This window comes from Periophthalmus magnuspinnatus, chromosome 9 (assembly GCF_009829125.3).
Source record: "Periophthalmus magnuspinnatus isolate fPerMag1 chromosome 9, fPerMag1.2.pri, whole genome shotgun sequence".
Lineage (NCBI taxonomy): Eukaryota > Metazoa > Chordata > Actinopteri > Gobiiformes > Gobiidae > Periophthalmus > Periophthalmus magnuspinnatus.
Window position 1 is genome coordinate 29,205,358 of NC_047134.1, and position 144,179 is coordinate 29,349,536.

Consider the following 144,179-nt stretch of genomic DNA (forward strand, 5'->3'; position numbering starts at 1 on the left):
ACCTGCTCTCCATCTGGCTAATCACCACACCTGCCATGGATAAAAGGAGCTGGGAGAAGACACTCAGGGTGAGATCATTGTTGTGTCACTGCATTCATGTCTGTTCCTGCGGTCCGTGTTCCGGCCCTGGATGTCTCCTGCCTGCTCTGCCCTACGCCCGTCTGGTCTGCCTGTCTTCCTGTCATCCCTTCATGTCCTCGGTCCTTGTGTTTCCTGTGTTCCTGCGCACCTGCTCACCTGCTCACCTCCGGATCACCCACTGTTTGTACCTTGTCTATATTCTACAATAAATCCTGTAAATATTCCCCGAGTCTGCATCCTTTGGTCCGCTACACTCACCCGTTACGACAAAAATAAATAGATAAATAAATGAATTGAACAATATTCATTTTAGCCAACCTTATCTGTGTTAATAATTATTGGTCTGTAGAGTATTGAGAGGGCATCTTAAACCCAATAGTAAATTGTATTTTATCAATAGTGTTTTAGGGGCTCACCAACAAAGTTTGTACCCAGTGGCCAGAATTTGGTGCTACGCCCCTGCCTTCACTAGAATCATTCGGTTGACTTCAGCCCTGGAATTGCCAATCTCCACTGAACCAAAGGTAAAAGGTGAAGCTGTTAACTTGAAAACTGTCACTTCAAGACATCGCAAGGTGGAACACAGCATTTTGACTTTGGAGATATAAACAGATACAACTTCAGGGAAGCTATGTTTTGGATGAACAACATTCTAACATGGCGTAATATAGTATCTTTAAAGGTACAGTATGTAACTTTCTGAAGGTGCCACATCGCCTGCATGATTCCATGGAAATAGAAAATTAAAACCACACTTCAGAACATTCTCCATGGAGATAGAGATGTTTTATGCTATGTCAGGTCTGTGGACATGCAAGCCCGCTGACAGCAAGAAGGCATGTTTTTATACATTTTTCAGTACGAAAACACAATGAAATCACATGCTTTTAGTTTAGTACGTCTGTATTTTTTTGGCTAAAAATGTACATGTTAAGTTTATTGGGGCATTCCTATGAAGTTTATAAAAATGTTGACGTGTTTACATGTGGCATCGCTGACTCCAAGTGTCAAAGCAGTGTAAACTGATCTTGTGACACCAGCTTTAGTCTGGAGGGAAATACTGTACCCCTTTGTAGCCATAAGTTTACTTAGGTTTCTTGATTTTGGGAAAAAGTTAATGTATCTCAAGCTATTTAATTTTATTTTTACCACAATATGACAAATTGATTGGTCACAGTAGACATATAAATACATTATTTCACACTTTGTGGGGTTCAGTTCCAGATGCATGCATAAATAATGGCCTGTCCATCCTGATGTTTGTGCTGTACAAAAAGGCTGTATCACAGGCCATTCACGTTATCTCAACTTCGTTTGGGAAGATGTTTACCCTTTTGTATATTGTTATTTTTAATATAAAATTGCTATATTAATATCCACAACTTATAAAGCAAAATGGGGATAAGGAACATCCCTATCGGACAGAACATGACATTTTAAATCAATGGGTTGTGTTTGGATCCAGCATAACATATAACATATATCTTTCTGAAGCTTCAGTCAGTTCTAACCATACTGCCTATGAGTCTAACACAAGTCTAATAGTCTTTGAGAGCTTCTGTGTCGCTCGTTCATGAGACACTGATGACATATACAGTACATATAAAAGACCCGTTTAAGACGTTTTGTAAAACTGAAGCAAATATTTTATAATCTGCATATGTCTGGGCTTTATAAAATTTCAGAAACTGATTTTAAATAAAACTAGTGGGTTTACGGGAAAATGAAGGGGAAATGAACTTCTGGAGCCAGTGGGTGAGGGTCACTGCTGAGCTCCATTAGGCTGTTTATTACTCAAGAAAAAATATGTCAAATGAATAGATTATATTTTACAGTCTCAACAGTTTTCTTATTTGGCAACTTTTACCGTAGAAAGCATGGTGAAAAGAGCATTTATCTTGACAAGACTAAATTAAACCAGGTACAGGCTTGAATGATTAACTCTTCCAGTTAGACCCCATCTGGACAGGACTCTTCTCTCTATGGGGTGCTTTTAAAAATATCTTGGGACCATTTCATGCTTTCATTCTACGCTTATACTGTATTTGTAATACGGACGTATGACACACGACCCAAACCCACGGTCCAAACACAGGGCTGTCCTGCGGGTGTCCGGCAGGTGGCAGCGCTGTCCCGGGAGCAGTGCAGTGTGCGGAGGGAGCACAGACTGTATGGAAGGGAGGCAGCTCCACAGCGGCCCTGCGTTACGTTCGGATGTAGAGGAAAAATGGCCACCGGCATAGACCCAGAAAAACGGGCAGTGGACGCGAGGGGACTGCAGATTTGGTGGTGACATATGGATATTCTCACAGTGCCTCGCATCGACTCGTGTTACCCTCCGGAGCGTCATACTGTCCCCCGAACCACAACCGTCTGCTGTGACCGCACACTGGTGAGTGACGCTGTGTGCAGCTAGCGCCTAGCAGGGCTAGCACCAGGAATGCGCATCTTTGCTCACGGTTCTGTCGCCTCAGCGCAGCTACGAGCCTTTACAATGTCACCCGTGGCGGGCACACGTAAACTCACCGTGTGCTCATCCTCGGGGCTGAGGCACAGTGAGCGCAGGGCCGAGCTCCTGAGGAGCGCCACTTTTAGCCTGACAGTTGTTGTTGGGATCAGCTGGGCGTACGGGCTAGCGGGGGCTAACCAGTTGTCATACAACGGTGCTGGGGCTGTATTCTGAGCACGAAACACTTAATGATTTGTCTGTCCTGTGATTCAGACCTGGCACCGGGGCAGGGTGAGCGGTGCCCTGCTGATAACAGACTCTGATGATGCACCTTTGCTTAGTCACCCGTGTCTAATGCGCTGTGATCCAGTCACACCCGCAGGTCTGCTCCGGACCGGAGTGTGGGTCTGACGGGCCCCAGATCCGCTCTGGCCCTTGCTGTCTGCGCTCAAGGTCTGGAGCATCCTCCCTGTGAGCTGGCACCGAACTGCAGGCCCGGGCCTCTTCCACACGGGGCTCCGTGCCAAGAGACTGGGGGTAGACACGGTCAGATTGGGAGAGGGTTACTTGGTCCAAAAAAGTGTCCTGGACCTTTGATTCAGGATATTTAAATATGTAGTCTAGGTTTGGATTATTATTGAAAAATGTGACTCTGCAGCAGTGACTACCAGAGGACCACACCGTATCATCACATGGACTAGACCCACGAAAGTGCCCCATTACATGCACATTTAGACCCAGGACCCCTGTTATCCTAAGAGGACTGGGCCATAGAGTGGTGTTATCCTAAGAGGACTGGGCTATAGGGTGGTGTTACCCTGACAGGACTGGGCTATAGGGTGGTGTTACCCTGACAGGACTGGGCTATAGGGTGGCGTTACCCTGACAGGACTGGGCTATAGGGTGGCGTTACCCTGACAGGACTGGGCTATAGTGTGGTGTTACCCTTACAGGGCTGGGCTATAGGGTGGTGTTACCCTGACAGGACTGGGCTATAGGGTGGTGTTACCCTGACAGGACTGGGCTATAGGGTGGTGTTACCCTGACAGGGCTGGGCTATAGGGTGGTGTTACCCTGACAAGACTGGGCTATAGGGTGGTGTTATCCTGAGAGGACTGGGTGAGGGTGGTCTTTCAGGGGTGGTGCTTTCAATCTGGAGTAGTGTTGTCATACATACTAAAAACAAAAATTTCAAACCCGATTTTGATATTAAGGAATAGACTCAATACTGATTCTGATACCACGATGATTATTACAAAAAAACACTCCTTCTTTAGACAATAGAATGTGATTGTCAACATTAAACTGTAGTACAGTGTTCCCTTGTTTATCACGGGGGTTATGCTCCAAAAATAACCCACAATAGTTGAAGTCTGTGAAGTAGAAAGCTTTACAATTATTATATATATTTTAAAGCTATAAAACCCCTCTCCACACACTTTATACACTTTTCTCTGACAGACATTAACATTTTCTCACATTTCTCTCTTTAAACACTCAAAGTTCAAACCTTTGTAGATTTAAAATAAAATAAGCACAGTATTCATAACAAACAAAACCAAATGCTTTACTGTACTGCAAATAAAAACTACTGTAAGTAAAATGACAGCTTTTAGAAATACTGTAGGTAATTTAATTTTAATGATCAACCTATGAGGTTGGACACATAAGAAATGATTAATAGTAACTCACGTGTATTTCACAATTCTACTTTTACCTTTCCTCAGCATGTCTAGAAGTCCAACTTTTTCTGTGATGGTTAGCGTCTTCCTTGGCCTTTTGGGTGTGAGCAAAAGTGCCTTTGTTGGTGAAGAGCATTTCATCGACATTGTGGGTTTTGTCAGGGAGAAAACTTTGCAAACATACAGCACTTCAGAGTCACACTGCTAGCATCAAACATTTATGTAAATTTGGTACGTTCCATAGTTGTCAATGCAAATATACTAGTCTATGTGTCTTATACCTGCTCTGATACAGCTTAAGATCATTCTAAAGCTATTCAGGAAAGGTTCATTTCTGTCCAATGAATGTGACTTTTTTAGTATTGATATCTGCTAAAATTTGTATCTAGTTTCGATACTAGATAAAGTATTGATTAGTGTCTGATTTTTGACACTTTTGACAATTCTAGTCTGGAGATTCAAGAGTGATTTCCTAATTCTAACTGGAAGCCCCTGAAGGGAAGTGGCTGTGTGCTTTTAGCTTAGTCCTGTGTTTCAGTGTGGCTCAGACAGACAATGTGACCTCTGCTGTAACATAGGGCACAGCTCCTCTCTTTTTTTGGACGTAGGAAAAGACCATTCAAGACTTAAGTTCCCCCGGTAGTGTTGAAGCAGATTAGAGCAAGATTGGTGGTTGATGATATCAGATTAATATTTGCCACAAAGTGTATTTAAATTTTAACATTGTTAAAGCTTCTGTCTACTGTATAGTTATAATCTATGACACCTGTGGATCATTATGTTATAGTTTGGACGTTTTAAACTACTATGTTAATATAAAATGACTTAATAAAAGAAACAAGTCTGCTGACTTCCGTGTTCGGTGCCCAATGGGAGCTGAATGTGCCGCAAACATCATCACAACAAAGAGCCGTGTAGCTGTTGGCACTTCCTATGGATATGTGCGGCTCACACTAGCAAGTAGCTGATCTTTTTCATTTGTAGCAAAATGATTATGTGACGCTACCAAATGCTACGTGTATTCCTAATTAAAAAAAATAAAATTAGAGAATGGCATAAGTACAGAGGACTGGGTATGCACCTGTGATGGGAAAACAGGGATTGATCCGCAAAATGACGTCTTGAAATTAAGCAATTAAAGATTGCTCAAACGTCTTTAATTCAAAATTAAGCAATTTCATATAATTCCAAATACAACTTTGGCTGAGTAAATACAACTTCGGGTGAATAAACGATGAGTGGAAACAACTATAACATGGTTAAAAAGTCAATTTTGTATAATAATTCTGTTTTAAGTCAAAATGTCAAAGAAGAGTAAACTATTTCAGATTTGCATCCAAAATACTCTTCAGTCACCAGATGTCAATCCTTATTTGGTTAAAAATGTATTGAAAAAGTCTCAGTTTACAATAGAAATTATCACCACTAAAATAATAACTGCAGTCTTTGTAAAGAGGCAGCACAGTCCACTGTTACAGCCCATTGTCCTGGAGCTTGAGATTATGTTGTACACATGCTCCTCATATGATAATAATTGAATTATAACTGAATAGCATTATTGCGTCTGTTTCTATTTTCAACCATGAGACATTTAATCAGCAAATAAAACCAAAAACATGACCATTCTGTTGACCTTTTTTTTTTGCACAGTGGGTTGAATTACTGAGGTCTGCTCTGTTGCACGCAATATTTTGTCTATTTTGGACATATCTAAATTCAATGACAGTAATGGCAAACAAATGTACAATGCATATGTTTGACTGTTAAAGTGCAGAAAAGTTAAAACCATGCTTCAGAACACTCTCCATCGAGATGGAGACGTTTTATGTCATACTGTAGAAGATTATAGCCAAAGATTTCCATGGAAACGAGCAAGAGGAGGCCCTGTTTTTAATTGGCAGATGTTTTTAATTGTTTTTCATTAGTCCAACATACATAATGGGGAAAAAAAAAACGTGTGGGCAGCAGACATTAGTGTTACCTAGCAACTAACTAATCTAAATTACATAGTTATGATTAAACTCATAAAAATAAATGACAACCCCTTTATTTTGTTAAATGAAGGTTTAAACTGTCAGAAAAAATCGCTTCGTTGTGTGTAAATTGCTCTAGCATTTTTTATGGAAGTTTCATTGTTGATGATGGAGGCAGAGGAATTATTTTTGTTTTGTTTTTCACAAACATCAGAAGTAAAACTATGATAAATATTTACCACAAGTGCTATCCCACCAAACCAAGTCATAATTAGAAAAACATGAAAACCTACAGTAGAAGCTTAGTTTTGTCAATAACATAGTTTTGATCTGGGGAGTTTGACCTGAGACTGGTTTTGTTTGGGATCTTCTGAGAGTCCTCCATAGAGCAGAGTCCAGCCTCCAGCCTCCAAAAGCACCAGTTCACATGGAGGAAGAATACGGCTCATTGTCTGACTTGTAAAAAGGCGGAACTGCCGAAGGTGTTATTAGACCAGGAAGCACCAGGACCTGCTTCCCAAGTTTCAAGACAAGACATGACCCAAATAATAATAGACTCATTAGTGCTGTATGGAGGACCAAAAATGACATAACACAAGAACAACACATAACACAAGAATAAATATTGGAAAAATAAATCGACATATAAATAAATAAATAAAAGTGAAAGTGTATAAATTAGTTTTAAAAAGTCAAAAATAAGAAGTACATAAGTGAATTAACAAATAAATGTATAAATAAAGAGTAAAAATATATATATTTGGAAATAAATGTACAAATAAATAAATGTAGAAACTAATAAATGTATACAGAAATGTAAAAACAAGCATATTTTAGCTATTTAAGAATGAATGCATGCATGTATTAAGCTACACATTTATATAATTATTCACTATTTTTTCGTACACATTTCAACATTTATTCTTCCATTTACTATTTTCCAAATATGTAATTTTTGAAAATTTGGGAAAATTATCTATGGTAATTGCATTGTTCTTATTCTGACAAGATTTGAGATTAGTTTAAGATTTTGAACGTTTTTAGGAGAATCTCACAAAAAGACTGAAATATGAACTGACAAACTAATTCAAGATTCACATATCAGAACATGTTTGTACAGATCCAGAGCCGGATTGACGCTTCAGGGAGCCCGAAGCAAAACTTGGCTTGGAGGTCCTCATTGGTTCAGTGTCACTCGGGCTATTGATTATTAATATTCCACAACATGATGCCCACAACTGCCATTATTTGCACTAAATACATCTGTCATATCAGAAACATCAGACAGGGAAGTGCAAAGGCACGTACAGAGGCTGACAACACCAATAGCCACAACAAATAGGCAAGAATACTTTTCTAATTGTCAAGAGGGAGTCCCTCCGAAAATTCTGAATATTATAGACATATGTATTTTAATGTATTTAAATTGGTTAAAGTGCGATTGCATTTATGGATTATATAAATGATGTGGTAGTACCACACTAGGGCTCTAAAAATGCTCTAGGATGGTTTACAAATGAATACTTCAACAGAACACTTTTTATTATAGGCTCACCATCTCTCTATTAGAATATGTTTAGGATACTGCCATAGATACCTTCACTTAAGTTTCACTTCATGATCATATTATTTGTGTTCAGTAAATGCAACAAAGTTCAAATAAATATGTAAATAATTAGCAATTTAACATAATTTAGTCTACAAACAGCACAATTCTTATGCTGCATGAAAACAGCTAACCCTGTAGTTTAGATCTGTACAAACATGTTCTGAAATGTGATTCTTGTGTTGGTTTGTCAGTTCATAATAATAATAATAATGGCTTACACTTTACAGGATTGTCAAAGCCTCTCAAAGCGCTACACTATAGTCATTATTTATTCATTTCCACACTTGGTGATGGTAAGCTACTATATACACAGCTGCCCTGGGGCAGACTGACGGAAGCGAGGCTGCCAATCTGCGCCATCGGCATCGTGCCAACCACCACTTTCATACTAGGCAATGTGGGTGAAGTGTCTTACCTAAGGACACAACCACAGAACTTGGTCCGAGCGATCCTCCGACCTTCGGGTTAGGGGACCAACACTCTAACCACTGAGCCACTGTCGCCTCATATTCCAATCTTTTTGTGAATTCTTCTGAAATAATTTAAAATGTGCACTTTGAGCTGAATCCTATTATTAAAACATAAATTAATAATCTAATTACAATTGTAACACTTGTTTAAGATATTTTTCCCAAATCGTTCACCAATTCATTTTTTAATATCTCACACCTCTAGAGTAAAGTAAATGCGTCTTCTCTGTTTCACACTATATAGACAATTAAACTAAAGACAGCTGACCTCTCTTCATCATTCTAACCCAGATTCCCTGTAGCTGTTGTGACTGGCAGAGAGCTTCCCTGGGCAGAGGCACAGTATGGTGTGACTGTCCTGGGAGGGCACAGCCTGGTGGTTACTATGTGGAGTGTCCATAGCAACGGTCTCCATCGTCAGCTGGAGGCTCTTGTGTAAAAGTCTAGGCCTCAACACAACTTTCCCTGTGATGTGACTAGGGTTGTCAAATGATTTCAGATCAGATACTAATCGATACTAAACCTCGTATTTAAACTAGATACTCATTTGAGTAGATTCATAGGGCAGAAATCTACCTTTCCTGAATAGCTTTCCTGAATGTCCTCGTGCTGTATAAGACCACATAGACTAGTATATGCCCACGGACCACTATGGAACCTTCCTGGACGACGACTGAGGGCTTACACAGATGTAAGGCCACATGGGAATATAAAAGAAAGTTGTACAATTTAATGTTGAAAATCACATTCTATTGTCTAAATAAAGAGTGCTTTTAATTATCATTGTGGTATATATTGGTATTGAGTATATTCCTTAGTATCAAAATACAGTAGAGCTGTAGGCCTAAAGTATTTTAGTTGATTAAATGGTCAGTGGAGTCTTTGTCCACCAAAATTAGTGTCAGTACTAATCATTTCCTTCTTAGATTATAAGGACAGCACGGGACAGCAGCAGAAAGGAGAAGTGAGTTAGCTGAAGATTTGGTATTTATAAAATGCACTAAATTTACTATATAATACTATTACTTAGTGAGTGCAGTTTGGGTCAGATACATAGAGCTTTTACCAATATTTCATCACCCAATGCCTGACAACAATTTGGTTTGTGACTACCGTTTAGTGGAAGGACCTCAGTGCTGCTCTTGTAGGGTTGTGGGAAGACTGATTGACCAATAGTTGTGCATTATGAGTGATCATGTGTGTGTGATCTGTGTGTAACTGCGCATATAACCACTCATGTAACCGCATGTTTAATCGTGTGTGTATAAACGTGTGTATGCAGGTGGGCCGTCAGGATGAACATGGTGAAGCGGATGATGGGCAGGCCCCGGCAGGACGACTGCAGCCCACAGGACAACGCACTGGGCCTCATGCACCTGCGCCGCCTCTTCTCCGAGCTATGCCACCCCCCACGTCACATGACCCAGAAGGAGCAGGAGGAGAAGCTCTACATGATGCTGCCCGTCTTCAACCGGGTTAGTCACAATGCAACTAAGGCAACTTGACTTGAGTGGTTATAACTAGCTTCTCAGTATAATGTTTGCAGAAGCAGAGTAATTAGACTCCACTCTCAGTGCAAACAGCTCAGCTATACTTGAAGGAACTATATGTTTCCTGTGCTCATAGTGTTCTAAAAAAGGAACTAAAATCACAACTGAACCTGGGTTACCAGTTCCTTAACCTCCAGATAGAGGACACATACAAGTTTTTCTTATTTTCAGTATATGGACAGGCCATGCTGAGATTTAGGTTGTGATGATTCAGATCAGACAGAGTTCAAACTGGATTTCACCATTGAAACTGATAACCCAAAAGAAAGACTCGTGTGAGGCTCATTCTGCTTTCTGATTGCATAATCCTCTTGAGAACCAAAACACTAAATGATAACGTAAATAACTTGGCCATCATGTACAGTGTTTCTGTAATTAAGAATAAATCACATATTACAATTGTTATCATTAAGAGCTATATTTGATCTGAACATGTTTACCTCGTATCTTGGGACATCGTTCGATCATGTTTATGAAATTTAAAATCAAAATCTCCTGTCCTTTTAACATGTTTGTTGTTATCCAAAGGTATTTGTCTGTAGAAGGTGTGGCTTTAGTAACTGATCTTTTCAAAACAAACTGACAAAACAAACTGTTCAAGTCCTAGGAGACATATAATTGATGAGCTTTATCGATGTTATAACAGTGTTCCTTCTCTTATCGTTCATGTTTGAATAATCCTGTATTGTCCTGTTTACAATTATCTCAATTAAGAAAATCTCCAAGTCATATATTGGATGTTCAAAAGTGTCACATAACCCGTTTGGAACAGGAAGTCAATGTCCTGTTTCTATTTTTAAGCTGTTTTAGCCCCAACACACAAAAATGCACATTTCAGAAGGTTCTATAGTGTTTATATCTGCTAACTCAAACATCAAAAATATTATATGATTGTCTAGTGAAAAGAACTCTTTCTGTATAAGAATTGGACCTGGATTATCGATGGGGATACAATGATGATGTTGTATTTTGGTAATCGTAATAGTTAGCTGAATTTCCCTGGCTGGGGATTAATAAAGTATCTATCTATCTATCTATCTATCTATCTATCTATCTATCTATCTATCTATCTATCTATCTAATCTATCTAATCTATCTAATCTATCTAATCTATCTAATCTATCTAATCTATCTATCTATTCTAAAACAAACACACACAAAGATCATTATTTTATACATTGTTAATATATTTCTCATTTTCATCAATAATATACATTCTTCGTAATTATTCTCTCTTCAGAATCCTTCAGTCGCCTTATTTCAGCCTTTGTTTGGTTCATAATATATTTAAAGAATTATTTCAGTTGTACACTGACATTTTTTGACTAGTCGACTCATCAAAAACATACTCGCTGACTTGTAAAATACTAAGACAGTGGTTAGTTGTAGCCCTTATTGTTGAAGCTATGACTTAAAACCGGGTTTCTTGAAATGTACACAGTTTTGATGGATTTTATGCTGGAAATATTTTAAGACTGTGGATAATCATTTTGTTCTGTTCTGTTTATAATTAAGGGATTTGGCTTTGTGTATGTGGCATTGTATGAAGGATTGACTATGTATTCTATTGTGTATTGTTTATGATTGAAATGGTTCATTGTATTTAAAAGAATTGTTAAAATTGTGTCTTATTGAATAGTTGGTTGATGGTGTCTTAGTCAGCCAAAGTTTGTAGTACTTGACTAATCATTTGATTTAAATTATAAGAATTTATTTGGGACAACAGCAAAAAGTAGAAGGGAGTGAGTTAACTGAAGATTTGGTATTTTTTGGTATTTATATATAAAAAGGCAGATTAAACTCATGATTCACAAGTTTAATCTGTCTTTATATAAATACATTGTTTCCTAGTATTCTGCATAAATTGTTGTTTTTGCATGAACTCCGCCTGCAGGTGTAGTCTTGTGAGTGCAGTTTAGGTCGGATACATAAAGATATGTAATAGTTTTGAGAACTTTTGCCACGCCCCTTTTTTAGTCACCTAATTGAATAGCAGGGCATGTCTTTAGTCATCTGCAGCCCTAGTGTCTCTGTCTCCTTACGTCTTGAGTGACGAGCCTTTGTTCATGCAGGTTTTTGGGAACGCTCCACCCAGCAGCATGACGGATAAGTTCTCAGACCTACTGCAGTTCACCACACAGGTGTCCAGACTCATGGTGACTGAGATCCGCCGCAGAGCTTCCAATAAGTCCACAGGTCAGACCCTACTCCTAACAGAATCCCCCTCACCATAGCCCTGTCACAAAAGCTCATTTTGAAGCATGATATATTTCTACAGTGATAAATGATAATATTAGAACATTTTTTTGCCACTGACACAAAGCAGGGTAGTCCCAGTAAACAATTTTTATGGACAGTATCATTAAAAGGCCTGAGCTGTAGCAAATGAACAACAGAGTTAAGCAATAATTACCCCTAGGAGTTACTTATTCAACCCTCTACTGGTCAAATGTTATTGTATTATAAGTAAAATAACACAATTCTCACCACTACTGCAAAGAAAATGTACACACGATAAATATTAAGCCCAAAAACATTGTTCCAGCTTTCATATATTGAATGACAGGTATATATAGTAATTACTGTGATAGGCCTGACCTGACACTGCTAGTCTATGCTGATCCAGAAACACCCTGACCACTGCCAGCATATTCACTGTCCGCTGTTCTGTTCCTACCCTGCAGAGGCCGCCAGCCGGGCCATCGTGCAGTTCCTGGAGGTGAATCAGAGTGAAGAGGCCAGTCGGGGCTGGATGCTCCTGACCACCATCAACCTGCTCGCCTCCTCTGGACAGGTACACACTTTTTACCAGTGATGTAACGTGCATCCAGAGCCACAACGTTTCTACTTAAGAATATGTAAAGCTTCAAATTGTTAACATTTGAGGTCTAGGTTTCTAGGTTTGTTATATGACATGTCATACGGTAACAGGGGAACATGCTAAATCTGTGAAGCCATTTGCTTGCTAGTATAAAATGTAAAATCATTAGTTTTTTTCTTTGGCATAATTTTAAAAGCCTTGTCATGAACACGTAAAAGGACAAGATTTTACAAGAGTTTGTGTTGTTTATAGTTTTGTATAATATATTTTATGTCAAATCGTTAAATGCAGATTTATTTTTTTGAATCAGTCCTGTGCTACATAAGAACAATGCAGAATGTATCCTGCCCTCATTGAAGTGGATGTTCTGTCTTAATACCAAAGTTACAGAACTCCACTGTCCACTGTAGTTGTCCTAAGCTTGGACAGTCCGCTGGTCACTTTACTCACATGCATAGCTCTGCTGAAACACTAACATTTCTCAGATCCTTTACAGTTCTGGCTGACTGTAGTCTGGTATATAATGATTTAAGACAGTGTTTTTTTCAGACATCTTTTGAACGTACATTCCTCTGGTCATTCTTGAAGCACATGGTGATCAGCTGTCTGCTTCACCTCATAGTAGCACCGGGACCAGGCAGCTTTACTCTGTCACCTACCACACATGCAGGGGCCCACACTTAGCTGGATTTTCCAATGTTTTTCTTAAATCTATTTATAAAATATTGTAAAAGCAACACTATCAAAATCAAAACTATCTGTATATTTTGAAAAGCATTATTTTTGTCGCAAATCTGCAACAAAAACCTCACATTTTGGAATTTGCTTCATCACCTGACATAGCTCTGCAAAATGTCTGTACATAACACCTGTGATGTGTCTAAGGATTTGTGAGAGCCAGGAAAAAGTTTAGTCTTCCCACCTCCTCCATCATGGTTTGAAAATCTGGTCCTCATCTAGTCTTCATTGTGTTTCTTCTTTCATAGAAAACTGTGGACTGCATGACGACCATGTCTGTGCCATCCACCCTGGTCAAATGCCTGTACCTGTTCTTCGACCTGCCCAACATGGTGGAGGCTCCAGTGGGCTCTACCCCTCAGCCCCCTCCTCCACCCCCACCCCAAGACAAGACCCCCGGACAGGGCCACAGCCAGACCCACTCTGAGCTGCCTCTGGCTGACCGCAGAGTCCTACTCCAGAAAGTGTTTGTCCAGGTATGGAGTAGAGGCTCATGTCTTGTTAAAAAAATCTGTGTTTTTATTGTTACTTAAAGGGCTCATATTATGCTATTTTCTGATCTGTGTTATTATGCTGTTTCGTCATCACAAACATACCTGGAGTTGTGTTTTGTTTCATTTACACATGTTTAACACACAAATCCTTCATATTTAGGCTGTGTTCTTCTCTCAAACTAAAAACGCTCTGTTCCTCCTTATGATGACATGGGGTAATACAGAAAGCGCTTCACTGTGTTTTTAAACCTTATATACCTTCACTAGAATAATTTCGATAATTTCAGTCCTGAAAATGCCAATCTTTACTGAACAAAAGGTAAAAGGTAGCTGCAAATTATCGCTTCATGACATCACAACAGAGCATTTTGAGCTTTGAAGATGTAGACAGACTAATAATAAAGCATTACTCAAAAATGTGTAAGTGAAACGAAACTTAAACTTCACAACAGTCATTATGCATCATATAGGAACTTTAATACCACATGTAACATTTGTGTGATGTCAGATCCTGGTGAAGCTGTGCACATTTGTGTCCCCGGCCGAGGAACTGGCTCAAAAGGACGATCTGCAGCTGCTGTTCAGTGCCATCACCTCCTGGTGCCCCCCTCACAACCTGCCCTGGAGGAGGAGTGCAGGGGAGGTGCTAACCACCATCTCCCGACATGGCCTCAGCGTCAACGTTGTCAAGTATATCCACGGTACGTCTCCACACACACTGTTCACATACAGTCCACACATCAGTCTGTGCTGCATGCACAGACGTATAAGACATTTATTTATGTTTACTGTATGTGTTACTTTTTTATAGTAACTAACTAAAAAAGAGAGGGGTGATATATCGGTTCCAGTATCGGTATGAGCCAATATCGATACTCATTCGCCAGTGTCTGTATTGGTCAATAGATTTTTTGGCCCTGCCCAGTCGCTGTGTGTTTTAAATTTAAAAACTAACTCCAAATCTTGTTAACAGTGTGGAGGGCATAGAAGGTGTTGGTGCTCCTCACAGAATAGAGACAAGCCCTTATGTATTATCTTCATTTCTCACGTTCTTCTGCTTGTCTGTTGCCCTCTGCAGAGAAGGAGTGCCTGTCTACGTGTGTGCAGAACATGCAGCAGTCTGATGACCTCTCCCCAGTGGAGATCGTGGAGATGTTTGCAGGCCTCTCCTGTTTCCTCAAAGACTCCAGTGACGTGTCCCAGACTCTGCTGGACGACTTCCGCATGTGCCAGGGCTACACCTTCCTGTGTGACCTGCTGCTCAGGTGGGGCTTCAGCACACACACCATAGACTGGTGTTCAAAGACATCAGCAAATTGCAGAATCCTTATAGTTTATAGATCCTCTGTTACACAAAATTGACTCTTGTGAGCTGGGAAACAAGGTACGTGATTGGTCTGTTATGAATGTTCATATCTTTATGGACAAAATGGCAAAATGAAACATTAGCATCACATAGAGCAGAATAATACAAACATTCTAAGGTCAGAATGATGAGTCTCACAGCAGCGATTACAGAGAGAGGGGGTTTTTTCAACAGAAAGTGACTTGGAGCCAGAGTTGATGGAGCCAATTTGCACCCATGTCTTCCTTTTTGGAACATGGCAGCTAGCGGGTTAGCTATGTCCACTTATATATACAGTCTATGGCCACTAATATGTATATCATGGTACAATATTTGTTGCAATCTTTGGTGGCTGACAAAATTATGAGGATGGTACTTTTTCCTTTTAAAATTCCTTGGCAAGCCTTTGGTTCTTTCATATTCCAAAGAATTAAGATTTAAAAGTGCTTAAAGAGTGGGTGTTACGCAAAACCGAATTTTTGTTGCTTTCTTTCTCTCTCCACAAATATACAAAAACATGATGCAAAACAATACACTACAGCTTTACAATCCTGCAATGTGCAGTAGATCATTAGTGAAATGTGATGGCAGTTATTACCCCATAGACGTAAAATACCCCCTCTTTAATAACAGGTATTTTATCATGTAGTCTGCACAGAAACAGAGCAAAAGATCATTTTATATGTAGTTCTCTCTATTTTTTAGCTATTGCTGCACTATAACAATGAATTTCAGCAAAGTGATCTGTAATGATGTTTCTCCGTCCCCAGGCTGGAGCAAACTAAGGAGGACGAGTGTAAGGATGCTCTGAAGGACCTGGTGAACCTGGTGACCTGCCTGTGCACGTACGGAGTGAGTGAGCTGAAGCCCGCGGGGCTGACCACTGGGGCACCTTTCCTGCTGCCAGGTTTTGTCCTGCCTCAGCCCTCAGGCAAAGGTGTGGTTCTGCTCCCTGAGAAGAATAGAATGTCTTTTGCAAAGAACAAAATATCAATTTATTATAGAAAAATCTTGTTGTACCTAGTAGTAGTTTAGACCTCAACAAACATGTCCTGAAGTGCATGGGATTCTTGTATTAGTTTGTCAGTCTTCTCTCAAAGGTTACAATGTGCACTCTAAACAGAATTGTACTTTCAAAATATATATCGCAGATCTAATCATCACAATTGCAATACTTGTCAAACAACTCTCAATTTGTTTTCCAAAACCGTGCAGCCTAACTTCTGATTCAGTAGCTGAAAGCTTCTTGCCTATTTCACTCCATCAAAGTAAGATGGAGGGCAAGGGATGCTAAGGTCTGCTCAGTTATAATCATAGGTCAATTTGCATATTATCCCTTCACATCCAAAGCACTACTTTGAGTTTTGACCTTCGAAGGTAAAAAAGGTTGGAAATCTGTCACATCACATTAGTAGTTTTTTTCACACCTCCTCCTTGTTCTGCAGGCCACACAGTGCGGAATATCCAGGCTTTCTCTGTGCTGCAGAATGCTTTCCTCCGTGCTAAGAGTAGCCGCCTGGCCTGCATGCTGCTGGACGCCATCGGAAACATCTATGCGGCTGAGCCATCCAACTACTTTATCCTGGAGTCTCAGCACACACTTTCACAGCTGGCAGAGCGTGTGGTTAAGCTGCCTGAGGCCCAGGCCAAGTACTTTGAACTGCTGGAGTTTGTGGTGTTCAGCCTGAACTATGTGCCCTGTAAAGAGCTCTTCAGTGTCAGTGTCCTTCTCAAGTCCAGCTCGTCTCACTGCTGCAGTGTGACGGCCGTGCGCACACTGCTCAAACTAGCACGCCACGACCCTGTGTTCAGCGACGTGCTGCGGGAGGTGGGGCTCCTCGAAGTGCTTGTCAACCTACTACACAAGTATGCTGCCCTGCTGAAAGAGCCTGGAGCTCAGCCGGGAACTCAGCCTGGATCCCAGCCCGGAGCTCAGCCCGCTAACAGCCACGAGCAGGGTAAGTACACCGCTCTATTGAAGGAGCCCGGAGCTCAGCCCGGAGCTCATCCCCGAGATCAGCCTGAAGCCAAGTCCGAAGCCAAGCCCGCTAACAGCCATGAGCAGGGGCAAGTACATTGCCTCTGATAGAGATATATGTGAGTACACAATAACATGGCTCTTGTGTTCACAGGCGATGGTAAGAGACCTGATGTGCTGGAGGAGCAGAAACAGCTGGCCTGGCTCGTCATGGAGACATTGACCGTACTGCTGCAGGGCTCCAACACCAACGCAGGTCCCTCTCTACCCTCAAAGTGCCTCAGAGGGCTTTAGAGTAGCTTAGAGTATCTGCTCAGGCTCAGACTGTCCACGCTGTGCTGATATCTTTGTGTGTCCACAGCTTTGTTCAGAGAGTTTGGTGGTGCGCGCTGTGTCCATAACATAGTGAAGTACCGTCAGTGCAGGGAGCACGCTCTGCTCATCATCCAGCAGCTGGTGCTGTCACCCAGTGGAGACGACGACATGGGCACTCTGCTAGGCCTCATGCACTCAGCCCCCTCCAGTGAACTGCAGCTCAAGACCGACATCCTGCGGGTACACACACATATGCACACACACATTTTCCAACCAAGATAGTGCTTTGTTTGGAGAACCCTTGTGTTCTGTCCCGGGACTGTAATGTACTGAAGCTATTCAGCCAATTAAAGGACCTATATGAGATTTTAACTAGTCAAAATAAATGCTCTTTACATCATACATCGTATTGTAAGAAGAAGCTAAATAAGAAGTACATTGAGACTGTAAAATATAATCTAAGCATTTCACCAAGCATTTTGCTGTATACTAACTAATACGGAAGCTACTCGCAGGGTGACATTTTTTCAACCATTCAGGCACATTGTTACTAAGAATTATGGATAACAACTGCCTGACACCATCCCAGACACTAGATTCTCAGTCATAGTGCATTTTCAGGAATAACTAAAAAAAACTTTAAAGTTCAAATTAAAACATGTTCCTGAATGGTTTAAAATCAGGTGCAGAGCCTTTAAATAATCAGTGCAAATTCTCAGATTTACAATGGTCAATGACATGAGCTTTCCACACAGTAGACCATACACCTTGTGCCCCTAACCTAACTGTCCCTCTGCTATTCAGGCCCTGCTCCTGGTGCTGCGTGAGAGCCACCGCACCCGCACAGTGTTCCGAAAGGTGGGTGGCTTCGTTTACGTCACCTCTCTACTGGTCGCCATGGAGCGGTGCCTGTGCCAGCCACCCTGCCACGGCTGGGAGCGTGCCAACCAGAACCAGGTGTTTGAGCTGCTGCACACGGTGTTCTGTACGCTGACTGCCGCCATGCGCTACGAGCCCGCCAACTCCCACTTCTTCAGGACTGAGATACAGTATGAGAAGCTGGCCGATGCTGTCAGGTAGGGCATTTGGGATACACACTACAAGTCAAGAGTTTGGACACACCTTCTCACTCAGTTCTTTTTTCTATGTTTACTGCTCTCTACATTTTAAATAGTTACTGAAGGCATCAAATGAATGACACAAGATAAGATGGAGGAAAAAAAAAAGTTAAATGGGTATTCACATCCTTAAAGAAGCTACGTTTTGGCTTGTTAACAGCTCTACAAACCCTTGGCCTTCTTTCAGTGAACTTATTGATGAATTTTGCTGAAATGGTTTTCACTTGACCACCGTTCCTTGTCGGGGTCAAGAGTCAGTAGTAGTGCTCAAACGTGGCTATTAAAAAAACATCTAAAACTAAACGTTAGTTATTTTTGGTTTTCTATATTGTTAGAGAAATTCCATTTCTGTGCTGTACTATGGGCATAACAGCTCTCACTGCTCAGTCCCTGTTATCTTGGCCTGCATCATTTGAAGTGTAATACTCCCTACAACAGAAGCATAGCCAGACTGGACTGTATTAGACTGGAATGGACAACATTACCACAAAGTGTTGAGGATTCAAGTCTCTGGGTGTTGGGTCCTGTACTGGGGTAAATAAACTTCTCCAGCTTCACGTCTCTTCTCTACAACTCTCGGGCCACTCCAATTTATTCTACAACATACATTTCACATGTGTCCATTCATAATTTTGATGTTTTCAGTGTATAATGTAAATAATCTTGGAAGTAAAGAAGAAACATAACTGAAAAAGTGTGTAAAAATGTTTGACTTGTGGTGTACATGGTGGCAATTACATATGCAAGTTCTGTTTTACATCACACTTTAGTTGACAGTTGACTCTTGTGTGTGCTCCAGGCTCCTAGGCTGTTTCTCGGATGTGAAGAAGCTGGGGGCCACTGGGGTGTTCCCGTCCAATGCCCAGCCCTTCCAGAGGTTGCTGGAGGAGGAGCTAGGGCCCACGGGTGGTGGGGACAGTGTCTGCCCCACCCTCAAACACTGCAGCAAGCTCTTCATTTACCTCTACAAGATGGCCACCGACTCCTTCGACAGGTGCCTACACTAAGCTCAGACATGCACACAGGGTCAGTCCTCCAGCTAGGTGTTCCTGACAGAGTATTCCATCAGCCCTGACTGAGAAATGAGCCAGTTTCCCTATGTATCAGAGTTTTACTGGTATTATTTATTACTTATTTTCAGACCAGACCACTACAGCCATTGTGCGAGTGTTGTGATGTGTATAAACTGAGTTACGAATGTAACCATGGCTCTCTGAATCCCAGATGACTCCGTCATTCAGTGCTTTCAGCACCACCCTCTGGTGGTTAGTAGAGATGAAATGGAACTTGGGGAGTATGTGTCTGTGCTGAGGTCAGCTGCACCAGGGGCTGCTTCCTCTGTTCTTTTTCTCTTTCTGCACTGGTTTCTGTCCACAGTGTGCGACCCATTTACACCACTTGCCTCCTCAGCTGCACACAGTGTAATTACTGAGCCTGTCCACATGAAACAAAGACTGGCACAAAGCCTCTGCTCCACAACTAAAGTTATGTCATCTTCAAATTAAAGAACATGAATGTTTAGGATTTCCCATTCAAAAGATATATTTCGTTTATTGAAATTGTTAATCACTTTGGCAACAGTCCTAATTTTTCATAATTCTGAGTTGATGAAGCAAGTGATCAAACGTGAGGTGCCCCAAGTGGAGCTCAGGTTTGGCCAGTCTGCGTGTCACTAACCTCTCTGCTCTTCCTCTTTTTCTTCCTCTTCAATGTTTTGACCTGTCTGTATGCGTGTTTGTGTATGCTGCCCCCTGGTGCCATAGTCGCACAGAGCAGCTCCCTCCCTGTCTGAGTCAGGAGACCTCGCTGCCCTCGCCCTGGGGCACCCCTGCGCTCACCAGGAAGAGGTACCTATCCAGCCGGGCCCACTCCTCCATGTGCTCATACAGTCATGCTCAGAGATGCCATCTTCTGCCATCTTCCTCATAGTTCTATGTAGTTGGGTTTAACCCTTTGGAGCTTTTTGCCATGTTATAACATTGTTTCTCCAAAACATGCCTGAAGAGGTTATAGATGTAATTCTTGCACGTTTGAATAATTTGGCAATCTCTCCTGTGCCCTGTGCTAACCTTACAGTTAGAAGTACAGTTCTGTCCAAAGTTAAACCCACAAGAAGATGGTGAACCTTGGGCCAGTTTGTTTGTGCATTTTGTTACTAAAACTGTAAATCTCCCATAATTCCCATAATTTCTGCTGCCTTCCTGGTAGATAATTTCACCTTCTGCAACTATTTAATCTTTAAACAAACATTTTGAACAGAATTATACCATTAATCACTTCTTTTCATGGAAATCACTGCACAATACAATCATAATTTATCACCCACCCATTTGCTAACTATAATATCATGACCGGCCATTTAAAGGTGCTGTGTGCAACATGTGCCCCTATTGTAAACTTGGGGACACACCATCCAGAGTTAAATCATTATTTGATTTGCACCATTATCCAATATCTGGGGACAAGTATGGATAGAATATCTTTAAAGCAGATATATTATGCAAAATCAACTTTTTAAAATCATGTTCTCACCATTTACTTACTCTAAATTTTGTGCACGTTAGAGCAGTCGTTAATTGCTTATTTTCAAGATGATATTTTACTGATCAACCCCCGTTTTCACTGCCACCGGTACACGCTCACTGCTCTGTACTTGCTTTGTTCTCCAGTTTTACTATCTTAATCTGTGATACACGTAGTATTTGGCAGTGTTGCATAGTTATTTTGGTACAAATGGGGGCGAAAAATCCGCTGCCTGCTAGTGGCATGTGCCACTGTCCATAGGAGAGACCGATGGCATACAGCGCTTTGTTGTGACGATGTTTACGGTGACTTCAGCTCCCAGTGGGCACCGCAGTTTTCTAACGCAGAAGTCAGCGTACTTGTTTCTATTAAATCATATTAGATGAATATTGCTTTTTAAAATGTGTATTGTAACATCATGATCCATGGGTGTCATAGATTATAACTATATAGCAGACAAAACCACAACAATATGTCTTCTTTAAAGGATCCTACACACAGTACCTTTCACATGTACAGATGTGGTCAGACTGGTCATTTCAGTACAGTGTGTTTTGTTCCAGGTTTGGGTACTACGGGTCCTCTGCTCCTGTCAAGGCCCTCACTGAGCTGAAGCTCCACCTGTCGGCCTCACCTGCCCCCCCTTCCTCCTGGTCCCTGTCTGACATGGTGGTCATTCATCCAGGTGCAGTGCTGGCCATGCTGGACCTGCTGCCCTCTGTGAGCTCTGATAGCCAGCCTGAGGTGAGACCCTAACCCCCTGACCGTAGGACTGGACTCATGTGGATATGTGGTGACAGTTAGTGCATATCATCAGACTAGCTATGCTTCCGTTGTAGGGAGTAGATAACTTTAATAAGTAGAGTAATTTGGAGTTTATTTTTTGATTACTACATTCCATATGTGTTTATTCATAGTTTTGATGAGAAACTTGAATGGAAATAATAATGGAAAGAAAAATGTAAGAAGAAAAATAAATGTCACATTTGCTGCCCGAAGTACATAAAATTGTGAATCTATGTAAAACTAAGCAAGGATTTTAGCTGCATCTTAATTGGAATATTTTAACTACATTTTAGTAAAATGTGTCATCTAACCTGCACTTTTAACTACCATGATTAGCATGTTTACATGTTGACCATCTCCTCTCATGTGCAGCATGCTCTGGACCTGCAGCTGGCTGTGGCGAACGCCCTCCAACAGCTGGTGAACTCTGAGAGGAACCAGCAGATCCTCTGTGAGGCCTGTGTTCACCAGAAGCTGCTCCAGCGCTGCAGCCAAGCTCTGGGCGACGAGGAGCACCCACTGCACCCACCCCTCCAGAGGATGTTTGAGAGGCTTGCCTCTCAGGCGCTGCTGCCCACCCCTCTCAGGTACTCCTCTGCTCATCACTCCTCTCAACAACGTCACCATGCACATACATGCTTGCCATATATTTTTTATGCACACTTATTTACTGAAATAATGCTGTTTATAGAAGCGTTTTCTCCTGTCATGTGGATTTGCTTTAAATCCACACCATTGACTCCTTTACACTCACCCCTTCCTGTGTGCTGCACAGGGAGTTCCTGCGGCTTGGAGACCCTTTAAACTGTGGTGCATGGGACAAGAAGCAGCTGAAGCAGTACCGTGTGCACAAGCCCAGCTCGCTCAGCTATGACCCTGACATGAGGAGTAAGTGACACTGACTGCACTAAACAAGCAAATCCTCTTGCACTGCACATACACTCCTCACATACACTTTGAACTGACTTCACAAGTAAATCTAAATCTGCCTAAAGCTCACAACTCACTGACAAAGGTGTCAAAAGCACCCATTATTTAACCATGAATAACATGTGATTTTTAGTTGTAATTCAGTTTCTATTCCATTTCAATTTCAATTTCTGACGACCATAGGGCGGTGCTATAGGCACTGAATAATTTCTCTTCCCGCATATGCAGGGTTCATTGAACTGCAGCTACATTTGTAACTTTCAATTTAGAGTTCCAAGCCATTTCTGAGAATAATTCTAGTATTGTTTTATGCACATTCATAAATTTAAAACACATTAAATCATAGGTTTGAAACCACAATAAAATGACTTCAAATGATTTCACAAACCTCACTTCTTCCCACGTGTGGTCTGAACACACATTTAAAACAGGCTGCACTTCCACCTTCAGCACTGGTGTCATGTGCTCCATCTGTTCCTCATGTTGCACCAGTTTATAAACCAACATTTCTGCCCTGATGCTCCCCTCCCATGCCTCCTACCCTCTCCCTCCTCTCTGTGCTCTGCCCCTGACCCTCTCCCTCCTCTCTGTGCTCTGCCTCTCACCCTCTGCCTCCTCTCTGTGCTCTGCAGACAGTGCTCCTCTTACTCTCTCCCTCCCTCTTGTGCTCTACAGACAGTATGACCTTGTCCATGGAGGGCTTTGGTCCTGATAGTGTTTTCACCACTCCGGCTGAGGACAACGGCCAGTACCGCATCAGCCGCAGCCTTGTGCGCTCTGCGGAGGGCAGCACTGTGCCTCTTACCAGGGTTAAGTGTCTGGTCTCCATGACGACGCCCCACGACATCAGGCTACATGGCTCTGCGGTCACTCCCCCGTTTGTAGAGTTTGACACATCACTGGAAGGCTTTGGGTACGTGCTGAGCTCACTGTGTAGCATTATCAAGGTGCATATGTGCTGTTGGCTCTTCTGTAGTCTCCTGGCGCCAAGTGCACCAACTGGTCCTATCTCTTACGTTGGACTTAGCCACATCCGTTAGTACGGAGTGCACCAGCTCAAGTTAAACCCAGTCTTAGCTGATCCTGGTCATAGCTGCATGTCCAGGAGAAAAGATTCTGAGAGATTCTGTGCTTGTTGCCTGGACACAGCAAAGGTTCTTTAGTTTAACAGTGTAAATTATCCAATAGAATTGCGGTAATCCATTAGAAGGAATTGCATATGGCTAGCTGTCAAACTCACGTGCAAACAAACAGGTATGCGAACATTTTACTCATGTGTCCATCTGCATATATTATTTGTGCAGTGTTAAATGATCTATCATTATCAGACCTTGTCACAATAAAGCTGCCTCTTTAGCTAGAAAACACACACAACAGAGGAACTTCAGTCATGTATAGTTTTGCTGTGGTCTTAGATGATTAATTGTCAATTCTACTGACTTGACAGGAAAGCACATTTGTGTACGAGGTCTGCCTGCCCGACCAGCCTTATGACCAGTTGATGCACTCGACTCCTGTAATCTCTTGTAGTTTGATTTAGCCTGACGTAATCTGCCGTAGTCTGGCGTAGTCTCCTGTATTCTACTGTAGTTTGACGTATTCTCCTGCGGTATGGTGTAGCCTCCTGTAGTTTGTCTTAGTTTCCTGTGGTCTGGTGTAGTCTCCTGTAGTCTGGTGTAGTCTGTTACAGTCTCCTCTAGTCTGTCTTAGTTTGCTGTAGTCTAGAGTAGTTTCCTGTAGTCTGACATAGTCTGGCGTAGTCTGGAGTAGTCTGATGTAGTCTGATGTAGTGTGTCCTCTTTTGGCCTGCAGCTGTCTGTTCCTGCCCAGTCTGGCCCCACACAACGCCCCCCCACACACCACCAGCGGCTCAACTGTGAGCGACGGAGCTGTGCTCAGTGGCATCGGCACAGGTCAGTGAGAGCCTACAGCAGTATATTCTGATCATGTTCAGTTAAGCAAAAGAAGCTTCAGACAGTATGTGCATGAGGATTGCAAACCATTAGAAGCTGTGAGCTGGTTGTCCTTCAGTGCCCCTCTGTGAATGCCTAACCCTTCCCCTGTGTATGTATGTACAGGGGAGCGCCTCTTTCCCCCTCCCTCTGGCTTGACGTACTCCAGCTGGTTCTGTGTGGAGCGTTTCAGCTCGGCCCCCCAGGCTCACCCCCTGAGGCTGCTGACACTGGTGCGCAGAGCCAGCTCCTCAGAGCAGCACTATGTGTGTCTGTCTGTGGTACTGTCAGCTAAAGACCACTGCATCTCTGTGTCCACCAAAGAGGAGCTGCTGCACACGTACTGTAAGCCCACTCTCTTATCAGTATTATTCATAATGTGTATTATGACTAAGGCCCACACAACCTGTTCCCTCTTGCCAGCTGCTGAGGAGTCCAGTGATGAGTCCTCCTTCTATGAGTTGCTGCCCTGCTGTGCACGCTTCCGCTGCTCCGAGCTCATCGTGGAGGGACAGTGGCACCACCTCTTGTTGGTCATGAGTAAGGGCATGCTGAAGAACAGCATGGCCACGCTGTACCTGGATGGGCAGCTCATCAACACGGTCAAGGTGCAGTCTTCTTATACTGCACATATGCATGACTAATGTATGTCTCTTTGGCTGTTTAAAAAGACTGCTAACATTTGTATTTCTCTTTGTAGCTCCACTATATCCACAGTGGCCCAGGGGGCTCAGGCTCCACTAATCCCCCTGTGGTGAGCACTGTGTACGGTTACATCGGGACACCCCCTGCCCAGAGACAGGTATCGAGCCTGGTGTGGCGCCTGGGTCCCAGCCACTTCTTAGAGGAGGTCCTGCCTGCCGCCACCGTCACCACCATCTACGAGCTGGGACCCAACTATGTGGGGAGCTTCCAGGCAGTCTACCCCCCATGTAAGATTCTGTGTGGCCCCTCGTGGGACAGCATTGTGTAGTACTGACTGGTGCTTTGCTTGTGTGGCTCTGTGTGGCTCTGTGTGGCTCTGTGTGGCTCTGTGTGGCTCTGTGTGGCTCTGTGTGGCTCTGCGTGGCTCTGTGTTGTACATGTGTTTAGTACGTCACAGGTGTGTGTCGTCAGGGTCAAGAAATGCCAAAAGTGTAAAGCAGTAGTCAAAGCAAAGGATGACTTTTTTTTTTAATCTAAAAGGAAGTTTTTAGTTATTTTGACTTTATCTTTTGCATCTTCCCATATGTGTCATTTATAGTTTTAATGCTTTAAGAGAAAATCTATAATGTCATGGAAATCATGAAAATAAGGTAGAACTATAAATGAAAAAGTGTGTCCAGACTTTTGACTCGTGATGTAGTTGTACTACTGATGGATTCTACGTTCATGTGGTATAGTATATGTGTAGTACTGACTGGTGCTGTGTTGCAGGTAAAGAGTGGAAGAGTGACATGCCCCCTGTGTCTCCTGTGGTGCTGGTACCAGAGGAGAAGATCTCCTTCAGCCTGTACGCTCACTCGGTCTCCACACTTACTGTGGCCAAGATCCGAAAGCTATACAATAAGCTGGACAGCAAGGCCATCGCCAAACAGGTCAATCCCATATACTGTCTTTGGATGTCTATGGAGCTCAGCAGTGACTGCCCGCCTCCAGTTCATTCAGGAATTAAATTTCCTATTCATTTTCTCATAGACTTTCTGAAAAAAAAAATGTAACGTTTGAAAACTCAGGGTTAATCCGCTCTGTTGTAAATAACAACCACACATCCTGTCAATTATTTAAATCCTATTTCTGAAACTTTATAAACTGAAATTAGTAAAACATTTAGTCGAAACCTTCGATTTAAATGTGCTCTTTGGACTTAAAACAATAGCATTTGGATATTAGTTACCACGTAGCTGGTTAGCCTATGCAATGTTTTTGGACTCTATTTGAAATTTTTTAAATGTCTATTGGAAAAATGAATGGAAAATTTACTTCTGGAACCGGAGCAGACTTAGAAGTGGGCAGGACTGTTGTGTTCCATATGTATGTACATGCACAAACATCATGTGGGTGGTTGTATTAAAGTATACTTCCTGACACTGGGCTCTCTTGTTTGCAGCTGGCTGTGTCGTCTCATGAAAATGCAACTCCGGTTAAACTGCTGCACAACGCTGCTGGACACCTCAATGGCCCTGCACGCACCCTTGGAGCTGCTGTCATCGGATATTTAGGTACTTTAACATGAATCCAGAGAGTGATGTGGTACAAATTACAGTGGTTTTGCATGGTATTAAAAAAGAAAACATTTCCAGTGACATTGCCAGCAAACTGTGAATATGTAATTTCTGTCCCCTCCAGGAGTGCGTGCGTTTGTGCCCAGACCCGTGGCCACAAGCCTCCAGTATGTGGGTGGGGCAGCGGCCATCTTGGGTCTGGTTGCCATGGCGTCTGATGTGGAGGGGCTGTACGCAGCGGTCAAAGCTCTGGTGTGTGTGGTCAAGAGTGACCCACTGGCCAGTAAAGAGATGGAGCGCATCAAAGGTTACCAGGTGAGAAATTATAGCTGCAAAGACAGTTTGTGGATGTTTAAATCCTTGATGCATGAAAAACTAGGGTTAAATACTACAAGTCTCAGGAACGATGAAATAAATAAATAAGGTAAATATGCAAATACTGTATGTAAGATTTCAATTTTCAGTTCCATAAAAATGACCTAAAAGTGTCACCAGATACGAGGTAAACATGTCAAATCAAATATCCTGATTTATTCTTAGACACATTTCATGTTTTCATTTGTTGTTTTGGTTCTCAAAATTATTATCCAATCAGAAAGCGCCATTTGGGTTGCCAGTTTTAATGCTGAAATTTGATTTAAACCTAAAGGGATTCTGATCTCAGTTGACCTAAACCCCCGCACCTGCGGCCAACCATTTATCAGTGGTAGTGCAGCCTCTGCATCTCAGTAAATGAATTCTGGAGGTTCTGAGCTTTCACATGAGGCATGTCCATATACTGAGGATGAGAAAAACTGGCAACCCAGGGTCAGTGATTGTTGAAGCCTTTAACTAGACTAATAGCTACTAAAAAGTAAGAAGAAGTGATGGGTGAGGGCAAGAAGAGTTTAAATTGAATTGATTCCATTTTTATCAAAATGCCTCATACCAGTCATATAAACTTGACGTCCAAGAAACAGTGCTCTGTGTATGAGGTTAGAGGGAATCTCAAGGAAATGAATGTAAGCCAGCATAATGTGTGTGTTCCAGCTGCTGGCCATGCTGCTGAAGAAGAAGCGCCCCCTGTTGAACAGTCACATATTGCACCTGACCTTCTCCCTAGTCGGCACCGTGGACAGTGGCCATGAGACCTCCATCATCCCAAACTGCACCGCCTTCCAGGACCTGCTCTGCGACTTCGAGGTCAGACCACAGCCACAGCATGGACAACTATGGGTTTATTTGTTTATTGTACAGCTGGGTACCTTAACCCATTTTATTGTGTTTTATTGTTTACCACGTTTTAGCACATTTTATCATGTTTTATATAATTATTTGGATTTCATTTTTAAGTAACTTTGTCCCAGATACAATAAATATACATATTCGAGTCAAAAAAGCATAACACTGGGTGAATACCACAGTATATTTAAGCCAAAATGGTAAAATAAAGAGCTATTTAGGAGCCAAAGCATCGTGATTAATTTCAATTTAAGCAATTAAATGTAGTTGATGCCCACTTTATTGTAAACAATAACTGGGAGAAATGGGTCTCTTGACGGGTCCATTTTAGAATAAATTTTCACAAGTCTCCTAACCCTACATCCCCCTCATACAGGGACATTTCACAGTAGTGAGCAGGAGATTTTGATACATTGTTATTATTTGTTAAAATTATGATGCTGCTTTGTTGAACACATGAAAACCTGACTCTAACGATGAGGGTAAACCCTTATGTGGCACAAAGCTCATGAAAGCTAAAGTTGCATTATGTTTCCTGACTAAAGCTGCAGTACAGCAGGTTTAAGTTGTTGACTGGAGTGTCTTGTGCTCTCTCTCTCAGGTGTGGCTGCACGCGCCCTATGAGCTCCATTTGTCTCTGTTTGAACACTTCATTGAACTGCTCACAGAGTCCAGGCAAGTTCAGACACTGTTCTATCTGCTGTTGCCCTCTACCCTTCTCATATTCTCATTGTGTATATTTAACATATTTTTCCTCACATTTATTTAAACAACAAAAACACAAAGCAAGATTCAGCTCAAAGTGCACATTTTAAAATAAAACTATGAACTGCTAAACTAGAATAAGACTCCATGAAGACATTTAGCTTGTCAAGAAGTCATTATATTAGAATTAGACGGCTGTAGCCATTCAAAATGTGATTCAACTAGAATGAATTACTATATTAAATTGATGTGACCAACCTGGGTACAATCTTGTGTTGTGTCTAACAGTGAAGCAGCCAAAAACGCCAAGCTGCTGCGTGAGATGGGTCTGATCCCACGGCTTCTGCTCACCCTGAGGGACCCATCCCTGTCCCAGCCGACTGTGGGGGCCATCAGCAGTGTGCTCAGCCTCCTCCTCCAAGGCTTCCCCAACCCACTGGAGCTGCTGCGGTGAGACGACCCTCTCCAATTTCCCTCTGTTAGCACTCCACACAAGGAATCAGGGACCAGGCCAGTCAGGGGATAGTCCCAATTGTTAGGTCTGGTTTAGTCTTGGTTTTGTACTAGTTTAGTCCTAGTTTAGACCAAGTTACTTCTTGTTCAAGTGCACAGATTATTTGATTACTCATTTTTCTAAAACATTGTTAGCATCATTATATAAAGAGGTAATTCCATACCTGTTCCCTAGCACCCATAACATTAACAATTACACGAAATTGTCTAAATTACACAATAGTTATGATTAGAGTAATAAAAATAACTAACCACACCTTTGGTTCATTAAATGAAAGTTTAAACTATCAGAAAAATGCCTTCCTACAATTTAGTTGGAATTTTACGTATTGATGATAACACTGGTAGAGAATTCTGTTTTAAAACTCAGCACTACTTCCTGTATTTTTATACTTTTCTTTTCAACGTCGGCCACTTCACCCTATATCATCGAAGGCTATCGTCGCCGATAGAGCGTGGTTGCGGACTTTCCAGCAGCGTAACTCCGCAACCAGTCATGCTCTCATGTAAATTGAAACGGCGTCTCAAAACGGAGGCACGGGGCTATCTAAATATTTTGCTGTCATTACGGTAATCTGCCTCTGTTGTCACTCGAAGGTGACGAATGAGAGCGCGGGGCTGCGGGGATTTTCCAGGTCATTTATTCGATGCATAAAAGAAAACATACGGATGGATGTGTAAAATAGAAGTAGTTGTGTGAAAAAATTGAGTAAATTCTGATACTTCGTTTAAGATGATTTTTATGGCTAAAAAAAGAATAAAAGTCTAGGTGAGCTATACTGGCCCATAGTGTGCTCAGTCCTTAAAGGGTTAACTGATGTAAAACTAAAAAAACAATATTTACCACAGGTACTATCCCACCAAATCAAGTCATAATTAGAAAACCATGAAAACTTGTCATATACAGGTTTGTTGCATTTTAGTTCAAGTTGTTTAGTCCTGGTTTAGACCTGATTTTGCTCTAGTTGAATCTTGGTATAGTCGTGGTTAAGGCCATGTTTAGTCCTCGTTTAGTGTTTGTGGAGTCCTGATCCCTGATCTTATCCTTGCGTAGCCCTGCTGTAGTTTTGGTTTAGTCCTGGTTTAATCCTTGTCCAGTCCTTCCATTTTTTTGTGAGAACTCTCCCTTGTTTTACTTCTGCTGTGTGCTCATGCCTGTTTCTCCAGATAGCTTGGTTTAGTCCAGGTTTAGTCCTGGTTCAGTCCTGGTTTAGTCCTGGTTTAGTCCTGGTTTAGTCCTGGCTTAGTCCTGGCTTCATCCTGGTTTAGCCCTGGTTAAGTCTCTTTGCTTTACTCATGCCTGTCTCTCCTCACAGCTTTGGGCAGTTCATCGCTTCTACGTTGCCCACCTTCGCAGTGTGTGAAAAGTTTGTCATAATGGAGATTAACAACGAGGAGAAGCTGGACGCAGGTAGGTGCACCTTCTGCTGACCACATGTCTCATTTACGTTCAGATATCCATCTAGTGTTACAGAGTTGTCAACACAACCATCAAAGGGCGACAAAGCCTTCTCAGTGGCTACTCCCCGTCTGTGGAACGCCCTCCCAGACCATCTCAGGGCTTCACAGGCGGTGGATGCTTTTAAAAGAGGACTAAAGACTCACCTTTTTACCCTGGCCTACAGTTAAATACCGGCTATTGTCTTATTGTTTTTATTTTGATTTTAATTGTCTTCTGTTTTTAAAGTCTTTTTGCACTGTAGCACTTTGAGATTTGGTGTCAAATTTAAAGTGCATTATAAATAAAATGTATTATTATTATTATTATTATTATTATTAAGGGGACTGTAGTCATAGTCTAGTCAACATTGCATAGCACTGGTTTGCTAAAGAGGAAATGTATTCAAAATAATGATTATATGTAGTAGATATGAGTCATACATTGTTTAAAGCTGTACTATGTAACTTCTCTGGTGGAAAGTCTGCCACCTGCTTGTCTCCATGGAGGTGTCATTACTTTGCCCGGAGTGTGCTACAGTATGACATTAAACTGATTTAGTTTCCATTTATTCTATTTATTTAGCTTAATATTTTAACTTTTAACCAAGACATTTACCAACACATTATCTTTATCAGGTTAATTAGGGATGCCGATATCAATCAATACCAGTGCAGGCACTGAAAACAGTATTTCCTTTAAACAAAAATAAAATAACACAAAACTAATCCAAATGTGTTATTTATCCTTCATGTAACTACAGAACAACTTAAATTAACTCAATAAAAGTTGAAACATTCTGAAAGTATTTGGGCCAAATATGACCAGTAAATTATGACATCAAGATATCAGCTGAACCGATATTTGGAAGCAGATACCCGATCCAGTAAATCTTTCAGTATCAACGCCGATATCCAATACCAATATCAGATCGGCGCATCCCTAGAATAAATCCAAATGTATCAAAATATTATTATTATTTTTTGTTTCGTTTTTTCAATTTCCTCCACCCCTAATACAGAGATGATTCTATTTGATAGATTTGGTCTCAAAAACTGTACAGTGTTTTGTTTCTATCACATTGTGAGTTGTTGATGTTGCTGTGACAATGACTGCGTGGCTTCTCCCAGGAGAGGATGATTTCGGTGGGCTGCTTTCTGCCAGTGTCATCCTCCTGAGGAACCGTCTGCTGGACTGTCTACTCCGGCTGCTCTTCACCCCCAAAGAGACCTCCAAGGACAAGAGCTGTGTCAATGCCCAGTGAGACACGCCTCAGTACCCTGCACTACACCCTGTCCTCCTCTTTCTGTTTCTATTCTCACTCTCTCCTCCTCCCCATCCTGTGTCTGTTCTCTCTTTTCCTCTGTCTGCTCTTCTTCCCTCTCTCTCTTTTTCTGTTCCCTCTTCTGCCCACCCCTCTCTCCCTCTTCTCTTTTTTCCCCTCTTCCCTCTCCATCCTTTAACCTCTCTTCCTCTCCGGGTGTGCAGGGCGTGTGAAGAGGTGGTCCGGACGCTGGGCTTTGATTGGTTGCTAATGCTGATGGAGGAGCACCTGCACTCCACCACTGTGACTGCTGCCCTGTGGATCCTGGTGGTGCTGCTGTCCAACCAGTCCATCCTGCACCGCTTTAAGGAGGGGCTGTGCGGGGGTGGCTGGCTTGAGCACACCGACTCCGTGCTCAGCAACAAGATCGGCACAGTACTAGGTGAGGAGAAGGCTCTGACACGGCTTTACTGTTGTCACAATACTAACATTTCTAACTTGTTTTCAGTAGTAAAGGATAGGCTTGAGACTCAATACTGATTTTAATACCCATACAAAATAAATAAAAACACTCCTTTTTTAGACAATAGAATTTCATTATCCAAATTAAATCATAGTACTTTCATTTATATTACCGTGTGGCCCATGGGCATATACTAATCTATGTGATGTACCGCTGAAGATCATTCTAAAGCTATTCAGGAAAGGTTCATTTCTGTCCCGATGTAACTATTTAGTATTAATACTGGTTTTAGGATAGCTTAGTATTTGATTTTTGATACTTTTGACAACCTACCGGTACATGGGATTGGGCTACAGCTTGTGTACAGAATATGTGAAATACACAGCTCTGTAATGTTCATAAACAATTTCAGCTTAGTTTAGACCAGTGTTTCTCAAAGTGTGGTATGCAGTCGCACACTGTGGCCTCTGCACTTTTACTTCATAGTATTACTTTTATTAAAGTTAAAAATCTATTTGTGTTTGTCCTCTTTAGTGTTAATCTTTATTACATGATTTTGTTTTAGTTTAGACTATGAACTTAAATAGTCTGAAGTTCAATTTTGTGATACTATTTGAAAAGTCAAATATGATCTTGGGTAGACTTGGACGTATTCCAGGACTAGGACTGGTCCAAATTAAGCCCACATGAGGACTGAACTGGGCTCAAACCAGGACTAAACCAGGACAAGAGTGAACACACTGTGTCATTAGAGCCATGAGGAGGAGCTCTGACCATGTCACATGTGCTGTGGTCCACAGATTGTCAGTCAGGAACAGCTCTCCCTCACAGCTGGCCTCTCTTCAGCCAACACACAGCAGCACAGTTAATGCGGCGCGCAGCCAGCGGTTTGTCTGTCCTCTGGACCCTCAGCCTCAGCCTTCAGGACTGGCTCTTATCAGGGCACACTGTAAGCCTGCTGACACTGTACCTCAGTCAGACCGCTGGTCATCTGTATGATTATCACAGGAGAGTTAACCACTTTTATACCAGACAGTGTGCCCAGGTGGAGAGCCAGTATCTGAGGTGAAATAAACTAGTGAATTTCTGAGATGCTTTTACTGTACAGCTATAGTCTCCAGTAGACAGCCCACAGCCCCTCTAGCCTCCCCTGAGCCCAGAACAGTGCCCTCTGGCTTTCATGTACTTAACTTTTCAAAAAGCATGTTTAGTCCTGCTTTGGTAAAGTTTGTTAACCCCAGTGAAACCCAGAGCTTTCAGTTTCAAAAAAAGCCAATCTAGAGTCTGAGTTACTGTAGTAACATGGTGTGGTTCACAGGTTCTCAAGAGTTCAGTTTTCTTTGGTTCACTTACAATACAATAATTAAATGCTAAATTATATTAAATATATTATTTTATTTTATTTTTTGCACTGATCCAAAAAATATGAAATGGGATAAGAGACCCTGTAGAAACCCACCATGACACCAGAACCTTTCTGTACCCCTCCCTGTGTCCTGCCAGAGCTGTAATCTCTTCCTCCTCACTCTCCTCTGTATAATTGCATGCCCTCCCTCTCTTAGGCTTTAACGTGGGCCGGAGTGCTGGCGGCCGCTCCACGCTCCGGGAGATAAACCGTGACGCATGCCACTTCCCCGGCTTCCCAGTGCTCCAGTCTCTGCTTCCCAAACACACCAACGTTCCCGAGCTCTACTTCTTGCTCATGGCTCTGTTCCTACAACAGCCGGTGCCCGAGCTGCCGGACAGCCTGCAGGTACATGTCAGTACAACTCCTCTCCTACTCTACACGTCTGGCCCAGTGTCACTGTGTATGCTTCTCATCTGTCTGACCTGTGTGCTTTGGCTCACATCTTGCTGGTAAATATTTGGACCAGAGCTGCTGCTAGTCGTTTGAGTGCTATAAGCAGAACTCCAAGGTGGTGCCTACATTCCCCCAACCCCATTCGAAAGTGTAACGAATGCATAGGGGTTTGAAGGCTGTAATACAACTATTCTGAAGCTCTTTTCTGAAAGTATATTGTATAAATCACATTCCTAATGGGGCTCTCAGAAAATGTTGTACAAAACTGTAACTTCCTGTATTTTGCGTTCTTGCATTTTAGTTGTAGCCTTTACTCATTTTAAAGTGGGACTAAATACCTAGACTCTTCCCACAACCGCATTTCAAATAGAGCTGATAAACTGGACAGTACCTGGAGGAGAGGGTGAGATGGGGACCTGTATCCACAGGTAACTCCACCCCTGCAGACAGGTGTGTAAAAGAAACACCTGGCCATAATTACATCAGTTCTGTGTTATGTCACATAGTACTTGAAATTGCCACTGGAGGAAAATCAAGAACATTGTGATTTTTTTTCTGTATATTGGAATGTGTAATTAGATTTTTCAATAAAAAGTACATTTGAAAAAAAAAATTGAAAGAAATTGCTGCTGGATCCAACACACACTTTTGTCAGTTTTTGATTTGGAACGCAAAGCTGCAATTGTACCTATGTTTGGACTAAAATGGCCAAAAAGTGACTTGGAACAGTACATAATACTATTAAAACATCATATAAAGTGGGAAGGGAGGGAAGGGCACTGTCTTGTATGTATATGTGTCTTGTTTTCTTTGTTCAAAATAAAAATAAAAAGTAGACAACTCGCTGACAGTTGTACCGTCTGCTGTGTCTCGTGCAGTTTGACCTGGACTCCATCTGGTCGTTCATCTTCGGGGTCCCAGCCTCCAGTGGGACTGTCATGGGTTCTGTCAGTTCTTTGTGCACTGAGGCGGCTCTGCTGCTGCTGGCCATGCTACGCAGCATGCTCAACCTGGTGAGAGCACACTTTACTAAATAAAATAAACAAACACTGTACATCTAGTATCATCTAGGCACTCACTACCAGTCACAAGTTTGGACACACCTTCTCATTCATTGTGTCTTCATGTTTACTACAGTGATCAAAGCAAAGGGTAAAAGGCTAAACAAATTTGGTTAGTTCTGAGTTTATTTTTTGTTTACTACATTCCATGTCATTCATAGTTTTTATGACTTCAGTGAGAATCTACAACGCAAATAATCATGGAAATAAACATCAAATGAAAAAAGTGTGTCCAAACTTTTGACTGGTATTGTATAGCCATTATTATCACAAGGAGTGTAGCCAAAATTCTAGTGTAGAAAAAGAGTCTATAGTTTCATGAACATTTCAATCTGCCAACAAAACTAATAAATTACTACACTAGCAAATAACTGTCTCTTACACATCTTCAACTGTGTCTCTGTCCACAGCCCTGGCAGTCGGAGGAGGAGGGCTCCTGGCTACGGGAGTACCCTGTCACTCTGATGCAGTTCTTCAGATACTTGTACCACAACCTGCCAGACCTGGGCCCTATGTGGCACAGTGCTGACTTTCTGTGCGCTCTGGCTGCTACTGTCTTTCCCTTCAACATCAGGCCCTACTCTGAAATGGTGAGTGCTTCTCCTGATACTATCTTCTGATCATACTACCTCAGAATCTTCTCAGACCCCATTCAAATCCAAAAGAAAAATGATTTACTTCAGGTAGAATTTAGTTTCTTTTAACTTGTTGATTATAATTTGACCTGTATATAGAAAAATGAACTTGCATAGACCACCTTTTGATTTCTTTAATTTTATCATAATATAGTCATTGTGGACAGGCAAATATAGCCATTTAATAAATGTGATTACATTTTTTAAATAAATTCTACACCACCTACCTCCCCAAAAAGAATGTTAAGAAGGTTTGCAAAAAAATATAAATAAATAAACACAACTCATGAACACAACAACTCATGAAGGTTTTTATAGCAATAAATAAATAAATAAATAAATAAATCTCTCAACTGGACAAAAGTTTTCGAGTGAAGACATTTTGCTGCTCATCAAAATGGCTTCTTCAGTTAAGGTCAGATTGCTGGTGGACACTGTGTTTTATCTATCTGAATGGAGGAGCTAACTACTAGTTTGTCAGTTCAGATTTCAATGTTTTGGTCTATTCTTCTGGATGTGTTTAAAATGTGAACTTTGAACAGAATGCTATTATTAAAATGTAATTAAAAATCACATCGGAATTGCAGTGCAAAATGCAATTTGATATGTTTCCCAAATCATTCATCCTTGTGACTGGCCTCTTGACTGCTTCTCCTGCTTGTCTTTAGGTGAGTGACTTGGATGACGAGGCTGGCTCTCCCACAGAGGAGTTCAAAGCATTCGCTGGGGACTCTGGTATGAACCGAAGCCAGAGTGAGTATTGCAACGTGGGCACCAAGACGTCCCTGACCAACCATCCGGCCAAGAAATACGTTCTGGACTTCATGAGGGTCCTGATCATGGACAACATGTGCACCATGCCGGCCAGCAAGCAGACGCCTATCCTAGACCTGCTGCTCGAGGTGGGTGTGGAGGAGGTCTATGGGCTGTAGAACTACTGAGATGTTTTGTGTAGGGTTTTCAGGGCCAGAAACAAGTTGCAAAACTAAATAAGACTTAATTAATGAGAACAAAAACTTCAAATTAAAGGGCCCATATTATTCTGTTTTCTCGACTATGTTATAATGTTGTTACCTCATTAAAAACCTACCTGGAGTTATGTTTTCTTTCATTCACACAAACCCTGCATATTTAGTTCTTCTCTCAAACAGGAAACACTGTGTTCCACCTTGTGATGTTATGTGGTAATACAGGAAGTGCTCCACTGTGTTAAAATCCATACACTTTCACTAGAATCATTTGGATAATTTCAACCCTGGAATTGCCATTTTTTACTGAAGTAAAGGTAAAAGGTAGCTGTTAACTTAACACTTATAAGGTGGAACAGAGCATTTTGAGCTTTGGAGATGCAGACAGACTAATAATAAAGGAATACTCAAACGTGTGAATGAAACAAAACACAAATGTATGTATGTTTTTGATGTGGTAACAGATTTCTAACATGGGTTGTTGATCAAAGTTGATCTTGGTTGCACCCAAAGCTGCTGGTTGACTGCAGGTGTGTGTGTTGTGTGCAGGCCTCTCCAGAGCGCTCCACCAGAACTCAGCAGAAGGAATTCCAGTCCAACATCCTGGACGGGGTCATGGAGCACCTACTGGCTGCCGACGTGCTGCTTGGTGACTCATGTCTCTTGTATACTTCACATTAACATGCAGCTCTCTGTGTTGCCCAGAGGCGGGGGCTGGTTTGAGTTTGACTATGCTTACACATCTGTTTCTAGTGCTTTGGTCAGGTTAGGGAAAAGCTGTAGCAATAATTTCTTGAGTCTGAAATGGTCCTATTCTATATCATCCCTCCTGTGCATGTGCAAAGGGAACAGACAGTTCTTTCAGCACTGCTCTTACGGTCATGCAGGATTCGTAGTGGTAGTAAAATGAAAGTTACAAATGTCACTATGGTTCTAAGATATGAGTATGAACCACTTAGTACAGCTGATGTTACAGTACAGTGTCCCCCTCTGGTGCATGAAAGCATAAAGAAACAGACTCTTAAAATAAGAGAGACTCATGTACTTGTTACTACAGTCTTGTAAGACTTAGCCAGACTAAACCAAAGTCAGCTTGAAGCCTCCAGAGTTACTCGATGATTAGGGTTATTATCATTTTAACAACATTTAGCTACTTCTATCTTTCATGGGCAGTACTTTGTAGATGCTCTTAAATGTTAGACTACACATTACAAACCCCACAATTATTACCATTAGTTCATTAAGTTACATTACCAAAACACACTTGCTCTGTCCATTACAGTATACACACCTGCAGTAGCCCTGCTCTGACCCCCCCTTCCTCTCTCTCGCTCTCTCTTTCTTTTTCCCCCTATCTCCCTTTCCACCTCTCTCTTTCCCTCCCTGCTTAGGTGAAGACGCCTCTCTGCCTTTGAGCACTGGGGGAAACTACCAGACCCTGGTGAATAACGTGTTCTACTTCAGCCAGCGTGTGGTGGACAAGCTGTGGCAGGGCATGTTCAACAAAGACTCCAAGCTGGTGGTGGACTTCATCGTGCAGCTCATCGCACAGGTACTTGTGATTATTCAAAACTCCAGGTCACACGTGGTTGGTTCATAAATGTCATATATATGTTTTTGACAATAAAAGCAATTGAAAATCAGCAGCTTGATAGCAGATGAAGAGGTGGGGTCTTTCAGCTCTGCCGTTTTGACCAGAAAGTCCATTCTATTATTGTTCTGTTTCTATTATTAAACCGCTTTAAATCAATATTGCTGTTTACAGTGAACAAAATATACAATTATAATTGGAATCTATTATGTTATAGTTTTATTCTAAGTACCTGTGCTATCCACAACCTGAAAAAACTGAAAAAAATCTCTTTTAAAGGAGCCTGTAATGTGCCAAAATTCTTCTTTTTTTTTTAGCTTTTAGCAGTGATATAATCCCTCATCAAATCTAACCAGGAATTGCATCCATTTTTCCTTTGCATATTTCTGTAGCCCTGCATAATACAGTCTCCTCTCCAGAGCTCCCACACCTCCCTTTTCAGCAGTGCCTATCACATGAAGCTCCTTTGTGCATTCATCAAACTGATTCTGACCATTTAAGAGCTCAAATTTCCACTCCTGGTCAGCTCAGCCAGTTTATTGCAGGCAGATACTATATTTAGCCACTACAAACTGCTTTCTTTTTCACTGTGCCAGAGCAGCCTATCGCCCTCTGCTGGTGTGTTGAATACATTTTTCATTATAACTGGGCTCAGTTAATATATTTTCTATACACATACATCATTTTTAAATAGGAGGTATGATGCAAAATCCCTTTTTGTTTTTTATTTCTACCATGTTATAACGTTGTTTCCTCATCAAAAACATGTCTGAAGTGGTTTTACATGTCATCAGTGCATGTTTGAGTAATTTAATGATCTCTCCCTGGCCCTATTCAAACCTTCACAATTAGCTGTAATATTTTGTCCAATGCTCAGCCCACAAGCCGCTGTCACCCATGCTTCCACACAACAATTCTCCATAAATATATCGAAAGCATGATACAAAACTGTACTCAACAACTTGACAAACCTGACGTGATGTGCAAAAGTTTCATTAGCAGGAGGCATGTTGATTCCATTGTGATAGCATTCTGAAGGGATAGTGATGGATAGTATGGAGAGCAAAGGGGACTCAACGCATCAAAAACAAAAGTGAAACTTATATAAAACATGTTAATATGACATTTTCGGCGAATATAGCATTTTCAAAACAATAAAAGGCAACATGATCTAAATATGTTATGTGTTAGCAATGCCCATAGAAGTCTAATGCCCCCTTTTTAAGTTACAGAAAATGTTGTAGATAAGGTGTAGGAGAGAGGTTCAAAAAGCCTACTCTGCCACTAGGTGTTAAACAACAGTAATCTCTCCATGCTGATTAATTTCCCTTTCTCCCTTTCTCTTATGTTAACTGCCCTGAAAATTTTTTATTGTACCTCGATTCCTGCCCGTGCCTTTGAGCCAAGCACCCCTGACCTGTTCTCTCTCTGTGCAGTCCAAGCGACGCTCCCAGGGCCTGTCTCTGGACTCGGTGTACCACTGTCTGAACCGCACAGTGCTCTACCAGCTGAGCCGCCCGCACAAGACCGTAGCCCAACAGGTGGCACTCCTTGACGCGCTCAGGGTCCTCACAGTCAACCGTAACTTAGTCCTGGGCCCCGGCAACCACGACCAGGAGTTTGTGGCTTGTTTGGCTCACTGCTTCATCTGCCTGCACTCTGGGAGGTAAGCGCCATTTTCATTGGTTCAGTCACTACATTTACATGCACAGAGAAATCCAAGTGAGCTAAACAACAAATCCAAATCATCTTTGTCCCAAAACCAGACCTCTCAAGACACCCTAATGGGTGCAAACAGGGGGGATACAAGGCATGCAAGGTGCTTGTTGTAAGTTTAGGATCTTTGAGATTCGATTCATGACACCTCAGTCGTAGATCACTTACATGCATTTACAAAATTCTGTTTTAAATTGAACTCTGTCGGTTATCCGGTTTTCCTGGCATGCATGTAAACGTAGTATTTGACTTGAGAATCAAAATGTACACATGAACAACTATTACCTCATGTATTTGTGAATAAATAAGGTATCTATAAAATTAGTGATGGATTTATAATTTTGTTAACTAACCTGTAATATGCATTTTAAGGTTAGGCAAGTAGTGAATATGGTTAAGGTTAGCATTGGTCTCCAGTAAATGAATGTAAGTTGATGTAATGTCCCCAAGAATTATTCAAACCCAGTATCTATGTGTGTGTCTCCTTTAGCAGTGTGGAGGGTTTCGGGCTGGAGGCAGAGGCGCGGATGACCACCTGGCACGTCAACATGTCGACTGAGAGTGAGACTGACTGTTCACCCAGCCAAGACGTCAGCGAGGGTCAGACTCACATATGTACTACACATACTACACATACTCACTACCCTTGACCTGGATCTAAACAGTCCTCCAGTTCAGCTTAAAGGTTCTATATTAGACAAAACTGACTTATTATTAAGTTATTACATCATCAAAAAATATACCCAGAGTTGTGTTTTGTTTCATTCACACCTGTTATTAGGCTGTCTACATCTCCTAAACTCAAAATGCTTTGTTTCACTTTGTGATGTCATGAAGTGGTAGTTTTCAAATTAACAGCTACTTTTTACATTTTGTTCAGTAGAGACTGGCAATCCCTGAATTAAAATTATCCAAATGATTCTATTGAAGGTGAAGAACTCATCCTAAATATGCAGAGTTTGTGTGTTTAACACAAGCAGTAACACAAACAGTATTATAACATAGATCAGAAAATAGCATAATATAGGCTTGTCAATGTGGTGTAAACATCAGCACCATAAGTCTGACCTAAAACATGTTCTGTAGCAATGTACCTTATGCAATAATGCCAAATGAATAAAGCACATGGTGTTCTGTGTGCATGGAGCAGTCATGTTATCAATACAGTTTTATAGCTACACACTGGAACTATTGATACTTTGCAGCTGCATCAACATTCCTGGGGGTGTGCTGCTAACTGTAGGCTCTACTCTGTCTGAATATCTGTTACTCAAGTTACACTTTAATTTGAGTTTTAATTGTACCACAATATCACCATAAAGAACTGCCTTAGCTGAAACTTCAACTGGGGAGCTGATTTGTGCTTTTAAACAAGTCTCTCACGCATAACATTACAGTCACAAGCTAGCTAGCATTAGCCAACCATTTATTCTGTTAGTCTCTCTCAACTTTTAGTTGAAAATCAAACTCCTAAACATGACCATTAATGCTCCTATTGATCATAGGCTCCCGAGAATGTTTTTTAAATCCATTTTGTATTTTTTCTTGAGTTTCAGACCATCTTAAAACTTGTTTGATAGTGTTTGCTAATGTGTGTATTGTGTATCCATGGGAAGTGCTGAACATTCTACCATAACATGCCCAATACCACCAGCATGATCTCACTACAAAGTATCAGTGGCTGTGTGTGTACTGTTTTTGTAACTTATCTCCAACTTATTCAATACAAAGACATCCTGAGCTGCCGAGTTCCCTCCAACCACTTTTCCAGCCAAATGCAAAAACGGACTCTAACCCTGCTCCTGTGCGCCCCCTGCAGGCCGACAGCTGCTCCTCAAGGCAGTGAACCGTGTGTGGACGGAGCTCATGCACAGTAAGAGACAGATGCTAGAGGACATCTTTAAAGTGGCCTTGCCCTGTAATGACCGAGGACACGTGGACATAGTCACCGCCCGCCCCGCCCTGGAAGAGCCTGCACTCAAGAGCTGGCAGAACCACCTTGGTAGGTCTATAGTACACATGTGATAGGATATTAGGGGTTTTTCATTACACTTTATGTACACAGCACAGTCTACAAACAAATGCCATTTCCAGTGTGAAATCAAAACAACAATTTAACAAAATAAAACCATGATAACAAAATAAATATACAAAAATAAATAAAAATATTTAAATAGTAAAATGGTAAATTTTACAACAGTAAAATATACAAATAAGCATCATAAATAAATAAAATAAATCAAAACAAATGAGTAAAAGACACAGAGGATCACACAATGTCACATTCACAGGACAAAAATGAACCTTTCCTGAATAGCTTTAGAATGATCTTGAGCTGTATCAGAACAAGTATAAGACACAAACTAGTATACACCCACGGACCAAAATGGAACCTACTAGGACAACTGAGGGATTACATAGGTATAAGGCCACATGGTAATATAAAAGGATATACTATGATTTAATGTGGAAAGTCACATTCAATTGTCTAAAAAAAAGTGGTTATCATTGTGGTATTGGAATCGGTATCAAGTATATTCCTTACTATTGAAATTAAGTTTGAAATTGGAGTATTGTGATAACACTAATGGGGAATATTTGTACCACAGCCCATGAGAAGAAGTGCATCAGCCGTGGGGAGGTGGTGGTGCCTGTGACCCAGTCCAAGCTGTCCCGGGTCAGCAGCGGCTTCGGCCTGTCCAAACTGACCGGAGTGAGGCGCAACAAGAAGGAGAACAGCCTCAACAAGAACAGCATGTCTGCTCAGGTAACGGGGATGCTCCAATACAATACAAATGTCAGGTACTAACTGCTACTTCTCTAGAGAATATGAAAATTAGCCATCCAAATGAAAGCTTAAAGCAGACCTATTCTGAAAAATCGACTTTTCAGAGCTTTTAACCATAGTTGTTTAATTCATTTACACGCTTGAAGTTGTAATTAGAGTGATTCATGCATGTTTAAGTACACCGGTACATGCCCACTGCTCTGTACGTACTTTGTTCTCCAATTTTATTTTCTTAATCGGTGATACATGTAGGAGTCGGCAGTGTCGTTTAGTCATTTTGGCACAAATGAAAAACAATCCCAGTGTGATCTGCAGCTATCCATCAGGGACTGACAACATGCAGCACGTTGTTTTGTGACATTTACGGCGTTGTCTGCTCCCATTGGGCGTCGCAGTCTTTCTAATTCAAAAGTTAGCAGGTTTTATTAAGTCATTTTAGATTAATATTGCGATTTAAAATGCGCAAATTATAACATAATGACCTACAGATGTTATAGATTGTAACTATATAGCAGTCGCAAGCAGTATTTTCATCAAAATGTTAGATTATTGAAAGAAAAAAATCTTGTCAAACACTAAGCCCTCTTCACTGCTGTAGTTCTGCTGTGCTCTGACCTGATCTGTGTGTCTGTCTATGTGTGTGTGTTTCAGGAGACCTTCCAGTGGATGTTCACGCACATCGCTGTGGTGAGGGACCTCGTTGCCATGCAGTACAAAGAACACCAGGAGGTTGGAACGTTTGTCTTATTTCTGTCACAATATTTACACATTTACACATGTATAGCCAATAGTGAATAATTTGTGTGTTTAAAGTGCATGTGACAGGTTAGACTAACTCACTAAAACACAGTTAACGTAATTATATAGTCAGAAAAATGTGTTCCTTGTGCGTAAATTGTCTGCATTTTTCCGTGTTGATGACATTTAGAACTCAGCGCTAATTCCTGTATTTTTGTAGTTTTCTTTTCAACCTTTTCTCACAAACTGCCACTTAACTGACGTAAAACTATGGATTAGAATTATAAAAACATTAAATACTGTCATATGCACTTTAAAGTCTGGTTGGCCATTGTGGTAACATTTGTTGTGATTGTTTTCAGCGACAACAGAACACTCTGAAGTATGTGACTGAGGACTGGGCGTCTAAAGAGTATGAGCTGCTGCGGGAGCGGGGCCTCTGGGGGCCCCCCATCGGCTCTCAGCTGGACAAGTTTGTGCTGGAGATGACTGAGGGCCCCTGCCGCATGAGGAAGAAGATGGTGCGCAACGACATGTTCTACATCCACTACCCCTATGTGGGCGAGGCAGAGAACAGCACCAGCACCTCCACACAGGTACACCCAGGAGTACCTCACATCTGATCTAGAGTACCTTATATGGAGTATCTCACATCTGCACCACACACCCGGAGTACCTCACATCTACACAATGGCACACTCACAACTTTGGTTTGGTTCTTTAAAGACAATATACTATTGTCTTTAAAGAAATTGTATCCAGCCTGAGTACCAAAACACCAAATTATAACATAAACACCTTGTCCGTTGTGTCCAACGTTTTTGTAACTAAGAATAAATGAGTATTACAGTTGTTATCAGCAAAGTTATATTTGATTTGAACATCTTTACCAAAATCTTACACACTCTCTAAAAAGAACCAAAGTTGTGAATGTTAAAAGAAAACAAAATTAACATTTTTGGATATGTACACATCTGACCCAGAGCCCCACACACCCAGAGTACTGTACCTCATATCTGACCCAGAACACTGCACTTTAAAAGGGCTGTTATACCCACACTTGGGGCTCACACTACTCCTTGAAAATGCTTGAAATTCATGTTTCTACTTAATGTTCTTTTTGTAGAAACCTCTGAGGTATCGCCGCGCCATCAGTTATGACAGTAAGGAGTACTACATGCGTGTGCTGAGCGGGAACCCGGGCATGTACCAACACTCTGTGGAGCCCAGTGCGGAGGGCGAGACCAGCCTACAAGAGCCTGAACCTGGAGAGGATACTATTGCCCGGGTCAAAGGTGAGAGGGCAGAGCCAGCAGTGGCCCAATGGCTGCTGTCCATGTGTGTCGCTTGGTTATTTTTTATTTATTTATTTATTTAAAGCCAGACAAACAGAGAGAAAGTCAGAGAAGAGAGGGGTAGGTAGAGAAGGTAGATAAAGTAGAGGTAGAGAGAGAGAGAAGGTAGAGAAAGTTAGAGAATAGAGAGAGGTAGTTAAAGAGAGAAAAGAGAGAGAGGCAAAGAAGGTAGATAGATGGGTAGAGAAGAGAGATGGAAAGGTAGATAGATGGGTAGAGAAGAGAGATGGAAAGGTAGGTGTTGACAGCCACAGATCCACAGTCATTTCAATGTTTTTTTTCTTTCTTTCATTCTTGATACTTGCTTGTGATGGTGCAGGTCTAGTGAAGGCTCCCCTGAAGCGCTCCCGCTCCACAGCAGATGGCGCTGATGAAGACAGCCTGGAGCAGAGCCAGGACCAGCTACCGGAGTCTGGAGGTCTGGAAGACGAGCAGAAGCCAGACAACACAGCCCTGCTAAGGCTGCTTGAGGAAGGGGAGAAGGTATGGTCCATCATCTCCTATGGTTCTCTAACAATGGAGTAACGAATAGGGATGGGACAATATCCAATAATAACGCTAATCACGATAAAAAATGTATGCAATTATTCGTTTGTGGCATTTTTTTTATAATCGTGATCATCTCATCCGAATCTAATCGCCTTTATGGCACCAGACTGGCACCTTTCCAGTTTCAATACAATATTTAGATGTTATTTGTGGTGTTTGTCCACAAGGGAGCCCTCTATCATAGCAATGAAACTTGTCCGAGGACAAACACAAGCAACTTACATGCACATTTGTGAGACAACCATCCTGCATTGTGTGAATTGAGTCGAAAATATCCATCATATGTAACATATCATGTGAAATAAACTATTAAATGTAGTTTGGTTAGTTTGAATTTGTATTAGTAATGGTAAATGTTTGTGTCGACTTTGCTATCGCTAGGTTAGCGCTAGCTAAATAGCATTTTGTACAACTGATGGCTCTGATGCCAGCATTTCCTTTATCACATCCTTTTTCTGGGGGCTTTCTCAGGTTGGTTCATGTGTTTTTTTATAGTCAAGAGGTATATAATTGACACATTTATTATTCATTCATTGTTAATTTCACTTGCAGCAAAAAAAAACAAAACAGGTGATTGCTCAGACACCTGCAAATTGTATGGTAATTGATGTTTAGTGACTTTTTAAAAAACTGTAAACCTGGGTTTAATAATTATCATGATAATATCATTAATCGCGATTATTTTGGTCAAAATAATCATGAGTCACAATCATCCCATCCCTAGTTATGAACATGAAATCACAACATTTAGGATTCCAGACATTGGCAAGTGTGGTTTGATCATCAATCATGAGTAGTGCAATCTGTTATCTGAGCTAATAACAAAGTTTTTTCTTTAGAAAGTGAACACAATTGCAACTGGGCATTAGGCTGGGCAGTCTGCACCATCACCACCATTTATGCTGCCATCTAAACATTCAGACCATTAGGGGGCTTGTTTGGACAGAAAATTAGATTTGGATCATAAACTCTGTTTTGGTGTATTTCAGATCCAGCACATGTACCGCTGTGCCCGCGTGCAGGGGCTGGACACCAGTGAGGGCCTGCTGCTCTTCGGGAAGGAGCACTTCTATGTGATCGACGGCTACACCATGACCGTGTCCAGAGAGATCAGGGACATCGACACTCTGCCCCCCAAGTACGAGTCCCTGTGCCCTCATCCTGTCCCCTCTGCTCTCATCCTGCCTTCTCTCGCCTCAACCTGCCCTTTCTCATCTCACTCTGCCCCTTATACCTCACCCTGCCCCATCTGCCCCCACCCTGCCTCCCCTCGCTTCACGCTGCCCCCTCTGCCCTCACGCTGCCCCCTCTGCCCTCACGCTGCCCCCTCTGCCCTCACCCTGCCCCCTCTGCCCTCACGCTGCCCCCTCTGCCCTCACGCTGCCCCCTCTGCCCTCACGCTGCCCCCTCTGCCCTCACCCTGCCCCCTCTGCCCTCACCCTGCCCCCTCTGCCCTCACCCTGTCCCCTCACGCTGCCCCCTCTGCCCTCACGCTGCCCCCTCTGCCTTCACACTGCCCCCTCTGCCCTCACCCTGCCCCCTCTGCCCTCATCCTGTCCCCTCTCCCCTCACCCTGTCCCCTGTCACCTCTCTTTGTCCCCTGTCCCCTCACTTTGCCCCCTCTGCCCTCATCCTGCCCTCTCTGCTTTCATTCTGCCCCCTCTGCCCTCACCCTGCCCCCTCACTTTCTTTGTAGAGTAGTTAGTTACAGGCCTATACTAAATTTTTTTCTCCCATGTTCAACCTTAATGTGTCTTGCCCTAGTACAGATATATTGTAATATTGTATACACACATATATATGTGAACACACCTATTAAATAGAAGCTGCTTAGATGAGCAGCAAAACATGTTCACTCTAAAACGTTTGTCCAATTGACGGGATTAAATTTTCCGTTTGCTATGCCATCTTGAAGGTGCACTATGCAACTTTTCTGCAAACTGATTGTCTAGAATGTTCCACAGTATGGCATTCAATGTATCTATACCCTCTTTTTTGTTGACTGGATAGATATATGCCATACTGTGGAACAGGATTTAAGTAATACAAGAGACAAGAAGGTGGCCTCTAAGAAACATCCAATGAGAAATATCCAATAGAAAACTGTCAAATGTTAAAATGTATTGATTTTATTAGTGTTAATAATGGAACCTACAGCTTCACTTCTCTGTTAATTTCGACAAGAGTTTAGAATGTCATGAAGTGATCTGAGAACCAGCAGTAGTAGTGAGTTTTCAGATGCTCTGGAGTTAAACTGTCCTGTAGTGCAGTGTTTAAACGCAGTGTGTTGTTGACAGCTTGCATGAGCCCATCATCCCGCGAGGAGCCAGACAGGGCCAGAGCCAACTTAAGAGGACCTGCAGCATCTTCGCCTACGAGGACATCAAGGAGGTGCACAAGAGACGGTACCTGCTGCAGGTGGGCTCCACTCCGCTCTCATCCCACACTCACTTCACATTCACCCCAGACTCACCCCAGATTCACCCCAGACTCACCCCAGACTCACTCCACACTCACCCCACACACACTCCACGCTTATTTGCTTATTCTGCTCATTACTAATTCATCTAAAGGCCAGATTTGGTGGAGTAAAAGAAATAGTTTAATTTTAAATGTTTTTTTTTTCATGTGTTATAAATTTTTGTGTGTTGTGTGTCGAGAGCCTTTAACAACTTTCACTTATGTTTATTTTTGCGATTGAACACAGACCATATCAAAATTGCTGGGAATAGCTGGGACTAAACACAGACTAGGCGACACCTGACTAGGACTAAACTGGAACTAAAACAGGACCAAACCAGGGGTATACCAGGACTAAACAGGGCTCAAACCAGGACCAAATCAGGCACCAAGTGTGGAGGCCACATTATATTATTTAAGAAAGACAATAAGATTGTGTTGAATACATTCACATTGTGGAGGGAAAGATCAGCATGATATTGTGGAATCAAAATTGCTGTTGAGTGTCAAAGCCTTTTCTTTAGCATTGAAGTGGAATTTTAGTTCAGAGTTACTATCACACTTCTTTCTTCAGTTTTTAATCATTTAAACTTATTACCCCAGGCTAATCCTACGTTACCATGTCCCACTGTGTGTAAACCTGTGTCTGGTGTCTCCATCCTGTTCTCTCGTTTTAGCCCATGGCAGTGGAGGTCTTCTCAGCCGACGGCAGAAACTATCTACTGGCCTTCCAGAAAGGAGTGCGCAACAAAGTCTATCAGAGGTACTCTCACTATTCCTGGGTTATATAATAAGTTAAGGTGAAGGGGAATGCACTTTAATGACACATTGGTAGGGATGAATGTAACAATCACTGAGCAATTTGGGAAAAATACTTCAATGACTTGCAAAAGTTTTATACTAAATCTTTTTACTATGACTTGTATGCATTTAAAATTTGAAAATGTGTTTTAAAAGTAGGTCAACATAACTACTCAAATAAACATGATCAAATTATTACAGAAATCAATTTCATCTTTCAGTGGGGGTCATGTGTTGGTTATTTTGAGGGTTCCAGACAAAAAAAAATTTGTGGAACCCTGCAAATCAGAATACCGGAGCTCTAGTGTTGTGGTTTGCATAAGTTCATAACAAGTCCATAATTACTGACTGGCTGTTGGTCTATGCAGGTTCCTGGCGGTGGTGCCTTCCCTGGTGGACAGCTCCGAGTCGGTGTCTGGACAGAGGCCTAACACCAGCGTGGAGCAGGGGTAAGCCTCCAGCCCTCTGGACAACCGGAAACGCACTAGAGCATATAAGATATGGCACAAAGTTTACCAACCGCAGATGTATTATTTTGAAATTATTATTAATCTCACACTCTTATGGAGCACAGACACCACACACTTGTTTAAGTAATTTTAATGATTATGATGAAGAAGAAGGCAGCGCAGATTTCCATCTAGTATTCTTTGCTATTTCATCGTGTCACTAAGCAACAGGTGCCTGGCTATGTCTGGCTGTACTGATTAGCTGTTAAAGTTTATGGCAAGTGTAAATGTCCAACATGTTAGATACTTAAAAAAATTGTTTTTACAACCAAAAATATTGTTGTAACTGAATGGCAATGAATAATAGTTTGCGATACCTGGGCCATGTCATCGTGAACTCGCCCGGGAGGCTACTGAAACAGGTTTAAAGCTGGGATAAATACCCTTTGTGTATCCCTCTAACCTGTGTCTGCTCCTTCTAACCTGTGTCTGCTCCCTCTAACTCATTTCCACCCCCCTAACCTGTCTCTCCTCTTCAGGTCTGGGCTACTCAGCACTCTGGTGGGAGAGAAGTCTGTCACTCAGCGATGGGAGGTAAGACCCAACCCCAACTTGTTTTCAAACATTCATTTAGGACTGAGCAAAATATAATCCGTTTTGCATTTTGAAATAATCTTTTAATTTTTCTCTGACTAATGAATTGCAATTAGATTAATTTGACTGTGCAGAATTTAAACAAACCCAGGAGCATTTACGATTAGACTGAAATATGAACTTTAAAACTAATGCATGTAGGGTTGTCAAAAGTATTGAAAATCAGATACTAATTGATACTAAAATTAGTATTGAAACTAGATACTCATTTGGGCAGGCATTGATACTGTAAAAAAAAAAAAATCACATTCACAGGATAATATTTAAGCTTTAGTATGTTTTAGTATGATTTTAAGCTTTATCAAAACAAATATAAGAACTCATGCTAAAATAAAGAAAGTAATATTATTTTGTTTTGAAAATGACACTCTATTACAAAAGAGTATTTTTCATTTTTTAGCTTCATCATAGTGTTGTAATCTGTGTCAAATTAATTTGTTAGTATCAAAATCAAGTTTGAAATTTTACTAGGGTGACAACACTGAATACAAGAATGTTATTTATCAAAACATGTCTGTAGATGTCTACACTACAGGGTTAGCAGGTTTCAACATTGTGATTTACACATTTGGAAATTTCATCTTTGTTTCCAGCGAGGAGAGATCAGTAATTTCCAGTACCTGATGCACCTAAACACACTGGCGGGCCGCTCCTACAATGACCTGATGCAGTACCCAGTGTTCCCCTGGATCCTGGCTGACTACGACTCCCAGGTCTGAGAATGACACTCGGCTCATACTGGGACACAAGTCATATTTTGGAAATGAAAACATGTTTTTCCTTCAAATTACATTAACTTCAAATTATAAATCAGATCTAACGTCACAACAGTTTAACTTACCGGTACTCTCACTTGAGATGTTTTCTGAAATACATTTTTACTCTTGGCTGAGTAATTTCTTGGACCACTACTTTGTACTTTTACTTGAGTAATATTATTTTCAAGTACTGTTACTCTTTCTTGAGTAAAATTTTTGGCTACTCTACCCACATCTGCAGCTTAATAATTAATACAATTGCCCATGGAAATAAATCTTTGGGCACATGCATTAAAGAAAAATGTATGGTGAACATTTTTGTCTGCCCTGAATGCCACGTGCTTCTCAGGACTCCCCAGTTGGTTAGCTGGTGATTACTAAATGTACTTGTGTGGTGATTTCAGGAGCTAGACCTGAACAACCCCAAAACGTTCCGTAACCTGTCAAAACCCATGGGTGCTCAGACGGATGATCGGCTCACGCAGTACAAGAAGAGATACAAGGACTGGGAGGACCCCAACGGTGAGAGCCCACGGACCTCATTAGTTATAGATATAGATAGATATAGATTCTCTGTTTATCATAATAATGCAAAACAAAAAAACAAAAAAAAGTTTACATATAGAAGTAAATTTAGAATGATAGAGCAGACAGAGATCAGATCATCAATATATGTATCTTAAAGGTTGCAATTCTAACCCTGAACCCTGACAGGTTGGACTACTAATTTTGCTAAAACAAAGTTAAGGGCATAAGGAAGATTTTATTTAAAAAAAAAAAAAATTACAATTCTTTTTCCAAGTTTGGCCATTTTTTACGTTTAAAATGGTGGAAAATCATGACGTCACAGTAGGGAATTCCATAACTGTTACCTACCAAATATGTTTTACACGACACTCTTCAATTGCACACAGAATTATTGTTTTACAAGTAAAAATATATATTAAACATGTTTATTTTGTTAAAATAATGTTAGTATCAGAAAAATGTGTTTCTTGCATGTACATTTTCCTCTCCTTTGGATTGAATTCTCCCTAGCGTGATGTCATCAACATGTTTTAGTACTCTCTACTTCCTTTAAATTTTAACATATATTCAACTTTTTCTTTGCAAATGACTTCTTGGTTGGTGTAAAACAAAATTTTATGACTTAATACCTGCTGTAAATATAAATTAAAGTTCAAATTAAAGAATCATCAAAACCTGTCATGCGGGCTCTATTGATATTTATCCTTAATCTAATCCCTTACGTTGTGTGCTGCAGGTGAGACTCCGGCCTACCACTACGGCACTCACTACTCCTCAGCCATGATCGTGGCCTCGTATCTGGTGCGCATGGAGCCCTTCACACAGATCTTCCTCCGGCTGCAGGTTTGCTCCCACCTTGTTAAAGTGAAACTAAACATTAGATTCTACTAAACAGTAGATAATGCTATTAAAACAGCATATACACAATCCCTAGCCTGGTCCTTTTTGGCAGTTTTAGTGCAGACTAGGTATATTTGCAGCTTTGTTGTCAAAACAGACAAAAAACAAGTGTGTGTTGGCGCCACTGCTTTTTCAAGTACCAAGAGACATCACACAAGACTGCCCTGTTTACTATAAGGTCTTTCTGAATACACCTGCAGGGGTGGTGTTTGAAGTGTTTCTGTCAGACCAAACTCACTGCTCCTCATATGTCCAGACCCCACCCCTCCTCCCCACTTTCACTCCCATTTAGTCCTCCAGGTGCTGCCCAGTTTAGCAACTCTATTTGAAATCTGGTTGTGGGCGGAGTTTAGGTATTCAGTCCCGCTTAAACACCCCTCACCAGCACACCTGAGTAATTTGCCTCAGCCTCTGATTGCTTCCATCTTGTCCAATCACAGGGTGGCCATTTTGACCTGGCTGACAGGATGTTTCACAGCATCCGTGAGGCCTGGATGTCTGCCTCCAAGCACAATATGGCCGACGTCAAAGAGCTCATCCCAGAGTTCTTCTACTTGCCTGAGTTCCTGCTCAACTCCAACAACTTTGATCTGGGTCAGTATCTCTCTTTGTATTATACTGTGAGGTGTATTATAGGAGTTCCACTCACTTGTGCTCTGCTCCTCACAGGAGCCAAGCAGAATGGCACCAAGCTGGGGGACGTGCTGCTGCCACCCTGGGCCAAAGGTGACCCACGGGAGTTCATCCGCGTGCACCGAGAGGTGGGGCAGCACACAGTTTAGCCACGTTACCCACCTACCACTTACATGGGCGTCTGTTAAAATCTCCTTTTCATTTCATGAAGTCTTTTATGTGTTCAATGAGAACAATGAGAATGTCATATTGTATCACCTCTGCTCCCTGATTCTGCTGAATTTCAGGCTCATATTCAGAGACTCTTATGGGGAATTGTGTTTGCCCTGCCATGTGGTTAAAGTGGGTGTGGTGTGCTGTAATTCTTTGACTTCTACATGTGCTGACATGATGTTCCAGTTTGTCTGTCCTATAACAGCTAAATGTGTTCTTTGCCCTCCTGACATGTCTTCTGTCCCTGTGTCCGCAGGCTCTGGAATGTGACTATGTCTCCAGTCACCTTCATGAGTGGATCGACCTGATCTTCGGCTACAAGCAGCAGGGTCCTCCAGCTGTGGAAGCGGTGAATGTCTTCCACCACCTCTTCTATGAGGGCCAGGTGGACATCTACAACATCAACGACCCATTGAAGGAGACCGCTACTATCGGTTTCATCAACAACTTTGGACAGATCCCCAAACAGGTCAGAACTCATCCGAGAAGATCTGTTGGGTTCCTCAGGGAGAAGAGCATGTAACAGTGTGTTTTTGATGTTTCAGCTTTTCAAAAAGCCTCACCCTCCCAAGCGGGTTCGCAGTAAAACCAATGGAGATGTGGCCAGTGTACCACCCAGCTCCAACAGTGACAAGATCTTCTTCCATCATCTGGACAACCTCAGGCCTTCTCTGGCTCCTGTCAAAGGTACTTCTAGCACCAGTGTTATCCCCACACTCAGGGACCCTCATCTCCTCTTAAACTGGAGCCTACTGTATTTAGTTATAATCTGGTGTGGAACATCTGTTTTTATTAGCTTAATGTCTCTGTACATTGTCTCTTCAATTAAAGACTAAAGTAAGCTTTCTGCTTGTGTTCCTGTGCAGAGCTGAGGGAGCCAGTGGGGCAGATTGTGTGCACTGACAAAGGAATCCTGGCTGTGGAACAAAACAAAGCTCTGGTTCCTCCGTCCTGGAGCAGGACTTTTGCCTGGGGCTACGCCGACCTGTGCTGCCGCCTCACCAACTATGAGTCGGATAAGGTCAGAGGGACACTAGCTCTCCTTTTAATGTTTCCTTTCTTTGAAATTATAGTAAAGTTACTAATCCAACATCTCACCAGGTCAATATTTTGCAAAACTTTTGTTTTTGAGGTTATGGCCATGTTGAAATTATTTTCTTTCATCAAACATGTATGTGAAGTTTTGTTTTCCTGTATATTTAGGCTGTGTGTTTCTGAACAGACAATACTGCTCTGTTCCATTGGTACGCAGAGGGATAATGGAAATCTGACCGTTTGGCCTTAACCAGTGTCATATGTTTGTGTAGTTTCTGTTAGTTGAGGTTTGTACACAAGTCATCAGAAGGCACATTGACTGAGTTGCTATTTGCTCCAGGCGCTGGTGGTGTACGAGAGCCTGTCTGAGTGGGGCCAGGTCCTGTGTGCCATCTGTCCAAACCCCAAACTGGTGCTGACCGGAGGCACCAGCACAGCCATCTGTGTGTGGGAGCTGGGCACCGCCAAGGACCGTGCCAAGTCTCTGAGCCTCAAACAGGTGAGCATGGGACTGCAGACCTTTTTCTGTCTGTAAGGGTTGAAGGGGCTGTGTTAAGTATACTGAAGCACTGAAGCACAAATTGCATCAGTATTAGATCAAATTTCAGTTATTTTTATCATATGGCCCAAGCATCCTCTGTGTACAGTCATGTAAACATGGGAGAACTCCCTCTGCTGGACATGTGTGAATGTGTCTAGGAATGGGCGATATATTGGTTCCGGTATCAGTATTGGCAGACATTGATACTTGATATCGATATTCTATGCAAATATTTATATTTCTTTTGTGCTGCCCCATTCCCTTTGTGCCCTTTTTCCGCATGCTGAGTCAAAATGGAAATAGAGGAGTGTTATACGGCTGCTAACACAAACATACAACTAATTATTTTAGCTCCCAGTAAAATATATTTTGTTATAATTTTTACAAAAGTGAATAGTACATTTTTTATTGTTACTTTAACTTAAGATACATTTGTGGGCCTCGCTAAGGATTTAAAAAAGTAAATATTGGTATATTGTACAATCGCAGCAGGTGAAATATCAAATTTCACCTCAAAAAATCCATATCGGCCGATCCCTAACTGTGTCTCTCCTGCAGGCCTTACTGGGACACACAGATGCAGTCACCTGCCTCACTGCCTCCTCGGCCTATCACATCGTGGTGAGCGGCTCCCGGGATCGAACCTGCATCATCTGGGACCTGAACAAGCTGTCGTTTATCACCCAGCTGAGGGGGCATCGTGCGCCCATCTCTGCCCTATGCATCAATGAGCTCACTGTGAGTTTGCCTCTCCCTGCTACAGTACATTGCTACATTAAAGGGCCTGTATTATGCTATTTTCTGATCTATGCTATTATGTTGTTTCCTCATCACAAACATTCTCGGAGTTGTGTTTTGTTTCATTCACACATGTTTATCATGCAAATACTGCATATTTGTACTGAATTTTTCTTGCAAACAGAATACACCTTGTGATGTCATGGAAGTGCTGCATTGTGTTTTTAAACTTCATACAACTTCAGTTAAAATCATTTGGATAATTTCAGCCCTGGAATTGCCAATCTTTACTGAACTAAAAATGCAGGATAACATGTGTGAATGAAACAAAACACAACTCCAGTTATGTTTTTGATGAGGTAATAATATTCTAACATAGCTTAAAGTGTCAATTTTGCTTAACATAGGACCTTTAAGTACAGTCCATTCTCATGTATTTACAAAGTGACTGGTGGTCCTCCACAGGGCGACATTGTGTCATGTGCGGGCACATACATCCACATGTGGAGCATTAATGGCAGCCCCATTGCCAGTGCCAACACCTTCACCGGGCGCAGCCAGCAGATCCTGTGCTGCTGTGTTTCGGAGATGTACGAGTGGGACACCCAGAACGTGATCCTGACCGGCCACTCCGACGGAGTAGTCAGGGTAGGTCATCCTGTCAGCCACACGACCAGTCAATTGTTTGGACACAATTTTTCATTTATGTTTCTTCTTTATCCATCAAAACCATGAATGACATATTACTTGACACAAACAAAAAATAAACTCAAAATAACTATAACATGTTTTAAATTAAATTCTAACAAAATTCAAATTATTTTTTAAAAATAGGCTTTACCCTTTGCTTTGATCACTGCTTTGCACATTCTTGGCATTTCTTGACCCTGAAAAGGCACAGCTGTTAAATAAAGTCCTAAGAGACTTCATCATAAAACTCACTGAGAAAAGGCCAAGGGCCTGCAGCACTGTCAAAAAAGCAAAGGGTGGTTACTTGTTATTTGAACATAATAATAATAGTTTAGTTATTTAACTTTTTTCTTTATTTTATATAAAATGCAGAAAGTAGTAAACATAAATAAGGAAAAACATTGAATGAGAAATTCCAAACTTTTGGATAGTGTACCTCTGTGGTCAGAGGTACACTATCCTCTGTACATACCTCTGTGGTCTCATGAAGCAGTATTCCTGTCTGACTGTGCCTCTGTGCTAGTTCTGGAGGATGGAGTTCCTGCAGGTCCCGGAGACCCCAGCCCCAGAGCAGGGCGAGCCGGACGTCCCAGACTGCCTCAGTGAGGAGAAGATGGGTGAGTATCTACTGTGGTACTACAGGCTACAGGAGAACACACTGTTTCAGCTGTATGTGTGTTACAGAGGGCAGTGAGAGTCACAATGGGGAGGAGGATAGCAGTGAGTCTGAGGGAGAAGAGCCATGTCCAGAGTCCAAACCTCCCCGCAACCCCTCCACCGGAGGAGGCAGCCAGCCGGGCAGCCAGCCGGGCAGCGCCGTGCACCGGCCCAGAGGTCATGACCACTTAAACTAAAGAAGTTAATGTTTAAGGATCTGAATTTACACTGCATACCTCTATAATATCAAAGTCACATTTACAACAGTGGAGCCAACTGTCTGACACTGCTCATTGTTTTTGCGTAGGTCCCTCTGGGCGGGCTGGAGCCTCCTGGTCCATGGACAGTGGTTCAGACGACTCTCACCGCTGGTCAGACACTCTCAGTATCGACGAGAAGGACGGCTTTGTGTTTGTGAACTACTCCGAGAACCAGATGAAGAGCCACCACTGCCCTGTGAGCCAGGCCGGCCTGGGCCCAGGGAGCACAGTGGAGGCCCGCGCGTACAACCAGCTCCGGGCAGGTGGGTGTGGATGTCAGTAGACCTCTCACTCACACTGGGCTGCACTCTGACTCTGTGTGCTGTTACAGGCTACAGATGGGAGCGTCAGCTGGTGTTCAGGAGCAAACTCACCATGCACACAGCCTTCGATCGCAAGGACAACGGGCACCCGGCCGAGATCACCTCCCTGGCCATCTCCAAGTGAGTCCCTTTGCTCCACAGCCAGCTCAGGAAAATGGCAGTGTTGTGCTCAAACCCAGAGCATCTCATCATGGGACCATAACCACTAACCTGCTCTGACTGAGCCATTATCATATAGTACTAGCAGTGCTGTGTAGTAGGAAAGGCATCCAGCATAAAACAATGATATTTATAAATTCTTCTCTCACATTGTGCACTGAAACATGCTTGAACAAAACTTTCATAACATTCCCATCTTGTTTCAGAGACCACAGTAAGGTGCTGGTGGGAGATGGGCGTGGCCGGGTCTTCAGCTGGTCAGTGAGTGAGCAGCCCGGGCGCTCTGCTGCTGACCACTGGGTGAAGGACGAGGGTGTGGACAGCTGCTCCGGCTGCACCGTGCGCTTCTCTCTGACTGAGCGCCGACACCACTGCCGCAACTGTGGCCAGCTCTTCTGCCAGAAGTAAGCCCCTCAGTCCAGAATAAGGAGGAAAGTTACCAATGTAACTATGTTTCTACGACTCCTGGATGACCACAAATGTCCTTCAGCACCACCCTCTGGTGGTCAGGAGGAATGAAATAGAACCATTACTTCCACACTAAATTTAATGCCTCTTTGACAGTTTGTGACTAGAGTTGTCATAATATAAAATATAAAATTTTCCTTGAAGATGCAGTGGCCCCTGGAGGCAGCACAACTCGGTGTTTGACCAGAAAGCTGCTAATTTGTCTAGTTGGCACTAAAATTGCCTAGGAGCAAGGCAGAGTAGAGAATGCTTTTTAAACACTATGTATGTGCTAAAAAAAGTTGATTTAGTGTTTGGTTGCGCTTTAATGTAAAGTGCTTTTTGCTACAATCACAACTGAACCTGGGTTGTTAGGGCCTTAACCTGCAGATGGAGGACACATACAAGTTTTTCTAATTCTCAATTTATGGACTGCATATACAGCAGGAACAGAGACTGCACTAGCCCTGATTAATGACTGGCTGCAGGTGCTGGGGTTTGACAATTCAGATCCAGATTCAGAGGCCTTTTAGGTTTAAACCAGCTGGATATGACATTGAGACGGGCAGCTCATATGTGAGACTCAAGTGAAGCTCATTATGCTTTCTGATTGGATAACACTGGTCAACACTAAATTTATTGTCTAGATTTAGGATAATTTTGATGTGCTGAATCCAAAAATCACATTGGTTTTGCTCAATCAGGTCAACGTTCTGAACTAAGCTACATATTTGTTTTTGGACGATTTTGTTTACATGTATGAGTATTTTCACGTCATATGATGCAAAATTCTGTTATATTTCTCGCTATAAACAAATTCTGAAGATTTTGCATGTGCCAACTTATGACTAATTGTTTTTTTATATTACAAGTGAATGAAATGGCTTCAACTAGAAGATCTTGCAAAAATAAGCCTGACATATTCTGCTACATCTGCGGTGAATACACCTATGTTCCTAAGGAATCAAGTCACAAGTTTCATAAAGCATGCTTACCATGCTTATTTTGGTATTAAACTTGGTGACCAAGATGAAGCTTGGGTGCCACACATGGCATGCAAGTCATGCACCGAGTATCTGCGTCAGTGGACTAAAGGCAAGAAGAGCTGTCTGAAGTTTGGAATTCCCATGGTTTGGAGGGAGCCGACATCAATAGCTACTTCTGGGCTATTGATGTGACTGGGATCAACAGAAAGAACCGAAGGAGCCTCAAGTATCCTGACCGTGAATCAGCACGTCGTCCTGTAGCTCACTGTGATGAAATTCCAGTACCTGTCTTTGTAGAATTTCCTGACATCAGTGACAAAGATTCCTCCAGTGTGGTTTTAATGATGATGCTCCACATCCTTTTTCCCAAAAGGAGCTAAATGTTCAGGTTTCCTGAGAATCTGGGACCACTGAGTGATGAGCAGGTGGAGAGATTCCATCAGAACATAAAAGAGATGGAGACCAGGTATCAGGGACGCTGGGACTGGACTGCAGATGAAAACTAGCTGTTTAGCTATAATCTGGTGCAGATCATCTCTGTTTTATGAACTTAATGTCTCTGTACATTGTCCCTTCTAATAAATAAAGACTAAAGGGATGCAGTCATGATGGCTGATTACTGTTGGACTCTGAAGAGAGACATCCCTGCTGCTGAGCATTCAAGGGGTTCATAAAAACAGAAGTTCATGTCCTGAATTTTGCACAATGATAACGTAACGTTCCAATTTACATGTACTTACCTTTATCAATTAACATAACGTAACATTTAATTAATACATTCTGTTAGAAAACTATTTTTTATCTCCTAAAACATTTTTTGGATGAGAAATATTAAAGAAAATCAACTGATAATGTCACAAAATTGTAATCAATTTAGTCGGAAGATTGGATTTTTCTAAATCAAATTAGCATAAAAACCTGACCTGACTGAGAAAAATGGATATCATTTTTGGATTCAGCGGTGCAAAATGGTCCTAATTCAGTTGAAAAAACACAGACAACTTTCAAAAATGTTTTTTTTTGTAACCCAGTGTAATCGTCTTGAGAACCAAAACACCAAATTAGCATAAACCAGCATTACAGTTGTAATCGGTAAATGCTATATTTGATTTGAACATATTTACTTCATGTTTGGGAACGCAGATATACATACAATATATATGAGATATACATTTCCTTTAAATCCTAAGCTTTCTCCTCTCTTCCAGCACTAGGCTCTCAACACATTTCCTGTGTTTTCCAGATGCAGCCGCTTCCAGTCAGAGATCAAGCGGCTAAAGATCTCCTCTCCAGTCCGAGTGTGCCAGAACTGTTACTACAACCTACAACACGAGCGGAGCACCGAGGAGGGCCGAAACTGATTCCAAACTGACCCCAAACTGACCCCCTAACCGCTGTCAGGGCAGGCCTCAGCTTCTCGGGACTTCATGGACTTGTTCATACTGTACATAGTTTCACTTTTCTGCAACGAGATGAGGAGAGACAGTTACTGAGCTGGATGCCCACAGAGAGAAGAGACTTTACCACAAAACTTCTGCGTTGCCAGCATCCGAGCATCTTACTTTCACTTTTTTGTTGCCTTTTATACCCATCGACTTTGTTTTTATATATTTTAGTTGTTTTTTTTGTTTTTTTATGAATTCCCACGATGTGATTTTTGCATTTGGTTGACACATTTCCACCACATGCAAACATATCGTCCCCTGTGGATTGGTTCAAGGGCCCTCCACAGCTCTCACAAAAGGGACGTCACCAACGCTGTAGGTTTAGTGGCATTATCCCACGTGTTTGCACTCCACACTTTAAGCTTGTACGCAGAGAGAACTAATCATGAATTTTGTGCCAGTATAGGACTTTGTAAAGGGCGGTTACTCAGATTAGATTTGCAGTTAAGTGTCAGTTGAAATCGGTGTAAATAGTATTGCCGTTAATGTGTCAAGTGCTTTTTCTAGCCGTCAACCAAACGACTAACCGCACATCCAACTACTACTACTACTAAATATAGATTAGCATTCATGTCCCACATAGGAGTGTAGTTACGGAGCCCTGTTCACCAGTGAGTAATGCACTGTAAAAAAGGGAATGGGTCCACACATTTACCATGTTAATATTGAGGTTTAAAGTGCATATGACTGGTTTTAATGTTTTTCAAATTCTGACTTGGTTGGTGCGATAGTGCTTGTGGTAAATATTGATTGATAGTTTTACATCCGTTATGCGGGAGAAGTAGTGGTGAGTTCTAAAGCAGAATCCCTCTAACTATATCATGTTTCAGTTTACAAAATAAAGGTGTCATTTATTTTTAACTGAGAATGTAACAATAAGTGAATGAAATATTGTGTACCATATCATAAAAAGTCTCACAATTATATCATGGGCCATCACTATATAATGAATTACAAATCTCATTCCTTAAATGCATTGTTTAGATGCACGAACAGAACAGAGGGAACTACATGATCCTTTGCTCTGTTTCAGTGCAGACTACATGAAGAAATAACTGTTATTAAGCATTATGACTGGTCTTGACAAGTCTTGTCAAGGCAAGGAAAAAGTAGCATATTCGCAATTTTGTCACCCTCCACAATATATTGCAATAAATATCATACCGTGAGATACATATTGTGAAAGTATCATACAGAGAGTTTTGGATATTGTTACAGCCCTAATCTTATCTATTGTGCAGTTGAGACGCTTGACCCTCGTTTACATAACAGGATAACAGTTGGAATGAAATTACCTCTACGTATGTCATATCTGCTGCCAATGTCCAACCAGGAAGTAAAATTAAATACATTTCACCAAAATTATATTTAAAAAAAAAGATTTGTAGGAAAATCTTAAATATAATGATGTTAACTAAGTTTTAGTGAAATGTGTACTTTAACCTGTCACATGCACTTTAAGGTCCTTTTAAAAATAGTGTTTGAATAATGCCACTACTTTTAATACTAAAGTGTCATAAATATTTCACATGAATTCATCTGTTTTCAAAGAAGACACTAAACCTTGTGCCAGTTTTTGTTTCATGTGGATAAATCCAGTGATTGCAGAGATATTGAACATTAAGCAGATCAAATGCTCTGCATTTGAAAGAAATTCTGTCTTTTTAGAATGTTGTGGTGTCAGATTCTTAGTTCAGTCCTCAGCCCGACTCGGCTCCTCACGGCTTTACCCAGCTCTCAGGCTTTCACAGGCAGAGATGGTACAGCCCTTGTAACCAACTGCTTCTAGGAACTAATCAATAATATCCATTTGCAAATATTGAAAATGGCAATTTGTCCTACAGTGAACCCTCTTATTATATCAGTTATGTTTTATGAGATGACATCATTCAGAGTAAAGCCTTATTCACACATGCAGCCTGACCTGGTAATTTACCTGCATTTTGTCAGAACGGTAATTTGTGAACAAAGTCTGATTTCCCTGTATTTACCTGGCAGTTTATTGGAAATATGTAAGAAAGGCTCATTTTCTGGCTTTCTGTGAATAAAGCCAGAAAATTGCCTGTACCGCTGCTTGGTTTCCTGGTTATGAGTGTCGTTTCCTGCTTCATTTTAATTTAATACGAATGGAATGTAACATGTGTACAATACAGCATAACCAGGAAACCGAGCTGGTAACTAAGGAAAGTGAGCTGGTAACCACGGAAACCAAGAGATGATGATGATGAAATTATCTGGCTTTATTCACACATAAGCCCTCCCTGAATATCCCTGGTAATTTACGCCAGGAAACCTGCAAATCAAAAATTCAGGGAAATCAGTTCTAGCTTTGTTCACACGACTCTGTTCTGACAAAATGCAGGTAAATTCCCGGGTCAGGCTACATGTGTGAATGGGGTTCAAGACATAACCAAGCAGCAATATATCACATACAAACACTTACTCACTTACGAAGTCCCGTGGATCATAAACATGCACCGCTCTACAGTATACCATCAAGCCGTGAACATTTCTTACTGTCCCATCAATATTCAAAATCAAAATTAATCTTTTTTTTGATACATCATATCTTACTGGGTGATATCCTCTCTTTTAAATTACTCAAAAACTGCCTCAAACACTTCCCTTGCCTCTCCATTGTTGTCCGTTATTTGGGACTACTGTCTTTCTGCCCAGCTTAGTTTTTTGCAGTAAAATAGCCCCACATGGCCGAGTCGGGATAGGGCTAAAGAACACATAACTTGTACACCTCTCCTATCTTGTCAATAGCACATTGTAAATAGAAACAGAGGGCCGTGTATGTAAATGTACTGTTTGTCTGCACCAGGATCCTGGCGTGCTCCTGTTTAACTTGTTCAGCGCTCTGACCTTTCACTCTTTCCCCTGTACAAATGAGCAGAGTGGGCTGTACAGTGATATTTATGCAACTGGATCCGTTTGGAATTTTTTTTTTTTTTTATTCAAACCTTTTCAGCAGGTTGGTTGACTTGTTGCATGTTTTGAACACGGCTGTTTGGAGCAGGCTACGCGCTGCAGTCTGGACATTTCTTGTATAGTTGAGTTCACTACATGCTCCCACGGTCACCCCCCACTCCCACTCGACAATGCAAAAGAACTGGTACCTACTCATTTTAATTTCATTTCAATAAATAATAGCTGTTACCGACATTTAACATGCTTGTCTGTGAGTTTTTTCTGTTGAATTTTGGCCAGTGGTGGGGAAAGTAGCCAAAGATTTTACTCAGGTAAGATTAACATTACTTCAAAATAATATTACTCAAGTAGAAGTACAAAGTTGCGGTCCACGAAATGATTCAATTAAGAGTAATTTAAAGAGTAACTGTCAACATAACATAATGTATAATTTGAAGTTAATGTAACAGGAAGGACAAAACATTAAAGTGCCCATATTATGCTATTTTCACATGGCTTAAAGCTCACACAAGTCAATTTTGCGTAATAAAACCTTTAAATATTGCATATATTTATAGATTTACCGGTCAATCTACGTTCCTACCCTCACCTATGGTCATGAGCTTTGGGTAATGACCGAAAGGACAAGATCGCGGATACAAGTGGCCGAAATGGGTTTCCTCCGCAGGGTGGCCGGGCGCACCCTTAGGGATAGGGTGAGGAGCTCAGTCACACGGGAGGAGCTCGGAGTAGAGCCGCTGCTCCTACACGTTGAGAGGAGCCAGCTGAGGTGGCTCGGGCATCTGCTCAGGATGCCTCCTGGACGCCTCCCTAGGGAGGTGTTCTGGGCATGTCCCACCGGGAGGAGGCCCCGGGGAAGACCCAGGACACGCTGGAGGGACTATGTCTCTCGGCTGGCCTGGGAACGCCTTGGGGTCCCACCAGAGGAGCTGGAGGACGTGTCTGGGGTGAGGGAAGTTTGGGAGTCCCTGCTTAGACTGCAGCCCCCGCGACCCGGCCCCAGATAAGCGGAAGAAAATGGATGGATGAATATTGCACAAAATCTGGTATTTTCAGAGGATAGAGATCATGTCTGAAGGAGCAGTGCAAGTAACAGATGTTTTTAACATTTGTTTTTAAATAATTTCACATTGTCAACATAAAACTTTTGTCATATGTAGACTTACACAGTGAGAAGAGTAACCAAAACGTTTACTCAATTAAGAGTACTGTTACTTCAGTAAAAATATTAGGCCTACTCAAGTAAGAATAAAAGTATGTTGATATGGAAAAGTACTTGTCTGTCTTTATAAAGTTACTCGAGTAAATGTAACTGAGGATCATAACCTTTTGGTCTATATCAGTGATTCTGCCACCTGCTTGTTACCATGGTGACATTAATGCCTTTCCTGGAATGTTCCACAGTAATGCATTAACTAATTAATTAATGTACCTATCTTCATGGAGATGGAGACAGGCAGGTGATTTATTTCGTTTTGTTACACTATATTGTTAAACATGAGACCGCGGCCTTTGTTGAAACATCAGCTCGTGAGAAGGTGAGATGTGCTGGTGCAGGTGAATCACTAATGCTGAGAATATGTGCCTTTGGACCGCGTCCCATTCCTCATGACGCCTCCTCAGGGACGCTGCTTTAAAAGTCTGGATTCATTCATAACACACGGACCCTGACTGACCACAAGAGCAAAGGATCAGGTCAGTGGACCAGAGACATGATGTTTTAAGTGCACCTCGGCTAATAAGCTCATTTCTGCTGTGTGGAAGTTGTGTTGGACGTGAGGAGGTGAGGTTTGAGGGTGAACGAGCTCAGAAATGGGACGTGTCCCGTGCTGATCCGTGATGACGCGCGGCTGGAGGGGGGAGCCGCGGCGGAGCGGACACTGCGGATAAACAAACGCACGCAGCGGTCACGGAGTGTGCGGAGCGTCCGGGACAGTGACAGCTCCGGGATTGTGGCACCGGGAAAGAAACAACACCGGGACATCTGACTGTTTCACCTCTGCGCCTGTCCTTGTGTCCTCGAATGAATCTTATGTGACAGCTCGGACACAGCGGACTCGGAGCGGGATGACGGAGCTGCGGAAGCGAGGCGCGGGCGGAGCGGTCCCGGACAGCACCGACAACCTCAGCGACAAGGTACGGACACGAGCACACATTTCACACACACACCGCTAATCGGCCTAGAGCCTGCCCTGGACACTGCCCTGGACACTGTCCGGGACACTGTCCCGGAACTTTAGCCGCTTGTCATGGCACAGATACGGCGCACGGAGGTCAGGGCAGCGGCGACAGCGCCACGGCGTTAGCTCCAAACTAGCCACAGTCTGCGGCTAATTAGCAGTAGCAGGTCCTCGGGACGCGTCACCCGAGCACAACACTGTGACTGTACAGTGACTGACAGCACCAGCGTGGGCCTGTGAGGTGCTTCTGTTCGCTTAAGTATCACACACACTTGTCCAGGCGGTGCTGAACACGGAGAGCAGGTTTGGAGGTGGCCCGTGATGTAACTGAACCAGGTGGACTCGTCCTCCCGGTCCACACCGCTCCACCTCGCGTCAGGTCAGGCTCTGTGTGATACAGTACAGGCTAATCTCACTACACCTACAGCTGCACAATTTGCTGTTCACAAAGTTATTTTAACAGTTTTATTAGTGGCTGCATCATAATAACTTTTCCACAACAGTTTCCAGAGTGTCCAGAGCTGTTTGTTTACTGGAACAGGCTGGGATAGGCTGGGATAGTTGGCCTATTTCAACATGACTGACATAGCAGACATACCTGATACTAGGCTTTATGCAGCAGTGTAAACCAGGCACAGACACACCTGTATCACAGCCCTGGAGCATTCACCTCCTTATACCAGCCTATATCTATGAATCACATAGAACATGCACTAGTTTCATTCAGGCCGTGTGAGTTAGTACAATTGGATATATCTGTGTCACCTTGTCTCAAACACACCTCAGTTTGTTATTGCTGACAGAGAAGATGTTGAACTTTGAACACTTGGGTTCCTTATGTATTGGCCCAGTAATTGCACAGATATTAATCATAAACCAGGCCTACATATAGGTTCTAATAACAGCATAATAAAGATATACATATAAAGTTAAACAGTTATACGCAGCATTTATACTGTAAAAAGTTAAGATATAGAGATTATTACATATGTGCTGCTATATTATATTTTATAATTATAGAAGAAGTGGCTTTGGCCACTTATTACTCAAGTAGAAGTACAAAGGAGTGATCCAAGAAATTACTTAAGTAAGAGAGTATTAGTATTTGTATTTATTAGTATAAGTGTAACTTAAAGAGTAACTGTCAGGACATCACATCGGATTTATAATTTGAAGTTAATGTGATTTGAAGAACAAAACATTAAATAATGCACAAAATCTGGTATTTTCAAATGATAGACACAAAAATGAGACAAATTAAATCATATCTGAAGGAGCGGTGCAAGAAAAACAATTACTCAAAGGATTGCTTATTGTTAATATAAAACGTTTGTCACTTGTAGACTTACTTGGGTAAAAGTTGTGGTTACTCTTCCCAATGTGAATAAATATTACTGAAGTAGGAGTAAAATTATGTTGCCAGTAAAGTACTCTTCAGTAACTTTTTAAAGAAATTGTACTTTGAAGTACATGTAGCTAAGTACTACCCACCTCTGAGACCAGAAATAATACATATTTTTTGTATTGTATGTAAGATTTTGATTATAAATTTCATAAACTTGATCTATCTGTGTCTCCAGGTTAGAGATAAACATGCCCAAATCAAATACAGTTTTTACTTATAACAATTCTAATGCTGATTTATTCTTAATTCCAGAAACATTGGAGACGATGAGTTGTTGATGTTTATCATTTGGTGTTTTGTTCTTTAGACAATTATCCAATCAGACTCATGTGAGGCTCATTCTGCTGTCTCTCATTTGGGTTGCCAGTTTCATTGCTGAAATCCATTTGGTTTAAAAGGACTCTCTCTGATCTGAATCCTCACTACCTAAACCCCAGCACCTGCAGCCAATCGTTAGTCAGTGTTAGTGCAGCCTTTGCAGCTCTGTACGTGTCCCTTAAAGCAAGACACAGATTCAGTTGTGATTGTAGTACCTTTTTTTTAAACGGAAGAGGACAGGATGCGTACAGTTCCATTTAATTATGCAGAAGTTGTATGCAGTAGCACATTCCTGTAAATGCTCCCCTGCTCACTCTTTTACCCTCCTGGCTCTGCAGAGTGTTGTGACGACCTGAAAGTTTGGTAGACAGTGACCGTAGGAATCAGCTGTCCCTATAGTCACTGTCCTCCCCCTCCAACAGGACCTGTCTCCGGTCTGGACAGTGTGCCTGAGGGGAGGGAGCTGGGCTGTGTGTTCCTCTGTGAACTGCCCCAGTGCTGAGCTGTGGGTGCAGGCCAGGGGGCGCTCTGCTTATGCTGATCAGTCTAATCAGTTGGTCTGTAGGCCTATAGTCATTTAGTCCATGAATTGCTCAATGAAGTCATCTAATTTAGATTATAAGGATTTATATGGAACAACAGCGGAAAGGAGAAGTAAGTGAGTGAATTAGCTGAGGTTTGGTATTTTATTTATTTTTTCATTTATATGTAAAAAGGCGGATTCACACGTTTAATCTGTTTTAAACAAATACATTGTTTGCTAGTATTTTTTTCTGCAAAAATAGTAGTAGGGATGTACTAATCCAGTCTTTTCATTCTCTGATACCGATATTGATACTTTGACTTTAAATACCCCCTGATACTGATATTGACCGATACCAGGGAAAGGTCGGGAAATGGCATATATTTCCTTAACATGCAGTTAACTTATTGTACAAGAGATCCAGTTGTGTTTTATATAGCTGTTATTTATCCTTCAAATGATACTGAACAACTTTGTATGAATAAAAGGTCAAACATTATGAGACATTCTAGCCAAAAATCAGCCTGTAAATGGTGTCATCACATTCAATTGAAAGCCCAACCAGGGTATCAGCTTAAAAAATATCATGGAACCAATACTCAATCCAGCAAATTTTTCAGTATTGGCACAATATGTGATACCAGTATCGGTATTAGTGCATCCCTAACAACTCCTTTGCAGGTGTAGTCATGTGAGTGCAGTTTGGGTAGATGTATATGTAATCGTTTTGACACCATTTGCTATGCCCCCTGTTTAGCTGACTGACTAATCGATCAGCAGGGCAAGTCTCTAGTCGACCAAGAACTTCTTTAGTCAACTACAGCCCTGTCTGTCACAGAAGATAGAAACAGCCCCATGGTCCTGTCACATTCCTCTGTAATTTTAGACAATGATCACTCACCTCATGCAGTATGTAATTCATAGTATCAATAAATAAAGAGAAGACTGAAATCTGAACTTTAAACTAATCAAAGAATCCCATGCATTTCAGAAAATGTTTGCAGAGGTCTAAACAATAGGGTTAGTAGACTTTACACAGAATAAGACCCAATGGAGACACAGGGAGGGCATCTGACACACAGGGACATTTCAGAACATGTTTGTAGATGTTTAAACTGCAGTGTTTTGAGTGGTAAGTGTTGTCTTTAGACGTGGTCAATGTCCCTGGGCTATTGGAGCCAGAGCAGAGTGAGAGGCTCAGCTCCTGTGTGCACTTAGAACTTGAGCCATTGCTGCAGCCTCCCTCTGTCTGACAGCCCTGTGTCTCTCAGGTGTCCCATGTCTGTGTGTCTTCGTGTCTGATGTCCCTTACGTGTACCTCATAGGGTACATAAGTATCAAAAATCAGTTACTAATCGATACTAGAACAAGGATTGAAACTAGATATTTGTTTGAGCTGGTAATGATACTAAACAAGTCAAATTCACAAGACAGGAATTACCCTTTCCTGAATATCTTTAGAATGATCTTGAGCTGTAGTATAAGTACTAGTAGTGGTAGTAGTAGTAGTAGTAGAAAATCACATTCTATTGTCTAAAGCATTTTTATTATTATCATGGTATTGGAATTTGTATTGAGTATCGAGTCTATTCCTTAGTATCAAAATCAAGTTTGAAATTTGACTACTACTTTACGACTCCTCCCTCATGTTTCCCTCATGTGTCTTTCATGTCTCTGATGTCTGTGTCTCAGATGTCCATCTGCTGAAGTCCAGGAGTGTCTGTGGGTATTTCCCTGTGCTTTGCATGTCCCCTGTTGTGTGTGTGTACAGAACAGTATTTATCACATCGTGGGGACTGAATTCTGGACATACTGACATCATACAGAGCTGTCTTCCTTATGGGGACAAAAATCAGATCCATGACATAAATCCTTTATTATAAGGTCAATGGCATGGTTTAAAGTTCAGATATAAGTTAAAATAGGTTAAGGTTTGTCCCCAATAGACATGTAAACCCAGCATGTTTTTGCATGTGTGTATGCAGGAGACGGATGGCGTGGACACGGAGGCAGAGTGTGAGGGGGACAAAGCAGACACTCCAGATGTCCCCCCGTCCAGCGCAGATATAGACAACACTCCCGAATGTTTCAACAAGGCTCTGCAAGGCCTGCCCCCCAGGTACACATGCACACCCCTCACACACACACACGCATACACACCTGCACACTGTTCACACACACACACCCCCCCACACCCCCCCCCCCACACACACACACACCCCCACACACACACACACACACCTGTCATAAAAAAGAGCCATGAACCTTTGGGATTAGAGCTGATTGGTTGTGCAAAGACGGTCCACCCTGCTTCACTTCTGAGTCTGAAAAAGTTGTTCTAAAATTGTGCTAGTGTCCAAAACATTCCTGCATGTGAATACTAGTGATGGCAAAAGTTTGTGAGAGCTAGGGACGAGTTAAAGGCCGTGTACTTATTTTTTTCCCATGTATTTGAGCAAAATGTGTATATTGTATAATCAACTCTTGAGGTCAAAATAAGTTCACTGTGTGCTGTCTGCACTTAACTAACTATTAACTATGTTAATGTTCTATAATCAGGAAGTGCATGTTTGCATGCTAGTTGTTCTTAAATTTACTGTCATGGCAAAACTCCATACTGGTCTCTGAAAGTGCTTATCGTGGTGAATAATTATACTCACAGTGTATAAGGTAAGTGAGGAACAACTTGGACCACTGCAAACCATCTAGAATGAACTAGTTTTTCACATTTTTAAGACAGATACAGCACTTTTTAAAATTATTGAAATACTTCCTCCTTTTATGGTTATCAGCTTTAAAACTAAGTTGACGAACATGACCCTTGTGTTAATAGAGGTTTGTTTTGGACAGCTCTCCCATTGGCTGTGTTGTGTAGGTGTGGGGACAGTAATACAAAGTGGTGTGTGTGTGTGTGTGTGTGTGTGTGTGTGTGTGTGTGTGTGTGTGGTGTACAGACTCACGGGAGGCTCAGGGCTCAGCCTGGAGTGTAAGTCCACACCGGGACCAATGAGCACGTGCCAGCTCACAGGGCTTAAGCATTCACATAATCTGCTGCTATAGGGGTGTGCAGGGGAGGAGCCTGCCATTGTCATGACGACAGATCAAACACCGGAGATACCAATTCATGTTTGTTTTTTTTGTTTTGTTTTTTTTTTGTTCCAATTAATGAGTCTAGCCTCAAAGGTACAGAAAACGCTATGTTGAGCTTGTCAGTCAGTCAGTCAGTTGAAAAACATGTTAGTAATGATGTGACTAGACTGGTTAAGGTGACGCTTCCTGTGCGCCTGAAGCTCTTTGTGGCAAGACCTGATTTGAATGATCACGAGACTAAAGGCATCATCTGCGTACAGGAGCCAGCACTGAGCAGTACTGGTGCAGCCCAAAGAGCTCCACACATGTGACAAACCAGCAAATGGACATTTGAGCTGACACACACACACAGAGCCGACACACACACAGAGCCGACACACACACACACAGAGCCGTCACACACACTCACAGAGCCGACACACACACAGATAAAACAAACACTATCTGTCATTAATAATCTTTTAGCTGTTTTTAGAGCCTCCTTGGTCTTTGTTTAAGCTGCTCTGGGTGTTAGCATCTTCCACAGGCAGATGACGCTGCTATTTGCTGTATCAGCCTGATCTATTCACCAAATCTGATCCAAGCTGAAAATGCCTAGATCCTAGTCCTAGGACCAGAACATCCCCAGTCTGTGGACAGTATGTGTTGATCAGTGAACAGTGTTTGTGAACAGCTTATGTGAGGAAGACTGCTGTAGGATATAAGAGGGAGAGTTCCATTTGCATGAAATGTAAAACTAAGAATGTGTCGTTTCACTGTGTAACCTGTAATGGACACTCTATACATTTACTTAACAGATTAAGTGCTGACGTATTCTGTGTACATTGTTGGCACTGCATGATGTTTGTGTGAAGTCTCTAACAGGAGCGCTCCACTGAGGACCAGGTGTGTCCTGATCCCAGAGGGAGCCCTGTGCTTTCTAAATGGAGAAACCTGGGACCTTCTGGTCATGTGGCAGGAGTACTGACTACTCACCTTTGTTTCAGATGGAAGAATTACTGGATCCGGGGAGTACTGTCCGTAGCCATGATTGGGGGCTTCTTCCTCATCATCTACCTGGGCCCCATCACTCTGATCCTAGTGGTATGTGTGCCCCTGTCTGCCTCTGTCTACACTTATTTCCCCCTGTCACTCCCTGTCATCACCCGTGTCCTCCTATTTACACCTGTGTCACCCTGTCTACTCATGTGTCCCCTTGTCCTCATCTGTTTCTCTCTGTCCTCACTTGTGTCCCCTTGTCTCCCCCTATCTCCCCTTTATATGGGTATTGGTTTATTATGGGTAAGAGCAAACAAAATTTCAATTCTGTCAATTGCACCAAAGTTTTAGAGTGAAAGCGATTTCCAGTTCATTCAAGAGGCTTCTTCAGTTCTGGTCAGGGATAATGCAAATCAGCTGCCATGTGGAACTAAAAACTATTTCTCAAGGTTGGCTGGTCTTCATCTCTCTCCCCATCACCCTCTCTCCCCCTCTCTTTGCCTGTCTCCCTCCCTCTCTCTGCCTGTCTTCCTCCTTCCTCCCTCTCCCCACATGTCCTCCAGCCCTGTCTAACTTCCTCCTCTTCCTTAGGTCATGACGGTCCAGATCAAGTGCTTCCAGGAGATCATCACCATTGGATACAGAGTGTACCGCTCATATGAACTGCCCTGGTTCCGCACGCTCAGCTGGTAGGGCCAAGGGATTTCACACACACACATGACGGGCCTCTGCATTATGAGCCTGGCACACACACCCACACACACACACACCAGGCCTTTGCATTATGAGCCGGGCACACACACACACACACACACACACACCCCGCCTTTGTATTATGAGTCGGGCACACACACACACACACACACACCAGGCCTTTGTATTATGAGTCGGGCACACACACACACACACCAGGCCTTTGTATTATGAGTCGGGCACACACACACACACACACACACCAGGCCTCTGCATTATGAGCCGGGCACACACACACACACACACACACACCAGGCCTTTGTATTATGAGTCGGGCACACACACACACACCAGGCCTTTGCATTATGAGCCGGGCACACACACACACACACACCAGGCCTTTGCATTATGAGTCGGGCACACACACACACACACACACACCAGGCCTTTGCATTATGAGCCGGACACACACACACACACACCAGGCCTCTGCATTATGAGCCGGACACACACACACACACACACCAGGCCTTTGCATTATGAGCCGGACACACACACACACACCAGGCCTTTGCATTATGAGCCGGGAACACACACACACACACACACCAGGCCTCTGCATTATGAGCCGGGCACACACACACACACACACACCCGGCCTTTGTATTATGAGTCGGGCACACACACACACACACCCGGCCTTTGTATTATGAGTCGGGCACACACACACACACACCAGGCCTCTGCATTATGAGCCGGGCACACACACACACACACACACACACCAGGCCTTTGTATTATGAGTCGGGCACACACAGACACCAGGCCTTTGCATTATGAGTCGGGCACACACACACACACACCCGGCCTTTGTATTATGAGTCGGGCACACACACACACACACCAGGCCTCTGCATTATGAGCCGGGCACACACACACACACACACACCCGGCCTTTGTATTATGAGTCGGGCACACACACACACACACCCGGCCTTTGTATTATGAGTCGGGCACACACACACACACACCAGGCCTCTGCATTATGAGCCGGGCACACACACACACACACACACACACCAGGCCTTTGTATTATGAGTCGGGCACACACAGACACCAGGCCTTTGCATTATGAGCCGGGCACACACACACACACCCCCACACACCCCGCCTCTGCATTATGAGCCGGGCACACACACACACACCAGGCCTCTGCATTATGAGCCGGGCACACACACACACACACACACACACACCCGGCCTTTGTATTATGAGTCGGGCACACACACACACACACACCCGGCCTTTGTATTATGAGTCGGGCACACACACACACACCAGGCCTCTGCATTATGAGCCGGGCACACACACACACACACACACACACACACACCAGGCCTCTGCATTATGAGCCGGGCACACACACACACCCACACACCAGGCCTCTGCATTATGAGCCGGGCACACACACACACACACACACACACACACACCAGGCCTCTGCATTATGAGCCGGGCACACACACACACACACACACACACACACACCAGGCCTCTGCATTATGAGCCGGGCACACACAGACGAGGCTCAGACCAGCTCCACATGTGAGGTAGATAAAAATAGATAACAATGTGCTAGCGCCGCTGCTCAAAGATATGATATGGACTGTACTGTTGCCACAGTTAGGGATGAGACAATATGGATTTTTTTTTTTTTTGCAACAAAATGTATTTGTCTAGAAATCATATTTTCAATCTGCTCAATAAGAGAAATATTATGCACTGAGGACAAACTGGGAGTGACACATGGCCAAACACTGGGGCAATGGAGAAAAAATATTGTTGCCAAATATCAGCTACATTTTCCATATTGCATCGATACCGATATTTGGAGAAATCCTTTGATGTTGCTGATAATTGATAAACCATCAATACAATGCAATGAAAAACTCAATGTCGATGCTTAGGAAAAAGGTTTGATGCTTGATATTTTTTTTAATGAATTAATAAGTTGTTTTTTTTGGCCACTGATTAAAAGAAATTAATATTGATATGTATAAATCATAATATTGAATATGATTTGTTTTTTTATAAGTCACAATTAACTGAAACCAACTGAGAATTGGGTTCAATGAGGAAAACATACTGAGCACAGTATGTATGCAAAATCTGAAGTTGTGTCACAGTTCAAGGGCACTACCTTTTATCATTTTATGGCTTGGTCTGGAATATTCCGCATTATGGCATTAAACTTCCTTCTCTATATGTACAGGTCACTCACCAGGCAATATCTATGAAGCAGCAAGCCTGCTTTCACTAAAATTGCATATTTTTTACAGTATCTGTTAGGTAAGGTAGACAAAGTAATTGACTTGATACCTAATACCAATTCTGATACCACAATGATAATAAAAATCACTTTTATTTAGACAATAGAATGTCATATTTAACATTAAATCATACTACTGTCTATGTGTCTTATACTTGTTCTGGTACAGTTCAAGATCATTCTAAAGCTTTTCAGGAAAGGTTCATTTTTGTAGTATCGATATCTGCTCAAATGAATATCTAGTTTCTATACTAGTTTTAAAACTATTTATATCTGATCTTCAATACTCTCGACAACCCCTAATGCAAGACTAGTTTATTTTTTTTAGTTTTCAAGTTAACAGTTACCTTTTACTCTTAGTTCAATAGATACATCCAAATGATTTCAGTGAAGGTTTATGGAGTTTAAAAACACAGTGGAGCACTTCCTGTATCATCACAGAACATCACAAGGTGGAACACAGTGATTTCTGTTTAAGAGAAGAACGTCTAAATATGCAGGGTTTGAGTGTTAAACATGTGTGAATGAAACAAAACTCGACTCCAGGTCTGTTTTTGATGAGGAAATAACATTATAATATAGATCAGTAAACATTGTAATATAGATCATGTTCATATACAGTTTAACTATGTGGCTCTGTAAACAGACTTCCTCCACGTGTCTGTGTACTGTATGTGGACTTTGGAGGCAGTGGACTTGAATCTGTGTGTCTCCTTAGGTACTTCCTTATCTGTGTGAACTACTTCTTCTACGGGGAAACACTGGCCGACTACTTTGGCGCCCTGGTGCAGAGGGAGGAGCCTCTGACCTTCCTGTCGCGATACCACCGCTTCATATCCTTCGCCCTGTACCTGGCAGGTGAGGTCCTGTCAAAGATCTACTGGAGAGTGCAGTCACATGCCCTCAACACTCTGTACTTACACAGCTCACTGCAGCCTTTCACTTTCATTTAGGGACTCATTTTAGTTTAACATCCAAGTAATCAATATAGTAATATCAGAGGTGGATAGTACTCAGTTACATTTACTTGAGTAACTTCTTAAAGTAATTGTACTTTTCATTGTACTTTTCTAGCAATGTACTTTTACTCCTACTTGAGTAATATATCATATAGAGTAACTACCGGTACTCTTACTTGAGTAAAAGTTGTATGAAAAGTCTACAAGTAACAAAAGCTTTATCTTGACAATATGAAATGATTTTTGAACATTTTGTTTCTTGCACCACTCCTTCAGATATGATTTAGTTTGTCTCATTTTTGTGTCTATCCTTTGAAAATACCAGATTTTGTGCAATATTTCATGTTTTGTTTTTCTAATTTGATTAACTTTAAATTATAAATCAGATGTTAAGTCCCAAGTTACTCTTGCATAGTCCTTTCCCCAAATACTTTCTTAATTTCTTGGGCCACTATTTTGTACTTCTACTTCAGTTATATAATTTGAAGTAACATTACTCTTACAGTTTTACAGTTTTGGCTACTCTACCAACTCTAAGTAATATGCTGTGAACTACTTTGTTAATTAGTGGATTTTTTTTTTATATTTAAAACTATTATTGACATGAGAAAGGTCCTTGTTGTGCATCAGATTCCATGACATTACATAACCCTATGATATGTATTAACAAAACTCATTTTTACTCATTTTATTTTATCTGTATAGTTTGTTATACTTTATCAAAACTATTATTGAAATGGTAACTAATATTAATGCCCATGCTTAGTATTTGGAGTTCCCACTTGGTAATTCTTCTGAAAACACTAAATAGAAATAGTAGACACTAAAAGCACCATTTACTTTTCACTTTCATTTACACTTGTTAAGTCCTACCATAAACAGTGTAATTGTGACTAAATCAAACGTAGATAAAGGTACACAACCAGTCAAAGGTTTGGACACACCTCTTCATTCAATGTAGATAGACACAGAAGACATCAAAGATATAATGTGAGATATATTGAATTATGTAGCAAAGAAAAACTGAAATAACTCTACTAAAGATTATTTATAATTTATATTCAAATTCCTCAAATTATTCACCCGTTGGTTTGTTTACTGCACTGCAAAACCCTAGCCTTCTGTCAATGTGCTTCATGATGAAGTCTCCTGAAATGGTTTGCACTTCACAGATGTGCCTTGTCGGGCAAGAAATGCCTAAAGTGCAAAGCAGTGATCAAAGAAAAGGGTAAAGGCTATTTTTTTCAAAATCTAAAATCTAAAACAAGTTTTGAGTTATTTGAGTTTATTTTTTGTTACTACATTCCATATGTTCACTCATAGTTTTGATGCTTTCAGTGAGAATCTACAATGTAAATAATCATGGAAATAAAGATGAAACATCAGTGAAAGTGTGTTGAAACTTTTGACTGGCTGTGTATAATTTTTATAAACACAACATTATACTCATGTATTGTTGTTTGTAATATTTATGTGGTTGTGGTGTGGGACGAGACATAATTTCCACAAGACGAGACAAGACTAGGTCCACGAGACCAAAGATAAGATTTTGGCATAAATGGTGTGGGCAGTTTCATAGTTTTGGCCTCACCATTTTTGATTCACTTTATTTAATATTTTTGCTGTCATTTTTTTAGAACTGCAGCTGCTCAAGAAACGTAAGACTTGTGGCAGTCTTGTCTTGTGAGATCTTGTGGCACGAGATGTCTCATCCCTGGTGCTTGTCCTTGTAAAATCCATGTGATTTGATAGTCAAACTAATGAGACCTGTGTGTGTACTGATGTGTACTGATGTGTACTGATGTGTACTGATGTGTACTGATGTGTACTGATTTGTACTGATGTGTACTGATTTGTACTGATGAAGCATGTTGTCTGCTCTCCACAGGGTTCTGCATGTTTGTGCTGAGTTTAGTGAAGACACATTACCGCCTGCAGTTTTACATGGTGTGTATGTAATTCTCTGTCCTCTGTCCACACCCTTTCTCCTCATTTCCCTCCTCTTCATCACACCTTTAAGGCCACCCACTGTAGCTCATTCACTGTTAATGGCTTAATCAATAGTCATTAACTGTAGATGTAAGATTTTGATTTTAAATTCCATAAGATTTTGATTTTAAATTCCATAAACATGACCCAACTGTGTAAACAGAGGTAAATGTGTTCAAATCAAATAGCTCTAACTGATAACAATTGTAATGCCGATTTATTCTCACTTACAAAAGCACTGGACATGATGGCAGTGTTGTTTGTTATAATTTGGTATTTTGGTTCTCATGACACTTTTCCAATCAGAAAGCAGAATGAGCCTCACATGAGTCTCTCCTTTGGGTTGCCAGTTTCAATGCTGAAATCCAGTTGGTTTAAACCTAAAAGGACTCTCTCTGATCTGAATGGTCACTACCTCAACCCCATCACCTGCAGCCAATCATAAATCAGTGCTAGTGCAGCCTCTGCAGCTCAGTGAAAGAATTCTGGAGGCTCCGAGCTTTGAGGCATATGAGGCATGGCCTGTCCATATACTGAAAATGAGAAAAACATGTTTGTGTCCTCTAGCTCCAGGTTAATGCACTGGCAACACAGTTTGTTGCGATTGTAGTACCTTTTTAAAAAAAACAAAAACAAAACAAAACAAAAAACACAAGAGTGCAGAATACATACAGTTCCTTTAAGTATTGGGTAGATATCACACATTCCCCTTCCTGTGTCCATAGGTATTGGCACTGTGTTGGTACATTGAATAGTGCCATCTGATGGTTTAAAAAAGAAGAAAGGTCAAGGCTCAAAGCTGGACTCTTTCATGCAAAAATGTGAATACTAAACTGTGATGCATGTGCTGTGATAGCTAACAAATAAGAGGCAACTAAGCAAGAGACTAAAGCAAACTTGTGTATAAACCACATTCAGCCTGCCCTGCTCCACAATGGGTTATTTGTGACAGTTATAAATAAGAATCTGACAGAGCAAAATGATTCCACACAGAAGAATAGGCCTTTCTTCATTTTCCTTTAACCACTCACTGTGAACTTTGGCATGGCACAGCTCACACTTGTACTGAAATGACTGAATTAGATCCTTTCAGATACTCTGTATTAATCTTTGGGTGAACTCTACCATGCCACTGACACCATGTGTGTTTTAAGTGCATATGGTTAAAAATTATTTATATGCATTTCAACAAGAAACATACACTGTACCTTTTTAAAGACATATTTACCTCAATTAGGTTTTATTAATCAAATGAAAATTTAGAATGAGCAACTTTAATTTACAAATTTCAGAAATAAAAAATGTTTTGCCATTACTGCCTGTTCAAATGAAGCCTTTTGAACAAATATTTTCTTGGAAGTTCAGACAATTCCTTTTGTCCTCACATAGAGGCCTGTAGTCTTAATGTCTCCTCTCACCCTGACCACAGCCCCTCTCTGCGCCTGTGCCTGGCTTCTGTCCTCTGACCCCCACGTGTCCCTATCCTCACAGTGGACGTCACTGCTCGCTCACTGACCACAGCCCCTCTCTCCGCCTGTGCCTGGCTTCTGTCCTCTTTCCCCCACATATCCCTGTCCTCAGAGTGGACGTCCCTGTGCGCACACTGACCACCGCTTCTTTCTTTGCCCCTGTGTTTGGCTTCTGCCCTCTGTCTCCCACATGTCCCTGTCCTTAAAGTGGATGTCCCTGTGCGCTCTCATTGACCACTGCCCCCTGTGTGTCTGTGTTGCAGTTTGCCTGGACCCATGTGACCCTGTTGCTGGTGGTCACCCAGTCCCACCTGGTCATCCAGAACCTGTTTGAGGGTATGATCTGGTAAGGACACACCACTACACTGAAGGAGAGCAGGGCAAAAGTCAAAGTCAGTATTTGCTGTTTTGTAAGGTGAACTATGTAACTTTTCTGCTCGTCTCTATGGAGATGTTATTGCTTTGCCTGGAATCATCCACTGAAGGTATATTATTGACATGATTTTTAAAACGTGAAAAGCAGGAGTAGTTTATTGTAAATGGCTTGCAGTGGTTCAAAGTTATTCCTCACTTACCTTTTGCATTCTCAGCATCCTAATTTTTCACCATGATGAGTTTATAAGCGCTTTTCACAACTTTCAGAGACCAGAGCAGAGTTTTACATCAACATCTAACATTCTAATGTGCACTTCCTGATTATTGGACAGTTAAACGTGTCATAATGTAGATAATACACAGCAGACTTATTTTGACCTCAAGAACTGCTTACTCACTATATCTGTGCTGGGGCAGGACACATTTTGCTCAAACGTGTGGGGAAAAAAATCAGGTACAGGGACTTTAACTTGTCAGGCTATTTTTTGAGCAACAAATGCAAGATAATGCCATATTGTGGAACATTCTAGGCAAAGCATTATTTTCTAAAGGATGACATAAGACTGAAACGTATACTGCCAAAGCGCCATGTGTATATGAGCTTATGAAGTGTCCTTGGAGCAGCTGTCTCTGACTAGTGCTTGTGTTGGGCAGGTTCATCGTGCCCATCTCCATCGTGATCTGCAACGACATCATGGCCTACCTGTTCGGCTTCTTCTTCGGGAGGACTCCACTCATTAAGGTCTGCCTCGACACACACACACACAATATACACTACATACCTGAGTGTCAGACCAGAGGCATGAATCACTATAGTGACACTTCAGTAGTAAGTCACTCTCTGTCCAATTGTGAGGAGGGGGCACAGGACAGGAACACAGTATATTTGTAAATAAAATGACACAGCTCAAAAAATCTGCTGTACACTGCTCTGTGTGTGTCCCTCAGCTGTCCCCAAAGAAGACCTGGGAGGGCTTTATCGGAGGATTCTTCTCCACCGTCGTGTTTGGCTTCCTGGTAAGACATGCTGTCCACTCTTAAAAGAAAGTAGATCCACACAATTCTTTGGAGCCCTTCCCAAAATGTCACATTGTAATGATATTAAAAATAAAATAATTGGGAATTCCAAAGAATTGCTGCGTGGATCTATTGTCTACTCGACAGTTTCGATTTTTGGACCCAGCGTGCATGCTTAACTGTTTTTGGATGTGCTTGTCTCTGTCTACACATATCATCCTGTCCTCTGACCCTCTGTCCTCTACTGTCCCCCCTCTGTCCTCTGACTGTGTGTCTTATGACCCTCTGTCCTGTGACTGCCTGTCCCCTGATCATTTGTACTCTGATCATGTGTCCTCTGACCCTCTGTCCACTGCTGTCTCCATCTGTCCTCTGATTGTGTGTCCTCTGACCCTCTGTCCTGTGACCGTGTGTCCTCTGCTGTCCTCTGATCCCATGTCGTCTGTGTCCCCTGGTATCCACAGCTGGCGTACCTGCTGTCTCAGTTCCAGTACTTTGTGTGTCCTGTGGGCTACAACAGTGAGACCAACAGCTTCACCGTCGAGTGTGAGCCGTCCTCCATCTTTGAGCTGCAGAAGTACACTCTGCCCACAGCACTGCAGAACACCCTGGGCTGGGTAAGAGACATAAACATAAGTGCCCCATAAGAGCACCCTGCACACAGGGATGCAGGGTTCCTTTTGGTAAAAATAAGTATAAAAACTTGTTTGTGCCGAGTCCTTACAATATATTAACAACATGGACAACAGGTGTGGACTGAGCAATTCTACATTTTTTTCTTTTTTCTTTGGTTATGTCATGTCTGTATGTTAATACTACCAACCCCTGCTCTAACCCAAATTTCTCCATGCTGAGAGGAAATAAAAGAAAACCTAACCTAAACCACAGACCCCACAGAAGCACCACACACACACATGGTGGGCAGGGTAAGAGATGAGAACGGCCCACACATGAGGCTCTGTGTGGGACACTGCAGGTGTCTCTAAGGTCCTATAGATCCTCCCTGGAGCCTGTCTACATTATGGGACATGATAATCATGTTATGATAATCCTAATCATAATGACAAATTTGCTTTGTGCAGGACACGGTGCAGCTGTACCCCTTCCAGATCCACAGTGTCTTCCTGTCATCCTTCGCATCTCTCATCGGACCCTTTGGTGGATTCTTTGCCAGCGGCTTCAAGCGAGCCTTCAAAATCAAAGTACAGTGTTCTCCAGTGTAATCATGTGACCTGTGTGCTCCTGTTCAAACCCACGTTTGTGTGCAGGACTTTGCCAACACCATCCCAGGACATGGGGGCATCATGGATCGCTTTGACTGCCAGTACCTCATGGCCACATTTGTGCACGTCTATATCGCTAGCTTCATCCGGTGAGTGCCCATAGACTGTCCCACCTCAGACTACACATCCACCCAGCAGAGTATATACTCATACTGTCCTCTTGTGTATGTGTGATCACAGGGGGCCCAACCCGAGCAAGGTGCTCCAGCAGTTGCTTCTGCTCCAGCCTGAACAGCAGCTCACCATCTTCCACAATCTGCACTCCCACCTGAGGGAGCGGGGTCTGCTGCCAGCGCAGGCCTAGGCTACCTCCACACGTCTCTTTTGGAGCAGCTTGAAGACAGGCTGAGGGGGCTAATGGGGCTGGAGAGACTGTAGAATGCCCCCTAGCACAGGACTCTGCACACATCACCTCCATCCTGGCGCTTTAGCTCCACCCCAAGGCAGCCACTCTGTGTCCATCTGTAGGAAACTCAACACAAAGCATGTGAACTCTGTATATAAGACATTCATCTTAAGCAAGTGAGTATGTAGCTAGTCTCTGACAGCTGCTAAACCTGTCCATATGTACTGTTATGCAAACTACACAGGGATGTAGGAGTAGCTGTAGCATGACCTCTAGGACCTGATAGACTCAGACACTAGGACGTGTGAGGGCTGCCTGCGCTTACTATAAGGGACTTTATATTAGCAAGTTGTTTTGCTCCAGTAGATGATATCTCTCATGTGTGCATGAGGCTAGCATGAGGCTAACCATAGATAAAAGCAGCCTGTTTTTAGAAAACAGTAAAAACAATGGTGCCCCTGTAGTTAGCGCCCTCTACAGGTAGAAAAACAGGAGCATGTGGTGCCCCTTGCTGCCCTCTAGTGCCCAGCCCCCTCTGCTCCCCTCTGTATTTTACACATTACATTTTTGAATGTAGATTTTATTTAATAATTATTTCCTGAACTGAATGACATAGTTTACCTAGCTCCTGTCTACTGTTTGCGACAATTGCTTGGGCACTGATAATTTAAGAGTTGAAATGTATTTATGATGTACAGAGTGGACGAGCCTGAACCAAAGCACTGACTGTCCGCCTGGGACATGCATGTCCCCTGGGGCAGCACACGCATGTCCCCTGGGGCAGCACACGCATGTCCCCTGGGGCAGCACACGCATGTCCCCTGGGGCAGCACACGCATGTCCCCTGGGACAGCACACGCATGTCCCCTGGGACAGCACACGCATGTCCCCTGGGGCAGCACACGCATGTCCCCTGGGACAGCACACGCATGTCCCCTGGGGCAGCACACGCATGTCCCCTGGGGCAGCACACGCATGTCCCCTGGGACAGCACACGCATGTCCCCTGGGACAGCACACGCATGTCCTCTGCCCTCTAGACTCAGCCTTTCTATTTATTTTATAGCACCTCTGGCTTTACTTTGCTGTATGTTGTGTGTACTAGGCTCATGTTTGGAGTGTGGGAGGACAGCAGTAGTGCACATGTTTAATGCTTGAAGGCTCCTGTAGTCCTGTGGGATCAGTGGGAACAAACTATTTAAGGGTTTTAGACTTTCATTTTTGCAATGAAGAAATAAGAAGTGTATTTAATGGGAGAGAGTGTTCTCTTTGGGACTGTAAGCACACAGAGTCTTGTGTGTCTGTGGGGAATAAAGCGGGTTTCTGTACTGGCGTCTGCTTTTCTTTAGACATAATTTTTTTGGCACATTGACGTTATGAGAGATAATTTTTCTATTGACTCCAGACTCCTGACTGCCATATTCACCTAGTACACACACTCACAGGCTACACTACAGCTGGTTGTTTAACCACCTACAGAGGAGAAACACTTTGAGGAAATCACATCAGAAAGAATTCCCCCAAGATGCACAAAGCAGTACATTACCTATTCTTAAATACAGAAAAAAAGAAATTTATTAGACTATGGACAGTTATATTTACAAGTATACCAGGCAAATAATGGACATTTCTCTATGGCTTAGTGTGAGGAGGAAATGTACTAGGATCAGAAAATGAGCACTGGGTTAAATGCATGCTTTGAGGCTAAGTGTCCACAGCGATGTAGGACGGCGTGGAGCCCCCCTCAGAAGAGAAGGAGCGGAGCTGATGGAGCAGCAGGTGCACCAGGGCCAGCAGGAGGTTCAGGAGCAGACGCAGCAGCAGAAAGGCCAGGGGCACGGTGAGCTCCATCAGGTGGAAAATGGGTGCACTGAACTGGCTGAGCACACAGGTGAGCAGGAAGGTGCCCAGTGCCACACAGGGGTAGAGCCAGAGCTTAGCCAGCATGAGCAGGTGCTCACGGCCCCCATAGCGCACACTGGGCTGCAGACACTCGTGCTGGTTGTAGAGGGCCACCACCCAGATGCACAGCTGGAACAGTCCCGCGAAGAAGATGATGACACAGCTGATCTGGATGGCCTCCAGCTCATTCTGCGAGTGCCGGGGAAACTCGTGTGTTAGCTGGTATGCTAGTGGCAGCCCGCCCACAAAGGCCAGGCAGAAGGAGTTGAGCAGACCCATGAGGCGCGTCACTTTGGTTACATGGAGGAAGAGAGAGTGATGTACAAACCAGAGGAGCCCCACAGTGACAAAGGAACCGAAGTACGCCAGGTACTCAGGGCCATAGGAGCTCAGAGCTGACACCAGACTGCCATTGAAGCGCTGAGAGACCAGCGAGGGGTCTGGGACGTTGTCCTCACTGCGGACACAAACACACCTGATATGAGCATACTCTAAGAGACATACACTCTCTAAGTACATACAGAGATGCATGAGGCCCAGTGTAGACTCTGCTGCAGCTCACCAGATGTCCAGGATGAGCAGCGTGGCTACGATGGCATATACTCCATCACTGAACGCCTCCAGACGCTCTTTACTCAGAGGCTCATGAGGCAGGAATGAGTACAGAAGCAGCTCCTCAGGAGACTCCTCCACCGGGCCTGCAATTCAGCACCTGTCACACCTGCCATACCTGTCTCACCAGCCACACACCTGTCACACCAATCACACCCATCACAACTACCACACTACCCACACCAGCCACACCAGTTACGGCTGCCACAACTTGTCAAGCCAGCCACATACCTGTCACATCTGTGGGAGGGATGTCCACTTACCCAAGGCCTTGCTCCGGACCCACTGCAGGCAGCGGGAGATATAAGGCAGGAAAATCACAATGGCCAACAGCACATAGGACTGAGCAGAGACACAAGACCGAAGGGTTAGAGAAACTTTGGTCACAATACCATATAAATGTACATTAATGTATCTATGGAACTACAACTATCTGCTGCTTCTGAGAGGCCAATGTTCCATTAAACATTCTGGTACTACTGTATATTTTTGTCTGCCCATACCAGCTGAAAGCAGACGGATGCAACCAGGCTGGCCAGCAGACACATGAGCGGGACCCGCAGGATCACCCGGAGGATATGGTGTTGGTAGTTGGACAAGTCTGGGCTGCCCTGGAGCTGAGGGTGGAGCAGGTGTGGCCGACTGAAGGCGTAGAGCACGATCACAGTCTGAAAACAACAACAGGAGCATAATGTGACTCTGTTTCCCTTTCACAGACATTATACTGAGTGTGTAGACAAGTAGTCACTATGGTTAAAGAAGAAATATTATGCACAATGTATTGTTATTAGTTTTTTAACATGGTTTTGAGTACTTTTGTGGATTTTGAAGTGGATTACCTTAATGAAAACAATTATACTTACAGCAATTAATACTTCAGGTATTTTTTTTAATGAGGGAACAATATTATAGCATGGGTGCAAACTCAAAAATGTCACATTTGCATACTATGTGTTAAGTTTAAGGTTTAAGGTCCCGAGGAAATGATAGTAAGTCAGCAAAAAGCGTGGAAACACAATGTGTGTGTGTTTGTGTGTGTGTGTGTGTGCAAGACCTGACCTGCACTAGCCCGATGACCATGACACAGCTACAGAAGAGCAGGATTCCCAGGATGTGCTCGGGGAAGGCCGCCATCAGAGAGAACTGGACAGAAGAGGACATGGTCAGCCCCAGCACTGAGCTCTGAGCTGGAGAGCAAGATGTGACTGCAGTGTAATCTGTTTTTAATGGTACTGAGGTTTTTTTTTCTGCTTTAGCTGTTGGAGTTGGAAGTACTTACAGTATAGGGCAGGAGGGTGATGAGCATCATGCACATCTGTCACACAGAACGCACTTGTATCAGAACTTACATTTGGTACTAGAACTGAACAATACTAAATATCATTTATTCTATAATGTGGCTTTAAGACACAATGTAGAATCTCATAATCCACGTGGTTAATAACATCTGAAGATCAATTATGCTAAAATTATATTAGCAGGTGCCTAATCTCACATGCCTCATGCATGGCTTTCAGAACACACTGAGTACTTTTTACCATTCAAAATGACTAGTGTGTCACAATTAGAGTAATAAGTAATGAAAATCATATACTAATTGATACTACAACTAGTATTGAAAGTAGATAATCATTTGAGCAGATACTAAAAAAGTCACATTCACAGGACAGACTTTTCCTGAATAGCTTTGGAATTGAGCTGTATCAAAGCAAGTATAAGACCACATAGTCTAGTATAAACCCACGGACCACTATGAAACCTACTTGGACCACTGAGGGATAAGGCCACATGATGATTTAAATATTATTTAATGTTTTGTTTTTTTTTGTTTTTTCCTCCTTGTGGTATCTGAAGCGGTATTGAGTATCGAGACTATTCCTTAGTATTAAAATTGATTTAGAAAGGTTTGTATCGTTACTTATCACAATACTAAAATTTCAAAATCTACTTTAATATAAAGAAAAAGCTTGTTACTGATACCACAATAATAATGAAAAACATTTTCAACACAAAATAATTTAAACTTCTATCATTTTACCACTTACATTTCACAGCAAGAAGGCCACGAAATCAACTCCACATTTGAGCTAAATTGTCAGTCTACATCTGTGTTTTAAATGGCACATACATTGCACGTCATAGTCTATTTATGGTCCTGGTTTTTAAGTGACAGAACTCACCAGGTTGAAAAGTGCCAGGTAGTCATCTATTCGTACGACCACCTGGAACAGTCTGAGCAACATCACAACAACAGAGGTAAACAAAAGTGGTAAGCACAAGCAATAAACAAATCATATGAGGAGAGAGGGAGTGAGAATAGAAAGGTGGAGAAAGAGGATAGAGACCTGCTGTGAGCTGCCCAGGCCATGGACACGATGAGGAATGTCATGAGGTACACAGCGATCTTTGTCGAGAGCAGCACCTGCAGACTCTGCCTCAGCTCCTGCAACACACACATGTTAAAACTCTCTCATATACACATGGACACATATTACAATCAAAACTAGAAGTCTCTCACACAAACTCAAAGAATCACAATGTGTATGTGTGAGTGTTGGTGGTGAGAGTGACCGATGGTGCAGATTGGTAGCCTCACTTCAGTCTGCCCCAGAGCAGCCTCCATGTGTGGAGTGAATGAACAATGACTACAGTGCAGAGCTTTGAGAGGCCTCAACAGTGTCTAAGGCACTGTAATTATTTAGGACATGTGAGGAGGACCTTACCTCGCTGCTCTCCACTGGAGTGTGGGCCACAGGGAGGATCTGGAGGAGAGCACAGAGTTAGAGGAGCAACATACACTGTGACTGTAATTATTATCCTCTTTAGTCTGGAGACACATACGGCCTTAAAGGAACTGGAAGATAAACATGAGCTAACTGTGTCTCCAATATGAGAAGAACATGTTCACATCAAATATAGCTCTTACAGGTAATAGTAAGGATTTTATTCTTAGTAACAAAAACACTGGACATGACATCCCATTTATTAATATTCTAATTTGAGATATCTCAGTAATCTCTCAGTCGTCCAGGTTTGATCCAAAGTAAAATCTGTCAACTGGACAAAACGTTGTAGGAGTGAAGATGTTTCACTGCTCATCCAAGCCACTTCTTCAGTTCTGGTCAGATTGCTGGTGGACACTGCCTTATATCTATCTGAAGGGAGGAGCTAACTACACTGAAACTGGAAACACCTATTGTTTACAGTTTCTGTATGTAGGCTAGGTCTATTGAGCTACACTAAGTGTGCACTGTGCCTGAGTCATACTTAGCATATTCATTCAGCTCTTAATGGGTGCTTTCACACCTACAGCTACAGCACTAATGATTGACTGAGAATGAGAAAAAACTTGTATCTTCTATCTGCAGGTTAAGGCTCTGGCAACCCAGGTTTAGTCGTGATTGTAATAGATTTTTTAAAACCGTAAAAGCGCAGGGTACCTACAGTTCCATTAAATGAATGGAAAACAGTCTGGGCTGAGCCTCTTGCTCTGTGATGCTCACACCGGGGCTGCTGCTGTCCTCACGGGCTCAGGACTCACCATGACCGTGGCTATGATGGAGATGAGCGCGTCGCTGTAGGCCAGCAGTCTGTGGGAGGACTGGCTGCTGCCGGGGCCCACAGATTCGTCCGGGGACATAACTTCTGACACCCGGCCCGAGGGGATGCGTGATCCCGTCTTCTCCATGTCCTCCTCTGTGTGCTGCTCTATCACCTCCGGCTCGTCATCGCAGCGGGCCATAGTGCAGAGCGTGCCCGGGCTGAGGGGAGCTGCACGGGCTGAAGGAGAAGGGGTCTGCAGCCTTATTTTAATACATCCATGGTCTGCACTGTCACCATCTGTTTACAAACAGCAGTGACAGCCCGGAAATAGGACTGGTCCCTACTGCGCAAGCGCACATAACGGATCTGTTTAGTTCAGCCACGAGAGGGCGCAAAAGAAGATACTGCGGATGGAGAGAGATGACACTTGTGGCTCTGTTCAGGGGACGCACCTTCTTCATAAGTCTCACTGTTGCCAATTGCCAGTGCAGCTTCATTGGTCTCCCTGCATTAGTAACAGAACTGCTGATAATTGTTTAAATCTATTAATTACATACTGGTGCTTATGGTGTTTAGCAAAACGCGCCTTTGGGGAGTGGGTGCGTATGGCTCACTCTGATTGGCTCCAAACACACAGCACACCACATAGAGTAATATTATATAAAGCTACACGACACTGGGCGTGCTCAGTATAAACAAATGAAACAATTAATAATCTTGACATAACTTCTGCCAAGTGACAAGTCTAAACTTGATCAGCGTTCAGCCCCACTGTAAAACAAAGAACGAGGATAACCACTGTAATGTCTATAATCCTCCTCATTTGGACCCAAGTGGTTTAAAGGGCTGAAGCTGAGGAGCCTCACTGCGCATGCGTCATGTATCTGAGGCGTTCAAGAGCCAGGGACATGTAAAGTTTAAGTTCTCCTGTCCCGTTTTTAAAACACGGAAAGTCCGGAGTGGACGAACTGATCAGGGAAACTACAAGTTTTAGGTGAGTAGTGGTGAGACCACATATTTTATACATGAGCATTTTACATTTTGATGATGTCACACAGGGACTGGGCAGTGCGCACTTGAATGCCATTCATTTCATACTCACTTATGCAGAAGTATGAAGAAGAAAAAACAGCCTAACAAAGTCAGCCCATGGCTCTGTTATAAAACTGTTACAGTATGGCACATATTCTGTTTAAAAAAAAATATGATTCAAGCAAACATTCAACAACCTGTTCGAGCCTAACAGCAACAACAACAAACAACAAACATTATTTATAAAGCGCTTTTCATACAGAAAATGTAACACGAAGTGCTTTACAGTGCATTAAAAACAGTCCCACCCACCAAACCCACCCAACCACCCCACAGCCAAACAACCCAACCCCAACACGTCAATAAACACAACCAGACAACCCCCCACCCCAACGCACACTCCCACCCCCCACCCCAACACATGTTAAAATACCTTTGGTTTCATTAAAATATGTTTAAGTGCAATAGGCTGGATAAAGATGAACCAGATGAGAGAGCGCCACCAAAGCAACCATCTGCACCAGGAGCAGGATCACCCGCAGCCACAGGACACAAGCCCAGGGCCCAGAGAAGAGATGAGGTCAAGACCAAACCTCCAGGGCCCACGAGCCAGGGCCCAGCAGCCACAGCCAACCACAGCTCCCGGTGCAGAGGGCTCCTTAGAGGAAACACTGGCAAATCTAAAATTATTAAAAATAATAAAATAAGTCAAAGCTAAACAAGTAAATAAAACATAAGTAAAACATGGATATCAACATAAACACACTAGCCAGCCTAAATAAGCTTAAATAAATAAAGAAGTAAACTAAGGTGATAAATACTAGTCAAAAGCTATGCTAAAAAGATGGGTCTTGAGCCTGATTTTAAAAACCTGAATGTTCTCTGCGGCCCTGAGGTCCTCCGGCAGACTGTTCCATAGACGGGGGCCATAAAACTGGAAAGAGGCCTCTCCGTGAGTGTGTGTCCTGACTTTGGGGATGACTAGGAGCCTGCTGCCGGAGGAGCGCAGGGGCCGCGAGGGTTCTTAGGATAAAAGCAGTTCTGTAAGATAAGAAGGCCCAAGCCCATTAAGACATTTAAAAACCAGTAAAAGAACTTTAAAATTGATCCTGAAACACACAGGGAGCCAATGCAGGGATTCTAAAACCGGTGTAATGTGGCCCCGCCCCCTGGTCTTAGTCAGTAACCTTAAGTAATAACTGTGTCACACAATAATAACCTTTTCAGATTTTGCAATAGTAATCGGGATAATTTGATGTACAAAGTATAAGTAGTTTGTACTGTATACACAGTGAACATTGACTCCAAGTCCATAGATATTACACAGAGGCTACTGCAGTTAACTATTTGGTGTGACTTTGCAAAACTGACGCTTATGTCGTTTGTGAACATTGAACATAATCATTATTATCCACAGGATTATGTTAAGAGCAGCATAATGTGTTTGTCTAATAGGTCTACAGGTCCCTGTAGGGCACATGTGTCAAACTCAAGGCCCACGGGCCAAATGTGGCCCTCCACATCATTTTATGTGGCCCTCGACAGAGTAAATTAAAAGGCACGATGATCTTAAAATATCATTTTATCAGGAGATACAGTTACACAGCCATATTTTTACATCTAGGGAAATGCATATACAACATTTGTAACTTGAATAAGTAATAAATACAGAAATAGTTGATTAACAAGTTTAAAAAGTAGTTAGATTTATTTTACATCTGGCCCTTTGAGAGCAGCCATTTTGCTAATATGGCCCTCGGTGAAAATGTTTTTGACACCCCTGTTGTAGGGCATGGCACATTGTCCTTCACTATTTTAATTTTTATACTTTTCTGGGTGTCTGGGTGTGTCACACTGTGTCACACTGCGTCACACTGTGTCACACTGTGTCACACTGCGTCACACTGTGTCACACTGTGTCCCTGATGTGCTCCACACTGTGTTTTATACATATTAATAACAAAACACAGACTGAGCCTGTGTGGCAGGTTCACCCTGGACTACAGGACTCTTATTACTCACTCTGAAAAAATAAGGTAAGAGATATTGGTTTGGATTCCTGATTTCTGATTCAGTGGTTTTATGAGACATGGGTGAAACAAAACAGCAGGTAAAAGTATAAACGTATAGAAATATAGACAAGAGGTTTATACATTTTTATGCATGATTATTTCTTACAATGTTGAAAAACATAAAGTTATGTTGGTCCACCAAATCGGAGTTGGTAGTTTTGACCAAAATAAAATGTTTTAGAATTTTTCCAATGATGAAAATCAGACAATATTATGGCAAACCGCAATAAATCAGAAATCTGCTAAAACATGTCTGTAAATGTGGTGGTTCAACTGTATTTAATGAAAGTCATCTTCTCTGAACGCACACTGTTCACATTTTGCCCAGATTGTTGCATCACTGGTAAAAATCCAGACTTCTCTTGTGCAGTTCTTAAGCCCATAAACCATCACCAGGCTTCTTCTGTGGTCAAATTGTGTTCACAGAAAATGCATGGCTGTATTAGGATAACATTTACACCACCTCAGGTCTTCATTTGTTAATTTTCCCATTGTTCATTGTTGTTGCTGAAAACTGATGGAGCTCTAACTCTTAAATACCTAATAGGAAATAGAGTTGTAGTTAATGAAGTGTATTTTCCAAATGCAGACTTAAGTTAATACCATGGTGACCAAAAAAGTTTAAAAGGGAATTAAAGCCACAATATTGCAAAATTTGCTCTTTAGTTGGAAAATCTATGTGGAGTTGACCAAGAGCCACACCAATCATTAGTCTCTTATCATAAACCAACAACGTGTGATTCTTTAATCCTTCCCACAAATGTTGTTCCTCTGTTTGCTTCTTTAACTGAGGTCAAAGGTCAGTTCGGGTAAATCCCATAGAGAATGCATTTCTCACGTACGTTTTCTACTTAAATGGGAGCTTCCTTCAGAGCATCGTGCTCATAAAACCTCACCTGGATTTACGTAGAAGTCGCGTCACACCAGGATATAGTAAACTCATATTACAAGGACCTGCCACTATGATGCAATGTTATTTTTTCTCCATAAAAGCTTATATTCATAGTTTATATTCACACTGTCACAATACTAAAATTTCAAACTTGGTTTTGATATTAAAAAAAAGACAATCCTCGATACTGATAGGGAAGGTAATTTTTCAAGAAGTAGTTTCTTTAGTAATAACATGTTGTCTTTTCCTGCTTCTGATATATTTTAAGACCTTTCTAAATCTAATACTTTTCTACTTATGTGATTTTTTTTTCAATATCATGTCCAATTGAGTATCTATTTTTGATACATGTTTTTTACCACTCTAGTTTATATGATCTTAAATAGCTTGTAATAGTTTATATTAGAATATTAGCACTGACCCACCTTTCTAACTGTACGACATCATTTGTGCTTAACATGGTTTATAACTTTCCTACATCCAATGACAATGCTGCTGTTAAAATGAATTGATGTTATGTTAATTCAAATGTATGTCCTAATAAATAACACATTTTTTACTTTATTTTACTGTGTTTTCAAAAGTTGAAATGAGTGGGAATTTTTCTTTCAGAAGCAAAGGCAATAGTGTGACCTACATATGCATAAAAATAAACATCTACTTGAATTATTATTACTATTACTAATTATTATTACTATTACTACTATTAGTACTATTAGGCCTGACACTTAACCCACCTCATCCCCAGCGTTTGTTTTTAGTCAACCAACACACCATATAGGCTAGATTTGTTCTTCTATTATTAAAACAAGTTATTTTCATTGCTGTAAACCATTGGTGAGATTTCCATCAGGAAGTTGTACTGATGTGGTTAAATTTTAATTCCCTGCACCTATCTCTGTATTTGCTTCTTGCCAGAGTGAAAGCTGAGCCTGCCGCCTGTGCACCTGTTGGCTTGTCTCACCTGCTCGGGAATGTAGACGGAACGCTTCCTGGTGTGAGCAGAGGGGCGGTGCCTGTGAGCCACACTTCCCTGTAAATGCTTATCATTCTGGAGAGGGACGCACACACATTTTACACTGCGCTGGAAATTGACTGAAGACACATGACGGACAATACTAAAAGGTAGGATAATATGGAAAGTAAATGTATAGTTTAAAGTAGTAGAGCATATTGTGTTATTTGAAAATTGCCCATAGATTTACAGCTGATTTGATATAGATTTTCTCCACATATCTAAAGGGGCGGTGCAAATACCTAAAGATGTTGTTTACACAAGAAGAATCTGAACTGTCCAGTCTCAATTACAGCTGCCAGTCTGAATACAGAGAGAGGCCAGTTTAAATATAAAGTCATACTGCACTTTGTCTGTATCAGTGTTGGTTCTACTTTATGCTTATTGTTTCTTTTACCATTGTAGTATTCTTGTTCTTACCATTGTTGGTGTGTTTTTCTTTCTGTTGCAATTTATAAATGCTTCATGTTACTTAAAGTAACACTGTACATCGAAATTATTGTCAGTGAGCTTTTGCTGCATTTATTGTCATGAATTGAATGAGTCTTATCGGTATGTATATGTATACTGTATACGTATGTTTATGTGTGTGTGTGTGTGTGTGTGTGTATATATATATATATATATATATATATATATATATATATATATATATATATATATATATATATATATATATATATATATATATATATATACACACACACACTTTTTTCTTTCTTTCTTTCAAATGAGTAGGAAGTTTAAACAAAGCATTTAATTTATGTTCTAATGGTAGGGAGATAGGGGTGGGACATGATAAATTTTCTTCTTCCAACTTTTCGAGCTTCTATAGGAACAAATCTCTTAGATGTGCTTTGGGTGTGCCTGATACATGTGCTCCAAATGAATAAATAAATGAAATGAAGTCTGTGTAAAGTTGTCCAGGTCTGATCCATAGCAAAAGATGAAGTTTAAATCTGTCAACTGAATTACTGAAACGAGACCCTACCAGTGGGTACAAGATGAAAATCATACTACTTACAGAAGCTGGAGAAGATAGACAGCTGTATTACAGACTCTATCCTGGTGATTCCATTCCTTGTATTTATGGCCTCCCAAAGATCCACAAAGAAGGAGTACTCCTCAGACCCATTGTATGTAGTGTTGTTTCTATCACATACAATGTGGCCAAACATCTGAAGACCATCCTGGCTCCTCTGGTGGGCAATACGGAGCACCATATTGAGAACACAGTGGAATTTGTGAGCAAAATCAAGCATCTCCAATTTGATCCGGATGTGACGTCTCTTTTCACTTGTATCCCCTCATCAGTAGTGGTGGAGGCAGCAAAGAGGAGGCTACTGCAGGATACTAAGCTAAAGAGAGAACAAAACTGACACCGGACCAAATCTTCAAACTGCTGGAAATTTGTCTTAATACCACATATTTCCAGTTTAGAAGCAACTTCTACAGGCAAATCCATAGCCGTGCCATGGGCTCACCGGTCTCTCCTATCATGGCCAACTTATACATGGAACAGTTTGAACAGGAGGCTTTGGCCTCATTTCCAGGCACTCCACCCACACATTGGTTTCAATATGGGGATGACAACTGGACTAAAATCAAAATTCAAGATCTGGAGCCCTTTACTGCACATATAAATACGATGGATCCAAACACCAAGTTCACACGGGAAGAGGCCAAGGAGAACAAACTGGCCTTTTTAGATTGTGCAGTAACAATAGAGAGGACCGGCGTCTCCAGGTAGAAATCTTCAGGAAGCCCACACACACTGACCAATACCTGCTGTTTGATTCACACCATCCACTGCAGCACAAACTCAGAGTTATCTGTACTCTACAACAGAGATCAAGTGGTGCCCACAAACACAGAGGGAAAGGTGAAGGAGGAACAACACGTGGAGAAAGCCCTCTCTGCTTGTGGATATCCAAAGTGGGCCTTCAATAGATCTAAGAGAGCTAAAAAACCCAGAAGGAAAGGTGTAACCATCCTTTACACAGCGGGTGTGTCTGAAAAACTTCAGAGAATTTTCAAACAGTATGAGATTCCTGTCTTTTTCAAACCTACAAAAATGCTTAAAGACAAAAACTGGTTCACCCTAAGGACAAAACCCTCAAGACAATAGATGTTTACAGTTTCAGTGTAGTTAGCCCCTCCCTTCAGACAGATATAAGACATTGTCCACCAGCAATCTGACCAGAACTGAAGAAACGGAAAAGGTCTTTAGTCTTACAATGATTTGTCCAGTTGACAGATTTAAACTTCGTCTTTTGCTATAAAAGAAATGAGGTAGAAATACTTAATTGGAATGCAATGAAGTATCAAAAATCAGAATCTAATCAATACTAAAACTACTATCGAAACTAGATACTCATTTGAGCAGGTATCAATACTAAAGTCACATTCACAGGACAGAAATGAACCTTTCCTGAACAACTTTAGATTGATCTTGAGCTGTGTCAGAACAAGTATAAGACACATAGGCTGGTATACGCCCATGGACCACTGTGGAACCTACCTGGACGACTGAGGGATTACACAGATATAAGGCCACATGTTATATAACAGAAAGTATTATTATTTAATGTTGAAATTCACATTCTATTGTCTAAAGAGTGTTTTTTGTTTTTTATTATCATGGTATGAGAATCAGTATGAGTATTGAAACTGTCGAAATTGAGTTTGAACTTTTAGTATCTTGATAAAGTCTCAGTAAATAGCTTAGTACATTGCTTATATATATGGAACTATACACAGATTTTTTACTGTATTACAAGTGTAGTGTTTTCACAAAAAAAATACTCCACTTCAAAATTTTGGATATATTTGGAGTAGTTTGTTTCTTTATCTTAATATTATCTATATGTGTATTTTTTCTCGGTAACCACCAACTAACAGGTAGTAATGAGAGTAATTACTATATACTGTGTAATTGCATAGCACAGTGGCACTACAACAATGGTGAAATCATCTGATATGTTGTGTTTACCTTAGAGTTGACACCTTTTGTTATTGTAGAGGGTTAAATAAATAACTTCTATGACTTATTATAGATACAAACTACTACTATAGCTACTTGTGTTTCATTTTGCAATTTATTTATTGCAGCTCATTGTTTTTAACATTGTACATTTCAGATATTTTTTGGGGATAATCCTTCTTTATAGTTACTGTATCAGTGGGAGAAATTAGTTTTAATATTATTGTTTATTCAGCAATGTATCTTACTTCAAAATGTGTTATTGTGACAGGTCTACACATTACACATAAGGAACTTGTTTTGTAGAGCTGGAATTGAGCTACATGCAGATACGTTTTATACAGAATAACTTTTTGATTTTGCAAAAATTTGAATTTTACTTCCCTGTTGTACTCATTTTATTGAATTTGATTGACCTTCATTATAGTGATGCTCTTGTTATAATTATGATCAGAATTTTATGTCCATTTTGAGAGGTTAGTTAAAGAATTGTTGGAAAAAAGTAATTGAAAAAAGGTATTTCATAATAAAACCACACTGACTAATATACACCCATAGTGACGACAGTAGTATGTATGCATGGGTAAATGTGTCGGTACTGTATTTTTGATTGTATCATTAATTCTATTCAATATTTATGTTGTATACTTTCTGTTCCCTCCAGAATGCTGTACACAGAGTTCCTCCAGCTCTGGGCCTCCTCCGTGCAGAAGGTGGATGCTCAGGACTGGCAGGGCTGTGTGTCCACTCTGGAGCAGATCACAGAGCCCACGGCCCGCACACTCTTCAACATGGCCTCTGCCTACCTGGCTCTGGGACGGCCCGACCAGGCACTGAGTGTATGTGCACTCTCTATCCTCTGTCATTATAATAAATACAAAATTCAAATCAAAATATTATGTCTTTTGTACAGGTGCTAACAAAATCCTTCAAATTAGGAAAGAATTGTTTGCCTGAAACCCATAATATTTAGGGTTGGGTTATGTTCATGTGACATTACAACTTTCAAATTTACCCATAATTTTGGATACAGTCCTATAACTCTAAATGTTATGTCAAAATGCTTGTAGTTTTAACTGATGTACGTTTAATATATTTGCAAATGAACTGAGGCAAAATATGTTTTTCACAATAGGTTAAAAAGTGATGACATCATTCAGGCACAACAATGTGATTTTTGTCTGTTGAAATGACTAAGCTTAATATGGAAAATTTGAGGAACTAAAGGAAAAAAGTTAACGTGAAGATTTTCAGTTTGGGCATTGCTTGGAAAAACTGGATTTTCCATAACGTTATATAGGCTACTGCCTTCCATCTGAGATCATGATCTTAAACCATCAAAACTAACATGGCAGTGGATTGTAACACTTTTTAAAAATAATTTTTCAGGTTTTAGACTTGGCACTTGTGAAGGATGAGCACCTCGCTGTTGGCTTCTTTCAGAGATCAACTGTGATGATGCTGTTGGACAGGTAGGGGGCAGCATTATGCTTTAAATTGACTGTATTTACAACCTCTCATGGTTGCTTATAAAAATCACTCTTGTTTTATTACATTGGCATGAAAAAGTGTTATGTAATATTTAGTCTCACAATTTTTCTCTCCAATAGAGCATAAACAGCATTTCAGGCTCACATCACACAAGCTATACACAAAGTATTACTTACAGTAGAAAAAGAAAAAACAATTCTATTAACTGGATAAAAGTTTTACAGTGAAGACATTTCTCATCCAAGTGGCTTCTTCAGTTTTGGTCAGCTCACTGGTAGGACACTATCTTATATCTCTATATAGTGTCCCACCAGTAAACTGACCAGAACTGAAGAAGCCACTTGGATGAGCGGTGAAACGTCTTCACTCAAAACACTTTTGTCCAGGTGACAGAATTAAATTTTCGTTTGCTATGGATCCTACCTGGAGGATTGAGGGATTATACACACAGTTTAACTAACATGCAAGAAAGCAACTACATAATTACTGGTTTGTGATTTTTTTCTATAGCTAAAAATATGGTATTTTTCATTGTGTTATTATTATTATTATTATTATTATTATTATTATTATTATTATTATTATTATTATTATTATTATTATTATTATTATCATTTGCATGTTGGCCAGGCTGGAGGAGGCTCTGTCGGACTGTATCTGGGCTCAGAAACACATGAGAGAAAACCCTGTCATTGACTACAAACAGCTGGGACTCAGGTTCAAGCTCCACATCTGGCAGGTCAGCACGCTTTAACATCCCATAATAATATGAAGGGAGACAAAACGGCAGACGGGGACAAAGCTGTCTCATCTAACAGCAAAACAGTCATGGGTTTGTGTGCCCAAGAACAGTTTTAACAGGTTGTGTTTTTGCAGAGATGGGTAGTACTGTTGCATTTAAGTGGTCTATATTTGTTTGAGTACTTTTACTTCTACTTGAGTAATATATTTTATTGTGTAACATTACTCTTACTTGGTTATTCCTCAAACTGTGAGTAAGTCTATAAATGACCAAAATTCAGGTATGATTTAGTTTTTCTCATTTTTATGGTTTATCCTTTGAAAATACCAGATTTTGTGAATTTTGTGTTTTGTCCATCCAATTACAATAACAAGCCGGAGCAAGCCGCAAAATCGAACTTTTGTTACACTTAGCAGAGAGAAAACATCTTCCCTGTCCACAGATGAACAAAGCACTTACCTTCTGCACGTATTTCACAAACAAAATAGTTTGTATTGGCGCTAAAAGTCTGAAGTACGTCTGTTGGCGTCACCATGTTTATTTTGGTTTGCTGATTTCTCAGCTTGAGATCTTACATATTTTTAACATTATATTCATTCTGTGAGTAAAGTGTATATAGCTTTATCTCAGTGGTTCTCAAACTGTGGTCCATGTTCCACTGGTAATGCGCACTGTGCAAGCTCCTTCAGATTCTTCAAAAATGACTTATGTTAGAGCCACTTTAATCCACATGTTTGTCCTCCTTTGGGTTTGTCCTTGTATATGATTATAGCAGTTGTGTATAGTCTTATTTTAGCCCTTGTTTAGGTAGGTAAATAGTTCTGTTTTAGACCCAGTTTAGATCTGATGGTACTTGGAAGGCCAAATATGTTCTTAGGTGGAACTTGGAGTGAAAAGTTTGAAAGCCACTACCTATAGGAACTGTCTGTGAAACGCAGTGAAGCCCAAGTAAAAGAATGACATACAATACATACAGTTCAAATGTATAAACTGTATTGATCTTTTTTGTGAATATTCATTAGTTTTACGTGTTTAGTATTTTCGGTACATCTGCTGATCATTGCTTTTCTGTTATTTTAAAGTTACAATGAACCTGCTCACTGTACAAACACACATTTTCAATATAATTCCCGGGCAATAAAAACATCTGTAATTTGATTGGATAGATAAATACGTTTAATGATACACTATTGAACATTCTAGACAAAACATTGACGTTTCCGTGGAGACAATCCAGTGTCTAAAAAGTGTTATAATGCACCTTTACCTTTTCCTTTTGTAAGAATATCAAATGTAGGAGCTCAAAGCTGTCAGTCAGAGATGGCAGGTGAGGTTTGAGACACACCTGCAGTGAAGAAAGACCCATTGAAGACACGGCTTTCACAACGGAGCATTCTTTTCAATGCTGACACGGCAAAAACAATACGTCAAAAATATCATGGCATTTCCTTAGAATACAAAACAAATGCTGTCACTCGGAACAATGCAAAAAAGTCAAGTTTCCTGGTTGATAATTTCAAGCTTACAATAACTTGTTTCAAAGATAATTCTACTAGGATGTCAGTGGTTTATGTAAAACAGTCGTGGTCCTATAAATGCAAAATGTTGATGTGTCCTCGAGCAAGACATTTCACCCACCTTGAATGTTTTGTGTGAATGAGTGGTGGTGGTTAGAGAGGAAAATGACTCAAATTGTGTAGGCAGTGTGTGTCTTGCTCATGGGCACAGTAAGGAAATGCATTATGTGTTTGGTTTAAACTGCTGACTGGTTGGTGGGCAAACACTTTGCCATCTGCATACAATAGCACACACTGTACTCCATATAGTGATGTTATTTTTTATTTAGTTTGCAGCATAATTGTCAGTTAAAATGATTCACAGGACACATTCATTAGGGCCCATATTACACTATTTTCTGATGTGTGTTATAATGTTGTTTCCTCATCGCAAGCAGACCTCCAGTTGTATTTTGTTTCATTCACACATGTTTAACACACAAACCTGAGTTCTTCTCTCAAACAGAAAACACACATCACACTTTTGATGTCATGTGGTGATACAGGAAGTGCTCCACTGTGTTTTTAAACTCCATAAACCTTCACTAGAATCACATGGATAAGGTAAAAAGTAGCAGTTTAGAAGAAGTTTAGAAGAAGTAGTAGTTTACTTGAAAACTACCGCTTCATGACATCACAAGGTGGAACAGAGCATTTTGAGCTTTGGAATTATAGACAAAATAATAATAAAGTGTGACCCAAACATGTGTGAATGAAACAAAACACAACTCAACTCCAGGTATGTTTTTAATGAGGTAACATTATAACATGGTTTAAAGCTCACAAGAGTTGATTTTGCATAATGTAGGATCTTTAAAGGCTGATTTCATACATGTAAATGCTACATTCTCGATTTTTTTTTCTTTTCAAAAACAAAAGGAAAATTCTATTCAGTACTGATTTTATGAACATAAACACGACAGATTTTAAATTAGTGCCATTTAACACAAATACCAGTTTATTCCTCCAAAGTTGCTCCAAACCACATACTTTCAGTGACAGAGGACTGGCTGTAGACCTGTCGATTTAAATGTCCAGCTTTACATACCACATAAACCCAGAACTAAACCTGGAGTAGAGCAGGGCCAAACCAGGACTAGAACAGGACCCAACCAAGTCTGCATCAGTTTTTTTAATATCCAAATGACTAACATCTTTCTAATTTGAAGTCTAGTTACACTGATTAGCAAAGCACTCACTATGTTTATTAATTACACTGTTATACTAATATGGTGTGTTTTGTTTCCAGGTTCTGTATAACGCAGCGGCGGTCTACACTCGTATGGGACGCTGGGACCAGGCACAGAAGGTGCTGGAGTCAGTGTCCCGGGAGAAGACAGTAGGGATAGGAGTTAACATCGAGACTGCCATAGACCATATCAAGGTAGCTTTTAAAAACAAGCCAGCCATAACCCAGTGCTGCATTCGTGTTTAGTTTGTTACCGGTTGATGCTAAAACCTGGAATGAAACAAAACAAGCAGAGTTGAGGTTCAGGAACCGGGTTAAAGTGGGACAGAACACCTACATTCCATCCACAACCAGATTTCAAATAGAGCTACTAACATGGGTAGAGTAGGGGCGGGGTCTCGAGGTATGAGGAACAGTGTGATTGGTCCAACACTTCAAACCCTGCCCCTGCAGCCAGGTGTTTGTAATCAGAAACACCTGGATTTAATCAGGGCAGTCTTTTGTGATGTCACCAACTACTGGAACACGCAGAGGCCACTGGAGCCAGCACAGACTCCGCATTCACAGAGTAAACTGGACTAGACCAGGACTAAACCAGGACTAGAAGAAATCACACTACACTAAACCAGATTAAAACATGACAAAATGGAAAAGCCATGTATTTATATAGAACTATGTGTACAGTACCTCAAAAATATAACATTTTAACATCATTTGGTAGACTTTTTCACTTTAATTAGTGAAGCCTTCCCAGCAATTAACCTAGTGAGTCATACAAGGTAATTATGGCTTGAAAAACTGGACAGGTACAAAAATAAAAGGGAGAATAAACAATTGACTTTATCTGAAAAGGCAGGGTGCAATAGCATGATTTGATGAATATTACATTGCCAGTCACAAGTTTGGACACACCCACTTTCTTCAGTGTTTTTTTTTTTCTTTATGTTTACTACTTTCTACATTTTAAATATACACGGAAGACATCAGATATACAGTATGATGCAAAATAAATTGAAATATGTAGCAAAAAAATTAAATATTTCTTTTTGATCATATATTCAAATCCTCAGAGTGTCCACCCTTCGCTTTGTCGACAGCGCCGCAAACCCCAGACCTTCTCCCAGTGAGCTTCTCCATAAAGGATTTTCACTTCAAACATGTCAAGTAATGCCAAAAGTGCAAACCACGGTTCAAAGCAAACCCATCTTTTGAGTTATTTTGTGTTTATTTTTTGTTGTTTGTTGCTGTCAGTGAGAATCTACCCACTCAATCATGAAAAGAAAGAAGACAAATAAATGAAAAAGTGTGTCCAAACTTACTTTTGACTGGTGTATATTTGGATAAAAGCCCATTTTCTATAAAGTTAATATTTTTGATGTTTTTATGTATGTGTATTGTGACAGAAGGGAGAGGTTCTGGCCCCGATGTTGGTCCCTGAAGGAGTGGTGTTTAGACCTAATAAACGTGAAGTGAATCAGCTAAAAGAAAGGGACTTCCTGGGAAAAGCTAAGGTACAACTCACACTAAAATACACAAATAAAAAGTAGAAATATTGTTTTGTAATGATAAAATTAACTGAAATACTTTTTACGTAGGTCATTTCATCCATGATCCCCAATGATGACTTTGGAGGATTTGAACCATTGAGACTACAGGTACAAATACAACACAAGGATTTATTCTGTAATATTGTTGGCTTATATAATTTAACTTTTTCATCTTTTCGTTTAGAAACCTGGATTTTATGAACCTAAAAGTGGAGGTGCCCAGTAAGTATATTTTTGTTTGTGTTTTAATATTAATCCTAATATACATCTTTTTGTGAAAATTGTGAAGCTTTTAAAGTCCAAATCTTTGCCAGTTTTAGTGAGTTCTCAAATAACCTTGACTTTACAAAGAAACAACTATTCCTTCATATTTTACTAATTTAAAGGTGCACTGTGTCATTTTTCTGGCAAAGGGTCCATCACTTGCAAAATGCAACTTTTCTAGTGGAGGGCCAGCCACCTGCATGTCTCCATGGAGATGTTACTGCTTTCCCAGGAATGTTCCACAGTATGAAATTAAACTTTTCTGTCAGTCTGGAGACAAGCAAGTGACTCCACTAGACCACATTAGATCTGTGGAGAGACGCCCTTTCTCACAGTGTATTTCTTTAGTGATATAAATCACCTGAATAAACATAACGGACAACGAAGTGCAATTCCATACTGTGTATCATCTCCATGGAGACATGCAGGTGGCTGGCCCTCCACTAGAAAAGTTGCATTTTGCACCTTTAACTTTCCTTTTGCAAATCAAGAGGAAACAGCGCATTACACTGGCATTATTTATTTATTTATGTATTCATTTTTTATGTATGTATGTATTTATTTATTTTTCATTTCTTTATTTATATATTTTTCATTACTTTATTTTTTATATTTTTCATTACTTTATTTTTATATTTTTCACTACTTTATTTTTATATTTTTATTACTTTATTTTTATATTTTTCATTACTTTACTTATGTTTTTTATTACTTTATTTATTTATATTTTTCATTACTTTATTTACTTATATTTTTATTACTTTATTTATTTGTATTTTTCATTACTTTATTTATTTATATTTTTCATTACTTTATTTATATATTTTTTATTACTTTATTTTTATATTTTTCATTACTTTATTTATATTTTTCTTTACTTTATTTTTATATTTTTCACTACTTTATTTTTATATTTTTATTACTTTATTTTTATATTTTTCATTACTTTACTTATGTTTTTTATTACTTTATTTATTTATATTTTTCATTACTTTATTTATTTATATTTTTATTACTTTATTTATTTGTATTTTTCATTACTTTATTTATTTATATTTTTCATTACTTTATTTATATATTTTTTATTACTTTATTTTTATATTTTTCATTACTTTATTTATTTATATTTTTCTTTACTTTATTTATTTATATTTTTCATTACTTTATTTACATATTTTTATTACTTTATTTTTGTATTTTTCATTACTTTATGTTTTTTATTACTTTATTTATTTATATTTTTCATTACTTTATTTATTTATATTTTTTATTATTTTATTTATTTGTATTTTTCATTACTTTATTTATTTATATTTTTCATTACTTTATTTATATATTTTTTATTACTTTATTTTTATATTTTTCATTACTTTATTTATTTATATTTTTCATTACTTTATTTATTTGTACTTTTCATTACTTTATTTATTTATATTTTTCATTACTTTATTTATTTATATTTTTCATTACTTTATTTATATTTTTCTTTACTTTATTTTTATATTTTTCACTACTTTATTTTTATATTTTTATTACTTTATTTTTATATTTTTCATTACTTTACTTATGTTTTTTATTACTTTATTTATTTATATTTTTCATTACTTTATTTATTTATATTTTTATTACTTTATTTATTTGTATTTTTCATTACTTTATTTATTTATATTTTTCATTACTTTATTTATATATTTTTTATTACTTTATTTTTATATTTTTCATTACTTTATTTATTTATATTTTTCTTTACTTTATTTATTTATATTTTTCATTACTTTATTTACATATTTTTATTACTTTATTTTTGTATTTTTCATTACTTTATGTTTTTTATTACTTTATTTATTTATATTTTTCATTACTTTATTTATTTATATTTTTTATTATTTTATTTATTTGTATTTTTCATTACTTTATTTATTTATATTTTTCATTACTTTATTTATATATTTTTTATTACTTTATTTTTATATTTTTCATTACTTTATTTATTTATATTTTTCATTACTTTATTTATTTATATTTTTCATTACTTTATTTATTTATATTTTTCATTACTTTATTTATTTGTATTTTTCATTACTTTATTTATTTATATTTTTCATTACTTTATTTATGTATATTTTTCATTACTTTATTTATTTATTTATTTATTTTTTTATATCCATGTGATCATATTGCTCTTATGTTACTTTCCCAGAGACTCTCGGTACATGCAAGTGAAAGTCCCATACATGTCGTGTGGTGCGGGACAGCTCACAGTTCCAGCGGGCGCTACGGTGTTCCTGTTCGGCGAGGAGGACAGAGATGGAATGGTCTCAGTTATTTATGATGGACAGGTGAGTGATTTCTTTTGTTCAAATGAAATGAGTTATAACATGGATGATTCTACATAGTGCGCTTCTAAAATAAACACCACCTTTACTGTCACACAATGCTATGTCCCATTATACTGTGTGCCCATTTGATTTTCTTTTCGTTTCTTCCAGAGAGGACTTCTGCCTGTGTCTCTGCTGGAGCCTGTGGACGTCAGGTCGAGCAAGGCCAGAAAGAAAAGTGTAATGTATTCCTTTAGTTCAAATGTGTTATGTATGGGCAGGGAGGGCACAGCATGGGGTATCGTTTTCCAATTTTCTACTCATCTCATCCATTTGTTCAAATACTGTCCTGTTGTGAAAGCTCAAATCATGTAGGGAAGACATACTGGACATTTTTAAGGGTTATTCTCATCTCTGTTCTGTGGTATTTTTTGTTTTGTTTATTGGTACATTTATTTAGTTACAGTTTGTTCCGAACGGCATCCCTCTCCCTCCCGATCTCAAGCCCCCCACACGTCCACATGTCAAGTCCACCCCTGTGCCGCCCCCTAGAGGTAAAAAGAAAGACATTTTTTATGTACTAATGCTGCAACGAGTTAATTGATTAATGGCAGCTAATCGATTGTTGAGATAATTGTCAACTAATTTAATAAAAGAACATTTTTTTACTGGTCTACATGCAGTATTTACATGAAAATAAACTGATAATTGCTAGATTCATCAGATAACAAAATATTTCTTAGATGCAGCTGTACTAATGATATGATATGATACACCAGTTAAAGTTTAGTGTTTAAACATAAGCATTTTATAGTTTTTTTTCACAATCAACGACACAGAGTTAATGTTCATTTTATTCACATATTCACATTCTCTTTGTTTTTGTAGATTCAAATGTTTTAAAGCACTAAATATTGTTTAGTGCAGGGGTGTCAAACTCAATTTCACCGAGGGCCACATCAGCAAAATGGTTCATCTCAAATTTGCAAAGATATAAAAAATATGTCTGTGTAACTGTGTAACTCCTGATAAACTGACATTTTAAGACAGTCATACATTTAAATTTACCTTGTCATGGGTCACATAAAATGACATGGCGGGCCACATTTGGCCCCCGGGCCTTGAGATTGACACATGTGGTTTAGTGGTTAAATGTTTGGCATGTAAATTACAAAATAAGAAATGCATTTTAGCCATCTGCGTGTCTCCATGGAGATGTAATGCTGTACCTGAAATGTTCAGTAGTATGGCCTTAAAGTATCTTGCAGGTATTCAGTTACAGTTGTTTTATTGCAATAACAGCACAGGCCCACAGATCTGACCTGTATCTTGGCTTGCTACCGTCACCCGCTGCTAAAATCTCCATGGAGACAAGCAAAAAAGTCAAAGAAAAATTTCACAATGCACCTGTAAGATCTTGTTCTTGATGATAACTAAGGTTAACTGCAGTCTAATATTTTACCTCAGCTTCACTGAATTGTGCATAAAAGTCTTATAATCTCCGCAAATAATAGAGGTCTCAAATGTTAATGTTACATTTTCACACAATACTTGGTTAAATTGTTATTATTTCTACTACTTTTTGCAGCCCGCCACCGTTCAACACCCACACCTCCTCCATCTTACATCTCTACCATAACAGCTCCTCCGCCAGACCCAGCACCTATTACTCTGACAGACAACTCAGACATCCAGGTAATACTACTATCACTTTAAACTGTCAGCTCTGTCATAATGTTTCCCCATCAAAAACACCATTCATTCAAAGGTGCCATTTTAAATCCCATACACTTTTATCAGAGTGGTTCTGGACATTTGCGTTTTGCTTTTAGTTTACGAAGAAGCAATAAACTGCCTGTGGCCTTGTAGCTAAGATTAGTTATACTTAAAGAAATGTATCTCTATGTAATTTTCATTTTAAATAGTTTATACATGACTAATCTAGATGCGATATGATAGATACGAGGTAAACATGTTCAAATCAAATATAACTCTTACAGAAAACAATGGCAATGCTGATTTATTCTCAATTACATAATCATTGGAAGTGATGGTGAAGTTATAATATGGATATTGTTTCTCAAGATGATTATCCCAGAATGAGCCTCAGAGTCCTGAAATCCAGTTGGTTTAAACGTAAAAGTACTCTCTCTGATCTGAATTCCCACTGCCTAAACCCCAGCACCTAGAGCCAGTCATTAATCAGTGCTAGTGCTAGTTTCCATATACTGAGAATGAGAAAAACTTGTGTTGTGTGATGGTAGTACCTTTTTTAAAACTGTTAAGAGTGCAGGCTATATACAGTTCTTATAAAATGCTGTATGTGTTGGGGACACATACAGCTTCGTTCTTACTGAAATGTATTTGTCGATAACCCAATCTATACGTTGTGTCACCTCAATTTATAATAAACTCTGTGGAGGTATGGCAAAACCTAAATAAATCTAAATCTCCATGTTACCAGCAGAGGGGGCAACCACTAATCCAACCATTTTCTTTGACCAAAAGTGTTCAGTCTACACCCTTTGCTTGGTTACATACACTATTTTAAATCATACATGCAACGTCTTTAACAAGCCTGTCTCTCCTACACAGCCACTGCAGACTACTTATTTTTCATCTATCTATTTATAGCATGTAGATGACGTCTTAGGTTGAATAAATGCATTTTAAAGCCCGCGGGTGGTTGTCTGGTATGTCTCGGATTACTCACTTCGACACAGAAGGACAAAACATTTTTTGTTTGTATTTTATGAGTTGTGACATCTATGACTATATTATACAAGCCACCTCTAAGTATAAGGAAAGTGAATGCTGAAAAGTATGGAGAAAGTTAAAGAAAGTTTGACATTTTGAACAGTTGGGTCCAGTGACTTGGTGGTTAGTCTCTTTGTAGAGTTTGGATGTTCACCCTGTATTCGTCTGCATTTTTATTTTCTTTTTATCTAATAACTGAACTTAACGTAAAAGGTATGTTGCATAACTTTTCTGACCACCTGCTTGTCTCCATGGAGATGTCAAAGCTCTGCCTGGAATGTACTTATATTCATTCAGCATGTCATTCCTCAAAGAATCATGTATCTTTATTGTGAGCGGGGTCGTCTTTACGCAGATCTGACCTATAACTGAGATGGGATGAGTTTAATGCAATTCTGTGTAACATTCAAAGCAAAACATTAAGATCTCCATGGAGACTTTCCACCAAAAAGGTTACATAGTCCACCTTTAAATACCTAATGCTATGTGTACGATAAGATACTGTAATGAACGTCAAACAATATGGGCGAAAATTTGCTTATGGGAGCCTATAGTTTTGTCATGATACTAAAATTTTCTTCTAAAATCTTTGTTTTTGATACTAAGGAATAGACTTGATACTTAATACACATTTTGACATCATGATAATAATAATAATAATTACAACAAAAAAAACACACTCTTTCTTTAGACAATAGAATGTGATTTTCCACATTAAATGGTAGAACTTTCTTTTATATTCCCATGTGGCCTTAAATCTGTGTAATCCCTCAGTCGTCCAGTAGGTTCCATAGTGGTCCATGGGCGTAAACTACTCAGTGTGTCTTATACTTGTTCTGATACAGCTCAAGATCATTCTAAAGCTATTCAGAAAATTTCAACTGAGTATCTGCTTTCAGTAATAATTGAAGTATTGACTGGTATCTGATTTTTGTTATTTTTGACAACCCCCGAAGGCCATGATTTTTACTTTATTCCTACACACTCGGCTTGTGTTCAAAGCTGGAATAACTGTCTTCATTGACATTGACAGAGTAGTTATTGTGGGTCGCGTACAAAGTTAGAATATAAATTGGTCTTTTATTCAGACACTTTGGTCAATAGGCAATTCACTTTGACTGGAATCCTGTTTTTGCACCACAGTGTTTCTTGTAAAGAGAAGAGAAATCAAAACTGAATTGAAGTGTTAATGAAATACAGCGGCGTTTCAGCCAAAATAACAATTCCCTTACAGACAGTTTAAAGTCAGAAGCATTATTTACTTGACGTGCGTTGTGTAACTTTTCTTCCACTCTTCTTTACCTGTAATGTTTAGCAGTATGGCATTAAACTATTCTGTTGTCATGGAGACGCAGCTGTGCCAATGAACCCACTCGCAGCAATGATGTGTTTTTGACCAATAAAAGCACCCTTAATTAAATAAATGATAGATGACAGATGTGTTCAATGCCAATACCATAAAAATTAAAAATAATTAATAATAAAATAAAATAAAATAAAATAAAATAAAATAAAATAAAATAAAATAAAATAAAATAAAATAAAATAAAATAAAATAAAATAAAATAAAATAAAATAAAATAAAATAAAATAAAATAAAATAAAATAATTTGTTACTTTGATGAGAGCTATTTCTGTGCTATAGTGAAAGCTGGACTGGAAGGTTTCATACAACTGATTTAATGAAGATAGTCTTGAAATTGAAGGGCGATGGAACATTCAAAGATTTTTGACAGGAATGGGAGGTCCAAACCTCTTTTTTTTTTGAGTATGGGGGTGACAGCAGCAAACTTGAGAGCAGGGGGAACAATACCAGAGGTGAATGATGAGTTTGATATCGACGATGAGTGGGCTGAGGCAGGGGACACGCGCTTTGATCCGAGGAGAAGGGCGTAGGCATCCAGTGAACATGAGGACAGTTTGCTCTTATATTTGGTGAGATCAGAAGTTGAGATGGGTGATAAGGAGGACAGGGAATTTTATGGGATATTGGGCAGGGGAGGTTGAAAGTCAGGGCTGGGACTAAGGGAGGTGGACAGCTGCTGGTGGATATTGTTAATTTTGGATTTGGAAGAAAGACGAAGGTTTTGCATTTGTCTGTGGTGAAGGATTGGGAGATGTTTTTCATGAGTTTGAGGAGGTTGTTTAGTGTCGTAAACAGCGAGCGGGCGTTGGAGGGGTCATTGAGAATTATACCAGAGTAAAACACTGTGTGGGTGGCTGAGAGAGCGGTTCTGCAGAGGTGGGTGCGGTCTATGGAAGCTCGCATGTGCACTGTGAGTCCGGTTGTCTTGTGCTGGCGCTGTAAAACATCCCAGGCAAAGCAATGACATCCCCATGGAGACAAGCTGGTGGTTACCCAGTGCAACTTTAATGTGTTGTTTTCTCTTTGTAGCAAAACAGTTCAATATACTTTGTTGTTGAAAAGCTATGCGCATTTAAGTATCCCATTCTTAGCATAAACATCATTGGCAGCACAGTCAGATTCCAGCATCGCGATTCCAGCTGCTGTTGCGTCCTTGGGCAAGACACGTAACACAACTCACATCCAGTGTCTGTGTACACTGGTGCGTGACCGTGTGCGTGCGTGTATGTGTGTGTGTGAATGGGTGAGTGGTTCCTTGATGTAAACTGCCCTAAAGGTGGAAAAGCGCTATATAAATTTGCATTACGTTTACATTAACTGCTTCACTGAACTAATATAAAAAGATAAGAATTGAAAGTTTTGCATTGTTTTGGATAATACTATATTTTCTGTTTGATTCCTCTCTGGTGGGAGTGAAGATGATGACTGGGAGGGGTTGAGAGGGCTAAAAGCTCTGCTGCTGGGTGAAGGTTATGGGGAACAGTTGAAATTAGGCATGGGACGATTTTGAAATTTGATGTCGCAATTACCATGGCCAAAATAATTGCAATTAACGATTACTGTATATCATGATAATTATTAAAGTTGCCGACAGCTCCATATTTAAACTACTTGAATTGAATATAGCACATTTCAAATTTACAACAACTTCATCTGACCAAAGTGCTTTACATAAAAAAACAAATGTACAGATAATGCGATACATAGGAAAATATCCCGTCTAGCTAGTATTAAATGCCAGGGAGAAGAGGTGGATTTTCAGTGTAGTCTTAAACTGCGTTAAAGACTAAGAGGATCTATAGTACTGTACTTAAGAGTGAAGAGTGAAAGAGTGAAGAGTGAGTGAAACAGTAGTGATCTAGAAGTGATTACCATGGAGAAGTAGCTAGTGGCTATTCTCACGATTTTATAAAATGTCCCATGAATCATTATTATCGACCGTTTTTATCACGATAAACCATATTATTGTTTATGGTCCCATTCCTAGTTGAAATGTTATCATTGTGGAGTGGAGAGGAAGTGTCTTTATAGGAATAGGCATAGAAATAGGAAGAGTAAATTGTCTGGAGCTAGAAACAAGGTTGATGATATGTTTTCTTTCTAGATTGATTTTCCACAAACTGGTTCATTACTTTAGTTTAAATGGGACATGTACAATCAATGTTTATGAGATTTTAGTCATGCTATAAAGATTTCCGTCGGTCTCATTAGCCCTCTGATGCATGAATTATGAAAGCCTTGGTCAAGATTTTTTTCTGAAGTGTTTTTATTCTTCTCAGGACATGAAACAACATTGTGAACTGCCTGTAAAAATGAATTAACTTGTGTTCTATTGTAAATATACAAACACATGTTTCTTTTTATGCTTTGGAAAACATTTCAACATTTTTTGGGGGAAATTTCAACACTGTTTAGGTGCAATGTTTAGGCCTGAATAAGAAAAACAGAGGACATTTACTTGCAGTTACACAAACTGACCACTGAATTAATCTCAATGGAGTGTGGCAGCAGAGAGCACTCTAGAGGCTGATACGCAGCTCCACCACATAAACCAATGCATTAAAGAGAAAGTTATGTTTTAGTAGCTGTCCACTGCAGTGATCGCTATGCACCAGAGGGTTAGAGTACTTCAAGTTGTATTTTGATTGATTGACGTATGTTGGAGTACTACCTGATCTACCTGATCCGGGTCATACATGTCCAGTAGACATCTTTCAAAAGTAAGCTCTGCAGTTTTGAACAGGAAGGCAATGCACCACTTTTTATTTTTAAGTCAATTTAACTTAATATTGCAGTTTACAATAAAGCATAATATTTTCCCATTTTTGTTATTTCTCCAGCTGTCGGACAACCCTCAGGCCCCCGAGGCAGGTCCAGTGCAGGTGAAAGTCCGCTTCACCCAGACCCTGTCCATGTCTGTGCCTCTGGACTCCTCGTACCAGGAGCTGAGGGAGCGCATCGCACAGACACTGGGCCAGACGCCATCCGAGATACGCCTTAGGTAAGAAAATAATTATAACTCCATAAAAGAAAATGGCTAAACTTTATAATAACTACATTTTAAATAGCCATTATAAACCAGGAAGAATTACTTATGAACATATAGTTTACTACTTAAAGCTGAGTACATGATTACACTGCGTGAAGAGGAGGAAGTAGATATTTGAATCCATCTAACCATAACCATAACAAATTGAAAACTAGGATAGTCCGCCCAAGCACAGCCAATCAGAGCGCTGCTTTCGACGCTTATTTCAGGGTTGTATTTTGTGCTGCTTTTACAGTCGCACTCTTTGGGAAAATTTACAAAAAGGTGAAGTACCGCAGCTTTAACTAATGGGTTAGAGTTAGGAGTCAGTTGTTAAGCAGTTACTAAGCCTAAATTATTCTTTATAAACTATTTGTTCATTATGATTTAAGTCTTTCTTCATGCTTTACTAAGGTTAATTATATGTAGTTATTATAAAATGTTACCAGTAAAACCTAAATTCACAATATTCCAAGTGGATTTAGCATTTTTTATGACAGTGGCATGATGCATCTTACAAATGCAACATTGGAGGTTTGAATACAAATCTTATCAGTTTATACAGCCATTGTGTCATTTGGCAAGACATTTCTCAAAACCTATTTACAGTGAACGTGGCATGTGATTGGACAGGCAGCTGGCGCAGGTTGGCAGCTTTTTTTAAGAACAGCTTTGGTAACTTCAATGCGATATAATTTAGCATTTTAGATAATTTAATAATAACATAAACAAATTAAGCTTGGCACGTAAATAAATTTAAACTAATGAAACATCTGAAGTTAATATTTTGAAGTCAGTTTAGATTTTCCAGTTTGCAGTGTCTCTTCGCACAGCCTACTTCTGTCCTCTTACATTCACTTCTGCAATTCTAAAAATACCCCTGTCTTTGTTCCAAACTACCCCCTGGCCCCTGCATCTGTGCAGCTCATGTAAAAAATGCCATTAAACGGGGGGTAGTGAATCAAATGCCGTAGGGACAGAAGGGGTCAGTGAAAGCAACACGAAACTGGTACACTAGAGCCACAGGACCAAACACATTATAAACTCCATTACAGGGCAGGACACTGGGGTTGAAGGAAATGGGAAATAGTAGTGTTACGGGCAAAGCTGTTCTGATTGAGGAGGGAAGAAAGAAATTATAACCAAAGTAAAAAGATTATAAAAGGCCTGTACTTGATTTTTTTCCCCATGTATTTGAGCAAAATGTGTCTTTTTCCAGTACAGATATATTGTATAAGCAGATCTTGAGGTCAAAATAAGTTCACTGTGTGCTGTCTGCATTTAATTAGAAAGCATCAGGAAGTGAGTATTAACATGCTAGTTGATGTTAGCTACGCTCTGGTCTCTGAGAGTTCTGAAAAGCACTTATAAACTCAGCCCAGAGAATCATGCATAAGGTGAGTGAGGAATGACTTTGGACCACTGCAAACTCTTTAAAATGATCTACTGCTGTTGACTTCGAGTTTTTGAAGGCAATAAAAATCAGGTACAGCGCCTTTAAATATAAAATATAAGGAAAAGTTTGAACCAGCTACGCTCCCATTGGTGGGTACACACTTAACAATCTGCTGCTTGTATACACTATATAGCTCCATGCAAATGTGCTGAGACGGGGTAACATTACTCTATTCTCTGATACAGGGGCTCCTCAACCACCAACTTGTATTTCTTTATTGTAGTTAATTAATTAAAATATATATAATCGAAATTACTTTGTATTTAGACAATTTTTTAAACTAGGTTAAGGGGTCGTACATATTTTGGACTCCAATTCTGAACAACATTTTATATAGCTAAGTTTCGGGTTACATCACAGCATTTTGTGTTTTATTAATAGTACTTAATACAGATAGGCAGCAGCTAAAATAAAGCATGTTAAAATGCTGATTCTTGATGTAACTCTGTGTTTCTTGGGTCTAGTCGATGATAGAAATTTTATGCAAAATACATTGTAGGAAAAACTGGCTCTTGCTCCCCGTCTGAGAATATGACGTCATCACACTTTAGAAAAAAAGCAGACCACCACTCTAATCTCCTTTGTCTTTTCATTCAGGCGTAAACCACAGGGCTCCCGTTTGCTGCTGCCTCTGGACCAGGATCAGGACTCTCCTCTGCTGGATTTGGCTCAGTCCGGGAGTGTCCAGCTGTGGTGCCAGGTCTGGACTTTGTCAGTTAAAGCCCTTAACATTAGTAGGGATGCACCGATTTACCATTTTTCAGTTCTAGTACATTGATGTTTAGGCCGTAAGTCAAATCCCAGACCTGCCAATACTCGATATTAACTAGTGCAGGGATTGAAAATAGCACTTAACTACACAGTTAGCTTATTACAACATCACATTGTCTTATGTAACTCTTCTTTATATTTGAAAGAACCACAGATCAGCTTTATATAAATATAGGTTCAAGCATTGAGACGTTCAGTTTGTCGCCCAATTAGGACGTCAGCTGAACTAATTCCCAATCCACCATTTTTTATCTCAGTCGGTGCCAATATCCAATGTTAGTATGAACTGCAACATTTAAAGGTACATTATGTGACTTTCTGGAGGTTTCACATCACCTGCATGATCCCATAGAAAGAGAAAGTTAAAACCATACTTCGGAACATTTTCCATGGAGATAGATATGTTTCATGCCATACTATGAAAGATTATAGTCAAAGGAACAACATTTCTATGGAAACAATAGAAGCCCTCCTCTAGGCCAAGAAAAGGCTCAGGTTTGTGGAGATGTAAGAATGCAATTTTTTTCAGTGCAATAAACAAAAACATTATTATTTTAGTGTATTTTTTTGGCTAAAAAGTTGGCTTTATATAAATTATATTCAGATAATATTCATAATATCGTCTCTGTGCAGCACTTTGGAAACAATTTGTTTATGAAATGTGCTATATAAATAAAGTGGATTGGATTGGATTGGATAATATGATGTGATATATAATATACATCATATTCATATTATGTAAATCCAAAAGAAATCTATTAAAACATTAGTTTGAAATGTATTAATTGAGGTTTACTTTTTTTTTTTTTTTTTTAACCGGCTCGTTTTGCAGCATTTTTTCTATAAACAATACACTTACATTACACATTATTCAAATTTTACATATCTTCAAAACAATATTCACTAAATTATCTATATTTGAATAATCTTTCCCAGCATCTGCTTTGGTGCATCTCTTAACAATGATCCATTAGCAAACACTCATCAATCACATTGGAGCCACAGCTGCCCTGGACACAGTGATTGAAGTGTGACTGTTATTCTGTGCCTGTGGCACAGCTGATCATCACACAATCACACTAAAATTCCCACTAGCAAGATGAATTGTCTTACAAGGACTCAGGCGATGAAACTATAAACCTTGTATGCATCAGCTTATCGAATGCTGCATGTTATGTTACTGCCATCAACATATATCTGAAATCAATACATTGGTGGAAATAACAAGTGTGGTCTTCACTATTGTTATTTTAGAAAGAGGATCCACTGCTGAACCGTACCATCCTGCACCAGATGGTGGCGCTGTATGATTACACAGCAAATGGCCCTGAAGACCTGGAATTCAGTGAAGGAGACACCATCGATATCCTGGGGCAAGGTGAGTTGTCAGGAGATATTGAACAAGCCTCTAGATTATAGTCAGATAGTTATGGCTCTTTTTACAGGGAGTTTGGGTATCCAGAAAGTCATATAAACAGTATTAAAGATATTTCATTTTTATGGGGCATTTTGGACATTTATGACGCTTGTAAGACCTCCCAGCTGTTTGTTTATCACTTCCCTGGAAATGGGATACAGAATTCTGTGATGGCTCTTTCTATATCATAATTCTATATAATCTGTGCAACTGTAAAAAGTTGTCTGTTCAATTGTTTTGGCCTTAGTTTTAACTTTTTATGTTCACACTGATAATAGTTTATGTGCTATTTGTGTTTATTATATACAGTTATTTCATACGATGTTACCATAGTTCTACACTAGCGACAAGTATGATGTCATAGTTTTAATATTTGAAAATTACTTGATACTAAATGTTACACGGTATCTGGAGTTGTGTTTTGTTTCATTTTTCATTAGCTGATAATATTGCTTTTAGGCAGATTAAAATTGCTTTATTTTTCAGTATGCTAGCAACTGGAATCCTTGCCCTATCTGCTGAACTCACTTAAATTAATTTGTTTTTCATACACCGTTAAAGAAACCTTATTGTCTTCGAAAACAAAAACAAAGAACAGTAGTTCATTTTAAACATTGCTGTGCTCCAAACTTATTCCTCACTTCCTTAAAACATTCACAAATAAATCAAAACCTGGGTCACATCATGCAAGTACTGGTTGTGAAAGGTGTACTCAATTTTGTTCTTTAAGTTAAAGTACAAATACTAGGGCAAAAAAAATACACAAGTAAAAGTATCACATGAAAAAAATTACTTAAGTAACAGTATTAAAGTACCCCTTTAAAAATGTACTTAAAGAGTAAAGAGTCTAAGTATTTTGTGAACTCTTATAAGATTTGAAATGTGGTGATTTTTATTAAGAATTTTGTTCAACAGAAACAAATGAATTATTCCTTTTTTCTAGCTGTTTTTATTTTGTATATTTTAGTTTGCTCAAATTAAGAACATGTTAAACATAAACCTCTCAGGCTTTTCAGGAGCTTTCAAACTATTATTCAAACAGTGAAAAATACTTTTACTTTTCAGCCCAACTCAAAAAATGTAGTGGAGTAGAAAGTACAGATACCTGCTCTCAAATGTAATGAAGTAAAATCAAAAAGTATCCACTTCAAAATTTACTTTAGTACAGATACCTAAATGTATACTTAAGTACTTCTACTACTTTTACTTTGTTACATTCCACCACTGCAAATTCTCTTCTAAACAAACACAGAAACAATACATTTTTACTCACTCCCCTTAGCCCCTCCCACCATGTATGAATTCATCAGTTAAGCGCTTTACACAACGTTCAGATGCCAGAGTGGAGTTTTCATGTTACAGTAATGCTAATAACAACTAGCATGCTAACAGTGCACTTTCTTGATTCACAAAGGAGCAAATGCATTATAATTAGATGAGGACAGAATACAATCCTACAAGCTGCTTTTACAATGTAACTTTATACATGGAAATTGTTCTTTAAAGTGCGCATATTACACTATTTTCTGATCTATGTTATAATGTTGTTTCTTCATCAAAAACAAACCTGGAGTTGTGTTCTGTTTCGCACATGTTTAACACAAATTCTGCATATTTAAACTGAGTTCTTCTCACAAATTGAAAACACTATGTTCCACCTTGTGATGTCATCTGGTAATACAGGAAATGCTCTGCTGTCTTTTTAAACTCCATACACCTTCACTATAATTATTTGGATCATTTTAGACCTGGAGTTACCTATCGCATTTGAACTAAACGTAAAAGGTAAAAAGTGTCTCGAAAATACATGACATCACAAGGTGGAACAGAGCATTTTGAGCTTTGGAGATGTACATAAACTATTAATAATGGCTTAGTCAAACATGTGTGAATGAAACAAAATACAACTCCAAGTATGTTTTTGATGAGGTAAAAACATTATAACATGGCTTAAAACTCACAAGAGTCAATTTTGCATAATATAGGAATTAGGAACTATAATGTAGTGCTGCTCAAATGCATTGTGTCTGTTTGTCTTTACAGTGAATGAGGAGTGGATGGAGGGACACTGTGCAGGGAACGTTGGGATATTTCCTGCATGTTTCGTCTACAGAGAGAACACAGAGGTGGTGCAGGACTAGCAGCTGTAAGGCCCAAACCACAGACACTGTTACTGCTTATATCATCACTGGATCTGCTCCTCTTATATATCTGCTATGGTCCATCGTGTGGTACTCAAGAGTATGTTTACATTGAACCTCAAGCTTATTTGAAATTCATCTTTGTTTAGAGTTGTACATTTTTCATAAATGCATCATTGTTAGCAAAAAATTATATTCTTAAAGGTGTGATTCCAGTTCTAATCCTGTTCTTAAGTGATGTTTCTTAATGCCTTTAAATATGTATTATGTTTATAGCACTTTTTGTAGTCCACTAATCAGCATTTTTTTTTTTTTTTTTTTTTTTTTTGACTAAACAACTATTCTACCAGTTATTTCTAATGTGTTTTGGAGATTTTGAGCTTGCAGATTTTTGTAAGTAAAAGTCAAAGCTAAAATATTCAAGTTAAATTGAGGCTGTTCATCATAAGATTTTTCCCAAATTGTTGGTTGTATTTTTCTGGTGATTTTGATCTATAGATTTTGGTCTTATTATTGATAAGTAGGATAAGGAACTTGATAATAAACTTGAATATACATTGAACACTGCACCGTTAACATTTTATTTACAATTAATGGGTTTTAAAAATGGATTTCTTACAGCTACAACTGTTCCTTGGTCCATGTAACTAAAGCAATCTTAGTAGAATGTATTTAGCAAATGGAACAGAAAATACGGGAATCCACTTGTCAACATTTGCACAAATAGAGAAGGAGCAGATTTGTGTTGCAGCTTTAATGCTTGGGGCAGAAGATGATGTGAAAACCAAACAGGGAGGAGGCAGAGTCAATACAGAGGTGAAAACAGGAATACAAACCAGTGTTTGTGCTACACATGGGAAAATTAGACAAGAAATATAAATATTCTAAGTTGTTAAAGAGACATTGTGCTTGTGTTTGCTATATAGTTGTACTCTATGACACCCATGGATCATTATGTTAGAATTTGCACATTTTAAATCACAATATTCATCTAAAATGACTTAATGAAAGAAACAAGTCTGCTGGTTTCTGCGTTAGAAAACTTTGATGCCCAGTTGGAGCTGACGACGCCGTAAACGTCATCGCCACAAGAGGCACTGTCGGCCCTTCCTATGGATAGCAGCAGATCACACTAGCGAGCAGTTGATTTTTTATTTTTTCATTTGTATCAAAATTACTACATGCCGCCGCCAAATTCTACGTGTAGCACCAATTAAGAAACTAAAATTGAAGAACTTACAACAAAGAAAGTACAGAGCAGCGGGTGTGTGTTAGTGACGGTGAAAACAGGGGTTGATTGGCCATATGGCGTCATGAAAATAGGTGATTAAATATTGCTTAAACATGCACGAACGACTCCAAAAACAACATCGAAGAGAGTAAATGTGAACCTTTCTGGTAGAGTTGTCTCTAATGAAAATATTATTGCTTTAGCTAGAACATTCTACAGTGTGGCATTAAACTTGACTCTCCACTGAGACAAGTAGATGACTCCAATAGACATTTGCACAGGTCAGATCTGTGAAGAAGTGACCCTGCTCACAGTAAGAATGCAACATTTCTTTTTAGCAATAAAAACACCAACAATTGAACATTACAGGCAAAGACATAATCTCCATGGAAACTGGTGGCTTATCCTTTTTGCATTGCCAGTAGCATGAATTAAATCGTAAAAATTCAGATTTGTAGACGGCCAACTAAGCACAGTCACACAGGCGAGAGGGATGAAGCGTCTTGCTCAGTGACAGAACAACTATGCATTGCCAGTAGCAGGAATTGAACCCTCAACATTCATTAAGGTTGTACCACTAAGTACCACTATATTCATCTTATATAGCTGCTTTTTGTCTGAATAATTTTAATTTCAACTCCATAATAAACCTGTTTTGCCTAGAATCCTAAAGGCAAACAAGGAAGTCATATGTGTGCGCTGTTAGCATGCTAGTTGTTGTTAGCATTACCATGACAGCAAAACTCCACTCTGACTCTGATCGTTGTGAAAAGCACTTACAAACTCATCACGGTGAATAATTAGGATGATCGGAATACATTAGATAAGCAAGGAAAAACTTTGGAAAACTGCAAACTATAAAAATCAACTAGTTCCGCTTTTCACATTTTAAAGAAAAAACAATATATCTCCTTTAATCACACTTAACTGTACGTATAAGTCATAGTATCTGTACATTTATCCTCCTGAGACACGAGCTCTTGCATGAGATACTATATTAATTTCTCTTTGTTATTTGGGCTGACTGGAACCAGATGAGTGTAAATACAAAGAATTATCTTTTTACATTATGTAGTTTCTGAGAAAAAATTATGTAAATCAAATGTCCTCATATGTGGACATTTTCATCATTTTGATAAAACATTTGAATAATGATTTACAAAACCTATTTATTAAGACCCTGAAAACAGCAACATTTGTCCTGAATGTAAAAACAAAATGTGAAACGACAATTGTGCCTCTTGGAACAATGTGTCTCATCTGAAGAGCTGCTGACAGGAGCAAGAAGAAAAAAATAAAATAAAATATTCTAAACATTCTAAACTGTTAAAAAATTAATATATATAATATATTTGCATTGTTGTTGTTCTTGTTGCTGTTATTCTTCTTCTAAAAATTTGCATTGTGGCCTAGACGACCCAAAATGTGTTGTCCACATATGAGGACACCAGGTCTCGGGAGGTTAAAACAGGAACCATTTAATATAAGTGAATTGCTGAACAACCCGCAGAAATACATAACAAGTGGTCGAGTGGCACTTGGGAGGCGAGCGAGGAAGCGTTGTGATTGGACGAGCTGATTGACTTCCTATAAGCCCAACGAGGACTGCTAATTGAAGCGGCCCCTTCAATCTCTCGCCTCGTGGGATAAAATCGAAATGACTCCAATCTTTGTCCAGTAATGAGATGGATAAGTTATTCCTGCCAGGCCTAAGCTGTCTGATTTCTTTCTTCTAAATTACCCCTTTTAATGCAACGTGGACTGTTAAGCCGGAGCAATTTGCAAAAGGATTATGGGACCTAGTGAAAATCAGAGTTGAAAGGATTTGTATGGGATAATCTAAGGTCGTCTGTGTCTTCTTGGTACTGGTACTAATATAGGTTTAACATGGTTTGTTCCAGATGCACTACCACAAAGCGTAATCAGTGTTGTCAGTTCTAATATTAATGTCACTGTAACATTTCTTGCATCACCTGCTTCTTTCCACTGCCAAGAATGTTCCACAGGGTTTTATTCAACTGATCTATCTCCAAGTTTTGATTCGCAATAAATATGTATAATATTTAACACTGTGGAATATTCCAGAAAAAAAAAGAAAAACAATAACATTTCTATAGAGACAAACTGGTAAAGTTACATAGTGTACCTTTAAAATGCCATGCCTCTGCCTGGCTCACAGCCGTTTTGAGTGCTTTGAGTTTGCTTGATTTCATCGTTACGTTGTCATAGTGGGTTGGTGTAACCCGGGTGAAAATTGCGGATTCCCTGGTATATCAGTATATACACATATACACAGTATTTCTCTCTCCCTCTCTCTCTCATTCCCCTCCGCCGCGTAAATTTCACATGCCCGCTCACGTGACTTGTTGTGGCCAATCAGCGCCCACATTAGCCGGCAACTCCACACACCCGACAGGTGCGAGGCTAGCGCGAGGAGCATGCGACACCGGTAGGTTTAAAGTTTGCATTTACGTTCATTTTGTCATAACAACTCTCCAACTTCGTCAAACTTACTCTTCAACCATAGGTACCGACCATCGAGGAAATGCCACGTCAGGGATGAGATTCGACTACATAATATAAAGGGGAATTGGTGAGTCCGTTTGTTTGCTAGCGGTAGCCTAACACGCTCTAATGAGCGGTTAGCATTGGGTTTTAACTCCTGTTACTCCAAAGGTTTTAAGCAAATATTATGAAACTTACATTACAATTTTTGCCAGTACATTATGTCATAATCAGTTATTAATATCATGTGTTTGATTTAAATAAAGTAACGCTAATTGTCCGAATACTCAAATGCGCACTTTCTATGCACATGATTAATGTTGCCTCATATTGTATATTGTATTTATTAGGATTATTGACTGATACAGTTGAGTATTGTGACAGATTAAGATTTTAGCAATTGCTACTTATTTTTACTGAAATTCAGATGATTGTGTACACATTGAATTGAACTGTAATGACTGAGGCCATGGTCCTATGTTTACACAGGCCAGGTTCTCATTCCCAGATGGCGAGCTACAGACTAACCCATGAACCTAGATTGGGAAACTTGTGCAACAAGTGAACTGCACCTGCTCTGGTCGGGCCGGTAGGAGGCTTATAGCCAGTCCCTTTTGCTTCGCAACCTTACTTTACCCCAACTCTACCTCCACTCCGCCCTTACTCTACCTCTCATTGTTAGGTCAAATTGACCCAGCCACAATCTACCTCCAACATTTTATAAACTGACTGTTTGAACTTCTGCTGCTTACAGTATATAGACTGGGGGGGGGGGGGGGGGGGGGGGGGTTGTGGGCATTTGAACTATTACTGGATGAACTTTATTATTGGATTTCACTGATCAATTTGATTTGTTATTTGTGTATGGCCATTGTTTGTCTATTGTGTTACATGTTTTTTAATACATGGTACCAACTGCAGCATACTGTCTCTGTCACTCTCTCCTTGAGCCGAATCCCTGGTCTTCTGATCCTAGCCCAAGGTATTGGCACTATTACTCGGGTCTTTACCCCATATACCTGTTACATTATTTTTTCACATTGTAGCTTTATCTGAGAGTCTATTATTGAGTCTATAATTGATATACCTGCAGATCAGAGTCATATCAGAGTCTCCGGGTGTCCCTCAGTGATCAATTTTAGGCCCATTTTTATTTAGCCTTTACATTAATCATGTGTCTACAGTCTGCCCTGTCGAGTGCATAATTTATGTAGACGACACTGTTTTATGTACATAGATGTTCCAAAGACACTGTTGCAGCTAAACTCGCCCAGTTAATGAAAGGTGTTAAATCTTGGCTACAGGAGAGTTGCTTGCAGCTAAATGTCTCTGAAACAGTGGCCATATATTCGGTAAAACGCATAGAGGTTCTAATGGCCCTTGAAATATATGTTACAGGGGAAAGCTACAGTTTGTAGCTACCTCTCCTTTACAGCTCATGTTAAGTTGTGTAAAAGAATCAAACTTTAGATAAATTACCAGTGAAATTCTTTCTGCATGTCATGATTTTTATTTCAATTATTGTCTAATGAGGTGGTCTCAGGCTAGTCAAAGCACCTTAAAACCTTCGCGAAAACACTGTAGAAACAAAACATCAAAATCATGGATAAAAACAAAACAAATCCTTACCACAAAAGTATGGTTTTCTACATTGGCCAGATCTTCATAAATTTGCAGACTTATGTTTAATATACAAAACGCTACGTGATTTGGCCCCTGCTCCACTGGCAGGTTTGTTCAGCCAAATGAACAGCTCTGGCCATGTCACTAGAAGCTTTGTGAGAGGTGACTGTGTGATACCTCTGAGAATGAGCACCTTTAGTCAGTGTGCCTGGTCTGTGAGAGGAGCCAGACGGTGGAACACAATACCAGAGGACATTAAACGGCAAACCACGTATAAGGCCTGGTAAACACAGACCTGCCAGAGCTGAAGACTAGAGCCTGCTGTGTTGTATGTCATGTGTGAACTGTATGTGGTGTAAATATCTGCAGTTTGTCTTGTCTTTTTTACTCATTTAACCATATGTTTTATGAAATTGCAAGGTTCCTTTTCAAATAAATTAATCTCATGTATTATGTAAAATAGTGTTGTCATGATACTAAAATTTCAAACTCAATTTTGATACTGAGGAATAGACTCGATATCGATTCTCATACCACAATGATGATAAAAACACTTTCTTTACACAATAGAATCAAATAAATCATAGTACTTTCTTTTATATTCCCATGTGGCCTTATACATGTGTAATCTCTCGGGTGTGTACTAGTCAATGTGGTCTTGTGATACTTCTGATACAGTGCAAGAAAACTATGAGGAAGCGTTCACTTTTGTCCTGTGAATGTGACTTTAGCAATACCTGCTCATCTAGTGTTGATACTCGTTTTGGTATCAATTTGTATCAGATTTTCTATACTTTTGACAACCCTAATGTAAAATATACTCAAGTATCATGAAGCTGTGACGATACTGACATAACCTTATTAACACAACCATCTACGTATCAGTGGTGGAACATAACAAAGTAAAAGTAGTAAAGTTCCGGACTTAAGGACAAATTTTAGGTATCTGTACATTACTTTTTTTTTTTTTACATCAATTTTAAAGTAGATATGTTTTACTTTTACTTTACTACATTTGAAAGCTCGTATCTGTACTTTCTACTCCACTGTATGTTTAAACTGGACTGAGAAGTAAAAGTCTGTTTCATTATTGTTTGAGACCTGCTGAAAAAGCTATGGGTCGATTTTTAGCACATTCATAATTTAAGCAAACAAAAATATAGAAATGAAACCAGCTAGACAAAAATGCTTAATTCAATTGTTTCTGTTTAACAAAATTCAGCACGAATCTTTATCAAACTCACTACATTTGAATCTTTATAAAACCACAAAATCTGTGCGAAATACTTTTACTTTTTACTATTTAATTACATTTTTAACGGGGTATTTATACTAATACTTTTAGTAGAAGTAGATTTTTTTTCATGCAATACTTGAGTATTTTTTGCCCTGGTATCTGTATTTTTACTTAAGTAACAAAACGAAGTACTTGTTCCTCCACTGGTCCATATTAAATACACCTTCCAGATTCACCTTATCCATGTTGATATACACCTGTCTATCTAATAACATTACAACCTTAATACTTCCTGTATTCATACACCTTGCCTTTCTCTGATTGGTCCGATGCCATTCTAAAGATAGCCTGCTCTCTAGCCCACTCTATTGCGTGCGGGGGCCCTGACTTCTGACGCGCTCCTCCGACTCTGTCATTAAAAAAGCCAGGAAGCAAAATGTCAGGCGCTTTCAGTAGTCCTCTCCGCCGGCACCTCCGCAGTCCATTTAAAGGCCTTATGAAACTCTTTAATTATGGTTCAGCTCGACACCCACATACCTGCGTTTTACTTTCTCCCCCGTCACCGCAGCGACCATGGGAAATACAGTAGGAGGCGCATTAGTATTAGGGAAAGGGATCAGTCAAATAGATGAGACATGCACGTACCTGAGATGCTGTTTAAATCGCTGAAAAGCTGCGGAGGAGAGAGAGGTAACGCAGGGCGAGCAGGGAGTAACAAGCAGTAATGATGTGGTGTGGAAGTAAAAGTGTTGTGGTAGGGACTGTCATGGGAAGGATTTTTGTACATATCGATGGGAAATATCAGTCCTATTATCAATTAGAGAGATATTGAGCAAATTTGTTCATTTTTTTTGCATTTTCACTATCAGTATATACCATTATAGGCTAGAGATTTACTTTAAATTTAACAACATGCTTTATTTGAACACCTATCAATCTATTCATTTTCTTTCACTTATCCAAATCTCTGGGATAGCAGTCTTAGCAAGGAGTCCCACACTTCCTCCTGCTCCACCGGTGGGACCCCAAGGTGTTCCCAGGCTAGCCAAAAGACATAGTTCCTCTGGCAAGTTCTGAGTCTTCCCCGGGTCGTGGTGGGACATGACCGGAATATCTCCCCAGGGAGGCGTCCAGAACCGATGCTTGAGCCACCTTGTCTAGCTCTTCTCGACACTGAGGAGCAGTGGCTCTACTCTGAGCTCCTCCAGTTATTGGTGTTCCCGTTGAACACTTTAGTGCTCAAATTCTAGTGCAAAAAACACAATTTGAAGTGAAACAGGGCTGTGCATGTTCGTATATCATTGCCATAGGTATTATTTTACTTTATTATAATTATGTCATGTAGGGCAGTGCAATAAATAGACGGTAATTGAGTTTGTTTTCATTTCAAATATTATGCTTTTGGAGAAATTAAACAATTAATTCCACATCGATCCAAAAATAATGGCAGACCTCAACGGCTATCGGCTAAATCATCGGTAGCAGCCATGAAAAAAAATATCGCTCAATCTCTATTTTCGATATCTGTCTATGTGCTTTTTTCATATATGGATATTGTTCTGATATGGTAGAAATGTGACAATATTTTTTCTTATAGTTGCCTTAGTCTTTGTGAATTAAAATTGTATTAGAAGAGTAAGCTAAAGATGTGGCTCTGTTTAAAAATCATCATAAAAATATAACAATGTATATATCTAAAATAAACAGCTGGAATCTAACAAAAGTGAAAGGTTCATTTGTGAACTTCTCTGTAGTTGAGTGGGCGTCGCTACAATTAAAAATAGTCATATCGACCACAGCGGTAAGACAACTGCTGGCTACTGATATGGTCTGGAAACAATTTAAAGACGACTTAAATTAAATGTAGTTATGTGATTTTGAAACGTTTATGTATTTTTATGAATGCAGTTGGAATCGCAGTTGAAAGTTGGTAAAAGCTTTACTTTCATAGACTATAACTAAGTGAATACATAGGGACTGTTCCATTTTTGATCTTGATTTTTTATGTAAAATATAAAATGAAATAATAATTTTACACATATTTTCACATATTTTAGTTATGTTTATTCAGTATTTCTTGTTTTTAGGCACAAAAATCACCAGAAAATAGTTGAAAGTTAAAAATGTAAATGTGCAGTCTATAGATGACCTTTAATAGAGTTTTTATTTGCGTATTTGTTGCTGTTTGTGCGTTTCAGCTGCCTGTTTTATGGTCCCATTTGGTTTCATTGTTTAATTTCTAACTCTTCAACATTAAATATATGCATATGCAGTCCAGTGGTTCTCAAAGTGGGATCCATGTGTTGAGGGTCCCCCAAATATTGTGATAATACTACAATTTCTTATGATACACAGTCCCAAGCATGTTTTTGAGTGAAATAACTACAGCAAAAAATATAAGAACTAGGGCAAATCTTTCATCCAAATTTACTTAGTTTTATCATTTTAATTTTATTGTGATGCCGTCCCGGAGATATTTTCACTCACTTAAGCCCCTGCACCATCCCATTCAGAGATACTGGCTTTTCTTCTCTCTGCCTCTGTCCGTGGTGCTGAAAACTTCCTTACCAACTTTTAACATCAAATTCAACTGTCACTCTCTATTATTATTTGACATCAGCTCTCAAATGGATAATGCATAAATATTGTGTCAAAAAAAGGAATAAAGTTTGAATTAAAATGCATTAGCACTCATCCCATAGAGAAATACTTCAATACAGGAACACTCAACATTCTCTATCCCTTTATCCCCGTCTGATCCTCTTTGCCGTAGGTTAGTGTTTGACTTCTGGTAGAAGTTAAGACAGATGTTAAGTTTGTAACTTTCTTTCTAGGATGTGATAAATGTGAAAATCATTGTACTACTTTGTACTTTCGTTGACTACTTAGACACAGAACAAAAAAAATTAGGTTTTAGAACAAAGTAAAATAATAATGCTGGAATTGTGTCATTATTTAATTTTGCCGAGTCGTATTCATTAATTTTTACACTTAATTGTCGCAAGCTACTTCTATAGCCACAGTCGCCCCAGGACTGACTGACAGAAGTGGCTGCCACCTTTAGCTCTGCACAACAACACATTATTATTCAATGGTGTAAAAGGAATAGAACCATCAACTTTTCAAGATAGAGGAGAAATGTTTATTGTAGGATGCTACTGGCAATATATAGGATTCTTAATGAACTTTATTGCATTGCTAATATTCATGATGACCTAGTAGTAGTGGTAGTAGCACAAAAGTGGTAGTAGCACAAAAGTGGTAGTAGCGCAAAAGTAGTGGTAGTAGCGCAAAAGTAGTAGGAGTGGTAGTAGCGCAAAAGTAGTAGTAGTAGTGGTAGTAGTAGTAGTAGTAGTGGTAGTAGTAGTAGTAGTGGTAGTAGCGCAAAAGTAGTAGTAGTGGTAGTAGCCTAGTACTAGTAGCGCAAAAGTGGTAGTAGTGGTGGTAGTAGCCTAGTACTAGTAGCGCAAAAGTGGTGGTAGTAGTAGTTGTAGTAGTAGTACAGACACCTCACAGACAGAACATTTATGGTAAGTTTAGACACCTACTCCTCTCAGGTTCATAAAATCACATGTGGAGTGCCCCAGGGCTCCATTTTAGGTCCTATACTTTTTAACCTCTTGGTGATGTCATCAGGAGACATGGAATCAGCTTCCACAGCTATGCAGATGATACACAGCTTTACATCTCCATGTCTCCTGATGACACCAGCCCAATGGATGCTCTTCTTAACTGTATTTTAGACATCACATCCTGGATGGCAGAAAACTCCTCCAGCTTAACCAGGACAAAACTGAGGTTTTAATCATCGGTCCTGAGGCCCAGAGAGAGAAACTTTTACCCAAATTACAGTCAGTCTTTTAATCCATCATTACAAGTAAGAAACCTGGGCGTTATTTTTGACTCTGAGCTGACTTTTATTCCACACATTAAAAATATCACAAAAATTGTTTTTTACCATTTGAAAAACATAGCCAGAGTCCGTCCCATTCTCTCTCGGGCCAACACAGAGACGCCGATGCTTTTATCACCAGTCGTATAGACTACTGTAATGCCCTGCTCTCTGGTCTTCCCAAAAAGGCGATTTCAGGTCTACAATTATTACAAAATTTAGCAGCACGTGTCCTGACTAAGACCAGGGGGCGGGGCCACATTACACCGGTTTTAGAATCTTTGCATTGGCTCCCTGTGTGTTTCAGGATCAATTTTAAAGTTCTTTTACTGGTTTTTAAATGTCTTAATGGGCTTGGGCCTTCTTATCTTACAGAACTGCTTTTCTCCTATGAACCCTCGCGGCCCCTGCGCTCCTCCGGCAGCAGGCTCCTAGTCATCCCCAAAGTCAGGACACACACTCACGGAGAGGCCTCTTTCCAGTTTTATGGCCCCCGTCTATGGAACAGTCTGCCGGAGGACCTCAGGGCCGCAGAGAACATTCAGGTTTTTAAAAGCAGGCTCAAGACCCATCTTTTTAGCATAGCTTTTGACTAGTATTTATCACCTTAGTTTACTTCTTTATTTATTTAAGCTTATTTAGGCTGGCTAGTGTGTTTATGTTGATATCCATGTTTTACTTGTTTTATTTACTTGTTTAGCTTTGACTTATTTTATTATTTTTAATAATTTTAGATTTGCCAGTGTTTCCTCTGAGGAGCCCTCTGCACCGGGAGCTGTGGTTGGCTGTGGCTCCTGGGCCCTGGCTCGTGGGCCCTGGAGGTTTGGTCTTGACCTCATCTCTTCTCTGGGCCCTGGGCTTGTGTCCTGTGGCTGCGGGTGACCCTGCTCCTGGTGCAGATGGTTGCTTTGGTGGCGCTCTCTCATCTGGTTCATCTTTATCCAGCCTATTGCACTTAAACATATTTTAATGAAACCAAAGGTATTTTAACATGTGTTGGGGTGGTGGGTGGGAGTGTGCGTTGGGGTGGGGGGTTGTCTGGTTGTGTTTATTGATGTGTTGGGGTTCGTGTTTTTTGGCTGTGGGGTGGTTGGGTGGGTTTGGTGGGTGGGACTGTTTTTAATGCACTGTAAAGCACTTTGTTACATTTTCTGTATGAAAAGTGGTTTATAAATAAAGTTTGTTGTTGTTGTTGTTTGGTGTAGTAGTAGCTTTGTAATAGTAGCCTAGTACCAGTAGCGTAGTAGTAGCAGCAGCTATGATTCCAAATAAACTTGAATATATCACTAATATTTTCAATGCACAGGAATTGCCTATAATTGTTATTCAATCCAAACAAATTATGTGGAACAAAACACTGCAGTTGTTGCTATGCAGCCAAAGAGGTACACGGTTTGTACATGGTCAAATGTGCCAAAGAGACCCTTCCAAGAGCGATGTGTTTAGAATTACACACAGCCTGGTCCTGATACTAACATTCTGTCCCATTCATTTTAATAGGACACTAAAGTATTCATTTTGACATTTGTAGGCTGCGCAGACAATCGTGTATTTGTTAGATTTGGCAGTGAGTGAAAATAGAGACAATATTTAACTTCCAGTTCCAGTTTCTAAAGTTCATTCATGTAATTTTTGTGCTGTTTGATGAAATAAAATGAACATTGTACTGTCAAACATTTCTTAGATTTAACAAATGTTTAGTACCTGGTTGTTAACATGTATGCTAATTTTCGCTAACATTTATAAACTGTAGAATGTGATGTTTGTTCTAATGAGGCTCTGAAGTTACTTACATGAGCTCGAGTGGTCGTCAGCCTCTAAAACAGCTCTGGGTTTTGATAATTTGTGATGTTTGGTGGCTAACGCTAACTCCCCTATTGAAAATGCATTGGTGCTAACGTACAGAATGGAGTAGGGCTGTATCATTTGGAAAAAAAATATCTCGCTATTTTTCTGATAAGCAAATGCTTGTGATTTAGATTTGATTTGTGATTTATGTTTTAATAATAGATTCTAAGTCCACAGCAGCACGCTAGCTAGCTCACTGTGTCTCAAAGCTAAAAGTCACGTTTATTAAAATCTTATAAAACATAAAATAAACAACCTATTAAAATTCAAATTAATTAAAGACTACCCAATTTTTATATGTAGAATACTTTAGTTTGTGGTGTTACTTTAATATGTATTATGCCACAAAATTAGCATTAGCGTTAGCATTGAAACAAACATTTCTCTTTCTAAACACAGAAGTGTCCTCCGGTGAAATATTCATTTTATATTGTGTAGTGTTTAACATGTTGTCACTGGAGATGTGTGAACCGACTCTTTTGAACGGTTCTTTAGCGTGAATAGTTTGAACCGGACCTCGTGTTTTAAAAGAACCACATCTAATTTTTATAAATTTTTATACTGATTAACACTGAACCAAGACAAAAATCAGCAAAGAAGCCGTGCAGGCAACACGAGTGAGAAATTTATGCACGAAAAGACATATTTGGCATTATAATAGCTGTCTTTTTCTTTTTCTTTTTTTTATTAGTGCAACATTTTATTTAAATTCTTATAGTTCCAAGGGGTGACCACACTCCCACTCTCAATATAATATTAAAAAATAATAGAGATACAATTGTCCAGGAAGTAGTGATGCTCACAGTTGCCAGACGTAGAACATCGATCTAAACTACATGGTTAGCCATTTTTATGCACAATAAGAGTATTTTTGTTGTTTGTGGAGGAAATTATGGTTCTTTAAAATTTGCAACCTTTGATTTGCGATTTTGATACAATTAAGATTAATGTTCGAGACCTTATTCACAGAGTAGGAACCTAGTTTAGAACATAATAGTAGACATGTTTTTTCTATTGAATTATACATCGTGAGTTCATGGCATGACTAGATATTCTCTTGCAAATGTGTTTGAGTGCAGAGTCCTGACAAGTGTTTTTTTCTGAGGGGGAGAGCTTTCAGAGAACAGGAACAAAGTCTGCTCCTGGCCTCAGGGTTCACCATTCTCCAACATGAAGAAGACAGAGACACTGAATATTTCATTTTCATTTTACTATTTTATCTATAAGACCTTCTGCCCCGAGCTTTCTTTGACAATACCTGTAAATCCAGGCGAGGTAACCAGGCAGCGCACATGTCCACAAGAGAAAGGAAGGAGCTAAAGGCGCAGCAGGATTGATAGAACATTTAGTTAAGTTCAATTTTAATTTACACACAATTTTACTTTCATAGTAGTTGTAGTAGAACTGGAAAGAGTGAGTAATAGCGGCAGTAGTAGTAGTACTAGTAGTAGTATAGTAGGCTAGCAGTAGTATTTTTTATTTATTTTCTTGATTTGACCTTTATTTATCCAGGTGGGTTGATTGAGAACTAACTCATTTATGATGACGTAGTAGTAGTAGTAGTAAAAAATACAGGTATATCAAACTTATCAGCTGGTATAAGTTTTAAAAGTAAGTGTTCATGATAACAGTGTAATAGATTTATCGCGCTGATAACATTTACTTTATAAATGTTAAAGCAACTTTCTCAATTAATGGAGAACTCTTTCTTCTACTTGTAATTGAATATACTTAAGAAGTCAAACCTCCTCTTCTGTTTACCTTCTGTTTAGAGAGAGTACTGATTAACAAGCCTGTCCCGCTGCCCTTAATCAATACAGAATTAACGGCTTTAAAGGTGAACGTGAAAACAGAGTTAGCTAATTTTTATAAGTGTAGTTATAAGTGCATTTCACAACTTTTAGAGACAAGTGTGTGGTGTTTTTCCACTAAAGTTCGTCATTTCTCTTCCTGGTTGGACAATTAGGTAAAGATAATTTCATGTGTGTTACCTGGCAACCATATTGTAACAAGAGCCAAAACTTGCTGGGTGACACAGTGGTTAGCACGGTTTACAGAAAGAATGCTCCAGGTTTGATCCGCGAGTTGCCCGGGCCTTTCTGTGTGGAGTTTCCATGTTTCTCCCTGTGTGTGGGTGAGTTTCCTACAGCACTCCGGTTTCCCCCATCAACTCAAATGCACCATATAGAGTCCTCCACCAAGCCTAGCAACTGGATCCCCGAGCACTGCACTGAGGGGGATGTCCCAGCAGCACTGAGGGGTCAAATGGGTCAAATGCAAAGGGAAAATTTCACTATACCTTAACCTTAACCTAAATTACGCAATAGTCATGGTTGGATTAATAGAAATAAATGACAACGCCTTCATTTTGTTTTGTTAAACTGTTTGCATAAGTGGAGGTGTTTCATTTTAGAACTCACTGCTGCTTCCTGTATTTTTCTTTTCAAGCTTTTTCTGCCACTTAACTGAGATAAAACTATGATTAAAGAAGGCATATTGTGCTTTTGTCCGCTAAGGGTGCCAAGGGTGTCATCGTTAAAATCTATGACACCCTCGGATCATTACGTTACAATTTGGACATTAAATGGGCATTGATTTAATACGACTTAATAAAAGAAACAAGCGTGCTGACTTCCAGATTGGAAAATTGTGGGACCCCAAGGGAAGCCAGTTCCTGTTTACCTCTTTATAGTACAAAGCGTCGCTCTGCTGGATAACCACAGTTCATGAATGACGCAACACTACCAAATTCCACATGTATCACCAATTAAGAAAATGAAACGGTGGTGGTGAAAACGAGGGTTGATCACAGCAATAACGGAAGGAAAAGAAATTAATTACTCAAACAACCATAGGGTAAATGAGAAGAGGAAACATGGAAGCTGTAACATGGATAAAAGCTCTAAAAAAAGTCGATTTTGCAGAATAGACACGCTTTAATATTCACCACAGGTACTGTCCACCAAACCAAGTAATAATTATAAAAACATGAAAAGCTCATATGCTTTAGGGACGTATTCAAAGGTAGAATCCCATTGTTTTGCATTACATAAGACACAGAAGGGAAGAAGGCCTTTCATCCTCCTCCTCACTCTGAACTATCCAATGACAGTAATACATCGGGGAGAAATTGGGTTAGTAATGACTTTAACAACTCACATTTTGCTCGGGCTAGCTTTGAAACGGCTAACACATCGCATCTTCTCAAACCTCATTTTATATTTCATGGAGGCTACACATCATTAACCATGCAGACAACAGAGAAAATGATAGAAAAGTGTTTCACTATTTTATAAAAGGTTTTATTGTGCATTTTGATATACCCCCAGGATCAGTTTAGATGTACAAAATTATCGTGTCTGTTGGAAAGATGCCATTCCATGTATCATTGAAATAATGTGGGTTTTTTGCTGTGGAGTTTGTAGCTTATATCAGAAAAAAAAAAAAAAATCCTGCTTTATCAAAGTTTTGCTCCATGTCGATATGATTCTTGTCAGTTAATATTTTTCATAATAGATTTTGTCCTTATTTTTGCAGAAGATTGCTACCAATTTGTAAGTAATAAATGAAGACCAAAACGTTTTTTTTTTCAATCTTACAATAAGACAAAAATTCATTATTTGACAAAAAAACAAATAAATAAATAAAAATTGTGAGTGAGAGAGACGTGTGAGTAAGAAGACTGAAAATAAATTAGAATTTCAAAAATAACACTCCAATTGAGACTCAAAGTTGCTAGAAAGCTTATTTTTCAGACCAAGGTGTAGTTTGTTTTCATACCTGACAGTTTTGTCTGCTCACTAGCGCTCTTCCTCATAGTGGTCACATGATGTTGCTGTGGCATGTCCGGTCAGCTGATTTAAACAGGTTTTGATGCTGTCTTCCTACAGGTGGAGGCAGAACAATAGCGCCATCTACAGTCTGACTTCTTCAGGACAGTATCCCAGGTGTGTGAGAGTAAAAAGGCCCCCTCGTCCCGGTTTAAAGTCCCGTTGGCACGTTTGCATTTGCATTCGTTGTTTGTTGTCCTCTGTCTCTACGATGTTTGCTCAGTTCAGTCCAAAATATGGTTCTCTCTTTTACAGTGTCTCTCTTTTAAACTGTCAAGTATGAAAAGAAACTAGACCTTGGTCTGAAAAAATTATCTGTTAAAAATAAATGAGCGAAAGACCAGATGAACCTCATTGAATTGCTATAAACCTGATAGAAATTTAATGTACAAATAGAAAAGAATGATATTGCTTTGGTTGATTGGTTGAATGTTTGACATTATAAAACTGTTCAATTTTGTTTTTACAATTATAAACTATTATTATCGTCGTTCCAGTTGATCCAGTTAATGCATGTCTTTAAAAAGGGGGTATAATTCTAAATGGACTTTTTAGACTTTCTACCACGTTCTAATGTTGTCTCCTCATCACAAAACATGGCTGAGGAAGTTGCATATGTCACCCGTGCATGTTTGAGCAATTTAGTGATCTCTCCCATGCTCCCACACAACAACTCTCCATAAAGCGTTATACAAAACAATACACTACGACTTCACAAACCTGAACCGATGTGCAGTAGTTTCATTAGCGGGATACACGCTGATTGTAATGTGATAGTGCTCTGAAGGGGGAGTGACTTAGCAAAGGGAGCAAGGGGAGGGGGTACTCAGAACATCAAATACAAAAGTGAAACTTATTAACGATAGTAGCTCTGTTGATAGAGTGTTCATCCTCTGAGCTGAAGGTTTGTGGTTCGAATCCCGTAGAGCGGTCATATCCATTGACCTACAGGTTGGCGGTATGATGAGTGCTGTTGTTGTGTCCTTGGGCAAGACACTTAACTCACCTTGCCACCAGTGTCCTTGATTTAAAGCGCGTGAAGTACCTCGAAGGTGGAAAGGCATGACCATTGACAATTTACCGTTAAATTTCACTCGTAGTTTGTTGTTTTCTGGCAAATAGAATTTTCAAAACAACACAAAATAACATGGTGATCTACACATTCAAAAAACAGCTCGTAGAAGTGCACTGTCCCCTCTTTTTCTTTGATGTACACTGTTTTAAGTTTTCCAAAAACCCATCCCACATGTGTAAGTATCTTAACTGCTTCTGAAATCCATGTAATTCTCTGATGTGGTCGTCCGTGCACAGATGAGCTGCTGAGTGGGAGACAGGCATCGGTGTAATCTGTCACTCTGCCCACATTGTGTCTGATAAGAATACGATCATGTCCCAACTGTTAATAAGAGCTGCTTTGAAGACAGCAGAACACCCAGTATGTCTTATTTAAAGGGACATATTATGTAAAATGGACTTTGATGAGCTTTTAACTATGTAATAACAGTCTTTCTCATCATTAGTTCACTCAGAGTTGCATGTTGATTGATTCATGCATGTTTCAGTAATCCTGTATTTTCCTGCATTTGAAACTTGAGTGCTCAGAAAACTACAATTTGCACCTACCACCTGTCCCCGCCCTCTGCTTTGTTCTTGTGATTATTCAAAAAAGTCTGACTCAAGTTGTGTTTTAAAAATGTCACAAAGCCATTTTACAACAATAAAAAAAACATTACAATGAAAATCTGTTGTTTTTATGGTTAAACTCCTCCATGAAGAGGTGGAGTTTATCAGTTTTGCAGTTTTGGACAGTTGTAATATTGCGGTTTACAACATATAAAACAGTAATCTGGTATGTATTAGTTTGATACCTTTCTTTAACTAAACCACTTAAGTAACCTAACCTGATATGTGCAGCACTCTCAAGTGAGTTCTACACATTATCAATCTGGGGTGGCTCTCGTTGAAAGTGATCAGGAAATCAGCAACATCATGATGATTATTTAAATCTGATTGTTCAAAGGATCACAGTGGCAGAAAGAGATGAAAAAAAAAAACAAAACAGCAGGAGTCCTTCAAGATGGATATCACAAGAATCCATTTTGCTGTGCAAGGTTATAAGTGACCTTCTGTATTTAATGTATGAATAATGTTTAATAATGATTCAAGTATCAATTGTTTCTTTGAATACTGCTTTATACTTTATACTCACCACATTCATTTTGATCTTTAGGAGGTCACTCATTCACCTACAGCAGAGGTGCCCAAACTTTTTTTTATCGAGGGCCACATCTCAAAACATATTCGAAGCGGAGGGCCACAGACCAGTGATCAATGCAGCGCGGTTCTTTAAACGCAGCTTTGACGGAGCCACTGCATATTAATAAGTCTTGAAATACATTAATTTTAGGTCTCTATTACAATGCAATGTGATGTTTGAGGTCATAGTGGTAGAAATAGTTTAATTTGCTGTTAAAAGTACTGCTTATGAATCATAAGGGCCAGTTCAGCAGGAGGCTTGGGGACCGATAAAAATTGGTCTGAGGGCCGCATTTGGCCCCCGGGCCTTAGTTTGGACACCCCTGACCTACAGTGTGAATAATATGTCATTGGTGGTGGTTGGAGAGGCCATAGGTGCAGAATGGCAGCCACATCTCTGCAACTTCTTCTGCCAGTCTGCCCTGGGGCAGACTGGCAGAAGAAGTTGCTTTAAACCAAATGATAGAGGTGGATAAATAATCAAACATACTGTGACCATTTTTGATTTTTAAAAAATAAAAAATAAAAAAGCTTTTCCTTAAAGACATTTTTTATTGGATTTTATTTTTTCAAATCTCATAATGGATTCTTTCTGTTGCCAAGTCTATGTTTCTTCCTCAAGAACAGTGGGTGGCAGTGTGAACACTTGCACAGCTCTGACATTGAACTTCTGCATTAGTTCCAGACTGGCCTTTTCTATCCTCTTCTCCCTCATCTTCCCTCTTTCTTCTCTCCTTCCTACCTCTAGTTTTCTCTGCCATTTTTCTACTCTTTTCTTCCCCAATCTCCTCTGCATTTTCTCTTTGTGCCCAGCCTCTCTTTCTCTGTTCTCCACCTTCGCTCTCTATCTCCTTTCTCTCTTTTCTCCTCTCCCCTCCCTCCATATCTCCGCAGCCTTCTCTCTCCTTCCCTCCTATCTCCTCTACCGTGCCTCTCCCCGCTCCCTCTCCATCTTCTCTCATTTACCCTCCCTCCATATCTCTCTGCCTTCTCCCACCTTGTCACCCCCCCCTCAACTCTCCTTCCCGCCTATCTTTTCTCTCTCTCCTCTCACTCTTCTTTTCCCATCTCTCTTTCCTTTCCTTTCCTTTCCTTTCCTACCTCTTCTTTCCTCTGGTCCCCTCTCTCATCTTCTCTCCTGTCTCGGCACTCTTGCTCTCCTCTCTTTCTCCCTTCCCTTCTATCTCTTACGGATTCACTCTCTGTTTCTCCTCCCTCTCTCAGCTCCTCTCCTCCGCCTCCCCTGTGCCCTCCTCCCTGACCTCCTCTTTGCATTGACGCAGCAGTAGTGTTTACATTACATGCTAACAGTGTGAATAGGTCCACACACACACACACACACACACACACACACACACACACACACACACACGGTTTCTATAAATAGCAGTGTAAAAATAGGCCTGCAGGAGGTGGAGGTAGTTATGACAAGATGTCCCCAGAGGATGTGGCTTATGCATCGGATCGGCTTAAAGGCTAACACTGGCACCCAGCGCGAGCACCACCACCACAGCCCACAGACGCACAGGGATCAGGCTAAGTCCACCTAATCTAATCATTTCACTATCTGTGGGTGTCAGAATTATGAAGAGCTGCGATTGCTGCCATAACGATTAACAATTTAAAATGAAATATTGCACCTTTTGAATGGGAAAAAATACTCAAAGCATGACTGGGAGAGTTGCAGTAAAGAGATCTCAAGCCTCAGATCTCTGAAGCTAAGTGAGGCTGGGTCTGGTTGGGATTTGGATGGGAGACTGCTGGGAATACGAGGTGCCACAGTGGAGCGCCATGAGCAACTGCCATTGTGTCCTTAGGCAAGACCCACACCCATGTTGCCTAGTATGAAAGTTGTTGGTGGGCTTATGGTACACATTGGCAGCCTTAGGTTAACACTACTGCATTATGAATATATATATTATTATATTTTTTTATTTATGTATATAATATAATATTTTATTATATATATTTTTTATTTATGTATTGATTTTTATTTATTTTTTATTTATTTATTTTTTATGGCAAATTTGGGGAGAGAAAATCTATGTTGGTAGTGTTACTTTTATACTTTAGAATAAGTTGTTTAGTGAGTATCAGTAAAATCAAAACATGACTTTAAACACATTTTTAGTGGAGGATCTGCCACTTGTCTCCATGGAGATTGTTTTGCCAAGAATGTTTTTCAGTATGGCAGTAAACTTATCATCTTAAAGCTGGGAGCACCAGGCCAAGTTACATGTCAGATCTGTAGAGAGGTGTAGGCTGAATATTTAATGTTTGTGCAGTAATAACACCCATTTCAAGATAGAAAAAATAAATAAGAAATCGAATGCAATACTATCAAATGTTCCAGGTAAAGAAATAACTTGACAAACAGGATGCTGACCCTTCCACCTGAAAAATGACATGGTGCACCAACTGAATTCACATTGTAGACTTTAAAATTGGTCTTTGTTTTTTTGTCTTAATGATTTGCGAAGGATATAACATGTCAAAATAAACCTGTATTGTCAGACTTGCATGTATCTAGATGACAATTATCTCATATATAAAATATTATCTGCAATACTGTTGACAATTTCATATTACTTGGAAACTCAGCTAGATATTTGAAATCACATTTTCAGACTATGCTAAATTCTGATTCAATGTGAAATGTTCTTTTTTGTGAAGCCAAACTTGAGTTTTGATAATGCTGAAAAATGGGAATCAATTCTTCAGCGCAGCGTTTTAAAAGAGCCAACTTTGACTTTGTATTTACTGACGCTCTCGTGTTCTCAGAAACTGTTTTACGCAGCGCAGTGGCTCCAATTCCACTAACTTCAAGGCCACGTGTGAAATCTGAATCTGAGTCTGGCATTCCTCCACTTCCTCACGTCACCAAATGGAACCCCAAAAATAATCAGTCAAGCACAGCAGCGCGCGGATAGTAAAGTCAGTTTCCAGGCAACTCACATACACACACACACCTCTACGTCACATCCTGTCCTGACTCTTGAGCGCGCGCGTGCAGCTGAGGCTTGGTGGAGACAGACGTGAGCCGAGCGCGGTGCACCACTGGCATTCACTTACGGCCCCCAGCTACGACCAGTGAAGACTGGCCTGGATTTGGAATTACGCACGGGACAGTGTCGAAGGCAAACGAAGATACCGCACTGGATAAGAGTTTTTACGCAACGCAGAGGTACAAATCTATGAAAGTTTAACAGCAAACCAGCAAGCAAGTTGAAAATGTTGAACATTTTCGTGGGGACTCCTGATGGATATTTTTGGTTTCATCATTACGCACGTATATATTTGATTTACTGATGCTGTCATGTTCTCAGAAACTGTTTTACGCAGCGCAGTGGCTCCAATCCGACTAACTTCAAAAGCAAATGCATTGATTTAGTTGAAAATGTTAAAGATTTCCGTGTGGTTGCATATTTGGTTTACTTATTACGCACTGATTTATTTGATGTATTGACGCGAGCGTGTTCTCAATAACAATTTTACGCAGCGCAGTGGCTCCAATTCTACAAACTTCAAATAGCAAATGCATTTTAAATCTTGTTAAAAAATGTCAAACGCTTTTGTGAAGACACTAGATGCGCCATCGCCTCCATCCCGTAGTCCAGCGCACACCTGTTGAAGTTCTACCCCAATTATCGCGCCTCCGAACGGGACAACGAGAGATGCCCTTAACGTTGGCGGTATGATGAGCGCGGATCTGGAGCAGCAGGTTTCGCTCAGCACCTCTTCCTCCCAGTGCCTCAGCTCCGGTGGCTCGGCCGGTCGCGCGCTCTCGGCGAATGTCCGGCGTCTCCACAACTCGCTCAACGTGCTCCTAGTGGACGTGGAGCGAGAGCAGTTCATACACTGTCTCAATGTGTACCACGCCAAAAGGAACGTGTACGACCTGGTTCAAACGCTCAAAGTCATCCTAAACACAAGCACGAAAAGACAGTTGTTACCGATGCTGCGACTCGTTATCCCGCGCTCGGATCAACTTCTGTTTGACCAGTACACTTCAGAGGGGTTGTACCTAAAACCCGAGCTCCTCACCGGTAACGGGACAGCGGAGGGGTACGGGGAAGGAGACGATTTGGCGCTGCAGAAGTATGTGACATGTATCCAGGAGCAGAGCAGCGGGCTTGGTGGGTTCCTGGACTGGCCGTTTTTGGGAGAGGTGCGTAAAGTGACCCTGACCCGAACGCGGAGCCTGGAGGGTTTGGGGTTCAGTATCAGAGGAGGAGCTGAGCACGGAGTCGGGATCTACGTGTCCCTCGTGGAGCCCGGGTCGTTCGCAGAGAGGGAGGGGCTCCGGGTCGGTGACCAGATTGTGACGGTGAATGACATGATGTTCGACGGGGTCACGCACATCGAGGCGGTTAAGGTAAGGCCAACTAACTCTCTGTGTGTGTATATAAAACTTTTCGATGGCCATCTGCTGTGATTTGCATACAATAACTTTTTCTTTTATGCACTTACCATTCACTGATGTTGTTCAGAGTAATATGCAGTAGACTAACATGTCACATAGTATAACATAAAAATTTAAGGAAAGTCTATAGACCATTTACAACATCTTTTTTGCATAAATTCTCACAACTTACAGTCCCACTGCAGTGAAATGTGGGGATGTATGGGGATAACAAGAAATACAATGTTCGGCATAACGGTTGCCAATTTGTGAACTGGAGTCCCTAAAAGGTTTATTGAGCCAGTAAAGACAGATGTTACCTGAAGTTTTAATGAAGGTAATTTGTTGCATCAAATTTAGAATTTTAAATACCGCTAAATTAATCCCTCTGAAAAAAACTCTGAATAAACATGTTCAAATTATTTTTATTCAGAATTTTTTATTGCTGAAATTTTAAGCGTACAATTCGGAGTGAAAATTTTCACAGCAAAGAGCCAAGATGCCAAGGCCTAAGCAATAGATACTAGGTGAGTTGATCTAACTTAGTAACAACAAACAGGGAATGCTGTAGGGAAACAATCTGATTGGACAGAATTAACCTAATCAGAACCTCATCTGTTTGAGCCCTTAACTATAAGCCCCGCCCAAAGAAGAGAAAGGCCAATAGGAAACAACCTCTGTCCATCTCAATCACATACAGTCCATTGATTAGGCCTTGGTGTGTTAGATCTTTACCGCAAACTTTTTCACTGTCAATTTTAAATTTTGAACTTTTGAGTTGGGTTTGAGGGATGAAAATGTGTGTACTGAATATTTTAAAGTTTTTTTTATTTGTGAAATTTTAAACACACAAAATGTATACTTAAAATGTATACTTAAAAATCTATCAACTGAAATTAAGAAGAAAAATAATTCAAATAAAAAAAAAGAAAATTAAAGCATTTAACATTCAAAATCTGATGAAACAAATTATCCTCCATAAAGTTTGTTCTCAAGAGTTACTTTAGTTTAAATATTACTCAGGTAGTATGGAGAAACTGCTACTTGTGTACTCAATAACACAAATTCTGTATTTTCAAAGGATAGACATTGCAAAAGCTGATCAAATCTCAAGGGTCGGTCAAAGACACACAAATGCTGAAGTAATTCAATATTGTCCGCAGGGAAAAAAAATGATCTTTGGGTTTCTTTGGGATTTACCTCACAGTGGGAAGGGGAAGCACAACTATTACAAAGGTGTTTGAAGTACTGTTCAGTTCTCAACTAAAGTAAAACCAAAAAACTAAAAAGTAAGAGTACAATGGTAAATGAAAAGTGCAGTAAATTGAACTGAGTAAATGGGATGGAGTTAATCTACACAATCTATAATATAACTCAATAACATGACACATTTCATTGTTGAGATGGAAGAGGGGTGAGTAATACAGTAAACCAATCAAACAGCTCAGGATGAAGCGTGACAGGAGTGAACCAGGCTGAACTCTATCTCACAAAGCGCGCTGCAGGGACACTCACACGGAGAGGACAGAGGCTCAAAAAAGTCTTAAAACCATTGTTTCTATAACGGGAAGTGGACAAGATACTTTGGAAAATCACACAACTCCACGCGGTTGTGATCAAATTGGAAAAAAATAGGCAGATTTGAGCATTTATGCCTCAAAATAAAATGATAACTGAATGGTGTGTATTAACCAGCATGTATAATATGTATAGAGGTAATGTACAGTGACTGGAGACAAGGCAGATGAGGTGACTTCTCAGGGACACAACAGCCGTATGTGCACTGTAGTCTGAGTAGGAATTAAATCACCAACTTTGAGGCTAGTTGACAAATTCCATAAGCAAATAGAGACTGGTACAGTGTAAAAAGAATGAGCACCATTGGAATATTTACTGTGATATCAAATCCTCCATCATAGTCGATATCGCGCGAATACAGCCCATCCCTAAAACGCTCGACCAAATGAAAAGAAGGAGATTAGAATGATATCACGCTGTATTTTTTATTCAGAGGGATCTCAGTCTGGCACAAACACACAGCCGTACAATCAGACTTGTTTATTTCAGAGATGCATGTGAAATGAAGAAGCTCATTGGTCACCCATTGTTTTGAACAGAATTACATTTCTCTCACCTTGGATTACCAAACTTTAATGATTTGCTCATGATACTGGTTTGAGACACTAGGGTTTATACTACACTCAGTTAACAATAGTGGCATAAATCCTAGCGTGTCAGACCAATGCTTAAACTTGAAAATGGCTTCTGGATGGGAGCTGAAACATCTTGATTTCAAAAACAGTGTCCAGATGACTTTGAAACCTCTGAAACTTTTTCTACATTGTGTGTATTCTGGATCCTGGGCCCAAAACAAGCAACTACAGACCCACAAGAAGCAGCAACCAGACTAGAGCACTATGACTAAACAAGTACTTCTTAAATACACGCCTTTTAAATCATTTGTATCTAAGTTATAGCTGCATCTATTAACATGTAGAATAATGGCCAAAAGTGCAAAATTTGATAAATAAATAAACACAAATACACTATAAAGAAGCGTATCTGGCAACTCTGATTAGAATACGCATTTTGGCCTTGTAGTGTTTCTTCAGTCATTTTAAGCACTTTACTTGGAAGCAAAAGTCCCACTTCATTACACAGATGTAGCATGGCTCAAACTTGGCTGAACTCTGCATCTGTGACAAATGCGTTTCTGGAGGGCACATTTTAGTGACACACAGAGCCTGGCCCATCCGTCTTGTTCAAGGTTAAGAGGATTGGTGAGTTTGGACAGTGTGTTATGTAACAGTCAGGGTCACTCAGACCGGACCAGCTCAGAGGCATGACCTTTGAACATGACGAAAAACAAATTT

The 144,179-nt window shown here is 40.2% G+C and overlaps 5 protein-coding genes across 7 annotated transcripts in view; 4 read left to right on the forward strand and 1 right to left on the reverse strand.

The window, feature by feature from the left end:
* Positions 1 to 2,240: 2,240 nt before the first annotated feature.
* wdfy3 (WD repeat and FYVE domain containing 3) lies at positions 2,241 to 63,672 on the forward strand. Of its 2 annotated transcripts, none has more exons than XM_055223969.1 (66): positions 2,241 to 2,473; positions 9,547 to 9,739; positions 11,887 to 12,010; positions 12,499 to 12,608; positions 13,622 to 13,849; positions 14,376 to 14,568; positions 14,946 to 15,132; positions 15,983 to 16,149; positions 16,658 to 17,170; positions 17,345 to 17,446; positions 17,552 to 17,745; positions 18,310 to 18,581; positions 19,423 to 19,617; positions 21,710 to 21,890; positions 22,305 to 22,519; positions 22,708 to 22,820; positions 23,538 to 23,775; positions 24,675 to 24,775; positions 24,941 to 25,159; positions 25,238 to 25,422; positions 25,515 to 25,746; positions 26,231 to 26,391; positions 26,904 to 27,015; positions 27,143 to 27,333; positions 28,048 to 28,200; positions 28,841 to 28,914; positions 29,233 to 29,394; positions 30,774 to 30,868; positions 32,026 to 32,155; positions 32,384 to 32,601; positions 34,185 to 34,381; positions 35,302 to 35,436; positions 35,895 to 36,074; positions 36,788 to 37,021; positions 37,637 to 37,736; positions 38,479 to 38,639; positions 40,115 to 40,344; positions 40,885 to 40,994; positions 42,214 to 42,396; positions 43,004 to 43,161; positions 43,834 to 43,911; positions 44,283 to 44,516; positions 45,047 to 45,215; positions 45,595 to 45,758; positions 46,814 to 46,962; positions 48,122 to 48,242; positions 48,962 to 49,047; positions 49,454 to 49,534; positions 50,074 to 50,128; positions 50,782 to 50,901; positions 51,351 to 51,468; positions 52,211 to 52,317; positions 52,815 to 52,968; positions 53,044 to 53,135; positions 53,477 to 53,689; positions 53,766 to 53,907; positions 54,087 to 54,241; positions 54,596 to 54,754; positions 55,355 to 55,534; positions 56,000 to 56,182; positions 56,748 to 56,841; positions 56,909 to 57,058; positions 57,189 to 57,404; positions 57,473 to 57,584; positions 57,830 to 58,027; positions 60,300 to 63,672. In XM_055223969.1, exons 2-66 carry the CDS (start codon positions 9,560 to 9,562, stop codon positions 60,415 to 60,417), a joined length of 10,581 nt encoding a protein of 3,526 aa, XP_055079944.1. In that variant the 5' UTR covers positions 2,241 to 2,473; positions 9,547 to 9,559; the 3' UTR covers positions 60,418 to 63,672. The 2 variants fall into 2 exon arrangements, with proteins under 2 accessions (XP_055079944.1, XP_055079945.1); XM_055223970.1 differs by having other exon boundaries at positions 34,185 to 34,375; positions 60,300 to 63,666.
* Positions 63,673 to 65,281: 1,609 nt separating this feature from the next.
* Positions 65,282 to 83,721, forward strand: LOC117376332 (phosphatidate cytidylyltransferase 1-like). Its single transcript, XM_033972777.2, has 13 exons — positions 65,282 to 65,571; positions 69,847 to 69,980; positions 71,938 to 72,034; positions 72,521 to 72,618; positions 75,670 to 75,809; positions 77,799 to 77,857; positions 79,632 to 79,714; positions 80,398 to 80,485; positions 80,692 to 80,760; positions 81,225 to 81,377; positions 81,843 to 81,962; positions 82,029 to 82,132; positions 82,224 to 83,721. The coding sequence occupies exons 1-13, from the start codon at positions 65,503 to 65,505 to the stop codon at positions 82,345 to 82,347; spliced, it is 1,338 nt and encodes a 445-aa protein (XP_033828668.1). The 5' UTR covers positions 65,282 to 65,502; the 3' UTR covers positions 82,348 to 83,721.
* Positions 83,722 to 83,946: 225 nt separating this feature from the next.
* tmem175 (transmembrane protein 175) lies at positions 83,947 to 88,763 on the reverse strand. Its single transcript, XM_033972774.2, has 10 exons — positions 88,444 to 88,763; positions 87,626 to 87,664; positions 87,248 to 87,345; positions 87,083 to 87,134; positions 86,182 to 86,217; positions 85,962 to 86,045; positions 85,406 to 85,570; positions 85,166 to 85,244; positions 84,853 to 84,988; positions 83,947 to 84,747 (listed from the first exon to the last, which is right to left on the reverse strand). The coding sequence occupies exons 1-10, from the start codon at positions 88,642 to 88,644 to the stop codon at positions 84,093 to 84,095; spliced, it is 1,545 nt and encodes a 514-aa protein (XP_033828665.1). The 5' UTR covers positions 88,645 to 88,763; the 3' UTR covers positions 83,947 to 84,092.
* Positions 88,764 to 93,483: 4,720 nt separating this feature from the next.
* Positions 93,484 to 119,049, forward strand: LOC117376329 (NADPH oxidase activator 1-like). 2 transcript variants are annotated; one of them, XM_033972773.2, is made up of 16 exons: positions 93,484 to 93,566; positions 97,104 to 97,278; positions 97,829 to 97,911; positions 98,561 to 98,669; positions 101,478 to 101,612; positions 102,821 to 102,928; positions 103,013 to 103,072; positions 103,149 to 103,186; positions 105,429 to 105,567; positions 105,718 to 105,786; positions 106,007 to 106,100; positions 107,135 to 107,241; positions 112,510 to 112,670; positions 114,751 to 114,853; positions 116,179 to 116,302; positions 118,385 to 119,049. In XM_033972773.2, exons 1-16 carry the CDS (start codon positions 93,547 to 93,549, stop codon positions 118,480 to 118,482), a joined length of 1,623 nt encoding a protein of 540 aa, XP_033828664.1. In that variant the 5' UTR covers positions 93,484 to 93,546; the 3' UTR covers positions 118,483 to 119,049. The 2 variants fall into 2 exon arrangements, with proteins under 2 accessions (XP_033828664.1, XP_055079949.1); XM_055223974.1 differs by having other exon boundaries at positions 106,013 to 106,100; positions 118,385 to 118,759.
* Positions 119,050 to 140,598: 21,549 nt separating this feature from the next.
* Positions 140,599 to 144,179, forward strand: part of LOC117376193 (whirlin-like) — a 172,285-nt gene continuing 168,704 nt past the window's right edge. The window contains exon 1 of the mRNA XM_055224247.1: positions 140,599 to 141,279. Within this exon, the coding sequence (XP_055080222.1) occupies positions 140,599 to 141,279 (681 nt within the window). The remainder of the gene's footprint in view (positions 141,280 to 144,179) is intronic.

Excerpts from the sequence above, each read along its gene's own strand:
- wdfy3 (XM_055223969.1), top strand. The coding sequence starts at position 9,560 with ATGAACATGGTGAAGCGGATGATGGGCAGGCCCCGGCAGGACGACTGC. Across the intron at positions 21,891-22,304 it reads GCTCTGATAGCCAGCCTGAG|CATGCTCTGGACCTGCAGCT; the intron begins GTGAGACCCTAA and ends TCTCATGTGCAG. Across the intron at positions 43,912-44,282 it reads AGTACAAAGAACACCAGGAG|CGACAACAGAACACTCTGAA; the intron begins GTTGGAACGTTT and ends GATTGTTTTCAG.
- LOC117376332 (XM_033972777.2), top strand. The coding sequence starts at position 65,503 with ATGACGGAGCTGCGGAAGCGAGGCGCGGGCGGAGCGGTCCCGGACAGC. Across the intron at positions 69,981-71,937 it reads CTGCAAGGCCTGCCCCCCAG|ATGGAAGAATTACTGGATCC; the intron begins GTACACATGCAC and ends CCTTTGTTTCAG. Across the intron at positions 80,486-80,691 it reads GGAGGACTCCACTCATTAAG|CTGTCCCCAAAGAAGACCTG; the intron begins GTCTGCCTCGAC and ends TGTGTCCCTCAG.
- tmem175 (XM_033972774.2), bottom strand. The coding sequence starts at position 88,644 with ATGGCCCGCTGCGATGACGAGCCGGAGGTGATAGAGCAGCACACAGAG. Across the intron at positions 87,665-88,443 it reads CCATCATAGCCACGGTCATG|ATCCTCCCTGTGGCCCACAC; the intron begins GTGAGTCCTGAG and ends GCTCTCCTCCAG. Across the intron at positions 87,346-87,625 it reads CTCCAGTGGAGAGCAGCGAG|GAGCTGAGGCAGAGTCTGCA; the intron begins GTAAGGTCCTCC and ends TGTGTGTTGCAG.
- LOC117376329 (XM_033972773.2), top strand. The coding sequence starts at position 93,547 with ATGACGGACAATACTAAAAG. Across the intron at positions 97,912-98,560 it reads GTGATGATGCTGTTGGACAG|GCTGGAGGAGGCTCTGTCGG; the intron begins GTAGGGGGCAGC and ends CATGTTGGCCAG. Across the intron at positions 112,671-114,750 it reads CCATCCGAGATACGCCTTAG|GCGTAAACCACAGGGCTCCC; the intron begins GTAAGAAAATAA and ends CTTTTCATTCAG.